Source organism: Ctenocephalides felis, unplaced genomic scaffold (genome assembly GCF_003426905.1).
Source record: "Ctenocephalides felis isolate EL2017-DRISC unplaced genomic scaffold, ASM342690v1 CF-g0.4_SCAFFOLD_01886, whole genome shotgun sequence".
Classification (NCBI taxonomy): Eukaryota; Metazoa; Arthropoda; class Insecta; order Siphonaptera; family Pulicidae; genus Ctenocephalides; species Ctenocephalides felis.
The window spans coordinates 99,620,846-99,765,024 of record NW_020538040.1 but is presented as its reverse complement, the minus strand read 5'-3'; the positions used below and the strand labels follow the sequence as shown (position 1 = coordinate 99,765,024).

The 144,179-nt window shown below is 30.1% G+C and overlaps 3 protein-coding genes across 6 annotated transcripts in view; 2 read left to right on the top strand and 1 right to left on the bottom strand.

Moving 5' to 3' along the window:
• Positions 1-8,947, top strand: part of LOC113377704 (gamma-1-syntrophin-like) — an 11,556-nt gene extending 2,609 nt beyond the window's left edge. The window contains exons 1-10 of one of the 4 annotated variants that reach the window (XM_026618108.1): positions 4,930-4,945; positions 5,653-5,756; positions 5,819-5,959; positions 6,055-6,340; positions 6,491-6,631; positions 6,766-6,950; positions 7,021-7,179; positions 7,388-7,612; positions 7,695-7,895; positions 8,758-8,947. In XM_026618108.1, coding sequence (XP_026473893.1) covers positions 5,688-5,756; positions 5,819-5,959; positions 6,055-6,340; positions 6,491-6,631; positions 6,766-6,950; positions 7,021-7,179; positions 7,388-7,612; positions 7,695-7,895; positions 8,758-8,868 — 1,518 coding nt within the window. In that variant the 5' untranslated portion in view covers positions 4,930-4,945; positions 5,653-5,687 and the 3' untranslated portion in view covers positions 8,869-8,947. Of the gene's footprint in view, positions 1-4,929; positions 4,946-5,392; positions 5,584-5,652; positions 5,757-5,818; positions 5,960-6,054; positions 6,341-6,490; positions 6,632-6,765; positions 6,951-7,020; positions 7,180-7,387; positions 7,613-7,694; positions 7,896-8,757 lie in introns of those variants that run through there. The other 3 variants (XM_026618106.1, XM_026618107.1, XM_026618109.1) reach the window with 3 other exon arrangements.
• On the top strand, positions 3,071-4,123 carry LOC113377705 (dimethyladenosine transferase 1, mitochondrial-like). The gene has a single exon (XM_026618110.1). It carries the CDS (start codon positions 3,102-3,104, stop codon positions 4,110-4,112), a length of 1,011 nt encoding a protein of 336 aa, XP_026473895.1. The 5' UTR covers positions 3,071-3,101; the 3' UTR covers positions 4,113-4,123.
• An 18,591-nt stretch (positions 8,948-27,538) lies between the features above and the next one.
• On the bottom strand, positions 27,539-112,075 carry LOC113375582. Its single transcript, XM_026615515.1, is given in 17 exon segments — positions 27,539-27,920; positions 28,207-28,355; positions 28,407-28,542; positions 28,614-28,767; positions 28,978-29,167; positions 29,269-29,450; positions 29,517-29,658; positions 29,831-30,046; positions 33,787-33,930; positions 39,452-39,587; positions 53,751-53,893; positions 54,027-54,216; positions 54,625-55,012; positions 58,190-58,665; positions 69,427-69,700; positions 78,109-78,238; positions 111,940-112,075. Coding segments are annotated over 17 exon segments (3,372 nt in total). The 3' UTR covers positions 27,539-27,734.
• Positions 112,076-144,179: the final 32,104 nt, after the last annotated feature.

The following is a 144,179-nucleotide window of genomic DNA, read 5'->3' as shown; positions in this document are numbered from 1 at the left end:
GCCATTTTTTTTAGCTAAAATTTGTGAACAAAAGCGGTTACACGGATTTAAAAAATTCAAAAGTAATTTGATGAAATTCTATTAATCGCGACGATTGGCCGAACCGCTTCTTGTCAATTAGCTGATAAAAGCAAAGATCTCATTCATGTTTTAGCCAAAAATTCTGAACAGATTTTAAAAGTTCAATAACTGTTCAAAAGATATTCTTTGAGAATCGCTGTGATTAGTTTTTGGAAATCGTCCAGGCCGTTTCTTTGCAAGTAGTTGTTGAAAAAATTCTGACGAGTTTGATAAAACTTTTCATGATTAAAGAGAGCCTACGACTAATTTAAAAAAAATCATTAAAATTCATTCATTCAAGCGCGCGTTTGCTTTCTATAATTAATTCAATTACAATTAATATATTTGCTAGTTAAGTTTATTTGCAAATAAACAGTTGAAAATTTATTCTAAATAGCTATATATCTATTCATATTGATTAAGATGGTCAAAATCGACATGTGTAAATAATTATTTACATATATCGGGATGGTTATACAAGACATTGCATTAAGACGGAATGTTCGTGTCTTCCACCTAGTAATGAAGGTGTAAAAAATAGTAATAGTGGTGTAGTAATACTAATAGTAAATAAGTAGTAGTAGTAGCAATACCATTTCATTATATACTAAATACCATACAAAATACTGTAATGCAAAAGTATTAAAAGCTTTAATTTTTTTCTTTTTGAACGTTTTGAAAATATATGTATTTTTTATTTTTATTTTTTTCAAAGCGATTGCGCTACGTAGCTGCTAGAGACAAAATATTGAAGCGCGTAAGCGCCGCGTCGTGCCTGATGGTCAAATATTATAAATCTTGGTACGAAACTCGTACGTAAACAAAATTTGTACTTATTTCTAAAATTTCTATAAAAGATCTGATAATTTGATGTACATATATGTCTAATGATCATTTTTGACCGCCAAATGGCATTTATTTTTAACTTTTTTTAATAGATCTTCGAAGCCCTGGACCTGCATTCTTAAAAATTCATTCAATTTTTTAGCGCATCAATACAAGATGTATTTTGAATTATTTAAACCTGACGCTCCGTTCTCTCAATAATTGGACCTGCCTTTGCCAAAAACTAATCAACACCTCTTCTCGTCCATACGAATCGGATGTTTTTTTGAATAATACAAATCGGTTGATCTGTGCTCTTGAAATTGTCGACAAAAATTTGTATCCGCGCACACAAATACAATGTTTAGAAGGCCTTGAAACGCAAAGATATATAAAAATTCGTAGGGCGCATGGCATCGTGCCTTAAGGCAAATTGCTTGAACTTCCCGTTCCGTAATTAAACGTTCCACATCAATACGAATCGAACGTTTTTTGAATTATTCAATTCGGCTGGTAGTTGTTTTCTAAGAACCTGCCATTTTTTGCTCTTTTTGCTCCGTATCTTCGAAACGGCTAGACCTGCCTTCGCCAAAAACTTTTCAGCACACACACACATATATATCCATTTTTTAAGGTATGTCAAAATATTCAGAAACCTTTAAAACGTAAAGATATATAAAAATTTTCATCTTCGATTTTTTTTGCGATTACTATAACTTACCCCACGGGAAGTTAAAAATATTTTCGATTTTTTGCGATTACTATAACCATAGGTAAACAAGTATAAATGACTATAACTTACCTTACGGGAAGTTAATTAGATAATTACATTAAGTTGAAAAGTTTGTTCTATTCGAATGAAAATCTGTCGTTAATATACAAATATATTGTTACTACACACTTATATAGAACGTATACAAAGGATCCTAAAACAAAGAAATTCTAGTTCAAGAAGTCTAATAATGCTTGCAAGTTGAGCTTTATAGCAGTTATGGTTCTATTAATTTTCACAAATATTAAAAATAATATTGATACAACATTTCTATATATGTAAGTACTTTTCAGTTAAAGATTTGTAGCATGGAAATACTTTATAGCAACTTTATAGCAAAAAACAAAAAAAAAGCGCCTAATTTGCAACTTTTATTTTAAATGTCTATCAAAAATCCATTTTTTTTTTTGTATTCATTTGATTATAGGTCATTCCGTGCTTTTAAGCCTACAAATTAAAACGCCGTTTATTTTTTTTTGGTCAGATAAGCCGATCAGCCGGAATTGTGGAGGAAGTGGGAGCTCTTTTTTTCGAGGCGGGGGTGTTAAGAGCGCTGTAACTCTAGTTTGACTGAATATTTTTAGCTGAAATTTTATATTTATACTGTCCAAATATGTGTTAATAAATGATAAAAAACTTGAAGCTCTAAATATTTACTGGTCGTAGAAAAAAAATCCTAAAATATCCTTAAAAAACAGGCCGTCACATAGGAAGACCCCCTTAAAGATTTGTAGCATGGAAATACTTAGAGACATCTGGCACAATGATTGAAAAGTCCATGATTTGATTTTGTACTGATCATCATTGAAAAAATTTTAATGAGTTAGAAAAGCAATACTAATCCATATTATTTTAATATATACATTATAATACCTGAATGAATCATCATAATTTGTTAAAACAACACAGTAATGAAATGATTTATCTAAGCTCCACACTAATATATTGAATTCCGAATAAGTTCCTATTTTCATTGTATGACGGCGTAGCATCAAAGATAGGAATAATAAAATCAGTAGGTTGGTCTCCAATCTCAATTGATTGTATAAACTTGTAAAACAAAAGTATGGTTATAATATATTATCTTGAAATTGAATGAAAAATAGGGTAATCAACCCCTTTGATTATTTAATATATATAAAATGGCAGAGAAAGGAAACCAGAAATTGACAATAACAGGAGAAAATCGTAAGCTGACACAAATTGAGCAAGATTTCATGAAATTTATTGAAAAGGAAAATATAGCTAGAGTCGAAAAATTGAAAAAATTACGTAGATCTAATTTAATTACAGGAGGATTATTAGCGGGAAGTGTTTTTGGTATTTATTTTTATACAATCCTCTCAGTGAAACAAGAAAAGTTTTTAGACGATTTCAATGAGCCAGCGAAAATTTCAGATTGATTGTTTTAGTATTTCTTATTCCAGTTAATTATTAATCCACAATGATAGCACAACAATTAGCTTGCAAGTTACGTTTACCTCCTTTACCCACGATAAGAGACCTTGTGAAACTTTATAAACTCAGAGCTCTGAAACAGATGTCTCAAAATTTTCTTATGGATGAAAGATTAACAGATAAAATCGTGAGGGCTGCTGGAAATATTGAAGGGCATTATGTTTGTGAAGTTGGACCTGGTCCCGGAGGTATTACAAGATCCATAATACGCAAAGGTCCTCAGCACCTTGTAGTTGTTGAGAAAGATAAGCGTTTTATGCCTACCTTACAACTTTTAGCCGAGGCATGTCACAATTCAAGCCGAATGGATATTGTAATAGATGATATCTTAAAATATCAATTAGCAGAAGCTTTTCCAGGTGTACCATCTTGTGATTGGATGTCTCATTCACCACCGATTAACATAATAGGTAATTTGCCTTTCAGCATATCCACAATTCTTTTAATCCAATGGCTGGAAGCTATATCTAGACGTGAAAGTATTTGGCAAAATGGTAGGGCTACAATGACTCTGACTTTTCAAAAAGAAGTAGCAGAGAGAATTGTCGCTCCTATCATGTCCAATCAACGTTGCAGATTATCTGTAATTTGCCAAATATACTGTGATGTCAAACACAAATTTACTATACCAGGATCCGCTTTTGTGCCTAAACCTCAAGTAGATGTTGGTGTTGTTCATATCACACCTTGGAAAACACCGAAAACTGATGTACCCTTTAAAGTTGTAGAAAAAGTATTGCGTAACATATTTAATATGAGACAAAAATACTTTGTCAGAGGCTTAGAGACATTGTTTCCAGAAGAAAAGCGAGAGACACTAACACAACAAGTTTTACTACTGGCTGATATGGATCCTACGATAAGACCATTTCAAATTAGTAATGAGGAATTTGTTCGCATAATCAATGCTTATAATGCCCTTGCTCTTGATCATCCAGATATTTTGAGTTTCGACCATAGGGCATGTAAAAAGCTTAATTCAGATGTTCAAGTGTAGTATATAGCCATTCTCCAAATATATTCAATTTCATTATGTTAGTTTGTATAGAAATACTTATTGTTATATATTAAATAAAACATTAAAATATTTTTTGTTATATTTCTATACTTAATAATATAAGCAATTCCATTGATTGTATTTGCATTGCATAAATAATTATATGTCATCAACAATTTTTTAAATCGCCCAGTATATAATATTCATGAATATGATGCATCAAGATGCATCTTGGTTTACTAATTTCATATTTAATATATTAATGTCCTGTGGTATGTCTTTAATGAATGGGATATTATGTTTAACATATTTGTTTATTATAATTTAGTTTAATATATGATGAATAAATTTCCAAACTCATACATGAATTCATGGTATTTCGAAATATTATTTATTATTTTTGATAATGTTTTGTAATTGAAATAATTTTATTTAATTACCGCCGTTATAAATATATATAATAATAAGTCCTATAGCATATTCAGAAGCAGTTTTATCACCGTAAAAATGTTCTATTTTAAAAATAATCATTCATTATACATTAATTATAATAATAATTAACTTCCCATATGGTAGGTTATAGTAATCGAAAATATTTTTTTCATATCTTTACGTTTTAGAGGTTTCTGAACATTTTGGCATACCTTAAAAAAAATAGATGTATATGTGTGTGTGTGTGTGCGTATACAAATTTTCGTCGACGATTTCGGAAATACCGATTTGAATAATTCAAAAAACATTTGATTCGTATTGATATGAAGACCTGCTGATTAGTTTTTGGCGAAGGCCGGTCTGGCCGTTCCGAAGATACGGGGCAAAAAGTGCCAAAAACGGTAATTCAGTTTTTAAGAGAACGGAGCGTCCGATTTTAATAATTCAAAAAACATTTCAATTGTATTGATAAGATGAAAAATTTATTAAATTTTTGGGTAGGCAGGTCCAGCGGTTATGGACTCTCAATAAAAATAAGTTAAAAAAATGTCATTTGGCGGTCAAAAATGTTTATTGGACATATGTACATCAAATAAATTATCAGATATTTTATAGAGATTTTAATAATGTGTACACCAAGATTTTTAATTACGGTACGGGAAGTTCCAGCAATTTGCGTTAAGGCACGATGCCATGCACCCCACTAGTTTATCTAATCGCGCAAAAGTTAATAAATAAAAATGATATTTATATTCGTTAAAGTATAACGAAAGCTCAATAATCATCACAGTTGATTTATTTTCTGTCGGCATTTTCTTATACATTTGTTATTGTCGAGCTGCGTGCGTCTTTTCGCTTGCATTGGTTATGTATAAAAGATGGTGAACTTACGAGAGCAATCTGACATGCCCAAAACACCTATTGTTTCGAATTTTTTAGATTAATTAATTAATCAGTGATATGCAGATAAAGTACGTGCTGTGATATTTTATTATTTATTGTTTAATAAGTTTTTTTAAGGGTGGAGTATTTCTCTATCGTAATTTGCGCAATGCTCTCATCAATATTTAATCGCTTGATTATATATGCATTTCAATATTATTTTTAGATGGTGAAATGTTTTAGTAATTAGTCGAGTTAATAATGAAGATCAACGCTACGAAAATGACTACTCCTATAGAGGAAAAGATCGATTTGGAACAGAAACTTAAGGCAGTATTAATCAAGTTTATAATGTTCTAGAGCATTTTTGTTTATTTTTAATTTGAATTTAGGTTCGTTCTGGGATGGTCACTGTGAGTGATGGTAAAAGTGAACCACAGCCTGCTAGAATTCAGTTGTCCATGGAGGTACTCACATTGCAAAAAGAAGAGCTATTATTTATCAATCAGTCTGCTGGCCCTACACATACTCGAGTAAGTTCTTGTATATAACTAATTTTAATTAATAATTATTTAATAAAATTTGATTTACATTGTTGCTTATTGCATTATCATAATACCATAATTAGGAGCGAATGGTGCAAATTACAAGGCAGAAAGTTGGCGGATTAGGTCTGAGTATTAAAGGAGGTGCGGAACATAAGCTTCCAATACTAATATCTAGAATATATAAAGATCAAGCTGCGGATATAACAGGACAATTATTTGTGGGTGATGCAATTATTAAAGTAAATGGAGAGTATATTACTGCCTGTATCCACGATGATGCAGTAAATATTTTGAGGAATGCTGGAGATTTAGTTGTGCTGACAGTTAAACATTATAGGGCAGCAACGCCTTTTCTACAAAAGCAGTGTGAGTTTGCCATTATTTTAATTTGGTTGTGAACATATTGACTATATATTTTGTAATGTGATTTAAATGAAATAGCATGTTTTTATTATTAATAATTAGTTTTATATTAAAATTTACTTGACTATAAGTACTAATGTATCTGTTATTCAGTGTCCAAAGAAGGCCCTGAGCTTGATAATGCAGAAACTTGTGCAGAGCTACAGGCTGATGAAGGGTGGAAATCAGCTTCTGAAAGCCGACCTACTTCTATGACTTCAGAGCCAGAAAAAAGATGGATTGATGTCATTACTGGTAAATTAAATATTGAAGTATTACTTTCCTTGTATTGAAGCATAACAGATATATGATGTTATTGCCACAAAATTTTATTTATTGCAATGTGACTTACGAATTGTATTAATGCATATCCTATTTATTTATTTTAGTTCCTTTAATGATGGCATATGTGACTAGATATATGTTTGGTACTGATAAATTGAGACCAAATGCTTTCGAAGTTCGTGGATTAAATGGAGCTACTACTGGTGTCATATACTGTGATGATCTAGCAATCCTCTCACAATGGTTAAAATATATTACTGATAATATAGTGGGGTTAACACATTTACAAGTAAGTTGGAATTTAATAAAAATTTAACCATTATAATTAGGTTGTATACCTTTTACTTATTTTTTTGTAGATGAAATTGTACAATCGCAACTTTGTAGTAGGAGAGAGAATTGAATATATGGGTTGGGTTAATGAAGGAATTATGAACAACAATCAGCCATGGCAGAGTTATAAGCCAAGATTTCTTACATTAAAAGGAACTGATGTTATGTTATTTGATTCACCTCCAGTTAGTAAATTTGTTTGTTTTCTTATCAAAATATTTTATGCTGTTTGCATAGTTATTACACTAATATTATTTTATGTATTTAACTTAATTTCAAAATTGCTTTAATATCAACCCTATTTATTAATAGACACATTAGCTAAAATGATTTGTTACTTGTTCATTATTATTCTTAGTTTTATATTTTAATAATTTATTTCTTAAACTTTAGCTGAATGTTGCTGGATTGTCAAAGTGCCCCTTGGTATTTAAAGTCTACCAAACAATGTTTCGTATTGTCAAAGATTCTGAAAATGTTGACTCCCGTCAGCATTGTTTTCTCTTACGCAGTTCTGGCTTAGAACCTAGGTATTTGAGTGTGGAAACCAGGCAAGAACTTCTTAGGATAGAAAGTGCTTGGCATGCAGCGATTGTCACAAGCGTAATTAAATTAGGGGTAATGTATCTCCACACGTACATAGTATTTTATTAAATAGAAACTATGTATATTTGTGTAATATATAAATTGTTTATGATAGAAAAAAACGTTTGGTGTATCACATTGTGGTCGGCCATGTGGCTTGACTTTGGACTGGAATCATGGATTTTCATTGGGTGATTCTGATGGTGTCACATTATGGCAGTATAAATTTTCACAATTAAGGGGTTCTAGTGATGATGGAAAAACAAGGCTAAAACTTCACTTCCAAGACAGTGATACTCGTACCATTGAGACAAAGGTTTAATTTTTATTATTCTTTTTACATGTTGCAAGCTCTTACTATTTAAACATTAGCATGATAAATTTATTTATTTATTTCAAAGTTAAATTTGATAATGGGTATATTATATATATATATATATATATATATATATATATATATATATATATATATATATATATTTAAGTATTTTATATATATATTATTATATTATAATAAGTATGTTGATTCGGAAAGTAACACCAAGTAAAAACAACTAAAGCAATTAGGAAATCAGCTCTGGAAAGTTTATTTATAATTGATTTAAAAAAAAAAATGTGAAGACATTGGACTTATAGATAGGTATTTATAGACAAAAACAAATTAACACTACACTACACTAATTTGCAGAAAATGTAACATCAAGCTATCAATAGTTCAAACATTTAAAAATGAATGTGATTTTCAGTTTTGTGTTCATAGATTTGTGTACATAGTTGTTTGTATTCACAAAGATTTTTTTAAAATGAGTAAAATCGTAAAACATAGGGTTTTGGAAAGTAGTGAAAAAGGGTCTTCATTCAGTATTTAATGCTGTTTGAAAATTTGTCGAGGAATATCTTATATTCATTATTACAAAGCAAATTACTGTCAGTAGATTGTTAATCACTTTATTGCATAATGAAAATGGACTACCTACACTAAATCTCCTTTTAAATAAATTAGTTTCAAAATGTAAGATACTCTGGTTAAGAAAATCAATGCTATGATGAAGATTATTTATGTGTTATGTGAACATTGTTTTGTTCTGATTCTTACTTTTTTAATTATTAACTCACCAAATTACAAATAATCAATATACGTTTAGAACTATTTACTTAATTTACTTAATTTTTTGCAGGAATTGGATTGCTCAATTTTGCAAAGTCTGCTTTATTGCATGCATGCATTCCTTACAGCAAAAGTGGTTTTTGTAGATCCAGAATTTTTAAGTTCAACTCAACAAGCTTAAACAGGATACTGGTAGCTTTCAATTCTTGAAATATTAAATTTAATGTTTCAAATTCAAAAGGTTATTGGGTTAATATGTTCCTCGCTATCTAAAAGGTAATTACTATTAGGTGCTATCAGTTATCTTCTAATTATGTAAGCATTGAACATAAATTATTTCATGGTAGCTACAATTTTTTAAATTAAAATATTTAACAATGTGTTAAGTATATCTTTTTCTTTTTATATAATTATAATGGATTTGATCTTTGCCAAATATATCATGAATATATTATGAGCGAACGACAAATAATTATTCCAAATTTGTTTTACTTTTTTCTAATTATAGTTATATAGTTTATTCAATTTACCACTTTTTATTAGGAATTCTTGTAAAATTATAAAGAAATTTTGGATGATTAGAGGATATTAATTTACATTGTACATATTTTTGAATATATTACCAAAATTAAATTTGATATTTAATATTATCTGTTAATAATAAAAAGTTGAAATATTATGGAATAATTTATTAATATGTTCACTAAAAAACCTTTTATTATAATAAGCATATAATATATATTATACAGTATAATATATATTATACAGTAAGATATCTTACTGTTTTAGTTTTAGCAAAATGGTTAGCTATATGGTTTTATTTAACCATATCTTATGTTATTTTCAACAAGTGGATATATTACCTCGCTTATTATAATATAAATCAGTTTATTAGTGAAGGAAATTATTATAATATTATAATATTTTATTAGTGCTTTTGATGCACATTTCAAGTTGTTCACAATTGCTATAATGCTAATACCAAAGATGAACTAAATGATTATGTAAAGATCTCAAATATATTATTTAATTTCCTACCAAAGATTTATGTGTACGACTAAAGAGTTTGTGAGTTATGAGATCTCAAATATATTATTTAATTTTGTACCAAAGATTTGTGTATTGATCGTACTGATTCTTACTATTCTAAAGGGTGCTATATATACTTTGAATTAGTAATTTGTTTCTAGAAATAGGTAAATTGTTCCAATACAATATTTTGTATGATACATTAGCTTCGTTGTTATTTGTTCAAAATACTCGTTATTAATTAAACACGATAAAATAATTTATATTGAAAAAATGCGAAATATAGGAAAGTTCACAGGTTTTTAGGTGCATAAGATCATAGAGTTTTTTTTTTAATAGGTTTTGAATTTAAACTTTAGGTGTTAGTGTGCAATTAGTTTTTATAATTAGTTTAGCAATACTTAGAAATAAACAATTTTTTATTTTAATAAGTAATGAAAAATTAGTATTAGACAATAGCAAAATAATAGTCACTTGTATGCCGATTTTCATGTAACTCAAATTATTATTTAAAATTTCAATTGTCGGTATTATTTTTTGTAGGAATCTTTATATAACTGAAATAAGGAAATTTTATGCATCTACTGGAGTTCTTAAATTAAATCTTTAAATTCTGTTAATACAATCGAAGCATTAACTATATTTTGTGTTAGTAAATTTTATTTGTTTTTATATAATATTCATAATGTTTGAGCGTGTTATATGAATTTATCTTAAGTGTTTGAAATTTGATTGCTAGCCGATGATGTAATGCATTCCTGTTTTATATCAGTATTCATTTATAGTTAAAAATGTTAATGATTTAATATTGTGCATATATTATATTTAAGTATATATAAATTAATATAGTGTTTAGATAAAATAATATGTATAAAGCATAATTTATATGTAATTGTGCATTGGCATAGAGCATGTTGATTTATTAGAGCAAATTAATATTTGGTAGTAAATCCAATGATTTTGTGGTGCCCATGCCATTGTTAAGTACTAAATATTCAGACGAAAATATTATTTATTGAATTGAATTGAATTTGATTAATTGAGCCATACAAAATAGGGTCAAATATAAGGATAGTGCAGATCATGAAATAATCAGAATTATTATTTATAATAGACAGGTTAACATTAAGGCAATTGCATTAAGTTTTCAAGTTATATATATATATTAGGGTGGTCCTTAAAATGGTCATTTTCGAATTTCCTTGCTCCCAGGGGCTCAAATGGTTCCAAATAGATAAAAAACAATTCTCTGAAAATTTTAGCTCTTAATATTAACGTTTAGATAGAGCGCAATTCAATCAAAATTTTGTATGGAAATAGCATGAAAAAATTTCCAAAAATTTTAAAAATGTTTTTTAAATGTAATTTAGCGAACAAATGAATGAATAAAACTCATTCATTTGTCGCTAAGTTATACTTAAAACATTTTTTTTTAATTTTTAAAAAATTTTCCATGCTCTTTCCATACAAACTTTGATTGAATTGCGCTCTATCTAAACGTTAATATTAAGAGCTAAAACTTTCAGAGAATTATTTTTTATCAATTTGGAACCATTTGAGCCCCTGGGAGCAAGGAAATTCGAAAATGACTATTTAAAGGACCACCCTAATATATATATATATATATATATATATATATATATATATATATATATATTAATTTATTAATATATGAAATAAGCATTATGAGTTCTCATTTGAAGTCAATCACTGATAGGCTTTCTTAGGCAAATCAGTTCCTTTCCTTGCATTATGAATGCGAAGTTGACGTTAATGTTGGTATTGGAACTGTATATAGCATAAATATTGATTAAAAAGTGATTATTTTATACAAAATGTTGCATTTGACTTGTAACCACTTTTTTCAAAAACTCATCATGATTATAAAGCATGGCCTAAGATATCTATTTTCAGATTATTTAAAATAATTTTTTCTTCAAATTTATTTAATTCTCTGATATAATAATCTTTTATATTGCACTTATTTTTTTCTGCTCCATTATATCATATAGAGAGATTAATTTAAATTTGAAGTAAAAATTTAGGAAAATATTACAAGCGTAATTGTATGTAATGTAATCATATTTTATATTAAGTGTTGTAATTTTAATTGCAACATGCGGTTAGTTGCAAATGTTTATTATTGTTGACATTGACAATAGTTTTATACAAACAAATGTCTATCAATGGGCGCTCAGTAAGAAAAACACCAATATTTAATTTTCCATATTTAAAATGGGGTTTTATTTTATAAATTACATTGGATTTTATAACTGGCGCGCGACTTTTATTGAATTCAACCTTTTTTTTCGAAAGTTTTTGGTATTTGTTAGTTACACTATCCTTATTATTTTTTTTCAATATGCCGCAATTAAGTATTAATTTTTACAAACTGTTGTGAACGAATAATTACATATATTATCTTATGCAACTGCAAGGTTTGTGAAAATTGTTTTATTATTTAGATATATGTACATATTTGTTTGCATATATATTATTAGATATATGAAATGCCACTTAATTTATTATGATTTAATACCATATTATTTCATATATTTTGCATTATTTGCATTATATTTTATTGAAAAAAATATTTCAAAAAAATATATATATATTGTTCTCTTGTCAATGTAAATGTGCTGATGCTCAAAATTGTGATTATTGATGGTGAGATCAATTAATGAGAATTTAATCAATTATTTATTGAATATATGTGATGACTTTATATACATAATTACATTAAAAATTATGAAAATATATCATATGATGGATTTCAAAAACTATCTTATAAAATAATGTTCTACATAGTCTGCTGTTAACGATTTTATGACATTGATGTCTAAATAGCAAATTTACTAAATTCGTGTCAGTATTATTTTTGGTATCATTTTTTTTTTAATCTTACATGTGTGTATCCAACCAATAGAGATAAATTGTGTTGGCCTAGTATGATTGATAGCGCTTTCTTTATTCAATCATGATTTATTCTGTGTAATAAATATGATTGTAATAATCTCACTTCATCAACTCAAATCAAATCAAATCATTGAAATAGAATTTGAACTGTAATCTTGTTAAGATGTTTAATTGCACATAAATCTTTCCTTATTATAGACACATATAGTATCATTATCGTAATCATATCATTGCATCAATTCGCAAAAACATATAGTCAATATTATTATATAAAAATTATTTATTATATAGGTGTAGGTATATTAATGAGAATTAATAAGTAGCTGTTATGTATATATTCAAAGAATTTGAGTCGCATTTGACATACTATACCTAAGTGCTCTACAAAGGTTTCATGTTTTCCTACAAAGAGCAAGCATGTTTTAAAAAAATATAACTTCAAAATTTACAAAGTTTTATTTCATGTTGATACACATGGATTAGTAAAGAAAATGCAAACAGTTATTGTAAAAATCGAAAGTAATTGGACAAAAAACAAACATGCTTGCTGTTTTAAAATCATTGCTTATCTAAACATGTATGAAAAATATGTAGTCTATATTACTGCACATCAAAATTTGATATTTAATACTAATTTTGATCTTACGAATTTTACAATAAAATAGTCTGTCAATAACCATATTTTGAAGTTTTGATTAAAATTCATCGAATGGTAAATTAAAAGCAACAAATAAAAGTACTACATATTTGACACTTTTTGTTAACATCTTATATATATCTTGCATTTCATGTATGAACTTGATCACATTGAATCTATATTAGTGAAATTTATTCACACTTTTTCTACAACTGTTTATCATGATTTAGATTATATTTTTAGACGATTCTTTTGTATACATGCTTTCATTGCATAGCGAAAGATTTCGTAATAAGAAGATTTATTCCTAATTTTTTTAAAAAATATTTTTTCATCTCAATTCTTTTGGAGTAATTAGTTTTAGGTAAAAAATTTTAAACAGAGAATACGTTCTCAGGTTTATATAAGATTAATTATTACTTATTTGAATTTGAATGTTAAGTTAATTTTATTATTACTTTATTATTATTCAAAACATTAAAAGTTTGCTTATTTTAAATTTATATATTGTCAAATTATAGAAAATTACCATGTAAAGGATAACTAGCATTACTAAAGTCTAGTAAAGTTTTGTGAAATTTTTATTTTAAGATAATGTGTAATAAGACCAACAAAGTTTTGTATTAGATTATTTTTTCGTATTAAAAATTCATGCAAAAATAAAATATATACACTTGAAAATTGAACTCGTTGAATGTTTAATGAATCAACAAATTCAATTATTTTCGATTGGATATGCTAATGGAATGTTACAGAATTTGTACTTTTTTATTGAAATTTTTGATTAATGAATGAAACATATTAATTTTAATAATCGTTTTTGAGCGAATAAATGGTCTTTATTAAAAATTTCTATTATAAGGTGTATGCTTGAAAATACATTTCACCAAACATTTGAATAATGCTTTAAAAAATGGCATTTAACACAATTTTTCATCAATAATAAAATTTGAATAATCATCTAAAAAATTTATATATAATTTAAGTAATTTATCTGTATAAAATGACATTTAATAAGAGTATTCTTACGTATTCATTTTATATTATGCTGTATGCTAAATGTGTGCTAAATAGTAGACTCAAATACACAATTGAATTCTGCATTTCTTACGAAAGACTAAAATTACATACAAAACTATAAAAACTTATTTAACACAATTTTATTGAAATCTTTATTGTTTTCTCAGGCGTTATACAGATTAAACAAATATATAACCCTATAATTATAGGGTTAAAATAAATTTAATATATAATGTTGCTTTTGTATTGAAAAATAATAGAATATTAAACCGTGCGATGCTATAAAGTTGTTCATAAAAATAATTATAGCCAATAGCGTTTTAAAAATGATTTTAATCGAAATATGTTATATTTATATTTTGTTTAGTAATATAATTAAATTGCTTTATTGCAATAACAATATAATAATAAAATAAAAAAAATTTGAAAACAGTGGTTTTCTGTATAATATAATTCGTCTTAATTGTTACCGTTTGCTATAATTTGTGCATTCTTCATTAATTTTTTTGGGTGAGTTAAGGTCAAAATCGAATCAAATTAAGGCCAAGTTTATATTCGGGCCATGACTAGATTTCATTTTAGCGATCTGTTGGAATAGATCGACCACAAACATAATTTTAAAAGATATTCGAAATCAAGAATATGAATTTGTAAATACATATATACACATTGAATTGAATTGAACATACATATTATACAATACATTCAATTCTAATATTGTCTAGGCATATACATATACTCCTATTCATTATTAACTTAATAAACAAATATAAACTTAACTAATAATTCTCAATAAGATCTCTATTGAACACCAAAAATGGTAATAAGTGTAAGCAGCATACAATTACAAATATTGGTATCAAAAATGTTTGGATTAGATATTTTAGTCTCGTTTTGTAATCGTATATTATTTACGATGATTTTATATTATTCATTGTCATGTTTTACATATTCATTACATCAGAAAACAATTTATTATTATATTGTCTAGGTTTATCACTACATTATACTCATGTTTATATTTACTTATTTAGGATTATATTCTTCTTTTCATTACATTATACTCTTCTTTTATTTATGTTTATCTCTGCATAGACCTAAAGTTTAAGGTTTTTTGTTGGCCGCCTTGGTTTAACATTTCACCCTAGACAATATTAGCATATGCATTTCACTCCAGTTTTTCTTAGTAAATTTCGAACAAGTTTACGGAAACTGTTTTGCTGAAGCCGAAAAACATTATAGTTTATTAAGTGAATTACTGATAGTAGTACTGATGTCTTGTGCTACAATGGGTCGAAATAGTAAAACCACACGAAAGTTTGGACCAGTTCACCTGTCATTAAACCGAACTGTTGGCCATTCGAGATACATTGTACCGCCGAAAATCCGATGCATACAGACCAGTGTAAGTTTTGCAGAGTAATATTATAAATCAAATTTTACATTTTATAATGTTATTTGGTATATGATTACAACTTATTAATGTACAAGATGCATAATTATTGATTGCAATGTAAATGAAAAATGATTGATTGATACAATTTTAGAGCATTTGCATCATTTTATTTTAATGGCGGCAAAGACACTTTAGGAAATTTTTGTCAAATAAATTTTTTTTGTTAAATTTGACATATTTTTATAACTTTCCGAAGTAAAAGTTTATTCATGAAAAAATCCGATTCGCTAATTTTATGTTTTCTTGACGTTTCAAGCCGAGACGTTTGGTCTCATTCTGAATCGAATGAGACCAAATTTGGAAAAAGTATGTGTGTGTGTGTGAACAGATTTTTTGCCGGCGTTTTCTCAAAAACGGCTGGACCGATTTCAAAAATTTAAAAGCCAATCGATGTACCTCGATGAGGACTAATGTTTGCCAATTGAGCGACGATCGGCCGAGTCGTTTCTTTATAATTAGCAGAAAAGTGAAAAAAATTTCGTTCACATTTTAGCCTGCAATACTGAAATCGATTTTGAAAATTCAAAAACCGTTCGAAATATATTGGTTGGGAATCGTGCTGATTAGTTTTTGGTAGAAATCGGCCGGTCCGTTTTCTTGTGATAAAGTGTTAAAAAACTTTTTTTGGACGATTTTTACAATTATTTTTTTGACGGTAGTTACCATAGTCTTATAGATCATATTAAAATATTACGGCCCTACGACAACTCGTTTAACTTTAAAAATTCGTCAAAGTTTACAAATTGCTGTCATTTGTTTGGCATTTGTCAAAATTAGACTTTTCATAGACGTTTGCTCAAAAACGCCTGAACCGATTTCAGAAATTTAAAAGCCATTTGATGTATCTCGATGAGGATTACCGTTACCCTGTTTTGTGCGACGATCGGCCGAGCCATTTATACTTGTTTATCTATGGGCTGAGCGAAAAAAGGTGTTAAATTTTTCGTCCACATTTAAGCTCTTACTACCGAATCGATTCTAAAAAATCAAAAACTGTTCGAAAGATATTAGTGACTGATTAGTTTTAGGTGAAAATATATCGAACCGTATTCTTGTAATTAACTGTTGAAAAAAAAAATTAAGCAGATGTTTTTTAGAACTTTTTTGGCGATATATATCATGGTCTCATAGAACTCACTGAAATATTACGGCATTACGACAAGTAGTTTAATTTTAAAAATTCATCAAAGTTTGTGAAAATAGGTAGTTTTTTGAACGTTTGTTAAAATTAAAATTAGACGATTTACTTGGTATAACGATATGGTAATTGGTCCTAATGAACATACTAAACCATTAAAGTGAAACTGGTTCAAATATAAAAATAATTGATTTTTGAAAATTTGCTTTTAGAAAATACTCTGAGTTAACGTGTTCGTTCGTTTTCAATGATATGTAATAAATCCACTCGGAATACTTTTTATCACTTATAAATTAATTTATTTTTTATTAAGTCGATTATTTACACATATCGGGAAGTTCATGTAACTTGACTCAAGGCTAAATACCAATACCAACTAGTTTTATTTTGCATTTTGACAAAAATATTTTTGGTTTTGAACTAAATCTTGAATTTAAGATAAGTTTTTTAAATTTACAAATTTCTTAAGTAAGCTTTGCAATCGTACTTGATATTGTTTTTAATTTATGCGAAAAACATAAACACCGAAACGTTTATAATTTTCAGAGTACCCTGAGAACGTTCGGCTCACAATACCGGGCTTTCGTGGATATGAGGGTATGTCATATCTTTTATTTACTATTAGAAAAACTAGTTATCAAATTATAAGTATTTAATACGTACATTACGTACCAAACTTTGGATCAACATGAAAATTATATATGCATGTAACTATGTATATATCATAGATAGACATAGACAAGTATAATTATATACTTGTATATATTATTCATAATCGTTTAGTTTTATAGCAATATTTTTGCTTTTCAATAACTATATTAAATTTTTCAATTTTTAATCATATTGTTAAAATTGAACAATTTTGTTTCTAAATTCATCACACTTAGTTTCATCAATATTTAATGGATTATGTGTGCTTATATGAATACAAAAGCTGCTCTGATCAGTATCATTCTAAAGATATCACCATATGGAAAATGTAACAAAACAATTTTGAATTTAATATTTGTGCTGTTTTTTATTATTACATTGGCACAGCTAGCGATCCTTTATTTCAAATCCCAATTCCATGCCAATTCCTTTTTATCCAAAAGACCTTCCAACCTTATCCCTAGACCTTAGAACCTATACCAGAAGAAGAATCCAGTGTGTCGGATACCGATACTGCGGAAGAGGTCTCTACCTTAATGGACTCTGAGTCTATCCCTATATTTACTCCTAACGATGCAGAAATGAATGCTCCCTCCGCTAGCAGAGTCACCATTCCTGATGAGAGCATGGATAACGAAACCGAAAATAAACCGGGAAAATCGCGCCGCCGCCGTGACCGAAGACGCAAGCGCGCAAACTGGGAACCTATTGAGTTTGAGAGCTTATAGACGTATTACGCACATGTTTGAGATACGCTAGCATTTTTTAGAATGCTAAATGTAAGAAAATTATATTTTTTGAAGCTTTCAAATATGGTTTACTTTGAAATTGTTGTCTGTGATATTTCTGTTCTCAGTTTTGTATGTTGTTTATAAAAAAAATAAAGAATTATAACATATGATGTATTTTAGACATAAAAACATGTTACGAATTACACTTATTTGAAAAATCCAATTTAATGCAAATATTTTTTCTGAAAGTGTCGTAGAGTTTGAAGATGTCTTGAAACGGTTATTGAGACTTATATAATGTAGGCACAGAATGAAATCTTACAAATTTTGAAGTTATATAGTTTCTTTAGGGGCCGATACTGCCGTAAAATAGAACAATGTTATGACAAGGCTACGTTATGGAGCAGTTTTCATATGAAGTAGTTTCTGTGCAGTCAGGCGCTGTAGATAGACAACCTAATCTAGAAAACGCACAATTGTCAAAAAAACTATGTTATAATAACTGCATCTTGGGATATGACTTGATAACATATGAGTAAAGTTGCATTTTATGTGTAAAACGCTTGATCGCACAGCAAATGCGAAAAATGCACTAATTATAGCAAACTGTAACAATTAAGACGAATGATATTATACAGAAAAACGCTGTTTTCAAATTTTATTTGTGTATTATTCTATTGTTTTGCAATAAAGCAATTTAATTATATTAAAAAACAAAACCCGCAAAAAATATTAACATAAAAAAATAGATATAACATATTTCGATTGAAATCAATAATGAAGCGCTATCTTGGCTATAATTATTTTTATGAACTATTTTATAGCATCGCATGGATGAATATTCTATTATTTTTCAATGCAAAAGAAACATAATATATTAAATTTCTTTTAAATTTAGGGTTATATATTTGTTTAATCTAGAATTTTGACCGTATTTAGTGGCGTATTTTGACCCTATTTTTATATGACAACTGGAATATAACATGGCCTTCCCATAAAATTGGTTTATTTCACGGTAGAATCGGCCCATTAATTTTTATTTCTACAAAGAATACACCTGAAATAAATTTCAGACTTAAAATAAACCGATTACACTAATGTAACAAAGAATACATTTATTTATTATTTCACTTACAGTTTCAACACATAATTTTGTTTTAACATTAAATATTCATAAATATTTAAATGAATAAATAATAATATTCTGTTATTTGCAGGTTTATTTTTGTAGTATTTTTTTGCAAAAATATTTTTATACTATATTAATATGAATTCAGATTTGATATGGTAACAATTACTACATAAATAAAACACAGAATATTATGTAACAAATTGCGTGATTTTATATTGCGTTTGACGGCCAAAGAAGCAGATGGTTTGCGTTTATATGCATTGTACCAATTATAAGTTTACTAGATAAAAAAAAAACATCGCAATATTAAAAAATAAATGATCATATATATATATATATATATATATATATATATATATATATGAGTATTACATATTTTAAAATGATCATGTCGTTTTTCATCAGATACAAAGGAAATACAAATATAAAACATTGACGGATGTACACTAAATGACATATGTATCGAGACAAATAACATGAAGTAATATTTCTCTTATAATTTATTTCCATGTATGAGTTAATTGTTTATTAAACAGTTCTGTCCTGTGTTGTAAGTTATTCAAAAATTAGTTTTTCACAGTAAAGTGAATGTGTATTTGGCTTTTGCTACTTAAGGATTAATAATGTATTTTACATTCCACCAATACATCATTATTTTCGCCGTATTCAATGCAACATGTTTTTACTAGTTTTGTAGTTTTTGTATATTTTATTATATTTATGCTTATTTAATCTTATTTATGCTTTGTTTTGGCATACATACATTATAATGTATTTAATAAAAACATGATTTAATTGGAAAGAATAAATTTTAATGAAAATTTGGAAAAATATAATAAAAGCTATACTTTGGGAAAAACGAATTTACAATTACAGAAAATAAAATTTCTAAAATTCATTATGATATGTCAATAGAAAAAACAAGTGTACTGTTGAATTTTATTTACACATTTATTCGGGAAGTGCATTCCTAGATATTTAGGGCATAGAAAATTTTTAACATTAAAAAAATATAAATTTGATTTGTGATATCACGGTATATAATTCTTTTCGATATTTATGCATTTTGATCAAAATCTAATTCTAATTATAGTTATAATGTTGTTGTAAAATCATATGTTATAAATTTATTAATACGGAGTTTAAAAACTTGTTTTAGTTTAACTATGTTTTTAAAAAGTTTACTTTTAAAATTGTTTTCTTGTTATTATAATTATTGTCATTAGTATATATTGTCTAAGATCTAAATAGCCAAAGCAAATGTATATGGCACTACTGACACAGACCACTCTGCTCTTTACGAAAAATATTACATATTATTAATCAAACTACTGAACTACCTTCAAAATGCCAAACGAATAATAACGTCTTTTATTAATAAATGAGATGAATTGGATTGTTATACTGGTTAGAATATTATACTGAAGTTTAGCTTTTTTAAAGAAATAAACAAATTAGTTTTTTCGCATTTAACACGTTTTAAATTTTATACAGTCCAGTGGTCTAGGCCTATTCTAAATGGATACTGTTTTTCATTAGTCTCACACATTGTTTGCTTTATTACATAAACATAAATTCATAAACTTTAAACGTTTTGAAGGATTAAAATGCAACTATTTGCATCGTTTCAAAAAAACTTTTACTTGCGTTCTATTTTACATCACATTTATGTTTTTTATGTTTCCCGTTACAATAAAATGTTCAACGTAGTTAAAACGTAAGTTGTTTGATATTTATTATTACATTTGCATAATATCAATGACTAAAAACTTAGGGCAAAATAAATCTTTTATCGAATGTGGTCTGTCGCTAACCGGCACATCTGTGACGCACATGTATTACAGCCTTTTTCTTTTATAATTAGTGGTATGCATGTAGCTCATTTCAGTTATAAGTTACATGCATAGTTTAAAATTATGTGCATATTTAAGATAATAATTATTATGTTTGAAATTCAAAATAATGGGTGATGCTTTGCAATAAACAAATATTAATTTCATTTAAACATTCAAGACTTGCAATACCAATTGTATGTTTAGAACAACACGTTGAAATTAACTTTAAATTTATTCGAAATTTTAAACAATGTGAAATGCTTATCTCTGTCTATCTGTTCATATGCCGAGGGGATATTATATTTTTTATAGTTTTATGGAACATTATATTTTTTATAGCTTTAGTCTGTTGTTGTTGTTTTAAATACGAATTTTGCAGTTCTTTGGTTTACCTTATATTCTCAAGGTGAATTTTTGGGATTTCATAATTTTATTTTTGCATGTTTGTAACAGACAGTCAGATAGACAGATATGTGATCACAGGTGTACGTATATGGAACGTGTATAGACTGACAACGAAAACACAACAGTAAATCCTCTTAGGGTAATAGAACTGTGATAGTTTGTATGTATCATATTATTTCCAAAAAAATTTATATCTATTACGATTATTTCGAGTAAATTAGATAATAAAAGTTTCATAGAATTTAATTTGTTTCTGCTTGTGATATGAACACATGATATGATACCGTGCCATAAAATATGTCTTAAATACCTTGATGGATGCAAGCAAAAATATTTCTAATATCGATATTTACCAATATAAATTGAGAAATTAATTGAATTTATTACTTTGCATAAAATAGCAAATTCTGCAGTGCTAATCCATCTAGGTATGTTATTTTAAATTAAATTAAACGTGCAAATTACACACTAACAAATACCTATATTAACATCTACTTTTCTCTAAATTTCATTTATTTTTGACTAAGTTAAATTTAAACCATTTAAATATATATTGATTATATATATGTTTATATGATTTGTACATAATATATTAATTTCTCTATACATAAATTTGTATCTAAATATATTTTTTATATAATTTACTTCTAATATACTTATTGTCTTAAATTACAAATTTATTGTCCTCAGCAGTATTTCTTACAATATTTAAGCTCTTGTTCATATATACACGAATATTTAAAAGTTTCTCTTCTGATATGCCTATCTCTCGGATATACAATCGGATTATTAGAATTTACATATAGATACATGGATTTATAAATGTAACACGTACAATTAAGACCGAATTGCATGATGAGAGCTGCAATACAATTAAATCATCTAATGTAATTCAGTCTTTATATGCTAATACGACAATCCAGCCTTCATGCTTATTGAATATTGTTGAGAAATTACATTTATATATGAACAATGCTTCCGTATGAAAATACCCAATTTACTTATACATTTTAAATGCTTATAAATAACATTTGGATTTAATTTTACATATTGTCTCGCACGTCTCTTGATTTGCATATGACATTTACATATGCAATATTATATAATTATATGTTTGTTTATATGAGCTAAACATTTATTTATTGTCAACACGGTCGGTACAACATTCTTATAATTAAATGTTACATAGGCTGTCAGCGTAGAAAATCGTAGAGGCGTATGCCAAGCAGGAAAAACGTGCACAGTTACATCGAACAATTATTTCATCTATGCTCTTATATTCTAATGTTTGGTTTCAAGCTACACATTCATAAGCTTTTTAGTTTTTATTTTCAAAACCTCTTAAGAACATTTGTTTTTATGTGCGCATTTTTAATACTAAATATTTTTGGACAGTTTTGTGCAAGACGATTGATTTATAAGCCATAATTATTAGCATTTTATTTTAAGTGCTTGTTATTTAAAAAAAAAATAATTATAAAATAAAGATCAGTTATATGGAAAGAGCGGCAATATTATTTTTAAATTATTTATCATGATTTATCGAAATAATGTTTAAAAAAAATAATCGAAAATATTTTGAAACGGTTACTAATATGTTTTTTTTAAATAATTGTGAAAATTATTTTTCAGGTAAAAATTTAAATTATTTATTATACTTATATTGACAAATATTTTTATCATACGTGTGTAAACAAATTTTAATAATTGAAGTAGAAATATTATAAAAAATAGAATAGGTAAGCTCGTCTTGTACTAAACTATGCCAAGTAATCAGATATCTGTTTTCTTTGATTTAGTACAATAAATCGTCAACAAAACGCTTTGGTTCACTTGCATCAAAAACCGTTTTGCTACAATTTTAAAATATGTGTTGTGATGATATATGTATATATATTTGTTTTATTAAAAAACTTATTATATAATTTTATCTATGACTCTAGTTAAAGCTTCAGACCACGTGCATTACAAACAAGTTAGTCACTTGTTATACGACGTTATACAGTTGAAATGGCTGTCGAAGAAGTTTTTGTCCAATGTTGAATTTGTGGAATTTAAATTTGAGAGTGACGGCACATATATGGGCCAATTCTCGTAAAAAATAGCTGTGTTATGTTACCGGTCTCTTAGGTTGAGTAGTCGCATGAGTTGGAGTTGGTGTGAATATTTCTTTGCTGTTCAATCGAGCGTTTTTCAGAATCTCGATGCTAAGATCTAACCTCCTAGTGGCACAAATGTTGAAATTAAACATTACTTCAACTTCCCGCATGTGTTATTTCAAATGCAACAATTTGTTTTCACGAAGTGATATTGTGCAACGGTAGCCACGTTCGCTACGATTTTTTGTGCAAATTCAAGAAAATAATAAATATGTGGGCGATATTTGCGCAAATTCACGATCTATCAAAGTAAATAATAAAGCTATAAGATTATCTATTATTAATATAGTTATCGAAACGTAACCTAGAAAATAAATACATTTTAGGTTATGTTTTCATTTAAGTGAGTTTACTGGTCTGATCGTTTAAGGTTTTTTTACCTTCTCGTAAGGTAAGTTATAGTAATCGTCCAAAAATCGAAAATAAAAATTTTCAGAGGTTTCTGAATATTCTGGCATGCCTTAGAAAAAATGGATGTGTGTATGTATGGATACAATTTTTCGTTGACTTTTTTGAAAGTCCCGCTCAACCAATTTGAATTATTGAAAAAACATTCAATTCCTATTGATAAGGAGACGGGCTGATTAGTTTTTGGCAAAAGTTGGTCCAGCCGTTTCGGAGATACGGAGCAAAGAGTCCAGAAAATAGAATTCGAGCTTTTAAGAGAACGGAGCATCTGATTTGAGTGATTCAAAAAACATTCCACTTGTATTGACGTCACAGTCGAAAATCAGATATTTTGCAATTTTAATCAACTGAAATGAATGGGTATCAAAAACTGGCAAGAAGTTTTAAAGTTTTTAAAATTTTTAAAAAGAAAAAAACTTAAAAAAAAAATTTTAGTTTTCAAAAAATATCATTATTTTTAAAACAAGACAATTTTTTAAAAAATTAGAATTTTTCAAATGTTTTCAAAACTTTTAAAAATCTTAATTTTTCTTTTCTGAGCTTTTATAAATTTTGTATTACAGTACGGGAAGTTCCAGCTATTTGCTTTAAGACACGATGCCATACACAACTAGTTAAGTTCATATATTTGAACCGCCTATGGTCACGATGTAAATTCGTATGATTGTTTTTTTTTAAATTCAGGTTTGCACAGAAAATCATATTGTGTGTGGCTACTATAAAAGAAGCGTTTTATGTTGAATAAAATAAACATAGGCTTTTGGACAGTTTCGTGACTACCAGCTTATGTGATTACTCAAAATAAGAAACCGGTAACAAAGCATTGCTATTTATCCTAGAATTGACCCCATTGTGTATATCGGAAGTTGAGTAAATTTATCACTAAGGTATTCAAATTTTATTATTGGTATATTAAAATATTATATATTAGCAGAAATATTACAATATTTTCTATAATTAATTTCAATTTTAAAACCACTTTATGGTAAATGATATTCATAAATCACACTCTGAGTTCGTGATATAAATTTAAAAAAAATTGAAATGTTTACATAAACCATTAATTATTATTAATTATTTTCACAAATAAATATATTTGGATACCTCAGTTGAAACATAAATTTAATGATTTTATATTTAGGACAATTTCCTAACGAGGAGACTCTTTTAAAATATAAATAATTTTTTATTCGTTTCGTGAAAGTTTTTTAGTGTTTTAAAAAGATACAAATTACAAATAACATATAAAATGGTATGAAAAATATCGTTTGGTTTGTATAATGATATTATTAACGTCATGCATATGGATGTAAGGCCGGCACACATAAAAGTGATGAGATACTTCAGACAGTGTAAAATTTCAAAAATTGGGTCGTATACCAAAGAATAGAATAACAGTGTGTTATTTGATAGCATATTTAATTATCAGAGATCGTTCAAATTTTAATAGTTTTTTAATATATTTATCAAAGCAGCATAATGCTGGCTTGTTTTAGTATGAAACGCGTTTATGCGTGCCAGTTTTTGAACGAAAATATGAATTTACTTAATATATATATATATATATATATATATATATATGCATATAACTTGGAGAAGTTTTCACTAAAACTAAATAATTTGCGTGAAACTGGAATTCTTCAAACAATATTTTTGCATTATAGATAAACGATCGTTTTCTGTTTTAGAATTAACTGATAAACTATCACATCACAGTGTTATGAATTAAGCTCTTGTGCATTGATATAATTTCTGTAAGTACAATTATAATTGACTCTAAGGTGTTTGCAATGCGAACACTGAGGGCATTGCGTTACTCTTCTAGACGCCTATTTCCATTTTTGACATTGCTGTTTCTGAACATTGATATAGCCAGATTTAGGTGCAGTATGTCACAGTTAAAGCTTTAAATACTAATATATTTACGCCGATTGAAAAAGTAAAAAAAATCAAAATTGATATCGTTTTATAAAAAATAGATTATAAGGTAGACATATATTTCATTGTTTTTGTTTAATATTCCGTATCTGCAATTTCATATTCATTTCTTCAATAAAGGATTTTTTGCTTATGAAATTATAAAGCTTAAAAGTATAATTTAAAATATTATTTTCGTCGGTAAGTCATGTAGCACTCATGTGCGTCTTTGCGGCTACTTTAAAAAATGAGATGTGTAAGAATTAATTTTTTGTATTCTTTATATATTTGATTGACGTTATCACCATTAATAAATATGAAAGAAAAATGTTACTGCAGGTCCTGCTGGCTATATTAATGATTTATTATATATTGGGCTATTTCACGCATAATATTTAGCTACTTGTCTTTATATATAATTGAATAATATATTGTACTCTATTTTTCTAATATACGATATTTTTCTTATCAACTAATTCATAAAATCTAATTAAAATCCATTTATAATACAGATAACATTTAACTATTTTATATATTTTCTTTATATTTACTTATATATGATATATTTTACGATTACGTACCTTATTACGTTCAGTATTCTATTTTATAATTATGTATCCATAAATATTTTTATTGTTTAACCTTAATTTAAATTAATATAATCATTATTGTCGTATTGTGTGGGTACTAGAGATATGATGCCCATGCCTACGATTCTAAAAATCACAGCTAGATTGATTGTTCAACACTAAAATTGATATATTATTAGCATTATTAATTGAATAATTTAATAATAACAGAATATATGACTAAATAAAATTGACAATGAAATTATCATATAATTATTTTTGTTATTCTTTAATTCCATATTTAATGAATATTATATTTTGGCTGTTTTGTAATTAAAATGTTTTCCAAAATACTTACATACCAATTTTAGTGCTATAATTTTTTCTTTAAAAATCATTGACAGGAATACCTACTCTAACTCACCATTGTTCAAGTGTGAAAAGCATCTTTGGCTTCATTTAGTTACTATATATTTTATTTTTATATTTTTCTTTTATATTAAAAACTTTCTGTATCTCCATATATTTGTGCAATCCGTAGCGTTATGTTACAAATAATGACAAATCTCATGTAATGAGATATGGTTGACTACAGTATAAGTATCTAATAGGACTACATCGTCATAAATACAAATGGTACACTTTTTTATTGTCAAACAGTTTCCTTTTATAATTCTATCAAATAAAATTCTATACATATTCATGCATGGGTCGCAAAGGCTACATTGAACATGCTTTGTGCAATTTTTAATATATAGATTTTGAACAAATAAATAAAAATAAAGTAACGTAAATAAAGTAAATCTAATATTTTAATAGTAATAGGTAACTAGTAAACAGCTATCACGTATAAAAGGTATAGTTACGATCAGTTAATTAGTCGTTAGTTATAGAAATTATTTCCGCCTTACTTAGCAGCGTTTCAGAAACCACCCATTGCATTGTAGTTATTATAATTTCCTATCAGATAAATTGTGTTGAAGAAGTTTTGTTTCATTTTAATCCATGTTTTAGTTCAGTAATTCTTAGGCAAATCGCTCGAATTTATACTGCGGTACTCCCATATATTTGCATCTGCTGCCGAATCCAAGGAACAAATCTTGGCACGTACGCATAAACACCAGGAAGTCGCGGGTGTGCGCACTTTATTCCCCAGGAGACGATTCCTCCGACGAACCAGCGCTCCCAGTCGAGAGGATCGCGGCAAAGAAGTGGACCGCCTGAATCGCCCTGCATGTAATAACGTCAGCCTAATATTAGTTTAATAATTTTAAAATACAAAAAATATATTATGACTATCGTCGCAAGAAAAGGTGACGAGAAACACTCGTTCTTCTTAATTTCCAAATAACGAATATCAAAAATGCTTCAGGAAAGAGCCTTCATACATATCTGAATATTTAAACATAAAATCTTCAAATTTAGGAAAAAGGCGAGCATGACAGAGAAATTTTCAATCCTTTAAAATACGCGTTTCATCAAGCAAACTGTTGAATACATTTTGCATATTTGTTACCTGACAAGCATCTTTTCCACCCTCAGGATAGCCAGCGCATATCATTCCTTCGGTAACGTTTAGACCTTGATGTTCCATCCAGGCGTTGCATATGTCGCGATGAAGGACTGGTACTTGAACCTCATTGATTGCCGGTTCGTACTCCGACACTAAATTAAAACCAGTTGATTTATATTTCTATTTTTTTTTTCAATTTTCACGTTTTTACTTACTGTGTTTATCTTCTGTCTTTCCCCAGCCGATGACTGTGCACATAGTATTGGGTTTTAATTCAAAATTAGGTGGAGGTAAGCAAACAGGAAGCAAGTGATCATGGAATGATACGCGCGAGGACAGCTGTATGAATAAAATGTATACACATTATTTAATATATTCATAATGATATAGATAAAAATTATTTATAATACCTGAAATAGCGCTACGTCATTATCATGAGCCGATTCCAAGTTATATAGAGGATGAGGAACCACTTTTCGAACTTTGACTTTCTGGCCGTAGTACGAGTGAGCATGGCGGCGGGTCAAGCCCAGTTGAATTGTCCATCCTCCGACGTCCGAGTGACTTCAGTTAAATGAATAACAAAAGGTAAATCACTTTGGTTCTAACCATATTTAAAACAAGTAATAGGAAGCATGATAATCGTCTATATTTTAATCAATTTTAATACACTCATTATAGATTTATAATGAATTAGGCAAAAATTTAACAACAATGGTTTAAACTAAGACTGTTGATATAAAAATTAATACTCAGGATAGAGTCGATACTAACTTTCCAACACAATGTGCTGCAGTGAGTACCCATTGATCGGCTATAAGTACACCAGCACAATAAAAAATCTGTTCTGGTCCTCCAAGAATCGCAGCAAGAAACGGCCAGTCGCCTGGTGCTGACTCAACACCGCCAACTATGCGCGCACTTGCTCGTTGCATGTTGACAAGCGTACGTATTTTGCCACATTCTATAAAAATAAAACAGAGGTAAATGTTTGTCATAAACTTTAACAAATAGATGAATAGATTTATTGATTTTATCAAACAATCAATCAACTATATGATTTACCATAATCGGAACAAGTAAGATCAGCTGTAGCATATGAATTAGCCATGTTGCAGGAGACAAACTCTTTGAAAAAATTTGTTTTCTTTTTTTGATACATACGCCAAACCGTTGGTGTATCTTTCGTAGGGGGAGCTATAGCCATTTCTTTATCGTTCATTGAAATCTTACTTGAATTTACGGCTCTGAAAACACATTTAATGCATTTTAAATTTTAGTTTTTACTAAAAGAGAACAAAATCAGTAATTACCCATATCCTAGCATTTTGCAAACAAGTTTTGGCGTTTCGTCGTCCCAATGTGTTATACATGCAGGCATCCACTGCTGGGCATCTGGTTTATAGATTTGCAGTTTTCCACTCCCCATATCGCCGTTGCGCTCGCTCAATCGTACTAATAATTCAAATCGATATGAAAAAGATGCAAACACCAACATAGAAAAATATAAGGATTGATTTGTAATATTTGACAAATTTACTTTTAACATTAAAAAACGTGACATTGCATAACTACTAATGATGTATAAAAAATATTCATCTTTTATATTTTCCGAACTTTTACTTACAGCAATTTCGTTCGTCTTGTCCCCATGGGCAGTCGACAACCCCGTCGCACATGTGTCTTCGGGCCATACATTTTCTTTCGCCGCAATGGATGGTGCCGCGGCCGCACATGCGGCAGTTCAGCTCGTCCGACTGATCAGCGCAATCGACGTGACCGTCACAGCGCCAGTCAGAAGGGATACAACGAGTCACATCGCATTGGAAACCGTACGGGCAAACTGATAAAATATAACAAACGACTATTACCTCTATTACTTGAATTTGAGATATAAGATCTCTTTTTATTAAAAAGTTATATAGCACATAGTGACTTGTTATTAGTCAAATTAGTGGTGCGCATGACATCGTGCCTTAAGGCAACTTGCTGGAACTACCGGTACCAAAAATTAAAATTTCTAAAGCTTTAAATTTTTTTGAAAACTTTGGAAAAATGAGATTTTGAGAATGCTAAAATGAAATGAATGTTTTTGATTTTTTTTTATCTTGAACTTTTGTTCAAAGCAATCGTGCTGCGTGGCAGTCTTAGAGAAAAAATTTCGAATCGCGTAAGAGCCGGTGTCGCAGTTTACCGGATAAACATTGGGACGGAACCCATAGAAATGTAAACAAAATTTATACTTATGAATAAAATCTCTATAAAATATCTGATAATTTTATGTGCATATATCTAATGATCATTTTTGAACGTCAAATGGCTTTTTTTACTGTTTTCACTCGATCTCTGAAACCGCTAGATCTGTCTTCCCAACAATTTAATCAGCGCTTCACTTTGTCAATACAAGTAAAATGTTTTTTCAATTATTGAAATTAAACACTTCCGTTTTCTCAAAAACTGAATCACAATTTTTGGCACTTTTTGCCCCGTATCTTCGAAATGGCTGGATCTGCCTTGGGCAAAAACTAATCACCGATCAATAGGAATCGAAAATTTTCTGATTCATTCAAATCGGTTAAAGCGTGTTCCCGGAATCGTCTACGAAAATTTGTATCCGCACACAAATACGAGCGCACATGTAAGGTATGCTAACATGTTCAGAAACCTTTGAAACGTAAAGATATATAAAAGAGAAATACGAATTTTTCGTATTTATATAAATATTCATAACCTCAACCTTAGATTTGTTTTGATAATATATGTACTAAGAACTTATTAAAATTAGAAGATTTATTTGATATTAGTCTATGAAAAATATGTGGTTAAATGTTCTAAAAATGTACTGACATCTTTCGATAAACTATCTTGATAAAGTATAGGTCTATACTTTATGAATGTATTGTCTCTTTTTAATTTTTTATTTTTTTCACATAAAGTGCATTGCGACCACCTTTGTTGTCAGTTCAATCTTTTGATGTTGTTGCGTAATTGTGTGCAAATTTTACTTTATATCATGAGTCGAATAGTTTTTTTCATTGAAACACGTTTTTTCAATAATGATGATTTTTACAGCTTAATATGATGATTATTTCATTTTAATTTTTGTTTAGTCATAAAAATCATAAAATAGTGAGTGTTAAATTCAATTAAAATGTTCAAATAGAATGCACTCTGGGAAAGAATTCAGCATAATGCATTATGTTGTAATTTGTAAAATGTTGTAAGGTGAGTCTGACCATATTACTTAAAATTTGGTAGAACGCATTTATCTATTATTTTAAAAATAAATTTACGTATTATATTTTTAATCACCATTTTCAAACAAATTTGATTGAAGTATTATATTCATTTGTAAAGTTTACTTTCATATGCCAAATTTTTCAAAATTATTATCGATATTAGAGAGAAAACAATATCATGCTATTTATATTTATGTTGAAAACAAAAATTGAGTTTAATTCAATTATTCTGCCATAATTATGGCTCCGGTTATTTTAATAGAATGCGCAAGTAAATAAAATTTAGTAAAAAAATGTTTTTAAATAATGTATATGTTAACTTGATCATAATATTTTTTTACTTTAACATTTATATTATTACTTAATTTATAAAACATATTATTTGGATAAATTCATGCGCCATTGTATTATAATTCTCCTTTAACTTTTACATATTCAATAACAATGATGTCCAATAAATTGAGTTATTTTTAACGTAAATGGAATTGTTCTTAGATATTTTTTATGGGAGATTTTTAACACAATTTTATTTATTCAAAAAACAGATATTTCTGAATAGAATAATCCGCTCCGTAATAAATATCATATAACAATGCTACTCTAAAATCAAGCAAATTGATGATACAAGTATGGATTTATATTTACGTATTTTTTCTTGGACATGCAAGCACTAGATGCGCACGTAAACAATAACAAATAGTACCTGAAAATTATATTTCATGACGTTGGAATCTGTAGTGTTTGTTTTGACAAACAATCAGTCTATAGTGAAGATATTCAGAAATTTTATTATTTTAACAGGTTTTTTTTATTTTCTTATAAATTACAATCTGTCTAAATAGAAAAACATTGAGTAATTAGTTTGACAAATAACATAGAATTTTAAAAGGAAAACCCAGTGGTTCACCTTTTATTAATGTACTAAATTAGATCTTAATTAAATTTTGGTATAATTATTTTAACAGATGGTTGTTAGAAGGCAACTTAGTAGCTATCTTTTCTATTCATCACTGACCATTAGTCTTGATGATTCAGATCTACAATCTGAAGTAAAAATTTGATAGCATTATTGATTGATATCAAGTTGGCGTAAGTGGGCATTGAACCTGGAACAAGTGGTTGCTAATCCTTAATCCGGATTTTATGATAACATAATAATATAACTTATTTAGACGTATCATTTTTATCGTAGTTTTTGGTTTAGCGATATTAACGGTTCTTGTGTATATTAACTTTTTCCGTAGGGTTATAGTAATCAAAAATGAAAGTGTTTGCATATCTTGACGTTTCAAGACCTCCTGAACATTTTGGCATACCTCAGAATGAAAAAATGGATGTGTGTGTGTAATGTGGGGAAATGTTTTGATTGAGTTTTCGGCATACGGAGCAAAAAGTGCCGAAAATAGTAATTCATTTTTTAAAATAACGGAGCGTTCAATTTCAATATTTCAAATTGTATTGGCAAAATAAACAACTGATAAGTTTTAGGAGGGCAGGTTCAGCGGTTTTGGAGAACCGGTAAAAAAAAATCCCATTTGGCAGTCAAAAATGATTATTAGACATATCCGCATTAAATTATCGGATATTTATAGAAATTTTAATGAGTATACTTTTTGCAATGCGGCGCTTACGCGCTTCGATATTTCGTCTCTAAAACAGCTACGGAACGCGATTGCTTTGAAAAAACTTTAAAATTTTCAAAAACTTTGAAGATTTAAAGAAGTAATCAGATTTTTCATAAACGTCATTTTTATTAAAATCTTCACAATTCTCAAAAATCTATTTTTTCAAAGTTTTCAAATAATTTGAAAACAAAATTTTTTGGTATGGAAGTTCCAGCAATTGGCCATAAGGCTACGATGGCATTCATTATCAGTTTAATAATAAAATTATCCGTAAACTGCATTTAAAAAAAATGCAGGCATAATAAATGGATATATTATGCCGCGCAGCATATTTGCGTAGAAGAAAGTTCTTATTATGCCGTATGATTCAACTTGCTTGTTTCAGTAATTGCGATAATAGTTTCTCGTCTTACTTGAGATAAGTTTGCACTGCATTTCTATTCATATTCTTGTATTTAATGACAGTTATTTTCAATCACATTCGATCTGTTCATACCTAATTATGTGAGCACAGTCAAATGTTAATATGTTGCAGCTGTTTTGAAAATATCAATATTTTTTATACTAAAACTTCTTGATATAAAAAATTACGTTTTTGGTAATAACGAATAAAACTAAATTAATTTCAAGATAACCAATGTAAATTCACAATATCACATTCGCATTAAATTAATTAGATAACAAGTTTTCAACAAAATAATTTTCACAACTCAACTTACTTGGTTTATGAGCTTTTCGCCGTTCTTCTTCGACTTCTTGCCATCCAACACAATCTTTGGTATCGGGAAATGTTTCGCATTGGAAAAATGTCGGCATTGCCAAACCGAAAACATTCAAAAAGAATCCACAACGGCGTAATGTTTCTGTAAATAAATACGATTATTTATTCAAATTTGAATAAAAATTTCACTCCATTTCATTCCATTCTGTTAATTGGCAAATTAGATTTTATTAATTTTTAGCCAGGTTAACACCAGTTTGAAATAATGTTAACAAGCTTGCTACTAGTGTTAATATTTAAATAAAACTTATTTAATACGTTGAGCCCGGCGTCGGTCTCTAGGGGGACGGACAACTGACAATCAATTTTCCGTTAGGCCGGCGTCGGACCCTGGGGACTGACAGTCATCTTACCATATGACCAGCGTCGGCATCGTAGACCGGCACTTGAATTTTTTGTTTGTATGGTTTGTATGATGGACAGTAAAAACAAAACTAGTCGTAATGAAATGCTATCAAAAATAATTTTCATTGAAACATGTTTTACATGGTTAACGTTGCCAACTGTTTCTCCCTCCCGGCCGGAAAGGACAGAAAATTTGGCGCCGGGCTCAACGTGTCAATTAACATCAATATTTGTTGTTTAATGTTTTTTTTGCTAATTTGTCTCTTTTTTTTAAAACGCTTTATTTTATAGAATACTTCGTAAAATTATTGATTATAATTAATCATAATATTCAATAGAAACAATATTAACCATAAATTATGATTTCAATTATATTTAATTCCTTACCAATAAAATTCTTATATAATGAACTTAGTTATTTGAATTAAAGTGAAATGAATAGATCTATGTGAAGTATACAAGAATTCTCTCACTCTTACTTGATTAAAAGCTAAGCTTTATTTTAGACATTCTCATAAAGTTCAGACAATGGGCGCATTAAAATGACACAATTGTCTTCACGAACAAAAGAATGATCTTTTGATTTAATTAATAAGTAATTGGACTTAATGAATATAATAAATTAAAGGCTAATCTTCAAAACAATAAGTCTGGAAAATTACTGAATAATATGTACTTTAATCTAACAGAGCTATGTGATCGTCGTTCTTATGATTTGGAACTAATAGTTGCAGAGTGCAAATTAGCAATTATACTATAATATTCATGATTAGTAATCATATTACGGTTTATGAATTGTGTTTAATTTATAAATAATTCAATCGTTTATTGTATATGTTTGTAAATTTTATAGTGGAACACAAATGGTTAATCATGTACATCAATTTTTAATATTTAATTTATTGTAATAATGAAAATTTATGGTATCAAAAGTGTTTATTCATATATATATATATATATATATAATTTTTCTTGATTTAGTCTGTAATTTTTTAAAAAAAACTATTTAATTTTTTATTCTTATATATTTTCTACGTTTGAGGATATTATTGAAAGCACGAGTGAAATATTATATATTTACTTTTTTATTATATATGTGAATTTCTGTAAAGTGAATTTGAATTGCGCAAAAATGGCTACATATAAATATATTTGAAAACTTGGGGCTTTCATGACGGAGTGGTTAGCGCGTAGGTTCGCAATCAGGCGAATCGCGGGCTCAATCCCCGTCACGAACAACCTGATATCGAGCAATAGCGATATCAATTTTCACTTGGGATTATAAATGTTTTTAAGCGAAAATAACGTTTCCTGGGCATTGCTGCACCAAATTGAATAATAAGCCAGTTCTATTAATATATTTTAATATTACAGTAATCAAATTTAGATGAATCAATTCATGAATTGTTGGGTTACCATCTAAAAATACGACGTAAGAAGTATCAGCCCAACAGCTTATACGACGGAAGGTTCTGATTATTGTTAAAATATGATAAAAAAAATATATCTAAAAACTCTAAAGTTTATATAATAATTTATTTTTCATTAATTTTAGTGCTTTTTATTTATTTATTATTAAGTTTTTGTCTATTTTATACTCTAGATTTTTATGTATTACAATATTTTATCACTTTATAAAAAAAACTACATCAATGTGCAATCTGAATATAAATTGTTAAAACATTTTTATAGTACACCATAGATTAGTACACCAAGAAATTGGAAATTTTATTTTATGACTTTCTACATTGCTATGATTTTATAAAATGATAAACTTGAAAGTTCATTTATTGCACGATAAGGTGCAAGGCAACAGAATTTGAGTTGAAACTAGCTGTAAGTGAAATTCTGTCTTAAGGCAATTAAGGCATCGTGCCTTAAGGCAAATTGCTGGAACTTCCCGTACCAAAAATTATTATTTTTTTAAAAACGATTAACATTTTTGAAAAAAATTTACTTCGAAATAATTAGATTTTTGAGAAACTAGGAATATGACAAAAAATTACTTTTTTGTGAAAAAAAAATTTTTATTTGAAAAAAAAATTTTTTTTTGAAAGAAATTTTTTTTTTTTGAAAACAAACTATTTTTTTGAAAAGAAAAATGTTTTCTTCATTTTGACATATTTTGGAAATTCTGAACTTTTTTTCAAAGCAATCGTACTGCTTGAACTGCATAGAGACGAATTGTCACAGCGCAAGTGCCGCGCCGCCGTCTAACGCATAAACATTGGTACGGAACCCATAGAAATGTAAAAAAAAATTATACTTATTGTTAAAATTTCTATACAATATCTGATAATTTGATGTGCATGTGTCTAATCATCATTTTTAACCGCCGAATGGCATTTTTTTTTACTTTTTTCATTAGATCTCCGAAACCGCTAGACCTGCCTTCATGAAAATTTGATCAACTCTTCATCTTGCCAATACAAGTAAAATGTTTTTTGAATTATTCAAATCGGACGCTCCGTTCTCTTAAAAACTGAGTTACCGTTTTCGGCACTTTTTGCCCCGTATCTTCGGAACGGCTGGACCTAACTTCGCCAAAAACTAATCAGCACGTCTCCTTATCAGTACAAATCGAATGTTTTTCGAATTATTCAAATCGGTTGATCCGTGTTCCCGAAATCGTCGACGAAAATTTGTATCCGCACATACATACACACACATACATACACACACACACACACATACATCCATTTTTTCTAAGGTATGCCAAAATGTTCAGAAACCTCTGAAACGTAAAGATATATAAAAATTTTCATTTTCGATTTTTTTGCGATTACTATAACTTACCCTACGGGAAGTTAAATATTTCAAAAAGATTTATTATACTTATCAATTTTAAGTACAAGTGTTGAAAAAGAGTTAGGAAATGATCCCTAATATTTTATGCAACCATAAATTATAATTTTGAATTTGTCTCAAGCTAATATAATTGGATTATTTAATAAGTCAGATTTGGATTCATATCCCAGGCGTATATGGGCTCTATATATTGTAATATTAAAATCTCAATACAATTGTGAATAACTTATTTGTGTATTTTTATAATAAATCATTTGAATAGGTTCGCAATACGACAAATATAACGCTTTGGTTGTAGCGCGCATAAATAAATTTCTTCTTTATAGGTCTGACCCAATTTCAACTCATAAAAAATGTATTTCAAAGGAGGTTGTAAGATTTCCCAGAAAGCTCTTTTTGTGCACCGATATTGAAACAAACTGCGTATCAAAAGAGAGATTATATTATTTGGTATCGAATATAGCAATTGAGTGCATTTATTTTCAGTTACTAAGAAAATATCACAGAGATTGGTATAAATAAGCATGTTGCATAAATTTATATATTCTATACTTTCTAATAATTTTTCTTTAGAGATTTTTTTTCTAGAATATAGAAAACGCTGTTTGTTTTTTCTCCATATATTTAGATATTACCTTCAAGTGAATAAAACTCATTCATTTGTCGCTAAGTTATACCTAAAACATTTTTTTTAAATTTTCAAAATTTTTTCCATGCTCTTTCCATACGAAGTTTTATTGAATTGCGCTCTATCTAAACATTAATATTAAGAGCTTAAACTTTCAGAGAATTGTTTTTTATCAATTTGAAACCATTTGAGCCCCTGGGAGCAAGGAAATTCAAAAAATTTTAAGGATCACCCTAATATATATATATATATATATATATATATATATATATATATATATATATATATATATATACATATATATTGCTATATAACTATATTATTTAGTGTTTTCATTTTTATGTTTCTGTTTAGATTATTTGTATGGTGAGTTATTGAACTAAAAAATTGTTTTTCTTCGGTTATGTTTTCTATATTTATTTATTCCATATTATATTATTTTGAATTTTTTTATATATTTTATAACTTGTAATTTAGTAATTTTGTAAGGTAGCTCGGAATATTAGTCAAATCAAAACTCGAAACGTATGCTGCTACTACAATAGACATTTTTCTTTACTAAATCTTTTTATTCGATGGATTCCTAAAGATTTTTCATCGTATATATATACGAGGCAAAGATTTAAAAGTTATTCTTTAATTTTTTACAAACGTTTCGACATATGATTTCATGTCATCAACAGTGGATATATATATATATATATATATATATATATATATATATATATATATATATATAGTCTTTGTAGATTTGTGCGGGGCACATAATTTTGTACTATTATTTTCACACCAGCTGCTTCAAGAAGAGCATATTTATGTTAAGAGTAAAATGATGGCATATAGATGATTTATATGAATTGCAAAATATTTTTACACGACTAAGTTGCTATTGCTAGCCCCAACGTGCATCAACTAGTAGCATAGTTCTTCCCGTACCGAATATTAAATTTTTCAAAGTTTTTTTTAGAAAAATAGATTAATGAGAATATTTAAATTTTTGGATTCAAATTTGCGCGTCTCCTCGTTAATACGAATCAAACGTTCTTCGAATTATTCAATTCGGTTGATCCGTGTTCATGAAATCGTTGACAAAAATTTGTATCACACACACAAAGTATGCCAAAATATTCAGAAACCTTTGAAACGTAAAAATATATAAAAAAATTTCATTTTTGATCTTTTTGCGATTACTATAATTTAGCCCGCAAAAAGTTGAAAAATAACAACTAATTGCAATTGTAAATACATATATGTTAAAATTCATATAATAAACTGTACCTAAATCTACTGCATTAAAATGTTTCGGAATATAACGAGAGGCCCTATTATTTGATATTAATGCGACGTCGATGATACGACTTCAATTTAGTACTGGTTATTTATGAGCTGCATGTTACAATATTTACTATGTTACGATTTATTGTAAAACCATTGTTTGCATTATTCGAATTACTTTATTTACTATGTCCTAAACCAAGATGATAGTCGTAAATGGTAGACATTAATATTGTATTCTCGTTAGAACAAATATGCATATATGCATAAAATTTAACAAACAAATGTGATTTAGGAATCTATTATAACTTAGAAAAACATTTGAAAAATGAATCACTACACCACGACGGGCTCATCGGCTAATACATGACGCTCATTTCGCTCTTCATATTTATATTTATTGTGTTTGTAATGCTTTTATTAACAACTAAACCATATTACAATTTGAAAACTAACCTATCTTCAGAAGTAGTAGATAAAATTTACCTTAATATTTTTAAATCTATTCTGCCAAAAAAATGATGATATGGTCGTTGCAATAACTCACCTACACATAGCGCTCTGCAAGGTAACCGAGCTACACCTGTGCTGGGATCACATTCCGGGACAAAAACCGAGCACAGAAACAGGGCAGCTAAATCGTAGCATCTAACATCTACAACAGCATCGTATATGTCTAGATCCTAAAAAAATGAAAACAAATATTTATCTCACTTACAATGTGATATTTATATTAGGCATTTTGCAAAAAATGGATACAAACAACAGTAATGAATAAAATGAAATTGTAAATATGTTTCGAATGCAAATAAGATGTGTTTTTATTGTGAATGACTTGTTTAAACATTTTACGGTAAAAGTACGTGTTTTTCATGTAAAAAAGAGGCCATATGAAATAATTAAATTTTTCATATAAAGTTTGCACGGTGAGAAGTTTTTTATGTATGTAAATATAATAATATTACTGTTTTTATTACACAGTGTTACAGTTAGTTTTATATTTGATACGGTGCAATTTGATAACAAATTGCACGTATTTTCTATTTATTTTTGAGTCATTCATAAAACTTAATTATTATATATAAGATATAATTTTTTTTAATCCGACTGTAAAACATTTAAAAGAAAATATATACAAAAGGCGAATCTGCGAAGGATAATTTTCAACCTTGTATAAAGATAGAGCCATAAATTAAAGGAATGAACTCGACACGCTGTACAAACATCCTTTATCTAGATAGTATTTCTAAATTTCTTACGAAACAATACAAACTGTAGAAACAACTCAGAATGAGTTTCGCACATTTTAAAATCTGGATATTTTTTTTTTAAAAAAACATCTTTTCTTTATTATGTTTGTCATCTTTAGCTTCTCGCAGGGTAAGTTATAGTAATCGCAAAAAATCGAAAATAATTTTTTTTGCATATCTTTACGTTTCAAAGATTTCTGAACATTTTGGCATACCTCACAAAAGAAGTATGTATGTGTGTGTGTGCATGTGTGTGTGGTATGTATGTATATATGTTGGGATACAATTTTTCGTCCACGATTTCGGGCACACAAATTAACCGATTTGAATCGTTCTAAAAACATTAGATTCCTATTGATATGAAAACGTGCTGATTAGATTTTAGTGAAGACAGGTTTAGCCGTTTAGGAGGTATGAGGTAAAAAATGCCAAAACGGTAATTCTGTTTTTGAGAGAACGGAGTACTCGATTTGAATGGTTCGAAAAACATTTATTTGTAATGACGAAATGAATAATTGATGAAATTTTTGGAAAGGCAGTTCCAGCGGTTTCAGAGATGCAAAGGAAAAAATAGTAAAAAATGACATTTGGTGGTCAAAAATGAACATGAATAATAATTTTTAAAAATAGTTTTTTGTTACATTTTTGTTGGGTTTCTTACAAAAATTTTAAATTTTTATAGTTTTCCAAAAAAAATCCAAATTTTCAAAAATATACAAAGTTTTTTACTTCAAATATAAATTTTAAATTTACAATTCAGTTTCAAAATGTATATATTTCAAATGCGTTAATTTAATCGTAGGAAATATATCTTCAGATGGATTCATTCATTCACTTCACCTCCTGTTAATGAAAACTTTATGAACGATAAAATATAGTGATTATAATTATCTATTTGAAAACATATAAAACAATTGTTTTAAATCATTGATCAATTTTTATTGATTACTGATTGTTTTCCTCGAATATATAATTCTGGTACGAAAAGTTCCAGCAATTTACCATAAGGCACGATGCCATACACCACTAGTTTAGTACACAGAGAACAGGCAGTAATTGAATGCTAGTATAATTGCAAAATTTTGTTATAATTACTAGTTTAATGTTTATACTACCTAGTCATATCCTAATGCCATGGATTTTTGATTTTTCTGTTTGTAACACTAAAATTAGCAAATTTTTTTAAACTATATTTTTGGTTTCCACTAGTTGAAGGGGTAGGATTATAGCCGAAATGTATGGATTCTAAAATAGATTTTTTAAAACAATTGTTATTTTATTGATGTTATGCCCGATTATTAGACTTTGTTTATATATAATTATATATATAATTTTACCATTTTACAATCCTGATTAAATACACCAATTTTTGATAAAACTTGCCAACATACTTTAGTACGTTTTTTTAGAGAAGGGTCTTTCAAAGTCGACCGATTTTATAAAAATATTTAATTTATAGTTCAACAAAAAGTTGCATTTCTTGAAAACTTTGGGCAATTATGTAATTATTTTTGACTGTGGCCCTGTAAATGTTATTCAAAAGTAATAAAAAGTAACTTTAACAGTAAACCTACCAATGCTGGTCAAAATGACCGTTTCTAATACCAAACTATATGACAATTCTTAGAACATACCAATAATATTTTTTTCACTCTTTGAATTCAATTATTTTTTTATATTTTCCGAAAAAAATGTTATGTGACCTAACTAATAAAGTTATTTGGGGACTTGTTTTCATCGAAATCTAGGTACAGATTTATACAAAATATACCAACTAAACCAGAATAAAGCTCTGGGCGGAGTGTGAACTCAATAGTAAATATCTAATAAGTGGGTTTCCCTATTAGGGAAATTACAAGAAGAAAGATTTTTCAATTCTTCAATTGGATAGGTTTTTCTAATACTAATAAATTAATTACCAAATTTAGAAAAAAAAATGTATAAATCGAATTTTATTACAACATTTTAACATTATCCAATAGAAATAGGAGAAAGCCTCAAAAGTGGTCTGAAAACTATTAGAATTTATATTAGTGTATTGTTTGGTGAAAATGTGGACTAGATTGCTATAAAATGCAACATTAAGTCGAAAAGTTGTAGTTGTCAACTTTAGGTATATTTCAACATTTTGATCCTACCTGAATAAATGCGTAAATTTTGTATAGAGAGACGACGCTTAAAAGCATTTTTAGGCACGAATTTTTGTTTTAGTTATTTTATATAATTTTTTTAACTCGAGATGCATAGTGAAAATCTCAAGAAATTCAAGTTTTTATCAACACTCTATAAGTTCGGCTTTGTGTTGTGAAAAACTTCCCAAAAAAATTGTGAAAGTTAACAAATATTTTTGACTAAAATATTTGGTAAACAATGTGAGAAAGCCGAATAAATAAAAACAAGTATTATTTATGCTTATGGTATTCTGAGCAAAAATTTTGGTTTTGTTCATTTTTTTTCTTACTTCTTTTAAAAGTTTTATATAAATAAATTTAGATGAAAGTTCATGAACATTTCTTTATTTTATATACATTAAACAATACATCAATCATTCTCTAAGATATATAAACAATTAGATAACTTTTTAATTGTAGTTTAATTTGACCTAGGTATAGGTATACGCGAATTGTCGGTAAGTTTAGTGTTAACAACTTGTTACAGTTAGTCCGAATAATACTTTTAGAACAAATTAAACACATAATTATATCCTACTGACATTTATTTATTTCCTGTATCATGACACCTAACCTAACATATATCAAAATCCAAAGGACAGAATTTCTCTTGAATTTAATGGAGTCATCTAGCCGCTAGCCCACATATATTCGTTTTCATAGAGTCATACGTCGTGCATCAGAGAACACGGACTGTCTGATTTATTTTAGTGTATATATTTAAAACTTCTTATGTCTGGCTATGGAATTGCTAGTTCCAACAAAACACCCTAAATAGCGAGCTTGAATATTGATGATATTCATGATCCTCCGGATGATACCTCCTTAAGTTGCATTAAAATCGAATCGCATCAACAATTTCAGTCTTGTTATGAAATGCTTCATTACAATTAACGATACTTCTTGTCTTGTCATTATTATTAATTATGTCTTGACGCATCACGGAATGTCTGAACTGAACGCGATGTGAATTAAACATTAATTTGTATAGATCGATGTGCTATTGGCACATCGTACGCAATGTCATAAATCCAAACATGATGCTCATTGTATAGCAGCGATTCATGGGGGTTTCTATTCGGACAAAACCATATTCAAATCAATATTTTGATTTGCTGATGATTTGCAAAACTTAGGTGCCAAATGCTAAGTTACATTACATAAACACAATATATCGAGAGAAAAATGGTAGCGTGGAGCATTTTGATCACCATGATACTACATCTATCTAAAAGTAGTTAATTAGTAGTAAAAAATTATGAATGTGGCTTTGTGGTTAGAGCTTTGGGCTAATCAGAAGAGTCAAGTTCGATACCCGTCTCGGACAGTCCGAAGTCGAGCATCGGTTTTTCTTGGCAATATAAATAGCTATGTTTCCAAATAAAAATAGCCCTTACCCGACAAGTAATCAGAATTAGTTATTCTAATAATATTTTGTTCTAAGAAATCTTTAATTCCCACGTCAAGTCGTCATAACAAGCTTATAGAACTATTCAGTTCTGATTGCTGTAATAATAATTTTATATATTCAGTCTTCGGATGAATTGCAGAAGATAAGATGGCTATGAATAATTTTCGATTGCCATATAATTTTAATTTTCCAAACTTTGCGATTATGACTATTATATTAAATCAGTCTAACATCACTGTTAGGATGTTTAAAAACGATAATAATGCTAAATGAATGTAAAATACATGTTTATTTAATACCTTAATTATGCCAAAGCATTTATTTTATTGTCCAAAATGAAATCAAACTAAATTCACTATGTGGAATTTTGCTTCAAGGCTACTTGCATGTGCTTCCCGATAAATAATTGACCTAATCCATAAGAATTAAGTCTTCGCAAGTTTTAGAATAGCGACTAAAATTTTTTGAAATTTTGACTTGTTCCAATTCCAAACTTAAATGCGTTTTTCTGTTAAAACCACTCTTGTGGGCCCTATACTATTTTAGCAAATTATATCTTTTGGAGAATACGCAAGTGGAAAAGTTTGACTTATCTGCCAATTGTAAAGAAATAGCTCGGTTGATCATTCGGCTTTTAATTTGTATTTAATTTTTAATTAATTTGTGAGAAAATTTGACCAAAAAAAAACAATTGTTACATAAACATACACACATATTTTTTACTATTAGGGGCGAGACAATTTAGAATGTCAACAAAACATAAAATTAGCAAACCGGATTTTCTGATGAAAACAAATAATTGATCTGCGCATTTAAAATCAATTTTATTTCGACTTTTTACTTTTGAAAATAATGGTTCTTACGATAATAAATAATGAAATATATAAATAATAATAAATATTGAAAACCATAGGACAACAACTGTGTTAAAAAAACCGGCTGGCGTGAACCAGTATCATCACAGCGGCTCAAACAAAATAAAACTAGTGGTGTATGGCATCGTGCCTTAAGGCAAATTGCCTAAAGTAAATAAATAAAACTTGATCAAGCGGTGTTAGAATGAAGGATCTTATCTCATATTCCTAAGAATTATATAAACTGAATTGCAAAGTTAAAATTATTTATTTGGAGTATATAAGTGTTGTGTAGAACTTTAGCTACAACTAAAATAAAAATCCGAATTAATTTTTGATATTCAAAAAAAAAAAATTGTTTTGAAAATTGAAAAAATCGAGATAAAAGAATTTCTTTCCCCAAAAACAATCGTTTCGCTTTGCGAAAGTTTTTTAGATTATTCAATTCGGATGCTTAGTTCTCTCAAAAACTGCTATTTTTTGCACATTTAGTTCTATATCTACAAAACGGCTGGACCTACCTTTTCCAAAATCTAATTTTCCCATCATTACAAATCGAATGTTTTTTAGACCATTCAAATCGGTTGATCCGTTTTATTAAAAACTGACCTTTTTAGCACTTTTTGCTCCATATTTTCAAAGCCGATCATTAGACATATGCACATCAAATTATCAGATATTTTATGGAGATTTTAATAATATGTAAAAATTTTGTTTACATTTCTATGGGTTCCGTAACATTGTTTATCCGTTAGACTGCGACGCAGCGCTTATGCGCTTCGATATTTTGTCTCTACGCAGCTAAAGCAACGCGATTGCTGTGAAAAATGTTCTAAATTTCAAATTTTTTTTCAAAAATTTGCTATGTTCCAAAAATCCAATTTTTCAGTTTTAAAAAATTAATTTCTGGTATGGGAAGTTCGAGCAATTTGCCTTTTAAGCCACGATGCCATAAATCACTCGTTTAAAATAAAATGATTAACATGAAATACGAATTGTAATAAAACTGATTAAGCTAAAATATTTCTCTATCATATAAGCAAAGATAGAATAATGTATTAAATTATAAAGTGTAATAAAAACGTTCAGAGTTCTGAACGTGCGCATACGTAATGTTATGACCGAGCAATGCACACGAATAATATATGCGATTTGTAAGCGTCGTGCACGTACGTTATTTCAACCCATGGAACATGCGAGATTGCGGAAAAAGACTTCCAGAGAAATTGCATCGATTACAGGAAAAACAGAAGAGAACGATTTTTGAAAATCGCCTGTTAGTCGCAGATACAGCGGATTACCACGGTTTTAATGGGCAATTATTGATTGAGACTTTGCGTTTTTATTTCGAGTCTGAGCTGGACACGTTCTCTAGAAAACTTCTTATTTACTCGTTGTTTTCACTAAAATTGAATTCAATTTAATTTAAAAAAAAAGTTTAAATTTAATTAAGATTAAGTTTTTTTGTTGAACTATATTATGTTTGTGAAGGCGGGCCACAAAGGTCCAATGTGGCTTTGAGAAATTATATTGTGAAAACCAAGCCAATTATATCACAACAAATAGAACATATTAAACAAACAACTATCTGACTATGTAAGTAAAACTCACAGCTAATTCGTCATTGTAGAAATATTGTTTTGCTGTTTTTCAAAAATTTGTCGCCCGGTCTTTTTTACGTCGTAGGCGGGAAAAAATGGGAGGGCAGGGAAGCAAACGGATTTGATGCCTTATTTTTAATTTTAAAGAGATTTAACAAAATAGTAGCTACATTATTCAAACAATACAAAATATAAATTTCATGGGTACATTTTTTACAGAGGTAAAAATAGCACTGTATACAACCTTGATCTGGTATTTATTCAGAAATATTTCTCAGCCGAGTTGGAATAACTATTTAATTTATCTCTTGTAAAATTTCTCTTTAAACTTAATTTACTTTTTTATTATTTGCACATTTGCTTGTGTAAAGGTTCAGTTTGTCTTTTATACCCCACTCGCGTGCAAGCTTTTATAGAGGTTACATAGAAAAACCGTTAAATCTATCTTAAAATTAACAATAATTCTCATAAAACATTTAAATAATGTATACATAAAAATTATACTAATTGTAAGAGTCTCGTATGCAAAAGTTTCAAATAAAATAAAATTTTGAATTTAGTTTGGCTAACTTTACATTTATTTTATTTTTATGCTTTGAAACTAATCGGCAAAATTCGACGTAAAACTAGTGGGGCGCATGGCATTGTGCCTTAAGGCAAATTACCAAATTTTTTTTTAAAAGATTAACATTTTTGAAAAAAGCTTACTCTGAACAAATTAGATTTTTGAAAAACTATACATTTTTGACAAAAATTTACTATTTTTTTATAAAAAAAAAGACTTTTTGAAGAAAAATTTATTTTGAAATATTTTGGAAATTCTGAACTTTTTTTGAAAGCAATCATACTGTTTTAACTGCATAGAGACGAAATATTGAAGCGCGTGAGCGCCGCGTTGCGGTCTAACGAATAAACATTGGTACGGAACCCATAGGAATGTAAACAAAATTTATACTTATTGTTAAAATCTATCTACGGAATCATATGTCTAATGATGCTATTTGACCGCCAAATAAAATTTTTTAATTTTTTTTTGCCAGATCTCCGAAACCGCTAGACCTGCCTTACCAAAAATTTAAACAGTTTTTCATTTAGTCAATACAAATAAAATGTTATTCAAATCGGACGTTCCGTTCTCTTAAAAACTGTGTTATCATTTCTGGCACTTTTTGCCCCGTATCTTTGGAACGGCTAGACCTGCCTTCGCCAAAAACTAATCAGCACATCTCCTTATTAATACGAATCGAACGTTTTTTGAAATATTCAAATCGCTTCATCCGTGTTCCCGAAATCGTCGACGAAAATTTGTATCGGCGCACATAAACATACACGCACACACACACATACATCCATTTTTTCTAAGGTATGCCAAATTGTTCAGAAGGTTTTGAAACGTAAAGATATATAAAAATTTTCATTTTCGATTTTTTTGCGATTACTATAATTTGCCCTACGGGAAGTTAATAAACCAATGTGATGACAAGGCTATGTTATGCTACGTTTCTCATATAAAATGGAAATAAAAACTGTTAAAATGATATGCATTATTTACTGTGAAATCGGTCATATCGAAAATGATTTGGATTTTAATTTTAATACTAGCTAAAGTTCTAAAGCCCACCTATACACGTCAACTAAATAATTTTAACTTTACAATTCAGTTTATATAATTCTCACAAATACTAGACAATGTTCTTCAATATTTAAATAAGATGGATTAAGTTTTATTCATTCACTTTTATGTAAATGTATATAAAAGTCGTCGTACAATTTATAAGCTTTTGCGCGTTTATTTTAACAATTTATTATGACACAAAACTAATTACTGTTAATATAAATTAAATACGTATCTATAACTATAATAATAATCAAGATATATATGATGAATTATAAATATCAAGTAATTTTGCATTTATTAACTATGTCTTCTTAAACAAAAACACCTAAAGTGCAAATATTAGTAGTATTCTTCTACTTTATATTTCTATCAAAGTTATACAAGATTAAATATATGTAAAAAGCTGCTTATTCATTGTTGTATATTTTAAATATTATGATGGGATCTCCCCTTATGTGCAAATAGCGGTTTCGTCCTGCTAATAATTTTATCAAATCCAAGTAGCAAAAATCCGAATAATTGTAAACTTCATGCAATTTTTTCAAATAAAAATTAAAATATTATGACATGGCCTCCCCCAAGGAGCAAATATTGGTTTTGTTCATTCACTTCGAACGTTCCTTCAAATGTGTGACAAAAGTCTGATTAATTGTTAAATTCATACAATTTTTCTAGGTAAATTGTTTGTCCTCCCCTTATCATAATTAATAGAATCATCTACCTAGTTTTAATTCGTCCAATATGAGACGTCCTAATATATCTGCAAGTGCCGATGCTTCCCGAAGACATGCACGATATGTTGCGCAAACAATCGACTCGTATAGAAAAAATAGTACCTATATTAAATACAATTAAGAAAAAAAATACATAAAAATAAATAAAACTATTGGAAAAAAAGAATATGGTGCTAAATTCAATTTTGTAATAAAATTATTGCAAATCATGAACCTAATGTGGACATTTTTGAAAATGAAGGTATTTTGAATGGGAATAGGTTTATATGAATGGTTTTCACTAGTCACATACCACTGGACATTTAGTATTTTCTTTGCTTTTATATATACAAATAATATATTTGATAATTTTTTTTATATACTAATTTATTTGCAGCAGAAATTCATGCCTGACTTACTAATATTACTGGATGTTTGGAAATACAAATTAGAAGAATGGATTTAAAAATTGCGTTGATAAGGTGGAAATTTTCGTTGAAAAAGACTTTTTTGTCGACATAAAATTGTTTTTAATCCATTTTCATCCATTTAACCAGCTAAAAGATACGACTTTAAAGGACCAACCATAAAGCTGGAGATGCTAAAGAAAAAACAAATTGCTATGTATTTTATCTTCTTTGGCGATGTTTTTGTTGATCAGAAGAACATTATACAAATCCATCCAAGTTTTATTAGTAATGAATCGTACTAATATTCGCTTGTAGTCAAATAATTTACTTGGTGTCGACTCGTAGTGATTGTTTTTCTCGATTTTTGAGCTATTTTGCAACCCGAGTTTGTTTAGTGTTCATAAAGACATTTATAGTGTTCCAGTGCAGTGATAGTGTCTTGTTTCCGGTATCTAGTCCTGCTTCTTGGTTAGCCCTCTTCTGGAAATCACGAGGTAATACACAGAATTTTTAAGTACAAATCGATATATCATAATATATCGATAAGTTTTTTTTCTATTCTTCAGACAACAAATTGGTAATCGGGATGTTCCAGAAGAATTGGTGATTTTCAACAAAGGTCAGTGCATTTTCATTCCTAGGCATGATTTCTAAGGGTACGGTCACACGTCTTGTTGTGTGTTCACAAAGAACCGTGAACTAGGTTATAGTTAGGAAGTTGTCAAATAATTATATATTTAGCTAATTATATAATTAATATTTTTAGTATAGGCAAAATTATGACCGTACCCCTTACTAATCCACAAGTTTCTTTCAGCCTAATAAGACTTTTTAAAATAAAAGTGAGTGTAATAGATAATAAAATTCGCGTAAATTACTTAATTATTGAAACAGAAGTGCTAATTAAATAAATTTTCCATAATTTCACGTAAAACAAAGTGTATGTGGGTGAACAATTTGACTCTGTGCAATTTTGCGAAGAAATGCTGACATCCATGCAGCCTGAGGTAAGTTCAAGTATATGAACAAGATTTTAAATAAATGAATTTTTCCACTGGAAACTTGTACGCAATATAATGATCGGCAAACATATTGAATTATAAATCGTAAGAAATTTGAAGGAAAAAAGTGCTAAAAATGACAAATTCAGTTTATAGGACAACGGAGCGTCCGATTTGAATGATTCAAAAAACATTTTATTTGTGTTCATAAAATGAAGAACAATGAAGATTGCCACTATGAAATATTACATGATATTTGTTTATATTACCGAATTATTATTGAATTTGAATCAAGATAAATTAACTATAGTACTTTGGTAAACCACAAATTTATACTAATTGTAAGTAAATCTCATCTTAAAATATTAATAGAATGTTTTGTTATTTTATTGTATTTGCACGCATTTCTTTGATTTTTATTTTAAGGTTTTAATAAACAATTTGTATTTTTAGAATAATGCTGAACACAGAAATTCTGCTTACTGAAATACACTTCGATTATTTTCAAATAATTGGCTAATCCCAAAATAAACTTTGAATTTCTACATATATTTTACATTGAATTATTTTATATAGTATATATTTACAGTATTTTATGTGCATTTAATTAGAACTACTAATCACTCTTATGCCAGTTTGTAGAATAAAAAAATAATAGCTTACAACAGTTACATAAAATCGTGTTAAATGATATTCATAATAAATTCAAAAGATTCAATACAAATTTACGCAATACAGTGTTAAGTTTAAATAAAAATTTCTTTGTTTCAAATCATTTTATCGTTTTCGCACACCTTAAGACAACAAATAAATAACTGCTGAAATTGTATTGATTATCTTTAATAATTAGAAAAATAAATTAAAATTTAATTAAGTCAAATAACTTAAATATTCAATGATAAAAAATATTAATGTAATTTTTTTCACGATACGATAGATAGGACAATTCGACTGACGAACAAATTCACAAAGAAAATGAATTTCTACTGAAAATCAAATTCATTTTAGATCTAAGAGGAACTTTACTAACAGTAAAATATCATTTTAGAAAAGTAGACCTTGTTTTATTTTAATACTTATAAATTATGTGTGACTTTTAAATTGATTGATTTTGATTAGGTCGACTATTTACACAAATCGAAAACTTCATGCAACTTGCTTTAATTCCACCTACACATAGGTAAATTTAAATCTAGCTTGTTTCAGTAGTCTTTTATTGGGTATCATAAATTAGCTCGTCAGTAGAGTCCTTCAATTTGAATTTCAAATATGATTTTACTTTTCTTATCAGTTAAGCTCATTCAGCAAGGAACAAATATTGATTTGAAAGATTCTTCATATACAGAATGCCTATTTTGTTCTTCAGTAGGGTCCCTTTTTGTTTTGAATCTACAGTTAGTTTGATTTTTTGTAGACATCTTTTTATTTTTATAAAACAAACATTTAATTATAAGTTTTTTGCTAATGAGTGCAGCCTTTCTTTTACTTTTGTTTAACGTTAGTAGAGTTCAATTATTAAGAAACGATTGTTTTTACTAGATTTTGCTCCTTAAAGTTATTTTGTGCTTTTGGTTTGAATTTATTTATTTAGACAACACCAATCTGAGCTGAATCTATTGATTGTCTAATGAAGTAAAAATATTTTAGGTGTGGATAACATGGCACAGGAACACATAGAATTTAAACTATTTGTCAAAACTAACTAGAGTTCATTGATTGTAACAATTTTAAAAGTATAAATTTGAATTCATATTGATTAAGTCGATTATTTATTTATATTAGGAAGTTAATGCAAATAACATTTTGTTTACATTTTTATTGTTTCCATACCAATGTTTATCCTTTAGACTTATTCTTTGAAAAAAGTTCAAAATTTTGAAAATTTAAAAAAAATATTTCAAGTTTTTAATGGAAGTCAAGTTTCAACACTTTTTATTTCTTTACAAGTTTTCAAAAAATTTTAAAACTTAAAAGAAAAATATTTTCGGTACCGGAAGTTCCAGAAATCCATGCACCACTAGTTTATAGTTTATATCAGTATTTATCTAAGCATATTATCTAATTAATATTCTTTTTATTTCAGATAATTCATTAGTTTATTTATAAACAATCAGTGATCGCGTGTGTTATGTAGTGTTTATTCGACATTTTAGTTAATTCTCACCTATTGCTTATATAGTAATTTGATAAAGTAAAGATAAGTGTAGTGTAATTAATTTAATGAAGTGCCAAAATTGAGCTTAACTGTAATCAAGGTTTTCCCGAAGTCGCCTTCTTTTGGAATTCGAGAGGTAATTTATAATTCACTATTTAGCTATACTTCATGATATTTTAACATATCTGTTTTTTCTAGATAACAAATGGCCACCTTCGATGTTTCAGGAGAATCGGCGACTTGAATAAAGGTCAGTCATTTATTAACTTGAAATTTAATATAATTTGTCGCAAATAATTGATTAGTTAATACAATTTTTATGGGACTATTTGTAATATTAATCGATTGTAATATATTTCGATTACTGGTTTTGAAACCTTTCGAAGGAATAAATTCAAATGTGCATATGTGTATATGAATACTATGATATTTCGTTACGTACAATATAGTACGATATAATCACATTTATTTACTTTATCATTATAACAATGTACTAGTATTGTCATTGATCGGGCATTTTAGAAATTCTGCTGTTTCATTTACATTCAATTTCGACCAGTTGTTTGCAAACAAGGTTTCCTCACTAAATGACTTTTCTATCCATAAATGAAACAGTTTATTCTGTCAGCATCCGTAGCTGTTATTGCAGCTAATACATCCCTATGAAATGTTTTTAATATGAAATTAACTTAACAAAGACTATATCAAAGCTACCCAACAGCTATCTTTACTGTACGTCACATTTATATATAAAAAACTTAAATATGTTATGATGAAAAAAAATTACTGTTACATTTTTATTACTTAAAAAAAAACAATATAAAACTAGTGGTGCATGGGCATCGTGCTCTAAGGCAAATAACCGTAATTTAAAATGTTTTTTTTTATAAATTCGACTTTTTTGAAAATTTTGGTGATCTTTGAAAACTTTGGAACCCAACCCAAAATAGAAACAAAATTTATAGTTATTATTAAAATAATATATCTGATAATTTAATGTTCATAAGTCTAATGATCATTTTTGACCCCAAAATGTCAATTATTAGAATGTTATTTGAATTATTCAAATCGGACGCAAATCAAAATTTTCGAAATTATCCTCCTTCGCCAAAATCTAACTAACAAGTACGTATTCCAGTCAATAGAAATAAAATGAATCATTCGAATTCACGCTCTCGAAATCGTCGACATAAATTTTAGAATCCGCATATATGCACGCACACATACATCCTTTTTTTTCTAATTATAAGGTATGCCAAAATTTTGAGAAGGCTTTGAAAAGTAAAATCTGCAAAAAATTTTTTTTTAAATTTTTTGCGATTACGGAACTTAAGTAACAATAACAATTATAAGGGTATAAAATATTTGAATCTCTATGGATGTGCTATGGTATGGTATAATGACATTTTGAAATCTGAAAGATTTCGATTCGACGTATAAAAACGTATAATACATAGTTCGTACAACATGCAGTCGTAAACGATGCACTTCAGCACAGTGTAGTTCTATGAATAGAATTTCTTACAACATATAGTTTTGTAAAATAGAAAAGCTTTCTATCGAGAACCATTTTGAATAAGTATGAATAAATAAATGTATGGTGACTTGTATTACATGAATAGATGTAGGATGGATGTTTTTCTTTATATAACTATAACTTACCAATTGCGCGTCTCGCTGACTGTAGTGTCCGATGTAATTGGGATACACTGTGAAGTTATAGGGCATCCGATGCACGTGGCAGAAGTTAACAATAACCGGCAAACAAATGCCCGGCAAGGGATTGGAGTCGGCCGTTGCTGGATAGGGCGCTACCACCGGTGGTATTACCTAGAAACAACGACAAAATTATGTATCATCTTAAAATATGAAGAATGTACATTATTCAAAGAGATAATTTTATTACTTGTAGCTCATTGGTCTCATGTCGATTTGGCACAGCGTAAGTCGTAGTCGTTGTTATCGTTCGGTTGACAATTTGAACCACGGGATAGGCACGAAAGTAGGCAGCCAAACCTCCTGCTATCGCAAGGAGAGCAACCGCATTTAATAGCACCTGAGCGAACCTAAAGCGAAGGCGACCACGCGTTACATAGGGGTTTGATGTGCGTCGCATATCTCGTATTATCTGTAAATAAATATTAATGAAAAGTGATGAAAAAATTATTTAGGAGTTTATTTTATTTCTATTGCAACAAAATTGTGTTGAATTTAAATTGATACAATTACAGTTAACATATTATTTATTACTGCAACACGCTTAATAAAACTTTCTGAGCTCGAATAAAAGTTCTATATTAAAACAAATGAAGACAAAATGTAAATGAAAATCTAACTGTGAATGCCAATTTATCTTGTTACGAAAACTATTACTTTTTAAAAGTTGTATGATACAAAAAATAAACTTCAGATGAAAACAACTTAAATATAAAAGTTGTCACAACTACAATTGTCTTAGAGTTCATGTTGCATTTCAAGTAAAATTTGAACGATTCAATGTTTTTTTGCGAATCGCTTTAAAAATATTTTGTCTTACCCTATGATGAAGTGACATGTTGGATCCATCATGAAAACGCACGACAGTTTGAAGTCCTGCCGGCGTAGACAAACTCTTTGTCAGCGCTGCTGTTTGGGGATCCACCAAGCCATCAGGTACGGGCCCAGAACCTGGACCGCCGGCTGTCCTGACCGCTCCGCCAGGAACACAGCAACCAGGTGAAACACAGGCTCTTGCATTTCGACCGGCCGATGTACCTCGGTTGCCCAGTAGTGGTGCTTCCATGGTTTTGGTAGTATACGATGGTGACGAATTCTGGCTAAAACTGTCGCTGGAAACGTTCGAATCTTGTCTGCCGTTGACCAACGCGATACCCGAAGACGCGGCCGGATTACCGTGAATGTGCGATAGTGGCGGCGGCTTGTTACTGAAGATGAAAATAGACAATTCCGCTTAGTATACATAATGAAAATTCATTTATTAAACGCGTTTGTATTTTTAGTTGCCACAGAGTGGGAAGAGAAAGTATGGTTTAAATGTGGATGATTATTTGTTTTACATTTCCAAATAATTTTAATATCCTGTTCTCAATATAGTTTTTTTGTATTATATCACTTGATATAATATAGTAGGTATTGTTCATGGCAAAATCAAAGCATGCCATATATTGATATAAAAAATGAAGAATATTTTTCTATAAATATACAAAAAGTATATTAAATGTTTAAATCCATATTCAAATACTCGTTTTGCTCGAAAAATGCGCATACGTACAATACTATAGTAAAACTATTAAGTCAAAAAGGTACTCAATGCATTTGTATCAAAACAAGAATAAACGCAGCTTCAAAATCATTCTCAAACTTGAACAAGATATAGAAACCCATGGACATAAAATGTTAAGAGTTTTGAACATCGCGAGTAGATCAACAAAGTATCCACTAAACCTATTTTTGGTAAAATTAGAACAACATACAAACGACGAAGATATATATAATTTGTGTAAGGTTGTCATCAAACCTTGAAATCCAACTGAAGAAATAGTTTGCATTAAACATTAATGCTTACGTTGTCAACAACTTGGGCATACAAAAAATTATTGCCACAGAATTCCGCAATGTGTTAAATCCGTTGGTGAACATATTACGGCTAACAACATTGGTGAACATATTACGGCTTGTAAGTGTTTTTGGACTGACAAATTTAGCCTTCGCAAATTGAAAAGAAAATCGCCACTTGATTTAATAAACATTGATTCCTGGCGTACATCACATAACTTAGTTGTTTAATATTGATAATAAAATTTTTGATTTTATATTTTTATAATTGATTTACTGTTAATATTAAATAAGGCAATTATAAGTCAATTACTTGGTTGTTCTTTCCAACATGTATTTATTTTACACAATGTCTTTTTTTATAACTGACAATTGTAAATGATCAATTTGTTAAATGTCTATAAACTAGACAGTTGTAAATATATATGCAAATTAAAAAAAAAACTTACGAAACTATGCAGTTTCACACTGACTGTACTATTTTTCTCGAATTATAATATATTATTGTTGTTTTTCAATATATGAATTAAAAATACATGTGTATTATTACCGAATATTATTATGAATGCTTTAACATATCGAGTTGAATTTAGCTTTAAAAGTGCAGATCTTACCGGTACGTAGGAGTGCTGTGATATATGGTCTTGATGTTTGAGAAATAAATACTACATACGTTGTTTGTTTACGTTTTAAATCGAAACACGAACGCGCGGGAAGAAATATAAACGTCAAAGGTATATTATACGCGGTACAAGATTGCCTGGTTCTTACGTTCTCTGAGACGTAATCATCCTTGACGAAGATTTGATAAGAATTCGAGAGTGTTGTTTTATATTTTTTCTATGTGTGGTATGTACCATAAAGTGAATAAAACGACAAGGATTTCTTTAATAATAGGCTATATTGAGCACGTGAATTGCTATTATTTGATAACATGAATGAAGAAATGGGCCAGCGGTGACGATATCGGTTAGGACGTGGGTTAGAACCAACTAGTCCCGGGCTCGCTGGTTCGATTCCCGGTACCGCCATAGATCGACATCGGGCAACTTTGATGTCAAATTTCGACTTGAAGTTATAGATCTCAAAATTAGCCTCAAGTGAAAATCGCCTCTTGTGGGTATAGTTGCACATATAATAAAAATGTCAGCAAATACTTCGAGTATAGATAATTAGTCATAACATCATAACTGAACTGGACAACTACTGGGTTGGCATCCATTCAAGATTCATATATAATAATGAAAAAAGTCAAAACAATTACTGAATGTCCTAAGTGTTACAGATTGTAATTAAAAAAAATGAATGAAGAGATACTACATTTTTTTATCAAACAAAAACATGCAAAGTTTTCATTTTACATTTTGAAGGAAAGAAAAATTGAAATAATTATGAAAAACGTAGTCTACATTTTATTACTATATATATTTACTTTACTACTTTTATTAGTTAGTTAATATTGAAAATTGACATCTTCTAATGTAAAATCTTGACCTGTAGAAGAGCTCGTGTATATATTTAAAAGTATTGCAATCAACTACAGTGTGAAGTGGAGTTTAAAACTCCGCGAATAAAAAGGTCTACCACCTGTTTTTTTAAAAACAAGTGAAGTTAAATTTTTTAAACAATATTTGATAGTAGAGCGAAAAAGATGCATAACCAGCCATCACCTTGATTCTTACGACATTCCTATCAGTAGGTAAACTGCAGCGTTCGAAAATCCATAACGAAAGTAATTTCTATCGTTGATAGGTTTTTTGTTGTGAGCACTGTTGTTTAGTTTACGAGACCTTAAGTATACGTTATTTAATTGTTTTATGAGATGTATAGCTAATTTCAAGTTAAATTCAACAGTTACATACCTCTACAAAAGGTTACACATGGGTAGGGTAAAAGGACCAATTGAACCTTTACAATGGCAAAAAATAGCAAATAAAATTTAAAAAAAATAAAAGAGCAATTTTACAATAGATAGTTATTCCAACTCAGCTGATATTTCTGACAAAACAAGGCTGTATCAAGGTTAAACACAGTATTATCTATGTAAAAATGTATCAAGTAAAGCTGCATTATTCAACCAATGCATGTAAAATGTATATTTTGCATTGGTTGAATAATGCAGCTATCATATTGTAAAATCCTTTTAAAAATTTAATTAAGCTGTAATAATAATTGCATCTGTTTGCCGATGGCCACCTCTTTTCACCCATATTATATAAAAATATAATGGGGTAAAAAGAGAAAGATGACAAATTTTAGAGAAATACTAAAAAATCACATTTCTATATTAAGGAATTAACTAGGAAATTCACTTAATTTCGTTCGATAGTTTTCCGTTTGATACGTGTTATATGTTGTGAAGTAGTTCACTTACAGTTGCAGTATAATAAGTCAATTTGGACTTATGTGCCCCGCCCTACCCTACGTTTCGCTTTCAATATTGCTTTTTTCGATAATTCACAATTTCGCGATCAGTTTAAGTAATCTATTATTTAATATAAATTGCAAAATATTACATTTTAGAAATGAATTTACAAATCAGTTACCTGTGCATAGTTTTTCCATTTGCACCATTTGTACCTACATTCGAGATGTTCATGCCATTTCCGCTGTTCATGTTTGCAAGATTGTTAATATGATTCACATTATTAAGATTATTTATAGTGTTCATGTTTCCAACCATGTTACTTGTGACGTTGTTAAGGTTGTTCATGGCTCCAAAATTGTTGTTGTTGGTGCTGTTGCTGTTGCCGTTATTGTTTGGGTTGTTTCTTTGAGGGGGCGGCGGAGGCGGCGGCGGTGGAATGCGCGGCGGCACACCGCCCATCTGACTGTCGGTCCTGCGATTGCGGTTCGGATGCGGCGGAATGGCCGGCAATGCCGTCGCGTCCGCCGATTGCGCGTTAACAGCGCGGCTGACACAGTACGACGCGTTCGATGTTTGCGGCGAAGCGTTTGCGGTGGACGGTAGCGTTCGCTTTGGCACTGCGGGCGGTCGTTGTGGTATCGGAGGGGGTACTACCTGTAATGGAGAAAATTCTACATTATTTTTTTACTACATTTTATTTAGCTCTTGAAGAGCGTAGTAACTTCACATATCAACAAATATCAAAAACATGTTTCATTTGGCTCATTTAATCGCTTTTAGAAATAGCCGAGAAAAATTATGATCGCGAATATGACATAAAAATTCAAAATCACCAGCGTTAATGTGTACGTACATTGATTTGAAAATTAAATTAATAAATGGCCCAATAAAGCATCTTCAAACGCATAAAATTCTTTTCGTTGCAAAGGTCTTTATGCGATCTCAACAAAAGATTAGAGCACCATTCGTTACGAGATAACGCAAAATGATATTTACGATGTTTTTATTACTTGAATCATCGTCGAGGGATTTTCAATTACTTTTTAACTTCCCGTAGGGTAAGTTATTGTAATGGGCCGAAAATCGGAATTGAAAATTTTAACATTTCTCGACGTTTTGAAGGTTTTTGAACGTTTTGGCATACCTCAGAAAAAATGGATGTGTGTGTGTGTGTGTGTGTGTGTGTGTGTGTGTGTGTGTGTATGTATGTATGGATACAAATTTCCAGTCACGTTTTAGGGCGCACGGATCAACCGATTTGAATGGTTCAAAAAACATTCGATTCCTATTGATAGGGAAAAGAGCTGATTAGTTTTTGGCAAAGGCAGGTCCAGCCGTTTCGGAGATACGGAGCAAAGAGTGCAGAAAATAGAAATCGAATTTTTGAGAGAACGGAGTATCTGATTTGAATGATCTAAAAAGCATTCAATTAGTAATGATTGGGAGAAGTGCTTATTAGTTTTTGGCAAAGGCAGGCCCAGCCATTTCGAAGATATGGAGCTAAATATGTAAAAAATGGCAGTTTTTGAGAGAACTAAGCGTCCGATTTAAATGATTCAAAGAACTTTCTGCTTGTCTTAACAAAATAATTGATTTTGGAAAAAAAAATTTTGTTCAATTTTTTTTTTTTTTTTTTTTTTTTTTTTTTAGTTTTATCAAAAATATTTCAGATTTTATTTTTAATTCTGGCTATAGTTCTAATATACTTTACAAATATTTTCAACTCTGCAATTCAGTTTATATAATTCTCATAAATATTAGACAATGTTACAATATTTATAATAATCTATTTGAAAACATTCAGTATTCCTCGAACATTTCGGTACGGGAAGTTCCAGCAATTTGCCTTAAGGCACGATGCCATAAATGCCTCAAGACAGAATTCCACTTACAGCTAGTTACTACTTATTTCAATAATATTGGTTTTGCCACGCGCTGATATAATTTCATCATTGCCAGGAACTGAAACTTGACTCTGATGTAATAAAACTTACATAAATCTCTGACAGGACTTTTTTAGTGTTATTTTTTTGTATTTTTAATTTCAAATATGTCCTTACTTTCATTATTAATAATTTTTAAATTATCGACAGAACCATTTTAACTAAATAATCATTTATTATCAAGATTCATAATTTTATGTTGAGAGTCTACATACAACATATAATTACAGATTCATAAAACTTTTTTATAACTTGCCTTAGGGTAAGTTATAGCAATTGCAAAGAAATCAAAAATGATTTTTTTTATATATTTTTATATTTTAAATTTTATTGAACATTTTGGCATACCTTAAAAAATGGATGTGTGTATATGTATATATGGGTACAATTTTTCGTCCACGTTTTCGGGCGCACGGATCAACCGATTTGAATAATTCCAAAAACATTCGATTCCTACTGACACATGAATTTTTCTAAGGTATGACAAAATGTTGAGAAACCTTAAACTGTGAGGATATGCAAAAACTTTTAATTTCGATTTTTGGACGATTACAATAACTTACTATATAGGAATTTAAAAAAGAAAAATTGGCGGTCAAAAATGATCATTAGACATATGCAGACATATGCACATGATATGCACATCGAATTATCATATATATTATAAAAATCTTGATAATAGTTACAAATTTTGTTGACATTTCTTTGGGGTCCGTACCAAGATTAATAATGTTTAATCGTTAGATCGTAACTCGGCGGTTACGCGCTTTGATATTTCGTGTCTACAACAGCTACACAGTGCTATTGCTTTGACCAAAATTACGAAATTATCAAATTTCTTTCAAACATTTCAAATTTCTCAAATATCTATTTTTTCAAAGCTATCAAAAGATTTTGAAGTTTTTGAAAATTTTTCTTAAGGCACGATGCCATGTACAACTAGTTAATTTCATGAAAAGAGCGTGCGGTCGATAAGTACAGCTGATAATAAGTACGGTATGATTCTATTATATTATTAAATTTCTTTTAGAAACCTCAAAATCAAATAGTTCATTCGTTATCGTAATTCATTTCGAACAACTTATATAATTATTTTCAATAAAAGGCATATCACAATTGAGGGTTCAATATCAACATTTCGCAACTTCAAAAAGTGTATTACTCACATTACATATATAGATAAGTTATAATTATGATTACATGTTATTGATAGGTTAATAAAATAATAAATCTATATTAAAATATTCTTGCGAGCACATAAAACTACCTAATAACCACGTGTTTCTCTAATCATTGAATAATTCATATGTCATAAAATAAGCTCGAAATTACAGTTTTAGTACTGATCTTAACATACGTGTCAGAACGTTCACTAAATGTATTGTTCATGAATAAATCCAATGAAGGAAAAACCATTCGGATTTTTCTAAAAGGTCTGTTTGGATTAGAGAAGAGTAAGATACTATGTAAGATTTCCTCTGGGATCGCACTGTTTATTTGCTCTGAAGAACTAACAAGACGTACATAATATACGTCAGGTCTGCCCTCTTACTCTCGACGCTCGTCGACCGTTAAATCTTTCGGAGATAAAGGTTTGCAATCCCACTTGAAAAGCATCTAGCACATTATAATACTTTTTTTCGGAAAGCAAAGTCAAAGAGAATCAGGGAACACATGACTTGACACTGGAAAATACTATATTTAAGAAAAAGTTCTACTTAAAAATAAGTAAATATTTGAATACCATTTAAATCAGAATAACTCTCAATATTCAACGAAAATTAATTAGAAAATAATTACTAATGAATGAAAAATAAAATATTTTTTTCATTATTTAATTTAAATGCATTCGATATTACCTAATATCAATGGTAAACTATTTTAAATTAAATCAATTTTAGTTGATGAAATAAATATAAGTGCACTTGATAAAATCAATAATGTTCAAACCAAATCAATATTGATAAACATAATGTAATTATTCTTCAGCTGATTAATTTACAGTTTCGTAGAATGTCTTTGTGACATTTGATGATTTGACGACTATTATAGTCGAACTGATTGCTGGTCGTATACGGTCTAATGAAACGGCCATTACGCATTGATCAAAATCTATTTATTCAAATATAAAAAAGCTTTTACTATTCATCGATTTTGCCCACCGACAACATATAATATGCGGGTTCTACGGAAAGCTAATTACTTGATATTATTCAACTTACACGATAAATAAAGCCTTCGAACAACATTTGGTTACATAATACTTAAACATAATATTTATTTATATTATTTAATTGTTTGTATAATTTTTATAATCTAATTTCATTAAGTAATTTATATAAGTATATCATAACGATATCACATACACGCATATTATTTCAGATTATTAACTTCCCGTAGGGTAAGGTAATTACGTATTGTAATCGTCCGAAAATTTTTGCATTTTTCGACGTTTTGAAGGTTTCTGAACATTTTGGCATACTTCAGAAAAAATGGATGAGTGTGTGTTTTGTGTGTTCGCATTTTTTCGTTCACGTTTTCGGGCGCACAAATCAACCGATTTGAATGGTTCAAAAAGAAACATTCGATTCCTATTGATAGGGAGATGTGCTGATTAGCTTTTGGCAAAGGCAGATCCAGCCGTTTCGAAGATATACAGCTAAATGTGCTACAAATGGCAGTTTTTGAGAGAACTAAGCGTCTGATTTGAATGATTCAAAGATCTTTTTGCTTGTTTTAACAAAATAATTGCTTTTGGAAAAAAAATAGTTTCAATTTTTTTTTTCAAGAATTTTTTTTTTGTATATCGAAAATAATTCAGATTTTAATTCTGACTAAAGTTCTAATATACTTTAAACAAATAATTTCTACTTTGTAATTCAGTTTATATAATTCTTATAAATATTAGATAATGTTACAGTATTTATTTATAATAATCTATTTGAAAACATTTAATATTCTTCGAATATTTCGTTACGGTACGGGAAGTTCCAGCAATTTGTCTTAAGGCACGATGCCATACACACCACTAGTTTCTATTTTAAATTAATCAACTTCAGTGATTTTGAATTATGAACAATAATATGTTTATAAAACATGGTCTTCTTTGCCATGTTTTCTTCAACGATTTCCAGAAACCTTTTCATTGTCATTTATTTATTATCGATTTAAAGTAATGTTAAAATTATAATCTATTACTTTTATATATTATATAAACTACAAATGAAATAAGTGGAATAACCCTGTGATTTGAATTGCATTATTATACATAAATAATCAATATTGAGTAATCAATAAAAGAGATAGAAATACAAAAATAAGAAAAATCACTAATGTTTATACCATCAAAAATAGTTTTAATAATTTAAGCAACATGCTGAATTATTATAAAGAATATTTCAAAAAAGGAATTTAGTCGTATTATTTATTTTATTACTACTAAGCTAGAAATTACTATGAATTGCAGACTTTTTGATTTGATGCTTTAATTCTTGAAAAATGCATGTTTAATAATTCAAAATATTTTTATTATAACATAAAAAAATTAAACTTACTTCCATTTTCCAAAAATAAAATTACACTCATTGATTTTGTTCTTGTATTTTATTAATATTGTATTGTTTCTGCTATATAAAAAATCTTTAGAAGTTTGGTGTACGGCATTGAAGTTACATGCTTTTAAACATTATATAGTTTACATGCTTAACCCTTCGTCGGTCGGCGTAGTCTGGCCAGACTCTTTTCGACTTCAATTTAAAAAAAAATACTTCTAGTAATCCTATCGACTTGAAATTTCTTGACTTTTCCTAAAATTTCATTAGCTGTCGATCAATAAAAAAATCAGAACAAAAAAATGTACAGATGGATAACTATAAGGATATTATCTTTTTTATACTTAGAACGGTCGGAGTGGTCTGCCCAGACCACCGATACATTTTGTATGAAATATGATGAATTTTGATATATGTAAACCAGTCTTCTATCTTTTTTCTGGTATATTCTATTCAACCTGCCTTTTATATATACTTTGCTATATGTTATAACATGAATTTTAGTATTTACACGACGAGAGTTCCTTGAAAACCTATCACACTTATTGGTTATCACAAACATTGAAAATCGGATGAGTAATGCGCACATTATCAACAATTTTTCTACCCGTACTGCGTTCTAAACTTTTTTTTGGCAAACTTGTAGCCGTAAATATGCAGTTAAATTGAAATTATATTTTCACTTTGAGTTTTACAGCTGATTTCTAAGGCGACGCACCTCATTTCGTTTTCATTTGAATTTCACAGTCATTTCGAAGGCGCCGAAGAAAAATAAATATTGTTTTTCATTGGTATAAAACAGAAAAATTAACGAAAAGCAACGATTTTTTTATATTGCATTTTTTTTAAATATGTTTATTAGAGGCAAGCTCAATGCAGGCAAAACACGGTAAGGAGAAGAAAAAACCAAAACTATAAATATTTACTACTTATAATCGTTAATATATAAGACACCAAAAACTAATTTATCCCATATAAATGCATGTAAAATGAATGGTGGTCCAGACAGACCACTCCGACCGTTTGAAGGTAAATAAATATCCGACCGACGGAGGGTTAAATATTACAGTATTTTGCGTGGTTTTTGCAATAATAAGAATTTCGAGATTCATTATTAAGTAAATGCATAATATTTTTTATTCCAAGGATTGCTTTATTCAATGATTTTAACCTGAACTCTCTATTTAACCCTAAAAGAATGACACTATTAGCCTAGAATGATAGCGTGACGCAGGTTAGCGCGTTCCTAGTAAACCGATAATGCGAGATTATCGAGCTTTGAGTTCAGGTAAATATCGATTGCCTCGTTCCAGTTTAGCATAGTATTAAGGTATTTGAGTTCCATAACTTAAATTGGTGTAATAGATTATCGGCGTAAATATGCAGTTTCGCTGTGGTTCAATTCACTACGGGATAGCACACCTGAGCCCGAATATTCATCGGTCGAATATAAAACCGGTGCAGGTGCCTCGTGTCACAGCGCCGCCAAATGCATTGCGAATGAGAAAAACAAATTTCAAATGTTTTCATTTAATTTTATTAATTTTGTTATCGCGATTGGTTTTATTTGTCATGTTCTCATATGTATCGGTTATAGTATCAGTCACATATTTGGTGTGTAAATAATCCTCGTATGTTTAATAAAGAGTAAAAATATTATTAATATATTATTCTTGTAGTTTGAAATTAATTTTGTTGTTGGTAATTCTAGTATCTAGTTTTCTTTTTACTTTACATAAGTTTGCATAAAATATTTTATTATCTATCTCATCAATATCTGTCAGTAATTTAAAACAAAAATACCCTGATATTAATAAAATAAAATAACTAGGTGTAAATTTTGCCTTAAGGCAAGTTGCATGAACTTTTCTATATTCATACATAATCGACTTAATTAATAATTAGTGGAGTATGGCATCGTGTATTAAGGCTGGAACTTCCCGTACCGTAACGACATGATCGACAAATATTAAATGTTTTCAAATAGATTATTATAAATACTCTAACATTTTCTAATATTTATAAGAATTATATAAACTGAATTACAAAGTTAAAATTATTTATTTAAAGCATATAAGTGAGCTTCAGAAATTTAGCCAGGATTGAAATTAAAATCCTAATTATTTTCGAAATACAAAAAAATTTTTTCTTCAAGAACAATTGTGTTTCCAACACAAGCAGAATGTTTTTTTGGATCATTCAAATCGGACACTCCGTTCTCTCAAAAACTCGGTTTCTATTTTCTGCACTTCTTGCTCCGTGTCACCGTAACGGCTGGACCTGTCATTGCCAAAAACTAATCAGCACATCTCTCTATCAATATGAATCGATTGCTTTTTGAATTTTTCAAATTGGTTCATACATACGCCGAAAATCGTCGATGAAAAATTGTCTCCACACATACACACACACATGTAAAAATTTTCATTTTCGATTTTCGGCCCAATACTATAACTTACCCTACGGGAAATTAAAAATTGATATTTAGCAACTTCTAAAATTGTTACAATGAAATTAATAATTTTCTTGAAATAAAATGTATGCTTTTTATTAAGAACTAATTAATGCGATTTTCAATAGATACCATGCACTTTGAGTCTTGATAGCCCAAGTAGACATTCAACTTCGGAATAATTCGCATAGAGGTGCTAAAATTGGTATAGGTAGAGTGTCAAACATATGAACTAATCCGACCTCTCCGATTTTTTTAATTGATGTTAAAAGTACAAAATTTTGTTTTGCTCATTTCCCGTAGAAATCATCAGAACTATCAAATATGTTAGTTTTATTTATTTCAAAATTTTTTCATAATGTTTTTGCGTTAAAATCACCGTTTGTGATATTTGAAAAATAGAAAAATTCGTATTTTTTATAATATGCAGCTTTTATACGTCATCGCACGTATAATATAAATGAAAAATAAGAATCCATTGGATTACCTGCTCAAGGAGGACTTTAAACAATCTCTGCCAGCGCTAGTTTCTAGTATCATAATATGATTCACGCCAAAGACTATTAAATCTGTGTAAGACATTTTGTTCCAAAATTTATTTTCATATTACATATTATTTTCAAATTATCTATTTTCAATTGTCGATTTTTTTAAAATTTACTTGCCGTCAATGATTCTGAAATATTGGTGGTAATAATCCCAAACATTCGATTCAGCAGGGGATAATTATTTATATAAACTTAATTATTTAGTTTACACCTTTTATTAACAATGAAGTATGTGATCCTCCACACTAAGGAAGTGACATAATTGAGAAGTGTTGCTCAAGGAGGAAATTAATTAGGGGCTGACATTATAATTGGATACTTCAAAAGACTCATTGAGATTGTACTATCTAAACTCAAACCAATGGATTATTATTTTTTATTTATATTACATGTTTGATGACGTATAAAGAATGCAGATTATAAAGAATATGCATTTTGCCACGGCAATATTTTAGCAACGGTGATTATAGAGAAATATGATGAATAGAGAATATAATTTTGTAGAGAATTTTATAATAAACAAATCTAACACATTTTTTTGATAGTACCTATAATTTCCGTGGAAAAAGGCTAAAACTAGCATTTTGTACTTTTTGAGATTGATTACAAAATTCATTTGTAATAGCTCATTCAACATCTATACCAATTTAAGCTCTTTGAAAATTATTCCCATGTTACGAATTTTTTGCATTTTTTTCAAAACGCTATGACTGCCGCATTCATTATTTAAAACAATGTTGCATTTTTATAATAAAACCAATTTTCAGAGCCCTTCACTACTTTACGATAGTTTGTTAAAATTACAAACTATATCATCATACAAAAATTTGTCAAAATCGTAACAAAATGTTTTTTTTTTAAATTAATTATGATGAAACGGACTCTCAACATTTCCGCGATTTTCAATGTTCAAAATCAGTTTAAAATTTTTTGCATAAACGTAGTAAAATACTTTCGTCGCAAAATATTTTGCACTTTTCTGCTATTCTAAAGAAACGTTTTGGCCGATCATCAACGCAAGTCCTTAAAGACTTTATCGAAAGCTTTCAAATTTTTGAAATCAGTGCAACCCTGTTTGAGAAAACTTCGACGAAAAATCAAACGCACATACCTATTTATATATAAAAAGTTTACTTTTTTCAATTTAAGTGTCAAACACTTCAGTGATGTTTTAATACGCGTCATGAAATTAGGTAATCGGATTTTCTGGCGAAAACAAACTTCTTTCATAAATCCTAGGAATGTTAAAAATATGTACTGTATTAGCACTACCGTTTACCGTTAATGTTTGTAATTAATTTCTAATACGTAAATGACATTATACATACAAAACAGGAGAATTGCAACAAACGTACATTTAAGAAAAGTAACCGACGAGATGTTTTCGAAAGCACAATGCAATTCATCATAACCTTTAACTCTGCGCTATGTTAGTGATACACTGAAGTTTTTTTTTGTTTGTTTTTTTTTTTTACAGTATTTTTAGCCACCTACATTATTAATATTATTTTCGGCATATTCTATACAATTCTTACATATATAATTCTTATACATATATCATATATAGTATTATATATACTATCTAATACTTCTTATATCCTAATCTTCCATTCAATTATTCTTTCAACTGATTTTCATTCTTCTTCTTGTTTCTCAATATGTTCTTCTCATCTTCTAAACGAAACTTCATTTTTTCCTTCTTACTTCTAATACAATTTTTTCTTGTATTCTACAAATTAACAATTCTTAATCTAATTTAATATTTTATATTTTGATTCTGGTATTGCTGAAGATTCGAACTGAATTCCTCCAGCATGTGGGTCGAGAACACTACTGAGTGAGCTATTCCCGCCACTACACTGAAGTTAGTTTGCATAAAAAATGCAAAATACCAACAGCTATAAGGGCACATTGATAGGAACACTATTACCCGTATACGTATAGCGCGCGGTCTATTTTTTGAAACTTTAATTATTTTTGGTTTGCCTAAAGATCTTTTCACCATGCAAAGTTTCATAAAAATCACAGGAGAGATTCTTTCTGCTTGAATTGTATTTTCTAACACACACATATATATACATATATATATATATATATATAAAATATATATATATATATATATATATATATATATATATATATATATATGCATTAAGGGGCACAACTAGTGTAACCGCCTAAAAAAAGGTGATTTTTGGGAATTTATATTAAAAAAACTACTATATCAATCATTTCAAAATTTTAGAAGTATATTTATACATGTTTTAAGAATACATAGTAAAATTTTTGAAGGTAAAATTAAATATTTTTTAAGTTATCTTCAATCTCCAACGGCGCGACAAAAAAAAGGCCCTTAACTGCTGCCGTGATTCCGGCCTTCTACGTGGATGAAATAAAAAAAAAAATTCTCGTTACACTAGATAATATTGTCTGTAAAATAAACTACGATAAAAAAAATAAATCCAAAATTGACAAAATGGCGGCGTTTTAAAAAAAGGCGAATTTTATTCAAATTTTTGGTCGTTTTTTGACTGCCAAAATTTGATTTTTGATCCGATCAAAAAATCGATAGTTTATTTTACGGAGATTTTTTTTTTCTATATAAAGAACATGTAAAAAAAATTTGATAATGATCAGAACATTCGTTTTTGAGTAATCACTGCAGCAAATTCGGAAAATGCTGTTTCGAGAAAAACGCGTTTAAAGATAAAATGATCGTTGTACTATATACTATATATATATATACTTTTTAAATGGCTGTAACTCAAAAACTGTTTGAGATATCGTATTGAAATTTTAATATGTTATTTTTAAAGATGTAATCTACTGAAATATGAAAAAAAACAAAAATCGATTTTCTCGAAATTTCACACTAGTTGCGCCCTTTAAATACATGAAAAAAACTATAAGGTTGCACTTACTAGTGCCTGTAACATGGGCTGCGGCTCTGGTGACCGCTCCCTGCTTCTCGATTGCTGGGTCGTGGCTTCAGCAGAGCCCGCGCTCGCCGCGGTCTGTGCGGCGTTGTTGCTGCTGCGGGTCGGGCAATGGTGTGAAGAATGTCTCCTCGTGACTCCGAGGGATCCGAGGTCGACAGGACTGAGAAGCGATTGCTCGGCGTCGAGCAGGTCGAGTAAAGCGCGCTCCTGGTCGCCGGCTCCAGCCGGCCGCGCGAGGCTGCCTGTTCGCCCGGGCCTAGGGAGACGTAAATCTTTATCAAACTTTCACAAAGTTACTTCTTGTGTTTGCGAATTGGTTTGTTCTACAGCGAGCTTAAGAAGTATTAAATTGATAAAGTCGACAATTTTAGGATATACTTTTATTTTTATACTGTCTTTATTTTATATTACGTTAAAATACCATTATCTCAGTATATGACATTTCTTAGAATGTACTAATGATATTCTCTTCAGTTATTTTTTCGATTATTCCAAAGAAAAAAATGTTATGTGGTCTAACTACCGCGGTCGGCAAATGTTATATTGGTTGTTGTCTCCGTCGAAATGTATATGCAATTTATACAAAAAATTGTATCCAAACATACATACATACACACACACATACATACATCCATTTTTTCTAAGGTATGGCAAAATGTTCAGAATCCTTCAAAACATGAAGATACGCAACCATTTTTATTTTCGATTTTTTGCGATTACTATAACTTACCCTACGAGAAGTTAATATGCCAAATAAACCAAACAAAAAAATACAGTTTTGGATGGTGCCTGAAATCAATAGTAAAATATATAGTATAATAAATGAGTTCCGCTAATTGAGAAATGACTCCAATTGAGTAGTTCGTTGTTCTAAAACTGATACAATCATTCACAGCGTTTAAGCAATTAGTATAAATCAAATTTCATTACTCTACGGTTTATAAAAGCAAACCGAAAAATTGCTTGTCCTAACTTTCAAACTTTAACCAATAGAAATATGTGTGCGAATACAAATTTTGTCAACGATTTCAGAAACACGGATCAACGGATTTGAATAATTCAAAAACATTCGATTCGCATTGATGAGAAGACGTGCTGATTAGTTCTTGGAAAAGGAAAGTCCAGGCCGTTTCAAAGATACGGAGCCAAAAGTGCCAAAAATGGCAATTCAGTTTTTGAAAGAAAGAAGCGTCCGATTTGAATGATTCAAAAATCGTTTTATTTGTATTGACGAAATGAAGAACTGATTAAATTTGGAAGGCCAGGTACAGCGGTTTCGGAGGTTCAATAAAAAATTAAAAAAAAATCATTTGACGGTCAAAAAAGATCATTAGACATATGGACATCAAATTATCAGGTATTTTGTAGAGATTTAAAAATACGGCTACGGAGCGTGATTTGAAAAAAAGGTCAAGTTTTCAAAAAACCTTAATTTGCGGTACGGGAGGTTCCAGTTTCAGTCAATCTGCTTTAAGCCATAATGCATTGCCTTAACAGCATATATTAATATATTAAACTTTCATAGGCTCTATTTTTTATACATTTATATAAATATAAATATAACTATTATATAACTATAATATGTATATATATATATATATATATATATATATATATATATACCAAAGCAGTTACGTGCATTATGCATTATCATATATTAGTACAAGCTATTCTCTCCCGACGCAAATCCATTATAAAATCATCAAACAGATTTAAATCCACGATGCATAAATCGAGAGAGTTCTGCGTCTAGTTAATCTGTATGGACGCACGTGGTCGGAATACGATCTTTTCACTTTAAAAGTGCGTCCATACTAATCGAAAAAGCCAACACGGCGAACGCTATATAGGTACGACGTGCTCGCTGAGGCATTACTAGCACCTTTTTCGGGATAAAATCACTTAGAAAAGCCGATACATTAAACTGGATGGACAAGTGAAAACTCGGATTCGGTTTTTATAATAAACAAATGATATTGTTAGACCGTATATTTAATGACATAGCAAAGAAATTTATTATATGTACACGCCTTTTGTGATTTATCACATTTTATAAACAATGTCATTGATTGCAAATAGGGTTAATATAAAAATACGCTATCTTGAATTATTATACTCCCGAAGGAAAAGTTTGTTTTCGCCAAAAAATTTGATTTGCTAATATCATGTTTTCTCGACGCTTCTGAATCGAATGAGACCAAATTTTGAAAAATTACGTGTGCGTGTGAGAGCCGATTTTACACCTTCGTCGGCGTTGTCTCAAAAACGGTTAGACCAATTTCAAATATCTGAAAGCCATTCGATGTATATCGAAAACGCCTAGCGTTTGTCTGTTTTGCGCGACGATCAGCCAAGCCGTTCTTCGTTAATAGCAAAAAGTAAAATTTTACGTTTTAGCCCGTAATCTTGAATCGATTTTAAAAATTCAGCAACTGTTTGAAAGATTGTGGTTGGGAAAGATACTGATTAGTTTTTGGTAAAAATCGGCCGGGCCATTTTCTTGTAATTAGCTATTGATAAAACATTTTTCGAATATTTTTAGCGATAGATATTATGGTCTTCAAGAACACACCAAAATATTATAGTTCTATGGCAAGTCGTTTAATTTTAAAAACATATCAACGCTTTAGAAAATGACCAGACGTTATTGACGTTCATTAAAAATATTCCATTCATAATTATTTTTTTTTCAAGATCTGCTGAATCGATTTGCAAACTGGCCGAGCCGTTTCTTTGTAATTTGCAGAAATGTGAATATATTTTGTCCACATTTTAGCCAAAAATTCTGAATCGATTTTAAAAGTTCAAAAACTGTTCGAAAGATGATATTTGGGAATCGTGCTGATTAGTTTTGGACAAAGATCGGTCAAGCCGTTTCTTAGTAATTAACTGTTAAACAATTTTTTTACGATGAAACATTTTATGTTGATAGATATCACGGTCCTAAAGAACATACTAAAATATTACGGCCCTACAAGTCGTTTATTTTTAAACGTTTGAAAAATATTATAGTCAAAATTTGCTTTCGTGGTGTAATAAATCAAAATTTGAATTTTACCAATTTAATGCCATTATAATAAATTCCAGCCATTAGCCATTAGAATTAGAAATTATTATAGTTTTGGAATTGGCAAACAAGTAACTGAGCAGTCTACAAAACTTCTCTGGTTGTGTAAAAAATGTTACCAATAATTTAAATCATTAAATAATATTAATTTTTACGTACATGGTATATGTAATCGAGCTGTTGAAAATTTTATGCGAATATCAATTTCGGTTGATTAAGTTCATCCTACTTGCCCTAAGGCAAAATGCCACATTCAACTAGTTAAGATAAGTTCATATAACATACTTAATTGCAAAATCTACAAACCGCACAACATTATATGTAGGGGAGAATGGGTGGTACGGTTGTGCCAGGGTACGTTCGTTCAAATAAGTTTTCATTATTGCAATGAATCAGCTTTTAAAGACTAAAAATTAAGTCTTTATGTTTTATTTCTTTTAATAATAACTGTTTCATGTTCAATAAAATTTTGCATTTAGCGGTCAAAAATGATCTTTAGACATATGCATATCATATCAGATATTTTAGAGATTTTAATAATAAGTATGAATTTTGTTTACATTTCTATGGGTTCAGTACCAATTTTCATAAACTAGTTTGCGATGCGACGCTTACGCGCTTCGATTTAAGAAAAGAAAAGTTCAAAATTTTCAGAAAAATGTAATGCGTAAAAAATGTCTAAATTTAAAAATAATTAAATTTTTTTAAAAAAGTCAGATCTCATTTTTTTCAGTTTTCAAAAAATTTTAATTTTCGGTACTAGAAGTACCACCGATATACCGGCACGATGTCATGCACTACTGGTTATATTATTCATTATATCATATTTATCGTTGCATATTTTATTCCAGAAAGCGCTGGAATAAAATCAAGTAGATCTATCAACTTCATATTAAATGACAATGTAACCAAATCTAGTTCTCCAATTCGCAATATTCGTTCATTGTTTTCAAATTGTCAAACTCACCAACATTTTTAGGCTTAATACATATATGGTATCTTAAACTTCACAAACAGTTATAAAATTTCCGAGTGCATTCGACAAATCACAGTTCAAAGTTTATCATGCATTTTTTTACAAATTTATGAGCAAATTTCTAGAAAATAATTACATCTGTCACAATTAAAATTCATGGCAGGACATGAGCCGACTCCAGTCCAAAATGGATTCGAGGTACAAAAGCATAAATAACATACTCATCAGAATGGCAAAAGAAATTAACAATACAGAACCGCAATGCGTCTGCGATGCAAATTCAGATACTTGCAATTGTGAATGTAATAATAAAAACTACAGGATGAAAAGAATACTCAAAATAAGAAAACTAGCAGAAGGCATCAGAAATATAGTCAATGATCGTAAAATGATTTTAATAAACATCGATAAAGCATCAAAAGAATGCATTCATAAGATTTCGACGTTGCAGGATATTTTCGATGCTCTCAGTAAATCAAATGCATTGCAAATGCGGAAATGCAGCTACTGCAAGTCCTGCGAAGGTTGCAAAGTGTTTACTGAAATCGAAAAGCATTTATATGCAATGATTGGTGATTGGAAAGGTCGATTGCAAGAAATGCAACTCAGAATTCTAGAAGAACAAGATAAAGTTACATATCTTTTAAATGAATTGGCTTCTGTAGAGAAAGAGGAGAAACGGTTAACTAGGAAACTGAATTCACGAAACATTTGATTCATATTGTAGTTTTATTAAGAGTAAAAGCTTGAAATGTCGACAACTCCTGTTCATCTTTTTGCTTTTGTTAAATTCTATGTAATACTATCTAACGAGAAGATCAAAACGTCAAGTAACACGCTACATTAATTTGATTTTGACGAATTATAAGATCCTGGAAAGCAGATATTATTGCAATTAAACATTCATAGAATTGTATGATTTATGATTTAATATGATGATGTAATTTTTTTTAATTTTGAAACGGGTGTTTTTTAAATAAATGGATGAATTTCAATATTTGTATTTTTGAATAAAAATATTTAATAAATTATATTATAGAATCAATATTTTGCGCAACTCAGATTGTAACTTCAAGAATTATATATCAAGATTAAAATAAAATTCTGCAAATAATTTTTTTATTTTTGTGGTCTTCTCAAACGAGATACTTCAGTTGCAAAAAATATAGAACAGAATTTGCATGTAATCATAAAAAAGCATTTAGAGATTACTGGTACAAATGTTTTTTTATATTCTAAATTTGTAACCTACCTCTAGCCGAAATGAAGGCAAGAAAAGCATTTCAATCATAAATAACTGTGATAAATGTTTTTATTTTGTACCCTATTACAAAATTGATATATCTGGTCGGAGTATAAAATATGAATAAGAAATTACAACCATATTTTATAGGAAGATGACTTTATTAATTTCTCGTAGGGTAAGTTATTATAATCGTCCAAAAATCGAAATTGAAAATTTTTGATACCTTTACGTTTTGAAGGTTTCTAAACATTTTGACATACCTTAGACAAAATGGATGTGTTTATTTTGTGTGTTTTGTATGTCCGTAATTTTTGTCCACCTTTCCGGGCGCATGGATCAACCGATTTGAGTGGTTCAAAAAACATTCGATTCCTATTGATAGGGAGATGTGCTGATTAATTTTCGGCAGGTCCAGCCGTTTTAGAGATACGGAGCAAAGAGTACAGAACATAGAAATCGAGTTTTTGAGAATGATACAAAAAACTTGCTACTTATGTTGACGAAAGGATTGCTTTTCGGGAAAGAATTTTTTATTTTAATTTTTTTAAATTCTAAACAATATTTCTTTTAATTGAAATGAAAATAATTTGGATTTTAATTCTAGCTCTGGCTAAAGTTCTAAAGCTCACTTATATACTTCAAATACATATTTTTATCTTTGCAATTCAGTTTATATATTTCTTATAAATACTAAACAAATTGTTCATTTTTAATCCGATTGATTAAATTTTGTTTATTCACTTTTCTGTAAACATATATAAACGTCGTCGTCTAATATATAAGATTTCCTTTTATATATTCCTATCCGTGTTCCCGAAATCGTGGACAAAAAATTGTATCCAAATACACATACCTACTACATACACATACACTTATACTCACATACATCTATTTTTTGTAAGGTATGCAAAAATGTTCAGAAAGTCCTAAAACAAAAATATATATAAAAAATTACTATAACTTACACTACGGAAAGTCAAATAATCATTATCTCCAGCATTATTTTGAAAGTAATATATCAACGTCGGCCGTTCGCGATAATCAATAAACAGATGAAAAAATCGTTACAGGCTGCAGTATTTCTTTTTGGTCTAGAATGCATTTCTCTTTGTGATTTGTGTACGTACCGAAATGAGCAGATAACCGCCCTGAATTGGAGGATAAAATATTTAATGATAAACATTTCGACAGTTTATCTATTGGTTATGTTTTGTACATTTTGTTGCAATTGTTTCGCAGCAATGTTGAATTTGTTCAGTCGTGTTACGCTCGGCTTCATACTGATTTGCATGTTATTGGTGTGTTGTCCGACCCGACTCCCCCATCCCACTCCTTATTTATTTCCCATTTCGACTAGATCGTTCGAATGAGAGAAACTACCAAAAGCTTTACGAGTACAGTTCGCACATGTGTACTTAGCAATACGATAGTTCTTCTTCTCAATTAGAGATTTACGGAGCAGACCGCTTTCAGAGCGCACATTATTTCAAATCTCATTTAAAATTAAATTCACTGCTTGAAATAAATTAAAATGTTTGTAAATCTCGACGGATAATATTTGTATAGAGTAATGAAATTCTGAACCAAAATAAATGGGAATATATATAAGCCTAAAATAAATTGAGATTTCTGATACGAGCGGAAAATTCACAAGCTGTTGCCGGTTAGAAAATGCTTTGATACAACTTCATTAAAAAATATCAATGAAGATTTTTATTTTACATCAAAACACAATACAATTTCGTCTGACTTTTTGTGGTACATTATACTTAGAATATGATTGTTTTGTCATATTTGAACAAGCAAATATTCCATGTCGGTATTTTTATTTAATACTGCAATACAGCAGGTTGGTTGGTAGTATCTGAATACATTATTTTTGACAAGAAAACAAAACGAATTCGAATGCTAATAACGAGAAGTGATCTTAATATTTACAAATAATATGTATCAGCTTGCTCGCAAGCAGGTCCCTGAATTTCTATTTAATTTCAACTCAGCTTTTAATTTATTTTTATATATAGATAATAATTTGTATTTATTAGGGAAATAAAGTTTCTGATATTTTTTCAGTTTTAAACAAATTTCTTATACACAATTTTAAAGTAAATTGTATCTCTGCACTAAGTTGTATGGAGTTGAATATCATATATTTGTATGTGTAGGTATATATTAGGTGAAGTAAAAAGAAATCCACTAGTTTTGCAATAGTTGATTGAGTTTTACTAGGCGGCTTTTGACAGTTTTCTAATCGATTGACTCAGTTTTGTTTGAACGCGTTTCAAATATGGACACTAACAAAGAAAAAATGTACTATTTTACAATTTTTGTTCTATAATGGCAAAAACACCAGCTGAAAATCTGAATAGTGTTTATGGTTCTAATACTGTAACGGCTAATTACACCCAATTTTGGTTTGACATTTTGATTTCACAATTTTAATAGACGATTTGATTTTGATGGCACCGAGCACTGGATGGCTAAATACCTAAAATGCCGACAAAATCAAAGAGTTCAACCGCCATGTAAGTCGATTTCGATTGCCAAAGAGATAAAAACTATACAAAAAAAATGTTTGGCACCATTTGAATAAGACTAGATTCAATAAAGCTCGAATTGTGGGTGCCACATGAAAACGTACAGGACCGAATTTTCATCTGCGAATCACTGCTGAATAGCAAGAAAATCTCCTCATTTTTGAAGCGATTGGTGACTGGTGATGAAAAGTGGATCTTACGCGACAACTCAAAGTTGTTGTGATAAAATTGCGATGAGTAGGCAGAAATTGTAGCCAAGCCAGCATTGGGATGTGGTGGTTTTAGCAGGGAATTATATACTGTGAGTTGATCTCCTATTGCAAAACTCTTAACTTGGACTTGTACAGTCAATTGATTTGTCTTATAGAAGCAATCGCCCAGAAGCTGCTAGTTTTGGCCAATAGGAAAGAAATTATGTTACATCAGGTCCATACCTGGCAACACACATCAATAGTGATTTCTTGGAAGCTCCAAGAGCTTGATTGAGAGGTTTATTCTTGCATCTATTCTTTAGTTCGGTCTTGGCACCAGGTAACCAGTATTACTGATGAAAAATTCACTTTAGGAGAGACTTGTAAAAATCGACTTTTTTAAGTTTTTGCCAATATGGACAAAGGTTCTATGAGAAAAACATAATGCTATTGCCTTCAAAATGACAAGTTATCGATCAAAACGGCGCATAATTGACTTACATTGGATCATCCTATTTCTTGTAATTAAAACTTGCATTTCATGCAAAAATATTGGATTTTTTTTACTTCATCTAATATGTATGTGAGGCAAGCTAATCGATACAGAAAGAATAGTTGCAGATTTACAATAGTTTGATTTGATTTACCTCGGCCTGTAATCGTCCTGAACTGTGAGTCCGGTGACGGCGAGGTCGTTCTTCTGTGCCGCCCGGCTGATGGACAGCGATCGTCTGCGGTGCGCCTCAGCCATGGCACTCCGCTCGCTGGAAACAACCCCTGAAATTAAAAATATTAATATAGATATGATTAAAGGATAACGTTTTAATAAATATAAAAAAACGTTTAGACAGGGCCGGTCCTGTGATACTCGGCGCCCGCATGCCAATTTTTTTCTAGCGGCCTCCGCCCCCCTATTAATAAACATTTACGTTAATTTTTTGAAATTATTTTTAATAAATCTGGATTTATAACACAAAAAATTAGGTATAATCTAAATGCGCGTAAAATAGATTGATTTTAAATTTATTTAGAAGATTTTACGGGTACTCAAAATCAAATTGTAGTACCTTTTATCGTTGTCGCACTACCGAACTATTTTTAAATTCTTAAATTCTGAAGTTAAATTTAAAAAATATTATCCATGATTAGTTTTTTTTTATTTTATTTTCATTCTGCAATCTATAAAAATAATTATATTTAGCAGAGAATGCTGACAAGTGTTTACAATTGGTTGTTTACAAATTAGTAGATACGCTCAGTGGTGTATCTACTATAGTTAATATATAAAAAAGAAAAAACTAAAAACAAATATAGAGAATATATATATATATATATATATATATATATATATATATAAATAAACTATAATAAATCTCGAGGTATTTTCCTTTTGAGCCTGGTCGGCTGGCCTTCTTGGTATAAGTTGCATGCTAGTTGGTTTGGATGTGCGTCAATTCTATTCTTATAATTACAGGCAAATATTGATATATGTTCTTGACAAAACAAATTCCTGCGGCAAATATTGAACGCTCCTCACTACACGCCAACATGGATTCTCCACAAAGACACGGGTATACCTACAATTCCATGATTAGTAACAGATGAAAAGAAATTATATATTTCTTAAATGATACTGAAAAAACTTTATTATAAATCACATATCCCAATCCTGTTTTGGCGCCCCCTAAGGCGTGCGCCCGCAATTTTTGCATGCATCGCTTTCAAGGTAGGACCGGTCCTGCGAAAGAACATTATTATTGAGTCATACTTTTTACGTGTATCTAAGGGTGTTAAATTTACAGTTCCTATGAAAATATTGGCAAATATTAAATAATATGCGTTTTCGTATCAAGAATCGAGTTAGGTCACTTTCAAAATTAACAATTAGCATTAATATTAAATTTGAAGGTGCCAAGTCCATTCAACATAATTTAGGATGCTTCAAATTGCAAAAAAAAAACTCGTGATACATTGCATCGTGCCTTAAGGCAAATTGCTAGAAATTTTAAATATGTTTAAATAGATTATTACAAATACCGTAACTATCAATAATATTATAACGACGAAATGTATATATATTTACATGAAAAGTAAATCAACAAAACTTAATCGAGGGGAACTATAACGAAGGACCTTATTTCATATCTTTAAGAATTATACAAACTGAATTGCAAAGTGAAAATTATTTATTTCAATTATATAAGTGAGCTTTATAATTTTAGCTATAATTAAAATTGAAATTCGAATCATTTTCCACATTTTAAAACAATATTTTTTAGAAATTAAAAAAAATGAAAAAGTACAAATGCTTTGTTCTTTTAAAAACTTTATTGCCATTTTCTTCTGCACTTTTTGTTCCGTATCTCCAAAATTGTTGGAACTGTCTTTGCCAATTTGTTTTTCATATTTTTAAAACACTTCAAGAACATAATTTATGAGATTCAATTAATTTGCAATAACGTGCAAAATTACAAACATAAATTTCTTACGAAACAATTTACCTTCATCTACATTTTGTGCGTGTAAAAGGGATTTGAAGTAATCAATTGGTATATATATAGTTATTTATATTTTTTACAGATGGGAACTTCTCCATTTGTAAATAGCAAGAAATATATAAAACACCAATTTCTTGGTGACCCTTTTCCGTTTGTTGGCCTTTTTCGTTCCACAATTTTGCGTTCGACAGCTTTGTAAAGCAATACATCTTGTTTGGTAAAATTTTCGCAACCCCAAAACTTCTCGAAAATATTTTTTCTATCTTTTTTATCAGATTTGTTTGGGTATGCATTTCGGCAACGGCAATCTCCGTTTTCAAAATTTATTTCTGGTACAATATTTCTGAGGTTAAATTAATAAAATACTTTATTAATTAAATTTGCTTTTATCACTTTCTCGAATTATGAGCAACCTGAAATGCTTTTCTAATAAATAACAAAAAGTTGTACACCTATACATGATAACCGAAAAAAATTGAAAAACGGAGTTAAGCCACTTTTTAAAATAAAGGGTTTATTTAGTAATTTTAGCCATGATATAATTATATTTTTATATGATACTTCACTATTCGACGTTCATAATTATCATTATCACAATATGAAGTTAACTATAAAATTACATGCAAAATTCATTTTTTTATTTCTTTATTTTTGTAACATTGAACATTATAATATGCAGCAAAGCGTTCTTAGGTAATAATAAAGTACATTTAATAAACTTTTAATAAGCGAAGTAGTTTTGAAGCAAAAAAAGTTTGTGTTTTAGTACCGTAGTACGTAACTTTCAAGCAGTATAATTTTTGTACTTTAACATTGTAATAATTGAAAAATAAATTGTATTTATAATATTTATAAAAATATATTGTAAATACAATAATTACAATGATACAATGATAAACAAACTATTAAAAAATTAATAATGGACATGGTTCGTTCGAGAACTGGGTTTTATATAAAATTATTTTATTTTTTTATTTTGGTAATTTAATTAATCATTCTTTTGAGAAAATATTGCCTTTGGCTAAATTATTTGATTCTATCAACCTCAATCTTTTCAACACAATATTTTTATTGTACTGTATTGTATTATTTTCTTATCTAGAAAAAATAACTAAAAAAAATCTTTTCAGAAAAGTATTTAAATATAACATTATATTTTAACAGTTTTAATTTTGATCACATCTTTTTTAACTTAATCATGCAATTTTAATGGATATGTCGTGTCTTGTTTTTATAATACGTTAAGAACTTTATTATGCGCTGACTGGCATGAGATGTAACTTTAACAGCTTTTGACTTTTAATTAAAAACGATGAACGCTATTTGGAGCAAGTGATAGATTACATTTGCAAAAAAATCATTCATTAAGAACTGAGATTTCGCTAATGCAACATTTTAATGAAATGACTATAGAATATAATTAAAATCTGTTTTTCAAATAGAATACAGTGATGCAAATGAATTAAAAATATTTAACTAACTGTAATTTAAATAATTTAATACATCAAATATGTATTTATTTAGATGTAATTTATGATATCTATCTGCTATGATACATCAATGTCTTTTTGTAAATATAGCGAATGCCAAAAATTATATATATATATATATATATATATATATATATATCATTTCATATATATATCATATATATATATATATATATATATATATATATATATCAATATTTGCACTGCTTCAAACGAATTACATAAACCTGACTACAAAAGAAAGCTCCATGTGTGGGACCTTCATGAATAGGGCTCGAAAAATCTAATAGACTTAATGCAATGAAGTCCGTTTCTTAAATATTTTAGAACTGGTGATTAATAATAGATTACGACAATCGGAGACAAAAAAAAAATCATGCTCAAGTGATGATGAGCAACGACACACGTTTACAAATCAGGAATGACACTGAAAAAGGTGAATACTGTATTTGTGGTGGGAATGGGAGGTAATCGTCAATCGTAATCTACTTCCAGACGATTATCAATCTTGCTGTAAATAATACTGCTACGACAGAAAATTGTGAGAAAACGCCCTGAATTGAAGGTATTTCATTCATCATGACAATGGTTGACCATACACTTTTTGATGATCTGCCAAAAGTTGCGAAAGCTTAGTTGAGAAATTTTTATGCATCCACCGTATATTTCAGACATAGAATCCTCCAACTAACACTTATTCCAATTTCTGCAGTAATGTCTTAATAGAATTAAACTGAGTTTAAGAAGAGCTTGATTCAGGTTTTCAACCAAATACCACAGAAGATGTTCACCGATAACCTCATGGCTCTATTCGAAAAGATGTCGAAATATTGCCGATAATAATGAAGCATATTTAGTTTGAATAAATTTATTTTCACGCTATAAGAAAACTTCAATTTCACTAAATAAACGAAACAAACTTTTTACTTGACTCAATTTATTGTGTTGAGCTTCAAACAAGGAACCGAATTCTAATGAAAAACCCAATAGTTTTTTAAAAAAAATATTGTCAACGTTACGGAACTATATACGTTTCAAGGGATATCTGCATCCATGATTGATTATGCACTAACACTTCGTACGTCATTAAAACATTTTTTTAATAAAAAATGTTTCAGTTTATTTTCATTACCTTTCTCTAAAAAATGTAACTTTGACGCTTTTAGGTATATTTGTTTTTAACTTCCCGTAGGGTAACTCATAGTAATCGCAAAAAATCGAAAATGAATATTTTTGCTTATTTTTACGCTTTAAAATATGCTCTGGACATTCTGGCATACCTTACAATTAAACTAGTGAGGCGCATGGCATCGTGCTTTAAGGCAAATTCCTGGAACTGGAATTTTTGAAAAAAATTTACACTGAAAAATTAGATTTTTGGGAAACTATAAATTTTTGACAAAAATTTACTTTTTTTGAAAAAAGACTTTTTGAAGAAAAGTGTATTTTAAAATATTTTGAAAATTCTGAACTTTTATTTCAAAGCAATCGTACTGCTTTAACTGCATAGAGACAAAATATCGAACTAGCATTGGTATGGAACTCATAGGAATGTAAACAAAATTTATATTTAATGCTAAAATTTCTATAAAATATCTGATAATTTGATGTGCATATGTCTAATGATCATTTTTGACCGCCAGATGGCATTTTTTTTAGTTTTTTACTGGATCTCCGAAACCGCTAGACCTGTCTTTATGAAAATTTGATCAGTTCTTCATCTTGTTAATACAAGTAAAAAGTTTTTTTTGAATTATTCAAATCGGACGCTCCGTTCTCTTAAAAATTGAGTTACCGTTTTTGGCACTTTTTGCCCCATATCTTCAGAACGGCTGGACCCGCCTTCGCCAAAAACTAATCAGCATGTCTCCGTATCAATACAAATCGATTGTTTTTTGAATTATTGAAATCGCTTCATCCGTGTTCCCGAAATCGTCGACGAAAATTTGTATCCGAACACACATACACATACGCACACACACACACACACACACACATACATCCATTTTTTCTAAGGTATGCCAAAATATTCAGAAACCTCTGAAACGTAAAGATATATAAAAATTTTCATTTTCGATTTTTTTTGCGATTACTATTATATAACTTACCCTACGGGAAATTAAAAAATTGATGTGTGTGTATTTAAAGCTTTTAAATGGCTAGCTACAGATATAAATTAACGAATAGCATAATTTAATAACGATCAAGATAATATATGTATCATATTTTGAAAACGCGACGAAAGTCGAGAAGAAAACATATTTTAGTCTGGCATTATTATATTCCGTTTAATTTTCTAAAGCAAAGCTATTTAACGTATCGAACATTCCCTGTTCGCTCAATGGCAATTAATTAAACAAAAGCGACCTTAATGCTGTGTGGACTTCCATTTTCATAATGTCATTGTGTCACATTTAAATCTCGCGTTGTGTTACCTAGAAAATTAGTGTGGCTTAGGTGAAGAGATATAGGTCTAAATGTGTGCGGTTCACAATTATGCCCCTGGTACTCTGAACCTTTATTACAGCCACGATGTGTTAAGTACATTAATCACCGCAGCGCCTGCCGCGGTTCGCTCGTCGAGGGAGCGACAGCGGTAACGTCGGAAAACGACGATATTATATTTATTCATTTCAAATATTTACAAACTACATTAATATGCAAGTTTTTTAATTATTATACCAATAGTTAAATATTGATTCAAATTAAATGTATTCGTACAAGAAAACGAAGAATACACGAGAGTTTTCAAAATGAAGAGTTTGTAAAACTTTACATAAGACTGGTATATGTTTTTAAGCGCTTTTTCGGGCTAGCAGCAACTAGTTTCGGGTTCGCTGGATCGATTCCCGCTACCGCCGTAGCCTGACATCAGGCAAATTTGATGTCAAATTTCCACTTGTGGTTGTAGATCATAATATAACTACAACTACAAGTGGAAATCGTCCTTCGTGGACATAGTTGCATCACTGAATCATATGTTAACTATTAGACATAAGAGCTAATATATAATAAATCCACACATAGGAAAATGGTTAACCGTTGGGTTGCCTCTCATAATAATACCTTAGATCGTAAGCGTTGAACCAAACAGCTTATAGAACATATAAATAGTAAGAGTTCTGATTGCTGTTGTAACAATAATTTATAACTAGCTGTAAGTGGAATTCTGTCTTAAGGCAATTAAGGCATCGTGCCTTAAGGCAAATTGCTGGAACTTCCCGTACCAAAAATTATTATTTTTTTAAAAACGATTGACATTTTTAAAAAAAATTTACTTCGAAAAAATACGATTTTTAAGAAACTATAAATTGGACAAAAAATTACTTTTTTTTGAAAAAAAATTTTTTTAAAAAAATTTTTTTTTTAATTTTATTTTTGTTTTTTTTTTTGAAAAAAATTTTTTTTTTATTTTGACATATTGTGGAAGATCTGAACTTTCTTTTCAAAGCAATCGTACTGCTTTAACTGCATAGGGGCAAAATATAAAGCGCGTAAGCGCCGCGTCGCTGTCTAACGCATAAGCATTGGTACGGAACCCATAGGAATGTTAACAAAATGTATACTTATTGTTAAAATCTCTATAAAATATCTGATAATTTGATGAGCATATGTCTAATGATCATTTTTGACCGCCAAATGGCTTATTTTTTTACTTTTTCCTCCATATCTCCGAAACCGCTGGAGCTACCTTCATGAAAATTTTATCGATTCTTAACCTTGTTAATACAAGTGAAATGCTTTTTGAATTATTCAAATCGGACGCTGCGTTCTCTCAAAAACTGAGTTACCGTTTTCGGCACTTTTTGCCCCGTATCTTCGGAACGGCTAGACCTGCCTTCGCCAAAAACTAATCAGCACGTCTCCTTATCAATACGAATCGAATGTTTTTTGAATTATTCAAATCGGTTGACCCGTGTTCCCGAAATCGTCGACGAAAATTTGTATCCGCACATACATACACACACATACATACATACATACACACACACACACAAACACACACATACACACACACACACCCACACACACATACATCCATTTTTTCTAAGGTATGCCAAAATGTTCAGAAACCTCTGAAACGTAAAGATATATAAAAATTTTCATTTTCGATTTTTTTGCGATTACTATAACTTACCCTACGGGAAGTTAAAAAAGCGCTTTTTATATAAAATATAAACTTTTCCCAATCTTCTTTACACTTCTATGATAATGTAAATAAATTTATGTTTTTAAGCGCTTTTTATATAAAATATAAACCTGAAAAAAAAAATTATACTTTTTTACTGATATGGCCTTCAATATAAGAATACAACACATATTTCAATGAATAAAATAATATAAATATTTTATTAACTTTCCGTAGGGCAAGTTATTGTAATCGTCTAAAAATCGAAATTGAAAGTTTTTGCATATCTTCACGTTGTGAAGAATTCTGACCATTTTGGCATACTTTTTAAAAAATGGATTTGTGTGTATATGTAGATATGTATGGATAGGGAGATGTGTTGATTAGTTTTTGCCAAAGACAGGTCCTGTCATTTCGGAGATACGAAGCAAAAATGGCAGTTTTTTTCAAATATCAAAAATAAATCGGATTTTAATTTTAATTCTGGCTAAAGTTCTAAAACTCACTTATATACTTCAAATACATAATTTTAACTTTGCAATTCAGTTTATGTAATTCTCTTAAATATTAGACAATGTCCCTCATTTTAAGATTCATTAAGTTTCGTTTAACATATATATGTACACGTCGTCATCCAATTTATATACTTCATATATTTTGTCTATAAAATAGGAATATTGAAAGTTACAGAATTTATAATAACTTATTTCAAAACATTTATTATTCCTCGATTATTTTATTACTGTACGGGCAGTTCCAGAAATTTGCCTTTGCATACTAGTTTATTGATATAGCATAACAAACGTTGTAAACCAACTATTTAACTTTATCAATAAGAACTAATTTCCGCATTTTATATGATTGATTTATATTTCTCAAAAAACAATAAAAATATTATCAAAAATATTTAAAATAAATATTGATATAATAATTGATATAATTTTAAACATCATACGAATTGATAGTATTTTTGGCGTTGAAACTAATTTGAAAAAAAACTTCTAACAGCCCATTCGTCGCAATAAAAAATAGGTTGAATTTTTTTTTATTGTTATACGTTTCGACACTTGGTGTGTGTCATCATTCAGTAAGCACCAGGATAAAATTATAAAACTTACACATCTTAATAAAAATATATTTTTTTAATTAATGAAAATTTAACACAACAACAAAATTTAATCATTTTAAAGGGCCATTTTTACTTTAAATGACTATTGAGTTTTGATTAAATGATTTATTGAATTTATTTTGTATAATTCCGCAGTAATTTGCAAATATATTTTCTCCCCCTTGCCCCTGCGTAATCTGCCATCATGTTTGCAATTTAAATACTCGAAAATGTGTTGGAAAAATATTGCTGTTTTTTATAAAAAAACAAACTCAATAGATCATTTAAGTGAATACTCAAGTCGTTTAAGGTAAAAAGAGCCAGGAAACAACAAAAAATGTCAGATTATAAGTATTATGCAGAAGAATTACTAGATAGGAGATTTTGTCGTTTTTTAATTTCTTTCCATTTTTTGTCATTTAACCTCTAGTTTTGACTTTAGATTTGTATCCAGCGGTAAAAACTACATTGGAAAATATATGACGCATACCCAATACAGACAACTTTTATTTTGTGGACCTGTGTACTTATTTGTAAATTTCTTCTTTCGCACAATTTTCCAGTAGCATTGTATTCACTTCATGTATCAGAATTAAAAACTTTGACAGTATAATATATCGTAAATTAATGTTTGGCCGACCGACCACAAACCCTCCGCCTATAGTCGCTCACCTTTCGCAGCGCGCACATATGGTGGCGGCGGTGGTATCAGGACGAGAACTTCTCGTACGATGCCAAATGCGAAATCCATGAATTATGTAAGGCAGGAATTCTAATGCAAACTGATTCGGGGGCTATAGTTGTTTGTGTGGAAACTTATGCCTGTACATTGATGATGTCTTATGATTTCGTTGTTCGCTATGAACCCTACACCCCATGTCTAATTACCATACGACAAGCTGACATGTCGAATAGATTATGTTCAAGGTCAATGTTTCTTTAACAATAATTCTAGATTATTTTTGGTGGAATAGTAGTATATTGACTATACTACTCGCATGCCAACGTTCAGAAAGAACAACTATAATGAAGAAATCATTAAGATGGAATAGTATACAAATAAAAAAGATAGGATAGAATACATATGCAAGATAGTATAGATTATATAAAAAGATGATATAGAATAGAAAAAAATTATATGTTGTAGGTGGCTAAATGCTCTAAGCCAATAAAAATATAAAAAAATAAAATATTAGCTATTGCAATACCGTGAGGATTCTATATGAACAAGAGGCATAATAGAGTGATGGCATAATCTATAATACACATTTCTAAATGTTGTTGCTATATCTTTTTACATATTACGTTTCATAGACATAACATGATTAATTCAGCAATTTATCTATATGTAGAGCGGAAAGCGTATATAATTTAAGTTGCATATTATGCAAAATTAGTATCTATATTAGGCGTGAATATTGTTTTTGGATGACTCCACAACATTTATTTTACAAAAAAATTAAAATACTAATTTTAATACTATAAATCACAAATTATATTTTTCACTGCATTCTAAAAACACAAAGTGCGGATCAATCAACTGATATATAAAACAATATGCAATTGTCTACTGAAATAGTAACCGATTTGCTGACCAGAATATAGTCAAAATTATTAAATACAAATAGAAAATAACGATTAAATATAATACAATGAGTAAAATATGCTAATTTAAGAGAATGTGAAAAACATGATTATATAATCCTTGTAGCTCTTTCAATTAGGTTTGTGCCTTTGATTTTATACATGAGGAACATCTTATATTTAGGCAAATCTTCAGTACTAAGTTTCTTGATCAATTTTGCTTCAGTCTATAAATAATAAAGCCCGAGAAGTTTAAAAGTCCTAAAAGAGTAGAAATTACTTGAAACATTATAACTTGACGTTATTCGCAAAGTAATGCGATGATTTGTTTCCAAGTTTATAGAATGCCATAGGCCTGTTGTCATGACTTATATTATTAAAATTTTAATAGATCGTAGAGATTTTTAGTGTCTTTATTTAATTAAATAATTCAACAAATATAAATGACTAATATTTGAAATTCACAAATCATATAATATAAAAATATGTTGATAGGTTACTATTATGATAATTGGCTTGCAACAAATTAAGAAATGCATCGAAGTGATCGATGTTACTTACAACGACCCCTAAGTGTATTTAGAAACCTGAAATATGCTTTTTCATAATGAATGTATGTCAACAAATAATTTTTTGTGCTACCTTCATATTAATCTTAATAATAAAATTTTACAATTTCTATTTATTAGATAAAAAATATACCAGTAAACTAGACAGATAGAATATAATAAAACTTAGTCAATAAGAATTTAAATAATATTTCTACGTCAAAATTAATAACATTGATTCTGCAAGCACAGTGTAAAATAAAATAATTAAAATGAAAATCTTTGAATATGTTGTTCATTTACACAAATTAGATTATATTTTTTAACATATATATGCGTTATGGGTATTTCATAGTATAATGATTAAGCACACATACTCGTATTGAGTTCGAACCTGACTTTGGATAACCTGACATCGTGCAGTAGCGATGTCTATTTTGATGTTTCCAGTATATATATATATATATATATATATATATATATATATATATATATAGCAATGGGATATATTTCACCACTATTCTTACCTGAATTGAGTTGGAGTATAACTCAGCTCACGGACCTGTCCTAGTGCAGTACTATCCATCATTTTATGTGCGTTATATGCCGTAATACGCAATTTTTAAACTAGAAATATATTGTAATTTTAAATTTTGAATACGTGAGTATATTTTTAACTTATCCCACCGGTCAAAAAACTAATTTTATTTCGCATTTTTCAATTACAAGAATTTTGTAGAACCATCACATTCTTGATTCGATGCTTATAATATAATCATTTACTATATTTGTTAATATAAATAAGTTCACACATGAATGAACGTTGATGAATAAATTAAAGTTCAGAACAATATCCAGATACTAATGAATTCGCAATATTGAAATACAAATGAGCAAATATAAATAGCTCACCGTACCTGTATAACAAACATATAGAGTTTACAATGTCATGTTAAGTGAGAGATTCGCTCCGGAATGTTTGACCTAGACCTACCCGATACATGTATACACCGCCTGATGGTTTATCAAAATCTCATCACATGCCCATTTTGCTTAGTGAGCGATAGTAGAAAGGAACGCAAGAAAAATAGAGAAAACATTCAAGAGAAAATACACCTGAACGAAAAGGATAGAAAAATCGTTGGAATTCAGAGTAAAAATTTGGTATGCGATGACAAAAGGAATGATGAAGAAAAAAATAAATAAGGCAACACACCTTCAGGAACTACTACACTGATACGCTACTTTGTCGGAATTTTGGTTTTGTATTTGTGATGTAGTCTGGTATCCAGTAGTAATATCAAAGTACATATTTGAAATAGATAAATACCCTAAAATGCTCTATCCAAATATAATATTCTGCTTGTAGAGTTTTACATTATATGGGCAGATTCATGAAATTAAGTATTAATTTTATTTAACGAACTTTAAATCTGTATAGCAACAGAAAATAAACTTATCTCTATACAGCAAAAAAAAAAAAACTAGTGGGGCCTATGGAGGTGTGGTCCATATTAAATACCAAAATGATAGACAATAATAAATTTCATAAAATATTATTTATATTTCGTTTATTTTATATATGATTAATATCCACGACACCATGTGTTGTCATACTGATCATTAATAAAACGTTATTGGTATTTTCTTATTTATAATAGAAAAGAAAGGTTTCAAGAATTATACATTTTTTTGGCAAAAACTACTCAGGGAGAAACAAAAACCGTGTCCGATCTGACACTTGAATTTCCTTTTGTTTTTCTCAGTGCTGTCACTATATGGGCCAATCTGTCCAGAGACATGTGATGCGTGTTGACAAGCCGCGATGCGTGTTGGCAACCCGCTACATCACTCCGCCCTAATGAAAAAGATTGTTTCGCATCTCTGACTGCCATTCTTGAACTTCCTTGTAAATTTCTTTTGGTTGAGATTGTGTGATAAATTGCCGTGTTGGCTTGTTGAGTTTGTTGATTGCTTACGTGGCCCTTCGCTGGTGAGTTAGCGGTTGAGTAGATGTGGCCCTTCGCTGGTGAGTTAGCGGCTGAGTATATTTGACACTTCGCTGGTGAGTTAGCGGTTGATTGTATGTGGCCCTTCGCTGGTGAGTTAGCGGTTGATTGTATGTGGCCCTTCGCTGGTGAGTTAGCGGTTGAGTGTATGTGGCCCTTCGCTGGTGAGTTAGCGGTTGAGTGTATGTGGCGGTTGCCAAATTGTTTGCTCCCTGTCTGTTGCCATGGTGCTTATTACACAGGCCAACAAAAAAAAGTTTTTTTTTTGGTGCCTCAAATGTTAGAGCTGATTCTTATAGTATTTTTTGCGCTGATTTCAAATCTGCAAACCATTTTTTTGTATCAGCTCTAGTTTTTGAGATACAAAAAAGTTGCCGAAACCAGGTCCATTCGAGGTCGTCACGGAAAAGAACTTTTCACAGTGTCAACTAATGTCCCAACTAAGGCCGAATGGGTCTTGTAAGTTTGTATATACGAGTAGGTATATCTCATTAAAATAACATTCTGAATTGTATTACTATTTTGTATTTCGTTCCTTATATTAGGTGCGCAACTAAGTTCTCGCTGTTTGTCAGTATATGGCTCTAGCAGTAAGGGTTGGTCGATTTTGACAAATCCAAAACGTCTTGAAGCAAGCTAAGAGTAAGTAAACAGACTGCGGTAACACATAATTGATTTCGTTTTTGCATTATATACTTCTGGTTGAGTGAATACGTCCAATTTTATATCAAACAATCGTCATTTGCGGGGAGTGTTGATTTTTGTCTTTCATTACAAAAAAACGGCAGCAAAGTGCATCGAGAGCTACGGAAATGTTGCTCTGAGCGAAACAACATGCCATGAGGGGTTTTGTCGCTTCAAAAATGGTGATTTTGATGTTGACGACCACCCTCGTGAAGGAAGGCCAAAACCTTCAAAAACGTTAAATTGAAGGCCTTGTTCGAAGAGGATTCGTGCCAAACTCAAGAAGATCTTGCTTTAGAATTAGGAGTTACCCATCAAGCCATTTCCAAGCTATAGTATGCGTCGGGGATGATTTAGAAGCAAGAAACTTCGGTTCCTTGTGAGTTGAAGCCAAGAGACGTCGAGCGTCGTTTTTTCGCCTGTAAACAACTGCTCCAGCGGCGAGAAAAGAAGAGGTTCTTCATCACCTCATCACAGGTGATAAAAAATGAATACATTACAGCAATCCAAAGACGAGAAAATCTCGGTTCGGCCGAATATTCACTTCGAAGGTTATGCTCTACATATGGTGGGACCAGGTCGGTGTTATTTGTTATGAGCTGTTGAAACCGAGTGAAACCATCACTGGAGAACTGTATCGAACTCAATTGATGCCTTTTTTTATAATAAAGTTACATTTTCATCGAAAAAACAGCGAGAACTTAGTTGCGCACCTAATATCGTAAAATATATCATATATATTGTATCTTCAAAACTAAAGCTCATAGAAAAAAACCAATGTCATTTTTGAAATCAGCGCCCCAAATATACCTAAAAACAGTATTATAATCGTTTGCACCATTTTCTTTGTTGACCTGTGTTATCGACTTATTTACCATGATAATAAGTGATTTATTGAGCACGTGTTATTGTTGATCTTGAAGTGCGTGGTCGGGCTCTCAGTTGTAGGATTAGAATGTTCTTCTAGTTATGGCGGTTGTGAGCCATTTATAATAATTATTTATATTTTTAAAAATTCTTTTCTTAGTAATTCTTGAGACTTCAATTTATTTTTTTTGTGCTACTTCAAAATATGTCTTGATCTTCTTACCTTCTTGTATGTGTGTTACTAGTTCACTCTCGGGGTCACCAAAATATAGAAGTGTAGTGGTGCTCCGTAATTAATACCAATATTGTGCAAATTGTAGTAATAATAAATTCCATAAAATATTATTTATATTTGGTTTATTTTATGTATGATTAATATCCACGACACTATGTGTTGTCATATTTATCGTTAATAAAATGTGATTGGTATTTTCTTATTTATAATCGAAAAGAAAGGTTTCAAGAATTATACATTTTTGGAAAATTCGACTAGGGAGAAACAAAAGCCGTGTCCGATCTGACACTTGAATTTATTTTTGTTTTTTTCTGTGCTGTCAATATATGGGCCAATCTGTCCAGTAACATGTGATGCGTGTTGACAAGCCGCGATGCGTGTTGGCAACCCGCTAACTAAAGAAACTCGAGTTCTTTATACTACGAATATTGTTTATTATGACAATAGTAATAACACTATGTGTGATTATATTGATCATTTACAAAAACGTAGATGTTATTTCAGTATTTATAATAAAAAAGGAAAAAAGTAAAGAATTACAATTTGGGCATTTTGAACCTTGAGCAAACAAAAACGAGATCTGATCTGACACTTGAACTTTTTGTTTTTGAGCTGACACTATGATGAGCTTCAAATAATGAACATCTGTCAAGTTAAAATGCGACGTGTGTTGACAGGTCGCTACAGATCACTCCGCCCTAATGAAAAAGATTGTTTCGCATCTCTGAGTGCCATCTTGAACTTCCTTGTAAATTTCTTTTGGTTGAGATTGTGTGATAAATTTTATTTGTTCGTGGCCGTGGCCGTTTTGAATGCCGTGTTGGCTTGTTGAGTTTGTTGATTGCTTACGTGGCCCTTCGCTGGTGAGTTAGCGGTTGAGTAGATGTGGCCCTTCGCTGGTGAGTTAGCGGCTGAGTATATTTGACACTTCGCTGGTGAGTTAGCGGTTGATTGTATGTGGCCCTTCGCTGGTGAGTTAGCGGTTGATTGTATGTGGCCCTTCGCTGGTGAGTTAGCGGTTGATTGTATGTGGCCCTTCGCTGGTGAGTTAGCGGTTGAGTGTATGTGGCGGTTGCCAAATTGTTTGCTGACGCTCCCTGTCCTCTGCCGTGGTGCTTATAATCGACTCATTTTCCAGGATAATGAGGGATTTATTGAGCACGTGTTGTTGTTTTCGATGTGCGTGGCCGGAGTCTCAGTTGTAGGATTAGAATGTTCTTAGAGTTATGGCGGTTGTGAGCCATTTATATTCATTATTTATTTTTAAAAATTCTTTTCTTAATAATTCATGAGACTTCAATTTATTTTTTTACTTCTAAATTTGTTACTTCTAAATGTGTCTTGATCTTCTTACCTTCTTTCCTTCTATATGCGTGCTATTAATTCACGTTCGCGGTCACCACTAAAGAAACTCGAGTTCTTTATACTACGAATATTGTTTATTATGACAATAGTAATAACACTATGTGTGATTATATTGATCATTTATAAAACGTTATTGGTATTTTCTTATTTATAATAGAAAAGAAAGGTTTCAAGAATTATACATTTTTTTGGCAAAAACTACTCAGGGAGAAACAAAAACCGTGTCCGATCTGACACTTGAATTTCCTTTTGTTTTTCTCAGTGCTGTCACTATATGGGCCAATCTGTCCAGAGACATGTGATGCGTGTTGACAAGCCGCGATGCGTGTTGGCAACCCGCTACAGGCCCATGGCATCGTGCCTTAAGGCAAATTGCTGGAACTTCCCGTAGTAATAATTAATTTCTTTTAAAAAGATTAACATTTTTGAAAAACATTTACTTTGAAAAAAATAGATTTTCGAGAATCTATACAATTTTGACAAAAATTTACCTTTTTTGAAAAAAGACTTTTTGAAAAAAAATGTTTTCTCTATTTTGATATATTTTGAACATTCTGAATTTTTTTCAAAGCAATCGTACTGCTTTAACTGCATAGAGACAAAATATCGAAGCGCGTAAGCGCCGCGTCGCCGACTAACGGATAAACATTGGTACGGAACCGATAGGAATGTAAACAAAATTTATACTTACTATTAGAATCTCTATAAAATATCAGATAATTCGATGTGCATATGTCTAATGATCATTTTTGACCGCCAAATGGCATTTTTTTTACTTTTTTTACTAGATCTCCGAAACCGCTAGACCTGCCCTTACGAAAATTTGATCAATTATTCATCTTATGAATACAAGCAAAATGTTTTTCGAATTATTAAAATCGGATGCTCCGTTCTCTTAAAAACTGAGTTACCGTTTGCGGCACTTTTTGTCCCGTATTTTCGGAACGGCTAGACCTGCCTATGCCAAAAACTAATTAGCACGTCTCCTTATCAACAGCAATCGAATGTTTTTGGAATAATCGAAATCGGTTGAACCGTGTTCCCGAAATAGTCGACAAAAATTTGTATCCGCACACACACACACACACATACACATACACATACATCCATTTTTTCTAAGGTATGCCAAAATGTTCAGAAACCTCTGAAACGTAAAGATATATAAAAACTTTGATTCTCGATTTTTTTGCGATTACTATAACTTACCCTACGGAAAGTTAATTATTTATTTAAAATTGTAAATTACAGTTAATATTTTTTTTAAAGTAAGTTGAATAATTTCTTTTATTTTTTATGTAGAAAAAACTTTGTAATTTATAAACAAAAATCACTACAATTTATTAATTATTATTGCGGTAGAAATCGGTGCTTCAAAATTCCCAGACCAAACATTAAATACTTTATAGCTTTCTGTAGGATAAGTTATAGTAATACAAAAAAATCGAAAATGGAAATTTTTATATATCTTTGCGTTTCAAAGGTTTTTGAACATTAATCGTACTTTACAAAAAATGAATGTATTTGTATGTGTGTAAACAAATTTTTGTCGACCTCTTTTATGAAAAAATAGTTAGTTAATGATCATTAGACACATGTACATCAAATTATTAGATATTTTATAGAGATTTTACTAATACTTTCAAAATTTGTTTACATTTCTGTGCGTTCAGTACCAATGTTTATCCGTTGCAACGCGGCGCTTACGCGCTTTGATATTTTGTCTATAAAACAGATACACAGCGATTGCATTAAAAAAGTTCAAAATTTTCAGAAAAAATCAACTTTTGGTACGGGAATTTCCAAGAATTTGCTTTAAGCATAATGCCATGTCTTTAATTTACACAAAAATTTACGAAATTTTATATTATGTGATACGTTTCTACACGAGTTAGACACCACAGAATTAACCGTCTCATAAAAGCTTTCAATGTTTTGATGACATGCATAAACTAATAATTCAATTTTTGATACATAAACTGTCTAAATATAAAATATCTATAACAATTTTTGAAAAATACGTGCAAAGTAATGACTGCATAAGTTAATTATAATAATGGACCTAGATATATCTATACATGTATACAAATGCCTATAGATATTTAGGTCAAATTATTAGGTGCATTATTCAAATCAATTAGGTACACAAATCAACCGACTTAGCTAGTAGAAGGATTATCATATCAAAATTGTCAATTTTACGGCTTACTAAAATTTTTGTCACCTCTCAGCTTTTCGATTAATTTGTTTCGATTGTAAATAAATGCGATATTGGAGGAATGGCGAAATAACTTCAGCTTCCATGACACGGTACGCTGAATAGGCCGTTGTTATGGCTTTCTCAGAAACGGTCCAAGAGAAGAATACTCACAATCAAAATATATAAATGCATTGCCTTCTCCGAATCTGGAAATGTACGTATACGGGCGAAAGCCAGAGATCAATTTGTTTGATAAAAATATTTTCGTGAAGCGTATTTTACAATAAAACTAAAAATCAATAAGAATAAGTCACAATTTTCTACATTTGAAGTGCAGATACAAATATATTAATATTTTAATAATACGTTTTATGATGATTCAAACATTTCACTTAACCAGTATAACCAGTATAAATCGTTTGTTAATACAAAAAGTTTAGTTTTTAAAAATGTTCGAAGATTTTGTTTATTATTTATATATATTTGAAACCATCATATACAAATTATTTATTTCGCACCATTATCCGAGTTGCTTAAAAGCTGAACAAAATGAAAATGCTATACCAAATTCTTAGACCTTTCGCTACGAGCGTCGCTTATAGATTTCCGCTTGAGTACCTGTGTGTACGAGTGCCGACTATAGACGACATCTATTTGTCGATTTTTGCTTCAATATTTATTACTGAATTATAGTGAATTTTATTATGTTATTGTAATTGTTAGTTTCTCAGAAATGTAATTTTTAATTTATCAGAAGTGTAAATTTTAATTTTCAAATACATTTTACTTGATATCGATTGGATAATTATATGAGATGTTGATGTGCCTGGTTCGTTCTGTAGCGTTACTAGACGGCTTGCTGTTCCGTACTGCAGTATCACTTGCGGAAAACACTGCCGTTTCTCCAAATTGAAACATAATTTAACTATTCTGTATTTTAAGTGAAAATGGAAATTGTTTCCGCACGATATCAGGTCTTCCAGAGCACGGGCTCGAACTCGCGATCTTGTCAACACAAAGTCAGCGTTTTAACTAGCTATATATATAGGGGAGCTAGGGGATATCTGTGATGGGTATAACTAGTAAGCAGGCGTTTTTCAATAGGATCTTAAACGATATTAACCTCTTAACTTACGATTTAGATTCGAACATGTTGGGTCAGAGTTGTACAAGCTAGCGCAGCGTTCGTGACTATTTTCGCACGCAGTGTGCAGTTTATTACAGAAATAAAAATAATGTTGTGTTTTATAATTTTGTATAAATAAATATTTTGTAATACCTGCGAATACCGTACCGCGCCATGCCCGTAATGTGTAATATTTGTTTCTGGCCCGAATATCGTACGCGGGCTATGCCCGTAATATTTACACATGGGCTAGCCATCGTCTGCGGGCTCTGTTCGTCACTGTAAGTGAAGGGGTTAAAATATTTTTTTGTCAACATTTAACATGTAAACCGTCTTCCATAATGTTATCATAGCTACTATCCCAGAAGTAAACAGAATTTTGCAGATACAGTAATTTTAACAGGAAATACAAAATCTATTATAAATTTCGGTTTGCGTTATTATTATTGACTAATATTAAATTTTATAAATCGTAATTCGTATCAAGTTAGTTAGTTATCTTGATTAATAAAAAAATCACACCTTGGATAGATGCAATAAAATCTTGGTGCTAGTCGTAACATACAAGAATTATATACAGATTCAAGTGAGAAATATTGGATGGAATGTATAGTTTGTAAGATGTGACGAAACACAACTTGTGTTACAGGAGACACTGTATATTTTATTTGTATTATGATATTAATTTTAGTTTACGGTATATGATAAAAATTTATATTACAGGAGACATTCTATATTTTATTTAGTTTCAAAGTCAATTTTCTTAAAAATAAGTGAAGAATTAATTATCAGAGGTTTTATTGTCGTTTTTGCTAGACTCAAACACATGGTAAGCTGTAACACCGCACTTTTTTTAGAAAATGATTAATTGTAAAATAATGATTGATTGTGATTAAATATGAAATTATTATTTGTGAATGAAACAGTTATGGAATTCTTTTTATTTAGTTCAGTAGAGGAGAAACAGTTACAGCAACTATTCCAGCAGCTTATCTATTTTTATTTATTTAGTATAAATATAATCAGTAGCTCTCAAGATATATTAATTTCAATTAAAAAAATTGTTACAAGCAGCTTCTAGCTCCCCTATAATATATATATATATATATATATATATATATATATATATATATATATATATATATATATTATAACACGCGCATAAAACAAATGGACGATGATACTTCATTTTGAAGTATTTCGAAATTATGTAAAAATTGGGCAGTTATTTGGCGTTAGGCTTACACGCATAATTTATTCATTCGTTTCGGGCCGCCCCTCTTTATGGGGTGCTACCTCGACATCTCCTTACTACTATACATCCTATTAAAAGTAATCATTGTCCGTAATGCGAGTGGCGAGAAAAATATAATTTCAAACTTTTCTTTATCAAGATTGTGTAGTCTGAAATGAGAGATTGTGATCCATAATTGGATTAAATATAAATGATTGTCGTGCAAAAGGAATGATATTAAATTGCGCTGTCAGATTGTCTTCGAAATAATATTACTCGCCGTAAGTCTGGACAGTTTTATTTTAAAAGTTTTCCGTGCGGATCACTCTGTTTTCATAACTCACGAACAGAATCTAATTAAAATCAGCGAATTGTCTTGATTTTTCTTCTCTGATTTGTTGAGGTGAGATGGCTGACTCGCTACTTCATTTGTGGAAAACTTAAAACTTTTGAAGTTGGTCAGACATTAATAATGTAAAGTTTATAATATAAAATAAAGATAGGTCTAGTTCAATTTTAACAAAAACTATATAATTTAATAAAATAAATAGTTAATCTAGAATCATTTAGTTCATCTTATCACAATGAAAAGTATGTTTTGTTTGAATCCTGCTTTCATAGAAAATCATTACTAAAATGCTTTATATTTCAAAAAGCAACCATCATCTTTTCATCGTCCTAACTATTGTCTCCAGGTATATACAATATTGCATTCTAAAAATATTTCAAAAGGATCCAAAAAGTCAGAGATATATTTTAGAACAAAATTCAAAAGGTTCACATATAAGGATAATGTTGAATATTGTACTAAATACTTAATTTCAATGTATGCATGTTTTCTCTTGGAGATAGATATCTTTAAGCTTTCATAATTTACCATCTGTTTCAAGTATGCGGCACGTAAATGTTATTCTTATATTTAATAAGCAAATAGCATGAACGACGTGGAATGAAGAGAACCCCAAAGAATCTTGTGTTCAAAGAAATTTTCGCGAGACCGTTTTAATTCCTATCTGATGGTATAACATATTTCATTCTAACTCATGTTGACGCACATTAGTAGAGGTATATATAGTATATATATATATATATATATATATATATATATATTAGGGTGGTCCTTAAAATGGTCATTTTCGAATTTCCTTGCTCCCAGGGGCTCAAATGGTTCCAAATTGATAAAAAACAATTCTCTGAAAGTTTTAGCCCTTAAGATTAACGTTTAGGTAGAGCGCAATTCAATCAAACTTCGTATGGAAAGAGCATGGAAAATTTTTTGAAAATTAAACAAAAATGTTTTAGGTATAACTTAGCGGCAAATGAATGAGTTTTATTTATTCATTTGTTTGCTAAATTACATCTAAAAAACATTTTTTAAATTTTTGAAAATTTTTTCATGCTATTTTCATACAAAACTTTGATTGAATTGCGCTCTATCTAAACGTTAATATTAAGAGCTAAAACCTTCAGAGAATTGTTTTTTATCTATTTGGAACCATTTGAGCCCCTGGGAGCAAGGAAATTCGAAAATGACCATTTTAAGGACCGCCCTAATATATATATATATATATATATATATATATATATATATACACTAGCTAACCCGGCAAATGCTGTTATGGCATAAAAAATATTTCTAGTACAAAATGTTTAGTATAAAAATAACTGACTGCAAATGTGGTATATACGTGAAAGGGGCAGATAACTAAAAATATGTGAATAATTTACCCACTGCAAAACACGCCACATGTAAATGTTCCTGGGTTCATATTTAATAAAACCAACGTTAATAAATAACATTCAAAGTCTTAAAAATTTATTAAACAGTTAAATTATTTTAATCAAGGGTTGTTCCCGACACACACAAACGGAAATTTTCCACTCTCCCATTTTTTTTCAATCTCAGTCAATTCGCTGGACATGCCGCATAACAAAATAATTTAAAAATGAATATTCGGATTTTACTTCGTAATTAAAAAATTAATGCATTAAGATAAAATGAGACTGTAGCGTCACTTGCTGAACGAGCGTTGCCGACAATCGTGAAACTCACCCGATTGATTTAATGTCATATGTCCCTTCATACAGTTCCATGTATCTTTATACACTTCATACAATGAAAAACGTATGAGGACTAGCAGTCCATGCAGTGTAAGGTCTATGTCTATAGCAAAACATTGTTTGCTGGGCCAGCTAGTATATATATGTATGCGATTATACTTACACGTGTAAGATTAATTAATTATTAATGCTTTGATCCGCTAAAACTACTATTGTATTAAATTATTTTAATCGAATGCCTCAGATATTCCAATTATTTTGTTTTAACTCTACGTCGACTTTATAGCATTATCTCATAATTTGTTTAAAGTATTATATAATTTTATAAATTACGCAGTATATTGCAATTTAAACTAGCTGGCATTGGTATTTTGCCTTGAGGCAAGTTACATGAACTTCCCGATATGTGTAAATAATCGACTTAATCAATAAGAAATAAATTAATTTATGAGTGATTAAAAGTATTCCGAGTGGATTTATTACACATAATTGACAACTAACGAACGCGTTAACTCGGTATATTTTCTAAAAGCAAATTTTCAAAAATAAATAATTTTCATAATTGAACTAGTTTCCGTAGGATTTTAATGGTTTAGTATGTGCATTGAGACCAAGTACTCGATCGTTATACCAAGTAAATCGTCTAATTTTAATTATAACAAACGTCAATAAAACTACTCTTTTTCTCAAACTTTGATGAATTTTTAAAATTAAACTATTTATTGTAAGGCCGTAATATTTCAGTAAGTTCCATAAGACCATGATATATATCGCCAAAAAAAGTTCTATAAAAATCGGCTTAAATTTTTTTTTCAACAGTTATTTACAAGAAAACTAATATCAATCCCAAATAATATCTTTCGAACAGTTTTTGATTTTTTAAAATCGATTCGTTAGTATGTGCTTAAATGTGGGCAAAAAGTTTAACACTTTTTTTGAATTACAAAGAAACGGCTTGGCAGATCGTCTCACAAAACTGACAAACGCTAGTCCTCATCGAGATACATCGAATGGCTTTTAAATTTTTGAAATCGGTCCAGCCGTTTTGGAGAAAACGTCGATTTACGGCAAAAAATCTGTTCATATACACACACATATACTTTTTCCAAATTTGGTCTCATTCGATTCAGAATGGCTTGGAATGTGGAGAAAACATAAAATTAGCGAGTAGGATTTTTTTAGGAAAACATTAACTTCTCGTTCGGGAAGTTAATAAGATATGCATGATTTGAATACACAAACAAAAGTATAAAACAAAAAATACTTGTTTTGCGATACAACGAACGTTTGCATAATTTATGGGTCGATTATGCCACTAAGTAACGTTCCAATTTTTATACAAAATGCTACTAAATACTGTCAAAATTCCATGCATATTATCAAGCCATATCTCAGAGATCCAGTTATGATAATGTTTTTTTTGAATTTTGTGCGTTTTCTAGGTTAAGTTTTCTATCTAAAAAGCCTAACTGCACAGAAACGACAAATATTGACAGTTTTTAGTATCACTTCATATGAAAAATGCTACTTAACATTGGTTTATTTTACGGCAGCATCAGACCCTCAATCTCTTTTCTCTTAAAGATTTACTTTGCCACGCATGCAGGATTCACTTTATCCATTATTAGGCAAAACATCATTCGTGAAGCAGGATATATTGTAATTTCTGCTCTTCTTCTTTCGATGTATTAACATCAATTTCAATAATACGTGTTCGTAGCTCATTTTGAAATTCTACGTCTATAATCATGTTTCAGCCCTGTCAAGTGCGCGTGTAGAAAATACTTGAAAGGGTTTAAGCATGTATCTACGTTATTATTTGCGCTTAATTTCCGGTAGCGCCCATTAAACTCGTATGAAATCGCGCTTATGTTTAGTGCATATATTTCCGTCAATTCGACGTTTAATGGCTTGGTAATGCTTTCGTATTATAGAGAATTTAACTATTATTCTAGTCATAAAGTCACCCGTTATGTTACTGCAATCAAATTCTTAAATGTCGACACAAAACCACAAAGTATATTGCTTGTGCTCTTGTGATTATTATTTTTTGATATTTTTTTATTGGCTTCCTCTAAGTACACAATTATCCATTTACAATTATTTACTATAATACATCTAATCTCAAATATTTTCGATAAAATTTTTCCTTTTCTTAGCGATGTTTGTCTGCATATTCCTTTCCACCTCTCTTCTGATTTAATTTTAATTTTCTTAATTATGTCACCATATAAGCATTTATTATATTCTTGTCCGCTTACATTCGCTGCTTTATCAGCCTTTTCGTTTCTTTCAACATCTATATGACCTTGTGCCCATCCAATATTTATGTTGTTTCCATTCCCTGTAATTATCTCTATATCATTCAATATATCAAAATATATTATGTTAAAATCATAGTTCTTTTATTATTTTTCATCTTGGCTATTCTAACAGCTTCACGATTAACTATTAATTCTGCCGAATATATAGAAATAAAATCAGGGCGTTGTAATATGCCATATCATATTATTATCATATGTTATAATATGGATATTTTGAAGTAAAACTTCTTCAGGCGCGACTAGGATGTAAATCCGTACAAATGCAACGGAAATGCGTTACGCCCGAACTGTAAGTCATTCGCTCTCGATGAAATCATTTCAATACGGGTCGATTGTGATTAGTCGTCGAGTATGTAAATAGAGATCTGTCGTTGTATGCGTACCGGCATCAACGTTGTATGCGTACCGTATCAACCAGCAAATCGGCATAGATAAATAAACATTTTAAAGTTACATCGTAGTACAAATCTTGATTTAATGAAAAATGCCTAAATCAGAAGAATATTTTACCCTGTTCCTTGAAAATAATAAAACTAATTAAACATTTTGGCCGTGTACTAAAAGTATGTTTATTGATTAGAAATTATTTCTATATTATTCGTAGTTTCTATAAATATTTGAAGTTATTAAAATAGAAAATATTTTTATGGCAAGACAGATATTACAGCTGATCAAAGCATGAGATTATATCGCCAGCAAAAAAGTAAAAAAATACAAGCAATCAATAAATGTATGTTAATTTTAATTACATGAAGTTCTTCAAACATAATTACATGATGAGTGAATTTGCGAAAACAATATTTGTTTAGGCGCTGTTTAACATAATCTACTGTGTGAACGAATATTTTAGAATTTATTATTCAGCAATTATTCATTTCTCTAATGGAGGTTTATTTCTAAATGCTAATTACAATGACAAACTGATCATGTCATATTTGAAGGATGACTTTAATCACATTATTGTTCTAAATATTATACATATTTTTAATGCTATTATAGATATATAATTTATAGTTTATCATTATATAAATGTTTATAATGGTTGGCACTAATAAATGTGTGCATCATGAGTGTTGCCATATTACTAATAAACATTATTAAAAATTGTTACATGATGTATTTATTTCCACTCAAATTCCATCTTGTACAGTAGCAAATAAGTTTTACTTATTATATCGCGTGTGAACCATACGCGCGCTCTATTTTTTTCTTCTTCATTCTATATTGCACTACTCTGAGAAATATTATTTCTGGACTCATCCCTATATAAAGTTATACTATCTTGTCCTTCGTGTTCTATCCACATTTTATACTCTTTATTTTTATTATAATACAATTCTCTTTCTTTTATTATAATACAATTTATCATAATATGGATGAACTCCATGGACTACATCAAATTCCCTAAATTCATATAAAATTTAAAACTGCTTAAAATGTCTGGTATTTTTTTGTTTATCCAATATGTCCTGTCCATACCTCTCCATAATTAAGTCAATTTGTAATTACACACAGTTTCATTATTCATTATGTTTTTCAAAATATATTTATCACATAGAGCTTAAGCTCTTCGCCTTATTCCTAATGGCATTTCTCCACATTCCAATAGTAATACATTAGTTGACACATCGATATTGAATCGTGTCCAAATCTTGAATTTTTTTACTGTTAAATATCCAAGAGCCATTATCTAATTTTGGTCAAATTAATAATCTATATAGATTTAATGCTGAACTTGGATGTATTACATTTCAAATTTTATTCAACATTCTTAATATATTTATACTTTTTTCTGTGTTTTTTTACTACTTTCAATGTATCTTGAATGCTAACTTTTGATCTAGAGAAATTCCTAAAAAAAATTTTATATCTTAAGCTTTTATATTATATTTTTTTAGTGAATATACCAATCGTACTTTTTTCTTCTGATAATGTTAGTCCATTTTTATTGAGCAATGTTTTTAGCTAGAATAATAGATTCAAGGGCAAATAACTTGGAAATATTTAGAAAATAGCTTGTTATCGAATGTCAAGTTAACTGTTTTGTTTATTGTATAAACATTTTACACGTGATAAAAGGTAAATAGTTAAATGATTCAAAAACTTGGTTTGTTTCAAACGGAATGTTTTTTCATCAAAATCATTTAATATAATCAATATAAACATTTAAATATTAGCTTTGGGTTAAGCTTATAACGATCGTTATATTGAATTTCAGAAATTCACGTTTGGTCTAATTGCGTTTTCTTATTTTCCTGAATGTAACATTCTTCTGATTAAAAATCTAAAACATTTATAAAACTTCTGTAAATTTTTAGCATTAGCCATCGTGGCATGTTTGCTTTTATTTACATTAATGTCATAATTTAAATATGTTAGTCCGAGTTTACTGCTGTATGAATAATAAATGAACGTTGATTAATATGTTCGTATATCAATCACTAATTAATAATGGATATTATAAATATCATATCACTACATATTAGTGAAGCACGAATATTCATATTGATACCATATTTTATATAAATAAAGTTTGTACAAATTAAAAGCGATATTTCTATATTTTAGATTGAATCGCCGAACGTATGCATGGGGCTTAAAATGAAATTTTCCATAAAATTTCAAGCCATGGTGATATATAGCAAAGTTGAATAAAATCACAAAAAATCGAGTTTTGCAATTGAATCCATAAGCTGGTTTTGTAATTACATCAGGAAGTTTGTTCATTACGAAAAGTCACTTCAAATTATATACACTTGAAATGCTGTGCGGCGTATGGCATATACTGCACGACTCTCGACTCGAATAACGTTAAAATTGTTTCGACGAATTTTGATTTTGTTGTGCAGGCAGCTTACCGAGCTATTCCGAAACAATGCAAACATACACACCGGCAAACGTTGTTTTGCTATAAAAATATGTCTAGTATGAAAATAACTAATTTATTGAAAATTGTTATATAAGTGAAAGGGGCATATAACAAAAGACATATGAATAGTTTATTCACTGCAGAGCACGTCACATATAAATGTTTCTGGATCATATTTATAGTCTTTGCAAGACCCAACCTAATCTGAAACTGATTCTATTTAAATTAAATTAGCACATTTAGTATTACGTACCCCACACCAGAGGGTCTGCTGTTCCCAAAGTCATCGCTCGAATCGTTCTTTGGTCGTTGGTCTAGATACAGATTAAACTGATTCTACGATTACTTGTCAAAGATTATTGAAATTATCAAAAATATAATATTTTGGCTATAAATTAAGATTTTTTAATGTAACCTACCGCCTAAGTTGGATCTATACGCACACGATGGCAAAACAAATTTAAAATCGGTTCAGTATTTTAGGCGTCTATCGCGATCAAACAATGTGACACTAACTTTATATATATATATATATGCAATAATAACTAGTTTCGTTGTTATTTATATTAATATTTTATATACCAATACCGCTCTTTTCAATTCTACTATTTTAATATAAAAATCCTCATCTTGAAATAAAAAATGACAAATTTTTGTTGTATTATTTTTATTTATTATCAAAATAAACAAATAAATTGTTACTATCAAAATTTTGCTCAGAAAGCTGTTTGCGGATCCAGAGGTAAAACAAATTTTCAGTGAGAGTTTCACAAACTGACAGAGTCACTAAACACCAACTGACTCACAAGTACAAATACATCACTATACTTAACTTTTTAATAACATTCCCATAAACTACACGCGCAACATAGACATAATGCACTTTAAATCGAACGGACTCAAAAACCACGTCGACGAACTGAAACAGACGATAACAAATTATGATCTGGACATTGTACAGGTTAACCAGACACATTTGAAATCGACGGACAAACTACATTAACGACTACGATGTTTACAAAACATCGATTGATACTGCGATTTGGATAAAGTCTTGCATCAGAATTCAGAATTCTGAATTGTATTACTATTTTGTACTTTCGTTCCTTATATTATGTGCGCAACTAAGTTCTCGCTGTTTGTCAGTATATGGCTCTAGCAGTAAGGGTTGGTCGATGACAAATCCAAAACGTCTTGAAGCAAACTTAGAGTAAGTAAACAAACTCCTGCGACACATAATTAAATCGTTTTTGCATTATATACTTCTGATTAAGCGAATATGTCCAATTTTATGCCACACAATCGTCCTTTGCGGGGAGTGTTAATTTTCGTCTTCCATTCAAAAAAAAAAAAAACGGCAGCTCAAGTGCATCGAGAGCTACGGTAATGATGCTCTGAGCGAAACAACATGCCGTGAGGGGTTTTGTCGCTTCAAAAATGGTGATTTTGATATTGACGACCACCCTCGTGAAGGAAGGCCAAAACCTTCAAAAACGCTAAATTGAAGGCCTTGTTCGAAGAGGATTCGTGCTCTCATTCGAAACTCAAGAAGATCTTGCTTCGGAATCAGAAGTTACCTATCAAGCCATTTCCAAGCTATTGCATGCGTTGGGGATGATTTAGAAGCAAAAAACTTCGGTTCCTTGTGAGTTGAAGCCAAGAGACGTCGAGCGTCGTTTTTTGCCTATGAACCACTGCTCCAGCGGCGCAAAAGAAGAGGTTCTTTATCACATCGTGACAGGTGATAAAACATGGATACATTACAGCAATCCAAAGAGGAGAGAATCTCGGTTCGGTCGAATATTCACTGCGAAGATTATGCTCTACATATGGTGGGACCAGGTCAGTGTTGCTTGTTATGAGCTGTTGAACCAAGCGAAACCATCACTGGAGAACTGTATCAAACTCAATTGATGCAATTTTTTATAATAAAGTTACATTTTCATCGAAAAAACAGCGAGAACTTAGTTGCGCACCTAATATATCATATATATCATATCTTGAAAACTAAAGCTCATAGAAAAAAATCAATGTCATTTTTGAAATCAGCTCAAATATACTTAAAAACAGCATTAAAATCGTTTGCACCATTTTCTTTGTTGACTTGTGTTATCTGACCGAACACAAAACTACCGACGCACAACTGTACTATCTTGAAACGCAAACCATGTACGTCACAGTACCGATACACCATCGTAGCACAATAGATTTGGTATTGACCAAAAATCTGCATTTGACTTTCGAATCCACAACAAAAACACATTTTAACTTCGATCATAACCTTGTTTTTATGACTATTTCTGACAGATTCGACGACGAACAGACCCCTGAATATAAAACTCTAGACTACTTCAGAGCCAACTGGCCATTTTTCAGAGACATCATGACTGACAACATACGAAACACGATATCTATTGAGACCAACATAAACAATGAAAACTTTGTAATACATCTGACACAGACGATCACTGACAGCCATCCAACGCCAATACCGATACGAGGCACAAAATCAACATTATTTATAAAACTAGCCAAATAGATAAAACTGAAAATTAAATTAAAAAATCAAACAAAAAAACTGTCGCAACGTACTGGTGACAGACTACTAAAAAACACGTTAACAGGCCGACAACTTGAACTAAAAGAGTAGAAAACATTTATACTGACACGTAGTTTGGCAAACCGCTAAAAGACTAACACGAAAAACAACATCCATAACGCCACTCAATATAGCCGACAACAACCATGCCACGACACAAGCCTACAAGGTAACAAACTTTGAAAACATTCACAAACAAAATAATATGTCAAATGCATACCTGGATCGTGATGTACACGTATTCATTCAAAATTTTACTGATAATTTAACAACAAAGACTTTCGTATAAACCCTGCCACAGTTTCTGCAATAAAATAAAATAATCAGAAAACTATGAACGGACTACAAATTATCATACTGAAACAGCCAACAAACGCTTTTATACTACTCACACGCATAACGGCCAAAGGCTACTTTCCTACATCGTAGAGAACTTTCACCATATTTCGAATATTGAAGTCAAGGAAACAGCCAGACGCACTGTAAAATTACAAACCTATCAGCCTCCTCAATAAAATGAGTAAAGTGATTGCAGTAAAATCATACTAGGTAGCCAATATAGATTCAGAAAGAACAGTACTCTACACTACACTACAATATACTGGCATCTCTTGAACCACAACAGCCCGCTGAGCGTGAAGAACAAGCGGACACTCTATATGAAACACGACAACAAAGACTAACCTACGGAGACTACAGACTGCCCAAAGCTTTACGACTAGTACTCAACAAATCAAGGAACTCACTGACGAAACACTATTACTCTACAAAATAATACATAGACAGACTGATGTACCGAAGTACTCGACCAAATTAAAAAGCTCACTGGAAACTTTTACCTCAAATGCAGAGATTACCCCAATAATGACTTTCAAGCGCTTGCCCAATATATCCCAGAAATATTTGGTATAGCGTGTTTGCCATACCAAACTATATCCTTATCAATTCTTATCAATCCTTAGCGGCAACTGATACTGGCTCGTCACTCTGATTTTCCTTCACAGCGAATGAATCTTTCACCTATTTTTTGTGTTTTGTCTACTTATTATTTTTTTCTTTTAAGTTTCCTTTTTTTGTCATATTTATATCATATAATCTATATTTTAAATACTTATTGTTTTTAACAACTGATATGATAGACACAATACCTACGGGTAAAATGTCCAAACTTTGAAAACTGAAACTTTCCGTACCGTAACAAAATGATCAAAAAATATTAAATGTTTTCAAATTGATTATAATAAATACTGTAACATTGTCCAACATGTATTTATAAGAATTATATTACCTGAATTACAAAGTTAAAATTATTTATTTAAAGTATATAAGAGAGCTTTAGAACTTTAGCCAGAAATAATATTAAAATCAGAATTATTTTCGATATACAAAAGAATTTTTTTTCTTGACAATTGTTTTGTCAACACAAGCAGAAAGTTTTTTTAATCATTCAAATGGGATGCTTAATTCTCTCAAAACCAGCCATTTTTTGTTTAATTAGCTATTTACCTTTGAAATAGCTAGACCTGCCTTTGCCAAAAACTAATCTAATTAATAAACTAATGTGAATTGCCTAACAAAGTGTAGGTGATGTACAAGATGTATATATAGTCTATATGTATATACAATGTAATGTCACTAATAAAAATATTTAAAAAAATTCTATATATATATATATATATGTTACAATGTATTTGATATATTCGAATTAAAATCATTATAATTTTAAACTCGACCGTTCATGTTTTAAGATAATAGAATACGTGAATCTGGTAACGGATAGTCAAACATCAATTTGCCAAACCACCTTCAGCGTTGCTACATTTGCTATGAAAGTGTCTTTAGAGGATATTCCTTCAAAGTCCTTTCTCCAAGCGATAGAAATCACACGTTTACTCACTAAATGCTGAACACACGTATTACACACGTCGAGGAGTGAAACAATTTGTTAGAGTAATTCTGGTGATGGAATGCTGCTAGTACATTATACCTCGATTGCTTGCTGAAAGTAATAAGTTCTGCGCGGAGAAGCCGATTTTGAAAGAGAACAGACTTCTGTTACAATAGAACCGTCCGCGAGCATTAACCGATTATGATTTTGAAGGAGGTTTTGGGAGCTTCCAAATTAGAAGCGGCTGACAACTTATTGAATGAGGTCACTTTTGTCTGTCAAAGAAATAGAAAAAGATTATGCTCATATAGCAACGTATCGATTTCATGTTCTAGACAATCACCATGTGATCTATGGATTACTATTTTTTTTAATATCGAAAACTGGTATCAGGGAAAATACTTTGAATAAGTTGGCTTTTGAGATAGATAGATAGTTAATAGTAGATAAAACTTTAGCTAGAATTAGAATTAAAATCAAAATTATTTTCGAAATCAAACATTTTATTTGTGGAAATTAAAAAAAAAAAACAAAATCAACATAAGTTGAGAGTTTTTTCAATCATTTAAATTGGATGCCTTGTTCTCTCAACAACTGCCAATTTTTGCACAAATAACTCCGAAACGTCTGTACCTGCTTTTGCCAAAAACTGACCACCACTTTTCTCCACCATTACGAATTGAATGTTTTTTGGATCATTCAAATTGTACGCTCCGTACTCTCAAAAACCTGACTTCTATTTTCTGCACTCTTTGATCGTATCTTCGAAACGACAGGCTCTGTCTTTACCAAAACCTAATCAGCACGTCTCTCTATCGATAAGAATCGAATATCATTTGATTCCTATTAATATAATAAATTTTTATTCATTAATTATATAATAAATTACATATAAATTTTCGAAATAATCTACAAGCTGGCATTTGACCTCACGGCAAATTGTATGATCATGTGTAAATAATAGACTTACTCAATGAGATATAAGATTTAGCAATTTCTGAAATGATGAATTGTTTATTCCAAAAATAACATTTTCTTCTTTCACAAAAAATTAATGAATTAGATTTTCATTGATATCTCACAAACACACTTATAATATCTGCAATTGTATTTTTATAGTGCAAAAACATGATATTTACACAAACATGATTTTTCCAGTTTTGGTGACAATTCAGAACGATTCCAAATTTCTGAGAAAAATAATTAAAATAATTTGGGTAAAATACAAAATGGAAATCTAGTTCATACCACAGAACCTAATAGTACATGTTTATAATGTACAAATATATAGAAAAATATTCCTAGTGTGTAAAAACAGTTTTTTTATATCCTTCCTTTATCATAACATAAAATATAATCATATTATAATCGTAAGAGATTTAAGACGTTTAATTATATTCAAGTTTATATTACGTTACACCAAACTCTTACAATGTCAGTAAATACCTTTCGCTTTAGTTAAACATTTACAATGATTTAAAGCCCTTAGGTATTCTAAACCCTAAGGAAAAATATTTAATTTGTTTGTAAGCCCTTGCTTTAAACCACTCAGTAGCGACTTGTTACACTAAAAAGTTGTATTTAATTTGAGCTCGAAATGTGTTTTAATTACTTCCATTGTACGATAAATCTTCCAGTGTGCTCTATATGAAATTTCTATTACTTGATATAACACAGGGGGCATTGAACAGGGACTCTATTACATTTACGCCACGCACAGCTCTTCGTTTGCGAGAGAACGGCATCGGCAAATACTCTTCTTCGAGAACATTTGCAATAGTATAGGGGGTCGGGACCATTTTTAGCGTTTGTATAGTAGCGGAGGCTGCGACAATCGCGTACACTTAGGAGCAATTCGGGCGCTTCGGTTTCAACACTTCTTGCGACACTTTATACTACTAACTACTCTAGAACCTAATGAAAATTAATTCCACTAATGAAAATATGTCATCATTAACTTCCCGTAGTGTAAGCTATAGTAATCGTCCAAGAATCGAAAATGAACATTTTTATATATCTTTACGTTTCAAAGGTTTCTGAATATTTTGGCATACCTTAAAAAATATGGATGTATGTGTGTGTGCATGTACGTGTGTGTGTGCGTGTGTGTGTGCGGATACAAATTTTCGTCGACGATTTTGGGAACACCGATTAACCGATTTGAATAATTCAAAAAACATTCGATTGCAGTTGATAAGAAAACGTGCTGATTAGTTTTTGGCATGAACAGGTCTAGCCGTTTTGATGATACGGGGCAAAAAATGACACAAACGGTAATTCATAAGCAGAAAGCTCGGTATCTCCGAAACGGCTGGACCTGCCTTTGCCAAAATCTAATCATCACTTCTCCCCGTCATTACGAATTGAATGTTCTTAGTTCATTCAAATCGGTTGATCTGTGCACCTGAAAATTCAAATCGCTTCTCGGCCAAATGGCTAAGATCAAAGTGTAAAACGTGGACAAAAAATTGTAGCCATACATACATACACACACACAAACACACATATCAATTTTTTCTGAGGTATTCCAAAATGTTAAAAACCCTTCAAGACGGTAAAAAATGTAAAAATTACATTTTCGATTTTTGGACTATTACAATAACTTACCCTACGGAAAGTTAAAAAACCATTTTGTATGGTGTACAAAACATGCTTTTACAGAAAATTTAGTAATTTTATTAATAACCCAATTTAATAAGCACCTATAAGTTGACAGTATGTATTTATAATAAATAAATATATAAAATACATGATTATTATAATGTTCTGGGTTAAAAATTTGATGAACGAAATTAACATTCTAATTTCGTAGGACATAAAGTATGAATATTTAGAGTATTTGCAGTACATAGTTGGGGGGGGAGGGGGTACAACAATACCGTCGTCATAAAAGCTCAAATATTATATACTGATTTTGACATAGGGTCCAAACGGTAAAAGAGTATGTTTATTTGAACTCATTATTGCATTCAGTCGGCACCCACATTATCATGATCTAGCCGTTTCAAAGATGGGTCTAGCCGTTTCGAAGATACGGGGCAAAAAAAAAAACAAAAATGGTAATGCAGCTTTTGAGAGAACGAACCGTCTGATTTGAATAATTCAAAAAACAGAAATTAGATTTTTCGTAGATAATTTAGCTTGATAATAATGAGTTGTGACAAATTTTGAGGGTATGATTGTGACATGCATTTTATGTTCTTCTCGTGAGAAGATTAAACAAATAAAAAAAATTAACTTAAATAAAATACAAAAGTTTCTTTTAGAAATAGGAAAAAAAGTTTAATATAAAAATAAACAGAAGATTTCACTTTAAAATCTTTGTTTATGAAATATATTTTTTTATACATTGTTTTATTATATGCGTGAATTTTGTTTGAATGATTATGTTGTGCTGTCACATATCTCTTGGACTGTGAACGGTTGTGACACTCGCCGCCCTTTTCTTGTATGATTTGATTCTATGTCTAATCTTTTTATGTATCTGAGGACAGCATTTCAGTATTTCCATGTAGACAAATGTTCAAATCACCAATTTATTTAATTTTCTCCTAGCTAACTGGTAAATGAAAAAAATTATGGATAATCAAAAAAAACAGTACAACCGTACCCAGCCGATTGCGATAAATTAATGTACTCGTATAAAAACCCATTATTAACTTCCCGTAGGGTAAGTTATTGTAATAGGCCGAAATTAGAAATCGAAAATTTTTACATTTCTCGACGTTTTGAAGGTTTCTGAACATTTTGGCATACCTCAAAAAAAATGAATGTGTGTGTATGTATGGATACAAATTTCCAGTCACGTTTTTGGGCGCACGGATCAATCGATTTGAATGGTTAAAAAAACATTCGATTCCTGTTGATAGGAAAAACAGCTGATTAGTTTTTGGCAAAGGCAGGTCCAGCAATTACGGAGATAAAGAGCAAAAAGTGTAGAAAATAGAAATCGAGTTTTTGAGAAAACGGAGCATCCGATTTGAATGTTCTAAAAAAACGTTCAATTAGTAATGATTGGGAGCAGTGTTTATCAGATTTCGGCAAAGGCAGGCCCAGCCATTTTGAAGATACGGAGCTAAATGTGCATAAAATGGCAGTTTTTGAGAGAAATAAGCGTCCGATTTGAATGATTCAAAGAACTTTCTGCCTGTTTTAACAAAATTATTGATTTTGGAAAAAAAAAATGTCTCAACTTTTTTTTTTAATTTTTTCTGTATATAAAAAATAATTCAGATTTTATTTTTAATTCTGACTAAAGTTCTAATATACTTTGAACAATGAGGCACGATGCCATACACCCAACTGTTTTTCCAATAAATTAGACTTAAAAATATTTACATAAAGATTATGAAATACAGGACTAAGTTAGTGTATGCAGATCATGCATATGTTAGTATACGAGTGCACATTTGTTCAAATGAAAAACGAAGAAAATTAAAATTATAGAGCGTAGCGATCTCATATTCTTATATTTTGTGTAAATGTTTATTATCTACCACTTAACAACATGGGATTATATGAGAAATTCTATAATACGAAATGTCTAATTGCCTAATAATAAGCATCACTTAACAGCAGGGAGCATATTCGTATTTCTGTGCTCTTTCATTATAAATTACTGTGAGCAAAGAGCTCAAAAAATAACGCACGTTCCTGAACATAAATTATGTTAACAAAATCCTCCGAGTCCACCGTATATTAAATGCTATACAATATCTTTGCATGTAGTGTCAAAGCTATTTTGCATTTAATTAAAATCAAATAAAAAACTGTCATTGATATTATATTCTAAAATGCGCTTTTCAATCTGTAGCATGAACACTTTTTAAAAGCGTTACTCAAAACCAAACAACTCTCTATTTTAATTGAAAAACAACTCGAAGGCTATAATTAATTGCTCCTACTTCTTCTTGTCCTTTCTGAATGGCGCGTCATTTCGGTTGCCGGTGCTCCAGAACGACATGACGACAAAGTGATTCGAGACGAGGCTTGTGGCCCCCAGGGCACGTCTAATCGCAAGGATTTCAGACGCAAAAGTCGACAACGACGGCATTTAATCTGTGCACTGAAATCGCACATACGTAAGCACAATTGTACAGCTCGGTCGAATCACCACCCCGTTCTTCGTTTGAGCCATGGATTATATATCTTACAGGCTCATGGCAATGATACAAAACAAAACAGACGCGTCAAGTGCGACACGACTGACAAACCAAATATAGACTAGTGATATATGGCACCGTGCCTTAAGGCAAACTGCTAAAACTTCTCGTAACAATTTTTTTTTAAATATCACATTTTTTTAAACTTTGAAAAAATTAGATTTTTGAGAAATTTTAAATTTTTGACAAAAAAATGACTTCATTGAAAAAATATTTTTTGAAAAAACTGTTCTTTATTTTGTTATATTTTTGAAATTTGGATCTTTTTCTCAAAGCATTTGCACTGCTTTAGCTGCATATAGAGATGACATATCGAAGCGCGTAAGCGCCGCGTCGTTGTATAACGGACAAACGAAGTAACGGAACCCATAGAAAATGTGAACAAATTTTATAGGTACGTATTATTAAAATCTCCATGAAATATCTGATAATTTGATGTGCGTATGTCTAATGATCATTTTTGGCCACTAAATGGCATTTTTTAACCTTTTTATTCGCTAGACCTGCCTTCCAAAAAATTTAATAAGTTTTTCAGCTTGTCAATACAAGTTAAATGTTTTTTGAATTATTAAAATCGGACGCTCCATTCTCCTAAAAACTGAGTTACCGTTTTTGGCACTTTTGCCCCGTATCTTCGAAACGACTTGACTCGCCTTATATAAATATATAATATGTAATAGATACATACAATTTTTTATTTTCGATTTTTAGCGATTACTATAACTTACCCTACGGGAAGTTAAAAATATGAACTTATTTTTATACACATATTTAGAAATAATTTCCACATTTTACAGAGTAATTAATCTATGTAATAAATTTATAAACCTGCTCGTGTTTAACCTGCTCTTTTTATTAAAAGTGAATAGATGAGACAAAGTTGTTTAGATAGTTTAACCCAATTATACTACAAAGGATTAATATAGGTGCATTAAAACCTTCCTTAGAGCTAAGAAATATAAATATTTATAAACTAGTTAATCCATATAAATAGATATAACCCTTTATTTTTATTGTGAATAAAGATTAGAGTATTCATAATTATGGAAATAAGGTTTAACCAAAATTTCTAAGCCATGAGAATACCAAACGTTTTTATTTTCTCAATTAGAATATAAATATTACATTATTTGAAATCACTTATATGAAAATGTATTATTATAAAATATAATACATCAAATACTATTGTTTAACAAACAAGCATTATTAGTCTAAATATTAATGTCATAATTTACATAAACTCAGCATATAAGCTCAAATTTTATTGATTTAATTTTTTTGTTCACAATGCTTCGTGATTTATCTATTAAAATATTATAGAGCATTATTTGCAACATATTCAGAAGTGGATTGATACACCAGAGTTTAATCAAAATTAATATACAAATAAATCTCCCATACGGTATTTATTTGTTAATGCAGAGTACAAAAGTAAAAAACACTATATAGTTTATTCTAATAAACGTCGATATGTCAATAAATATTTTTCTGTTTTTTAAATAAATTTAATTTAAAAGTCTGTAAAGCGTAAAATTTTCAATAAAATACGTATGTACAAAATATAAAATTTTATAATGTATAAAAACTCAAAATGTGTTTGTTTTATCTAGATATTTTAATTGCATTGAAATGGACTTCGGCAATTATTGCATTTATAGAGTAAGGTTTCTGTTTTATTATGAAAAAAATGAAACTACATTTGCATAGCAACGTTTTCTTTTTTTTAAAAAATGACTTTCGATGCCATTTATTCGTATCTATTGACAAACAACTCGATCAAAAATAACAATAATTCGAACAGCGTTTCACGATTGAGTATTTCGCAAATGTTTAATAAATAGTGAAATAGAGGAGTTGAAAATTGTGTGTTCTGTTTAATTGCAATCGCGTCTATCGCATTTTGCATTGAAGTACCCATGGGCTACAGGCACGAATAATTTATCTGGCCCATACATTTTATTATAATCGTTTGATCAAGTAATTATTTTGCATATGAATAACAAACAAAAATCATATATGTATAGCTGTGAAAGAGATATTTCTCAATATACAGACACTTTTTTGAGTTAAAGATGCATTTGCGCAAAATGTATTTGAAAAGCTATACAAAACTATATAGCTATACGAAAAAAATATCTGAACATCTCTCTTTAAATATATTAATATTTAAATGTGCTTGTAAACCCTCTTTTAAATTTGGAATTTCATGGCTGTACTAGTATTTTCCCGCCATGTTTATATATGTAATATGCATGCGGTTGTTGGTAATAAACAATATGCAAGCAATGCACGTAAATTATAAATAGAGTTAATGTTATTTTTGGCTTCTGCTTTTCATCAACATTGGCATTAGATTATAAACTTAAACGCACATTTTTGCTTTGATGAATTATAATTAACGCTTTATAGAAATATTTCATTTTACATACACCCACAACTTATTTATGATATTCATGATTAAATAATCAATCAGTAAATAGTTTTAGATTACTGTGATGAATAAATAAATTTTGTTCAATTCATTATATTTAAACAGAAACACCAAAATTATACAGTGGTGAATTAAATTTAATATTTGTTTGAATAGTAATTAGTTGTACCCGGTCATGATATGTGAATTTTAAATTCTATTACAATTTTATTAGGATTTCTTTGATAAGGTTGTTAATATTTGTAAAATTTATGAATCGCGTTAATTTTTATTTTTATAAATATTTTCTTCATTAATGATAAAAAATAATTGTGTTTATTTTTAAATGTTTATTATTATGTTTTAAAACCTGCTTGTGAATATTGTGTGAGTGAGGTATTTTAATATATAATTTACTATAGTCCGGTTGTAAAAGTCAATGTTTTGAACTAGTTATTAGAACACTTGTTTTATAAACAATATTTGTATTTAATCATATAAAATAAATTTTGTTAAGAATGAATGTAGAATTCTCGTCCATGTATAAATATATATATATATATATATATATGTATATATATATATATATATATATATATATATAATTCTTACCAGATTTTTTACAAATTGGACTGCATACCTCCCCGGATACCAACTAAACCAATCTAGTACAATCACTGAGGCGCAACCTAAACAACAATAACAACACGCGTGTTTTTGACTGTCACTTTTTCGCGCGTTTTATTTTTCTTCCGTTTTTCTCACGTTTTATTATGTTTGCTCCCGTCCCGAAAACCGATTTGCCGAAAGCTGAACTTTTTTGGTAAGTCTAATTTATCCGATAGGAAAACAAGCAAGAATAAAAGCAAATTGACGGTTGCGCTTTTCAACGGCGCGGTTCGGTTTACCGCGAATGGTTCGTCGTGTCGGTGCTGTACCGCGTTCGCGACTGACGGCGACCGACGGCAACTGACGGCAACTGACGGCTTCGATGTGCGTGGCGCGCAATGCGTTGTTAACGACCCTACCGTGGCATTGCGTGTGTTGTGTGTACGCGCACCGCACGGCACAGCTGCTGGCTGGCTACGAGTTTACTACTACGCGCTCGTAGCTCGTAGCGTCGCGTCCAAAGCAGGGAGCGAGCGCCCGACGAATTGCCCGACGAGCCGAGTGCTGCACGCCTTCGGATCGAAACGACGCCGCTTGAATTCGATTAATACTACACTGAGTTCGATATCGTGCCGCTTTCTTTTTATCGTATCTGAACTTGAAATATTTTTCAATCTAGATCAAATACTATTTTTATGAAAAATACATGTGCATGCACGTTTTATATTTCATTTTCTACAAAAAGATAATGCAACTGCATATAGAAATTGTATTGTATGTAATATAAGTCAAATAATATCAATTTCATATTCATATAATTTTGTAACCCTCGCATTATTGTCGAACATGCGGTTTTTTTCAATATCTGCATCGATTCCATATGGTACATCTGCAAATGTTTTGTAGTACTTAAAATGTCTAAATCGCATGCCAATTCAGTGATCGGACGCTTGGGTATGGTGGTGAAAACATACATGGGTAACTTTGTTAATGGATACAGTTTTTGGTCTTTCTTTCGCATTACTATAAAATTATGTTTGTAAATGTCACAAATAGCAAAAATTATGTCAATTTTATTTTATTAAGTGAAAAATTATTTTAATTTTTCATTCAATATTTCTCAATAATGAAATTATCAAATATTTTATCATTTTACAATACTGATTAAATGCGCTATCCATTTCGCAATCTTGATTAAATGCGCCAAATTTTAATGAAACTTGCCAACACGCTTCAGTACATTATTTTAAAGGAGTGCATCTGAGTCGAAGGAAAAAAATATACAAAAACAAGTTCAACAAAAAGTCTTAATTTTTAAAAATTTGAAGCAATTGCGTTATCTTTTTTACTGTGATCCTAGAAACGTTATTCATGGTTACGGTTCCAAAATTCAAACGAACAAAATTAATAAAAGTTAACCATAATAACGGAAAAATAGTCACGATTTCACCAAGGCTCTAGGCTGCACTGAAAAGCTCATAATTTCTAAATAATATTGGATATTTTTTTTCTCGATTTTCTCAGGACAGTTAAAGACAGTCAATATTATGACCTGGTATCGGCTTGACGGTATTGTCTGAAACACCCCGTATACATATAAATCGCCTAAAGTTTATTGGTATCCTTGCAAACTAACTTTTGAACTAACTTTGTTTATTTATATCAAGAACAAAATTTATCATTCTCTCATTTTTTTGTTAACTAATATAATCTTCGTCGTACATAAATTTGTAAATATCATTAAATGGTATGATAAGATTATAATTTAAAAAATTTAAGGTTAAAAATATACGAATGTTGATTCAATTAGTCCTCATTACATAATATATTGTAACGTTCAAATATATTTTATTAGCAAGAAAGTTTATTAAAAATTTTGCAGATTTTTGGATTATATTAGGCTTTTTTACGCTGCATTGATTATTATATTTATATATTAGACATGTTACATGATTGGTATAAAATGGTATAAAAACAAACACAATTCAGATAACTGCCATTTTCGTCTCCACGATTGTATGTAACTTGCGAGGAACTTGATTGTTACAAAATCGTGTATAGTATCGCTTTATATTTCCGTGTCTTTTTCTATTTTTTTCACACGGAAGGGACTCCCAGGAAGAGTCGTCCTCGCGAAGAGCGGGATTCATTAGGTAAATCGATTATCCTTGTAGTAAAAGCAGGACAGATGATGCCTTTACGACAGCGCTTCTGAAACAGGCTTATTGAATACTACTAACATTCCAGTTGTTGATCATTTATACTTGTTGATAACTGTTACACTTTTCTTTGTTAATAAAAAATCTTTTTTTTAAATAAAATGCATATTTGTCTTATGTTATTTTTATATTATTTATAAAAATAATGCAAAATTGTTGCGTTCTAATTTACTTTTCTACAAAACTTTACACGTAATTGATAACTACCCGTAGGGTAATCGCAAAAAAAATCGAATATGAAAGTTTTTATATACCTTTACGTTTCAAAGCTTTCCGTACATTTTGCCATACCTTAGAAAAAAATGGATATATGTGTGCGTAGTATGTATGTATGTATGTGCGGATACAATTTTTTGTCGAAAAAAAGTAAAAAAATGACATGTGGCCAAAAATGATAATTTGACATATGCACATTATATTATCAGATATTTTGTAGATATTTTAATATTAAATACAAATTTTGTTCATATTTCTATGGGTTCCGTACCAATATTTATACGTTAAGACTGCGACGAGGCGCTTACGCGCTTCGATATTTTGTCTCCAAAACAGCTACGCAGCGTGATTGGTTAGAAAAAATTTCAAAGTTTAAAAAAAACAATTTTTTTAAAAATTACGGAAAAGTACGGAAAGTTTAAGCAATTTGATATATATTCATAGATATACAACCTGCATAGCAAACATTTAATCGGTGTCTTCGTGATGGAATGAAAGCAAATCAAAAACATTAATTACTTCAGATGCGCTTGCGATACTGAAAGTTTATCGGTTAATGAATAAAACATACGCGAGATCAATTATAGGCATTCATATGGCAAAACACTATTTTTATGAAAATAATATTTCAAATCGGTCGATTAATTTCTGTTGAGTAGAGTTGCGAAGCTCTGTGTTCAAGCGAAGCAGGAAGGTCGCGCGCGCTGGATCGAGATACGGCAAAGATACTCTGTTACTAAGCTCTCTCGCGGAACTTCTGGCTGCGAGCCGCCGTGTATGTGGTCGCTCTACTATCAAGGGACGTGTCTACTTGTTCGAATTCGGTTGTAAACATATTTAGCACCTGCAAACATTGAAACGTAACAAACGCGCATGTGTGAGTGTGTGTATATCTAAATACAATTCTATATAAGATATTTTAAAAATTTAATAAAATTTATTAACTACCATTTGAATAAAAGAAATATTTTTACATTATTTGTTCAATCACTTTTTTATATTATTTATTACATAAAATTCATCTATGCATATTTTGTTCGAGAAAGCGCTGAAATAAAATATATCTGTCAGCTTCATATTAAATGACAATGCAACCAATCTAGTCTGATTCGTGATATTCATTTAATTTTTTTTTTAATTTTCAAACTCTTTAGGATTAATACACATCACATGGTTAAATTAAACTTTACAAACAGTTTATAAATTTATAAAATATTTTTATTAAAAAGAAACAAATATTTCAGTTCATCTATTTATTCAGAAAGACCTTTATCCAAATAAAAGAAAATATATACAATATCAAAATAAATCATAAATCGTTTAATTGCAATAACAAGTGCTTTTCCGCTTCTTATAATTAGTCAAAATCAAATTAATGCAGCGTATTACTTGACGTTTCGATATTCTCGTTACATATACATAGATATAACCGAAAACAAAAATATGAACAGAAGATTTCGATATTTAAAGCATTTACTTGTAATGAAACTACAATATAAGCTAAATTCTTTATGAATTCAATTTCCTATTTAACCGCTGTTCTTCTTTCTCTACGATAGCCAATTCATTTAAAAGATATGTAACTTTATCTTGTTCTTTTAGAATTCTGAGTTTCATTTCTTGCAATCGACCTTTCCAATCACCAATTGCATTTAAATGCTTTTCGATTTCAGTAAACACTTTGCAACCTTCGCAGGACTTGCAGTAGCTGCATTTCCGCATTTGCAAGACATTTGATTTACTGAGAGCATCGAAAATATCTTGCAACGTCGAAATCTTATGCATGCACTCTTTTGATGCTTTATCGATGTTTATTAAGATCATTTTGCGATCATTGACTATATTTCTGATGCCTTCTGCTAGTTTTCTTATTTTGAGTATTCTTTTCATCCTGTAGTTTTTATTATTACATTCACAATTGCAAGTATCTGAATTTGCATCGCAGACGCATTGCGGTTCTGTATTGTTAATGTCTTTTGCCATTCTGATGAGTATGTTATTTATGCTTTTGTACCTCGAATCCGTTTTAGACTGGAGTAGGCTAATGTCCTGCCATGAATTTTAAATGTGACAGATGTAATTATCCTATAGAAATTTGCTCATAAGTTTGTAAAAAAAATTCATGATCAACATTGGACTGTGATTTGTCGAATGTGCTCCGAAATTATATAACTGGTCTAAAGTTTAATTTAGGTACCATGTGATGTGTATTAAACCTGAAAATTAGTGAGTTTGAAAATTTGAAAAAAAAAAATGAATATCGCGAATTAGCGAACTGGATTGGCTACATTGTCTTTGACAGATATATTTTATTCCAGCGCTTTCTCGAACAAAATATGTATCGATAATTATTATATAATGAAAAATATAAACATGCGATTGAACAAATAATATAATAATATGTCTTTAATAAGTGGTATTTAATATATTTTATTACAATTTTAAAAGAGCTTACATAGAATTGGTTTTCTGCTACATAAATACGCACGTATGTATGTGTGAATATATGTATAAATATTTATATATTTCCTAGATAGTGGAATATATATTTATCATTATGCATGAACCAACATTTATTCAAAATATCAGAATTTTTAGATCCAAAATGATTATCAGATTATTTTTTATTCTTTATAAAAATGATACGAATGTTTACTTATTATCATGTCAAATAACACCTACAAAATATAAAATTTTTATTTGATTTTTAGACTATAAAATTATGTCAGAAAACTTTCGATTAGATGTATAATAGTAATATATAATGAAAACAATTCTTAAATTTGTAAATTTATTAATTAGTCGTAGAAACAAATATGAAGAATTCTCATCACTATTAAAATTTAGGGTTGCTCTTATGTTGTATTGAATACTTGAATACCAGATGGTAACGAGTTTTAAATTCTACTTTTAAAAGTCCTTGTCAGGTCGTTTAAACAATAATTGCAAAAATGTATACAAAATGATACAAAAATTACAAAAATATTATTTATAACAAAATTATATTTAACATAAAAAAATTTCACAGTGCAACATTTTTGCACTTGAATATAGTTATTTGGTTGCACACCGTATTTTCAATCATTTTTATTAATGAATCAAAGACTTGCTGGTCCAGAAAAAAGTATAGTTTTCAAATGTGAAAATAGATACAGGTATAATATAATATGTAACACGACCTAAAATTATGTTATTCTTTCATAATACATAGTTAAATTAACGGTCAAAGCTCATGTTTTATTTGTTTATGATTGGTTAGTTAGTCGTCTTATTATATGTTTATATTATTGATTTTTATATATCAAATGAAATATTATGATAGAATAATATAGATTTTTAATCCTAAATCACTTTCTTGTAGAAAGTGGATAAAAAGTCGTCGCCTGAGTCGGATCGTGCGCACTCTCCACCGCTCCTCAGTTGATATTTGCACAATAAGAATATATAATATGTCCTCAGCGCGAAAAGATATGCGAGCGATGCAGGAGACTGAATATAATAGATCTGCCGTAACGATATGTACACGCGTAGGGACTTAGCACCGTGGCTCTCCTCATTTTTTTTGCTTCTACGCTTCCCTGTTACCGTATGCTGCAAAACGAGATCTTAGATTGAAATAAATCAATTTCTTATTCGATGTTGTTCTGTCATTGTGAAAGACTTCGATTATTGTGAATATATATTGCCAATATGCTCAGTGTCGTATTTAAATTCTGATCGCCATAAAATGAAGCAACTTCTTTATTTCTTGCTTTTGACAATGTTATTTGGTTGAATACATATATATATATATATATATATATATATATATATATATATATATATATATATATATAGTTATTTTGTAAAAATAAAACACCAATTTATATAGTGAAAAATAAAGTATTTTATTCAAAGTATTGGTCATTGCTAGCCGCACATATTGTCTATCTTTCAGGCAATTTGTGGATACCGCGCCAATAGAATTTTTTGTCTTTCAATTTGACATACAATTTTCGACTTCTTCATCAGAAACAAACTGCTGTTCCCTAATGCGTGGTCCATCGATGCAAAATAATGGTGATCAGAAGGAGCCAAGTCTGATGAATAAGGCGAGTGGAATAGCATCCCACAGCTGAGGTCTTTGATTACATCCAGTAACGGTTTTGCTTTGTGTTCGTGTGTGTGGACAAAATTATCTGGTCGTGTCTTCTGGCCCATTCTAGTCGTTTTCAGATCGGTTCAGATTAATCATATGCTCGGTCTGGTAGCGGTCAGTATTGACGTTTTTTTCAGGTTTCAACAACTTAATAAACTATGTCACTCTGGTCCCACCTAACACACAATAATGTCTTCTTGCCGGATTGATTCGACTTCGCGGTCTATGATGAAGGTTGTCCCGGATTAACTCATGATTTTTTCCGTTTAGGATTCTTAAAATAGATCATTTTTAAGCGTCACGGACGATTCGATGCAAAAAGATTTTTTTTCGTGTTTTTGGAGCGAAAGTTTACACGTATTTTTCCTGTTGTCTGTCTGCCATCTTCTATTCAATTCATGTGACACTCATTTTCCGGACTTTTAGATTTTTTTTCATAGTTTTCCACAGTAAGAAATTGTAGTTTACTCTCGTCAAAATTATTATTTCTGAACCATTGAAACCATCTTTTGCATGTTGCTCCTGATAGAGCATGGTCACTATATGCTTTGACAGGCTTTCGGTATGACTGCAGCAATTTGCTTCAAATATCCTATCTAGACGTTCACTTCATACTGCTACATCTAGTATATGAGATGTTTGTTGCCGATGGCTTTTATTAGTTTTTTGCTAGCCTTTTGTTTAGCCTTTAAACGGGCTATTATATTTTTAAAATCCACACAGTCTTTCCGAAAATGTCCGTGAAACGAAATTATTAAAATATTAAATTAATAAGTATTAACTAACCACATGTATACAAACTTCTTCTATTTTTTGTCTCAAACTATTCTAGATTTATGCCAAAACATAAAATTTTCTTTTATGAAGTCAAATTTACTTTATTTGCAATTTTTCGGTGTTTAACAAGTCAAAGACCGCACCGGAAATAGTCGTTTGCTCTTGAAAACCGCGTCAAATATGTTTTTTTTAGTTTCAAACAATTCTTTTATAATTCATTATTGATAATATACTCAAATTAAATAAAGGTATTATGGTATTTCAAAAACACATTTGAGAGAATCGATGTGTACCCTTTTACATGAATAGTGACTTTTTTGCAATATCTAAGAATATTCGTCAAAGCACATATGCAGACATTCCAGTGCGTAGAGATGGCTACATATGTGATCAATGCATGTTAATTTGAAATGTCCGGTACTAGGTGCCACTGTTTAAAATCATATTTTTTGATAGCAATGTTTGATTGATAGTATTAATTATTTTTTAGCAAAGATTGCAGTTTTGTTAAATTAGTCTGATTTTTAACTTTGTAACATAAATCATAATTTAATAAACATTTCGTAAAATATTTTTTGATTTATTTATAAATAACCTTAGGTGTTCGCCACTTGGGGACTTCCCTCTAGATGTTGATGACATATTGCATCATTGCATTACTTAAATCAATTATATTGAACTTAACTGATGCACAATGATATAAAGATTTTTACAGATCTTTAAATACAAGATCTTAAAGATCTTTTATAAAATTAGTATGACTAATAACGGATTCCACTCTAAATTATACCCATTATTTATTGATATCGTAGAAATATCATTGTCATATACTATATTTTTACAGATTTTCAAATATAAGATCTTAAAGATCTTTTATAAAATTAATATGACTAATAACGGATTCCACTTTAAATTATACCCATTATTTATTGATATCGTAGAAATATCATTGTCATATACTATATTTTTAAATACGCTTCTAATTGCAACTATACCATATATTAAATACAATACATTTATCATTATAAATTACAAATTTGATTATATTTATTATATGTATTATATTAACTACAAATATTATTTGAGCTATCTCTTACTATCCCGGTTCTGACATTTGAACTTATTTCCAAAAGCGAGTCAGTAGAATACTGGTATAAAAAGAGCGTATGATGAGAAACGAGTTTTCGATATTGCAACGCTGCATCGACGTGCAGAAGACATGTTTGTAACTTCTAAAAATGTGAAAAACTAAAAAGTACTGACGTAGAAATGACTGTATATGAACAGACAGGTGTTGCAATGAAATATTGATCAGATTTGATCTGCAAAATTATATTTATGTTTTAATGTGTTTAGAAATGCATTTGAAACTCCATGATTTTCGAGTAGAATTTAACTAGTGGTGCCTTAAGGTAAATTGCTGGAACTACCCGTAATTAAAGATTCGAGGAATGAAAATAATCAATAATTGTTTTAAATAATTTCATATAGATTATTTATCATGAATACATACTGTAATTTTATAAGTGCTTATTAAATTAGGCGACGAGCGTATTCTGCAAACAATTTATGCGTTTTTTAGAAATTTTGATTTTTTTTGGGGTTATTAAAAAAAGTCTATATTTTTAAAACGTTTGAGAAAATTTTGAAAATATACGATTTTTTTGAAAAGTTCGAAATGTTCTCAAATTTTTGTAAGAAAAAGATATTTTTCAATTCTGATATTGTTTGAGACTTTTTAAAATTTAGATTTGTTTTGATAATGATGAAAAATTTAAAAAAATTGAATTTTTTGAAACTTTTTTTTTGAAAATTTTCAAAAGTACAAAATTTTTTGTAAGAGCATTTTTTGCACACCGTCTACAAAAGCAAAAGGTTTTTTGAATCAATTTTCAAATTTTATAAATTTTATTATATAATTATAATAATTACTCTTGACCGCAGTGAATATGTTACAAAACGAATACGAATATCGTTCCTCGACCAGCGCGTTTTTAAAACAAAGAAAGGCAAAACAGATCGCTACAGATTCCCGACAAAGTTATAAGAGAAACATGGGTTTTTGTGTAAAGGCAATATGAAATGCCTACCTGGAAATATGGAATTTAACAGCAAGCCTAAGCATTTCACAAAACCACATGAAATATTTGTATTATGTCTGCTTGAGTGCCAGAAATGGATGCGTTTTAGCGATATACGCAAATAATAATAATATCGTTATGATAGTTTCAAGCAATAACAATGCTTGCAGATAATAAAAATAAATATAAATATTTTTAACATAACAAGAGAAAAATGTATTAGTATATTTGTCTGTAAAACAATTCTTGACATACAAATTAAGTATTCGGTATATATTTTATATATATATGCTATTATATTCATATCGAATATTAAGGTATTGTATTAATCTATATTCACAGAATTTGTTAAATATATAATTTTTATATTCTTAATTTGATTCACTTAATTTATTCCAGCCAATTTGATGATCATGAGACAACATTTCTCATACATATTTATATATTTAATTTTCAATCATTAATGTTAAGCAATTTTTGTTGATTGATCTTATTACAAAATATGGCTTTCGATTTGACATCATTTAAATTTTATAACTTTACTGTTTCATTGTACTTAAAAATTTATGTTGTTATTATTAACTTCCCGTAGGGTAAGCAATAGTAATGGGCCGAAAAGCAAAATTGAAAATTTTTGCATATCTTCACGTTTTGAAGGTTTTTGAACATTTTGGCATACTTCAGAAAAAATGGATGGTGTGTGTGTGTGTTTTGTGTGTCCGTATTTTTTCGTTCACGTTTTCGGGCGCACGAATCAATCGATTGGAATAAAAAATGACAGTTTTTGAGAGAACTAAGCATCCGATTTGAATGATTCAAAAAACTTCATGCTTGTGTTGACAAAACAATTGCTCTTGGAAAAAAGTCTTTTTTCAAATTTTTTTGATATATCAAAATAAATTCAGATTTTAATTTTAATTCTGGCTGAAGTTCTAACACTCACTTGTATACTTTGAATATAACATTTTAACTTTGTAATTCAGTTTATCGAATTTTTATAAATATTGGCAAGTATTATAGTATTTATAATAAGGCACGATTCCATACACCACTAGTTTATAGATATTTATTGATCAGTTATGTTATTAATCATTAAAGATATTTCTCTGCTCGGTTTACGATTTTTCTCTAATCGTGGAGATAGAAATTGTGGCAACGTTAATTTTGATTTAATATATTGATACAAACTGTTTTATTCCACATGCAATTTTTATGTGCAAAGTAATAGTTTTAGTATAATGAATTTATATTCTAAAATTAAAACATTATTGATTTATCTGTGATGTCTTAAATTTACTTCAACGGAGGCGCAAATACAATCATCAATATTATTTTAAGTAACGTACAAAAGTTGGTTGTTACCTTCAAACTTCACTTTAATTTAAATATTTTTGAGCATTGTACATTGTAAAAGTTTTTTATTTTATATCACACACATTTTAGCTCTCGTGGGTTTGGTACCTTATGGCGTATTTAAGAAATTTTCTCGATTTATAAATCATTTTAGAGATTGTAATCAGATTTGTTTATACTGATATTACCAATCTTGAATTCATCTTACAGTGAAAATTACCAAAGTACATAATTCAATTTCAGCATAAAAATAAAAAAGTAATATAGGTCGCATGACTGCACTATATTAAATCAGGGAAATATTTGTTTAATCATTCTTCACAATTATGTCAACATTTGCCCTTATTCTATAAACTATAAACTATAGTTTTTATAAAATGAATGTATGTCTCATGTCTTATAAACTTTGGACTTATGTTGTTTTCTACGAATTTGATAGTTAATGAGCTTACTAAATATTGCAAAACTTTTATAAAACTGTGGCCACAGTTATCGATACACCGTAACTTGCTATTCAAGCAATACGATTTCCTAGAATTTTTCTAAAGCTTAAATCTTGGAAACGAATTTTGTAATTTTCTGATCACGAACACCGACTGAAATCTACAACCGCGTCGAGATCATAAAAAGCAAACTTACAAAAGTGCTGCGCTAACCGAAAAACCAATATAAAACAACAATCCTATAAATCGAAAAATAATGCATTGCAGATGTGTTTAAACGATTTTAAATGTTATGCTCAAGCGATTCAGAAGGCAAATCTATTCGACGAAAATTTGTTCCTTTTCTTGTTGGTGGTGACTTCTTTGATATTTTCATTGTGAGCAAGCGCGGAATTTTAATGATATACATAATTTCATAGAAAATATAATCAAAATTTATTTTATATTAACATCAGCTTATTTTGTAAACGTTATTTTTACGCACAAAGATGGACATTTAGTCATTAATTAGTTAATTTGATATCAAGTTATTTTTGTTTATAGTGTTTTAATTTATTCATTTATTATTTCAACAGCAATCAGAACTCTAAACTTACATGTCCTATACGCCGTTGATTGAAGAATTATAACCAAATGTTTCATGAGAGGCAACCCATCGGTTTATCATTCTCCTATGCGTTGGTTTATAACTTCTCGAAGGAGAAGTTTATGTTTTCATCAAAAAATCCGATTTACTAATTTTATGTTTTCTATTCCAAGATATTCTGAATCGAATGAGATCAAATTTGGAAAAAGTATATGTGTGTTAATGTGTATGTGAACAGATTTTTTGCCGTAAAAAAAATCTGTTCACATACACATTAACACACATATACTTTTTCCAGATCTCATTCGATTCAGAATATCTTGGAATAGAAAACATTTATATCATGGTTCAGAACTTACTGAAATATTACGGCCTTAAGACAAGTAGTTTAATTTTAAAACTTCATCAAAGTTCGAGAAAATGAGTAGTTTTTTGAAGTTTGTTAAAATTAAAATTAGACGATTTACTTGGATAATGATAGAGTACTTGGTCTTAATGAACATACTAAACCATTAAAGTCATACGGAAACTGGTTCAATTATAAAAATTGTTGATTTCACATATCGGGAAGTTCATGTAACTTGCCTCAAGGCAAAATACTAATACCAACTAGTTATAGTAGCTCTTACGTCTAATGATTCTCATACCATTGAATGTTGCAACTATATATTTACAATGGGCGATTTCCACTTGAATTTATATTGAGATCTCTAACCTCAAGCAAAAATTTGATATTAAAGCTGCCTGATCTCAGGATATGGCGGTAGCGGGAATCGACCCAGCGAACCCTGAACTAGTTGGTGCTAAACTACGTTCGAATCGATTTTGGCACCGCTGGGCCCATAGGCTAAAAGCAACTAAAATTTTTCACGGCCATGCATTGACTAATGCTCATTCAGTTTAACGTAATAAGAGAATATTTATGTTTATTAACGTTTCAACAGAGGTCTGAATATTCGGGGCTCAATATATACCATAATTATTTACGGAAAATCGATTGCACCGGCAGTCGAGAACATAAGTGAACAAATTACTGACTGGCTCAGAGAAGCCAGTAGCATATCCTACTTACAGCTCGCTCCTTCTAGATTTTACGTGAAATTAAGGAGGTATATGAAATGGTTAATGAAAGATCATAATTTACAACTGCATCGCATTTCATAAGACGACTTAATAACTAGACACACCACATCTTGTTGAAAACATTTGTTAATTATAACTTTTATTGCTGAATCGTAAAAATATTATATAATTTTTTCAGTGTTCACACATATACACGTATTGACTTTTACATCTGTCTTTCAGTAATTATACAAAAATAACGTGTATTATTATTTATAGCTGGTTTATCTAAATAAAAAAATTATGAACATAAAAAAATATTCACCGAGTTTTTAAACCATATAAGTATTTTTTAAACTAGTCATAGTAATAATAACTAACTAGTTGAAAGTGGTATTTAGCGTTGAGGCAAGTTGCGCGAATTTCCCGAAATGTGTAATAATTGACTCAATCAACCAAAATTGTGACATAGATATTTAGATAAAACTTTCAACTATTTAGTTTGAAAATGAAGTTATTGTTAAATCTTAAAACATAGCAATTTCCAATAGAATTTTCTCAAACACATTAAAATTATCTGTTACTACTGTGGGGATCAAAGAGACCATGGTTTTTGGATAAAAATAATTATTCATGTCATGATATTTTTTTAGATAAATATTTTCAGAGCATATTTGTTCATTTCCATTTATTTAAGTTTTTAGTATTTTTATACAACAGTTTCTTTCGAATAATTAAAATCAACAAAATTTGCAAAATGGCTAAAATTGCATTAGTACTTTTATTAATCTGCTTCTTCGTGCTAACTTTGATCCAACGAGTTTTTGAGGTCGAGGATGAGCAACCAAGTCGAAGGTTACAAACTTTCATCAACCATGTTAAACAGGAAAGTGGAGTTTTCAAGTGGGTTCGAGATGCTGCAAAACCCATGGATCCCAAATTGGTCGCCACTCTCATCAAAATCCCTTTTCAATTCCAAACAAAGAAAGAATAGACGGAGATTCTTCGAAAGAAACGTGAAGCGTTTGAAGAAATGCGTGTGAAACGAAGACTCCAGCTTATAAAATCGATGCCAGAATCAGAAGGCTATCCTTCGAGGGAAAACTTGTCAGGCGAAGGTATAGTGCAGGTAATACTCTCTCGGACTGGCAGAATCCCAAGACCGTACCCGAAAAAGCATGGTAGCATATTCCCAAAAAAGGATCCTATTGGGTACGATCAAATTAAGTATGAAAGAGATCCTTACAATTTAATTAATTCATCACCATCATGCGCATGTTGAAGACCAGGATTTAACACCGGAACAGATTGCCAGGATTGATTGCGCCCATTCCTTTGGCTTCGATGCCAACACCAGAAAGAAGAGAGATTACAGTGAAGATGATCCCAAAAATGTGCCCAAAAGTAGTCTGGATCTTGAAAGTGTGATAAAACTCAAAATCAGCGCTAAAGTGTTCTCCAAAGAATACCAATCACTTTTGCCATCGGACATGTATAAAGAATTCGATTCCAGCAAAAAAGATTCTGGATGGCTCAAATCATCCAACACTGACGATAGTGATGCTCAAGTAAAAGATAATGTCAATAGTGAATTGTCTAATGTTGAGAATGACTTGGCCAAAGTTATTGATGATGGTAAACTTGATAATGACAATCCAATTGACAACAAAAATAGTGAATTGTTTAACAACGATAAAATCAAAACAATTGATTTTAATGACAATGATTTGGCTCTTCAGTCAACAGACAGCAGCAAAATGGATGAACTTTTATTAAAGCCTTCCATTGTCACATAGGAGACAATGATAACAATAAATTTTTCAGCAACAAGATTACCGATGATCACAAACTTGATGTATACCATAATTGAGCTCGCCTAAAATCTGATGTGAATAAAGTGGTCAGCAACAGTAAACCGGATGATATCTTGAAGTCTTTTAACTCTGGCGTTGGAGAAAATAAAAATAATGAAGTTTCCAAGATCCAAAAATCCAGAATTGCTGATGATTATAAACTTGTTGTCAAAAAGGATAATCTTTTGCGCAAGCCCGTTGTTGTTAATATCAAAAAAACACCGAAGTTTAAAGATATTGTAAAAAATTATTGAAAATGTTTAAAAATTGTAATAAAGATTATGTTTTCAAAACTTTAAAAATGTCATGACATGAATGATTGAATGAAACCATGGCCTCTTTGATCCCCACATTTTATTGATTATACTGCACAAGCAAGTGCTTGTAAGTTCTAAAATTGCAGCTCATTATTTTAAATTTTAATGAATTTATAATGTTTTACTCATCACATCACGAAAGCAACTTTTGACACAAATTTTGACTATAATATTTTCTCAAACTTTGATAAATTTTTAACAATAATTTATTTGTCGTAGGGCCGTAACATTTTAGCATGTTTTATAAGACCATGATATCTATTGCCAAAAAAGCTTCATAAAAATCGCCAATTTTTTTTCTTCGGTTAATTTTAAGAAAACGGCTCGGTAGATTTTTATCTAAAACTAAGTATCATTTTATATCAATATCTTTCAAAAAGATTTTGATTTTTTAAAATAGATTTAAATTGAGAAAACGTTAAAACGTTAACGAAAATTTTTTCACTTTTCTGCTATTTACAAAAAAACAAATCAAAATATATCGAAGTTTTAAAATTTTAAATTTTTAAAATCGGTTCAGGCCTTTTTTAAGCAAACGTCGATGAAAGTACCAACTTCGATAAACAAAAAAACGATACTAATTTTTGCAAACATTGATGAATTTTTAAAATTAAACGACTTGTCATAGGGCTGTTATATATTAGTATGATTCATAAAGCTATGGTATCTACCGTAAAAAAAAATCATAAAAATCGTCGAAATTTTTTTTTAACAATTTATTACAAGAAAACGGCCCGGCCGATTTCTACCTAAACCGATTTTTAAGACAATGTCGATTTACGGCAAAAAATCTGGTCACACATACTTTTGCCAAATTTGGTCTAATTCAATTTAGAATGGCTTGAAACGTCGAGAAAACATAAAATTAGCAAATCGGATTATTTGATGAAAACAAACTTTTTCTTCGTGAAGTTAATATTAATAAATTATGGATCAGGTTTAACGCTGAATGAATTTGACGTGATGTCAAATCAACAAATTCATTAAATTTTTAACGATAACACTCATAAATAAAATAATATTTTTTATATAGATTAGAGACAACTTAAAAATTACTCTTGGAATTTTTACAATTATTTATTTTAATACTACTCAAAATATGTTGTAATATAGTCTTTAAAGTCTACTATGAAGAATGTAGGCTAATATGGGAAATTGTTGATATTATTGATGTAATACATAAAACAACATGAGAACATAAAATTATTACGATATATTATAATATTATACATCCACATGTTCGAGTATTGTGTATATTGTCATTTTAAGAGTAACTAATATCATTTAGTGTTTTTTGTGTTAAATATTGCATTCAAAAATTCTTTTAATATGAATCTGATTTATTGCTTGAATAACTTCGAACACGTTCAAACGTAATATACCAAAAATATATCTTGAGTTCTCATCTAATATTGTAACGACAATCGGTATTGTCGTCAAAAGGGTTGCATAACCACCAGTGCAATGACGCTCCCCCACCACGCCCAATAGGGATGCCAATATAAGGTCCAGTCTGGGGTTGAAAGAGATCATTAAGAATTGTAACATCCTCTGTGGATGGTCGGTCGTGTCCAGGGCGTCAGCCCTTGGACCCGCTTTGTGTATAGTGGTGTGTGTGTTGTGCCAGGAGAGGAGAACCCGTTCCAGTAAAGGTCAGATGTATTATTGTTTCAAAAGCTATTCCCTCCGTCATCGTTATTAGTTATCCGTGTATTCCGTTTAGTATACTCTTTTATATCTGTAATACTATACCCCGCTAGTATAGTACTTAATAATAATAACTCAGTACACTAGGGTTTAAGTATAGAACCATGGCTGTGCGTAGGCACAGCCATTCCCTCGGATCTGTAACAATAATCAGTAATAATTAAATAAGCTGAAAGTACATTCTGTTTCATTCGCGTAGTTAGTTGGCTTTTCCACAGGTAATTACAGGGTGGTTAAAGAAGTCGGGTTTAGGAGTTGGTGTAACCCTTTCGTTGGGGATGCAACGCTAGATGTAATATTAGGCAGTCGTTGCATTTACCCTAAGAAAGGGGAGTATCAACCCCCCTTTAATCCGTCACAATGGTGAAAACGCATTCGATCCCCCCATAAACCCCCCTCACAAATTTTTAATATTTTTAATTATTAATTAATTTTAAGTTATTATTAATTAATTTTTATTAAAAGCTAGGCGAGTCGCTCCCACTAGTTGCGTTTCCGTTGTATGTAAAGATTTAAGAAAGTTGTTTGATGCGGGACTAAGTTTTTCGGTAAATTTAGTAAATCTAAAATTTGAATATTAAATAATGTGGTAATTATAATTGTATTTTCCACGTGTATTACTTTGTGTTTACCTGTGCATTTTCATTTTTATCGTGTACTTTTCTCGGTGACGTGGTAGTTTTAATTTTAGTAGAATTTTATTACATTGAAAATATAAGTGATTTTTTTTTTTCTTTAATATGTCCTGAGTATGGAATTTTATTGAGTGTTTAATTTAATTTAATTGATCAAATCTATTGTTTTGGAGACGGTCTGTTTCGATATGTCTTTTATAATTCTTACCTAATACTTGTTAAGATTAGTTCTATATAGTATATAAAATCATTGAATTTAAAGTTATTTAACTTATTTAAAATTATTAAACTCATATTTATTTAACCTATTATGTTTATAACATTACAAAAAAATGTTCAAAGTATTATTTTTATTTTTACTATCAGATTTCATTTAATTGTTGTGTGTGTTCATTCTATTTTTTTTCTCTTTGAATATAATATTACAAAAAATGTAGTTAATTTTAATTGTTACGTCGTTCCGTTTTGATCCCCCTGGATATATATAAAAAAAAAAACTCGGTCAAATATCCATATCGATTTCAATTTTTGTAAAGTCATATATAAATCGTCACGCAAGGTTTGCGTTGTTTCAAGTATTTTGTTTTGATAGTCCAGTTCGAAAGATTTGAAACACATTGCCCTGCGAAATATATTGCATTTTCTTCGTAAAATTCAAGTTTCGTAAAACACTTGACCTAATGCCACACACAAATCGTGTTTTTTTTCCTGTAATTCAATTTCTGTAAAGCCATTTATAAATCGTCAAACAGTTTTCGAGTCGTTTCAAGTATTTTGTTTTGATAGTCTAGTTCGAAAGATCTTAAAAACATTGTCCAGCGAGCATTTTCTTCGTAAAACTCAAGTTTCGTAAAACACTTGACCTAATGCCACACACAAATCGTTTTTTTTTTCCTGTCTTCGAAAACAGACATTAATAGCTAAATATTTTGTTTCACGAATTTCTCTAATATTTTGGTCGATGACATATTTACACAAAGAGCCTAAATATATTGCCATGGGTCCTTTTTTTTTCTTTGGTGACACTCGAACACCGCGCCACAGGGCGCCGGTCGCCGGCGAAGTCCGTCGGGCACCGGTCGCCGGCGAAGCCCGTCGGGCGCCATCCGGTACTTGTAAAATTCCATATTCGTCTTAAATTTCGCATAATTTGAAACATTTTTTTTTCCATTTCAATAATTGTTTTACTCTATGATTGTAGTTAATAAGAATACAGATAACCGCAAATGGTATTAATTCGTTTTATTTTTTTTTTTTTTAATTTTTTTTTTTATTGCTTTGTATGTGTGTTGTTAATCTTGTTCGTGAAGTTGGATGAGCCCTGTAATTACATAATTTTTTTTTCGAAAGGATTTGCGAATGAGACAGAATTACTTAGATTAAAACACGATAGAGATAGGATAGTTAGGATAATATATAACATTTAATATGTTAGTAAATATATAGTGTAAGACTGATACACTTCTTTCTTTTTATTATATACTTTGTATTAGGTTATTAGTATGTACGTTAGCTAGGATTCTGATAGGACTATGTTAATGTTTATAAATTCTGATTTGTCGGTAAATTTGTCAGTAAATTTCGCTTTTATAATCGAAATAATATATTTACGTCAGTTTTGTTTCTTTTAAATGAAAAAAAAAACAAAATCTGCGAAAGATATTTTTTACCACGGAGAATCCATCAAATATGAGTTAGCAAATACTTTTTAGATTAAAGTATTTTGTCTGAACACTATGGTTTTATTTATGTTTTTATTAAGGCGTTCACGGAGGGAATAGTAGTTAGCATGTCTATGATCTGAAAATGAAGTGAATTTTCGAGGAAACACGCGGTAACAAGGGGCGCAAAGGCCGCGTATGTGAAAAAAAATTGCGTAGAGAACGCAAAGAGTTTAAAAAAAAAAAATGTATTAGCAGGCAGAAAGTGCCGAACCAAGATGTTAATGTTATTTTCGAGTTTATTGTAACTTTTCTTTTCTCTTAATCGTTACATCATAGACATGCTATTTGTATCTGACCAGCTGGAGGGTTCTGTAATAAATTTGTATAATGTAATTGGTTTGTAGTATTAGTATAGTTTTTTTTTTATATTTTATGTTTTAACGTCGTGTAACGTTTTCGTGTTTTTTTTGTAAGATGATGCAATAATGAATTAGTTTTAATAATTTGGATAAAGTTTTTCTTTTCTTTTTTTAAATATTTCCTTTTTTGTTATGATTACGCGTACTAATGTTGGCCTCAGTTCTGCCGGGTCACCATTGTCTGGTGCTCTATTCGCGGCTTTATCCAACCGATTCTACTAATAGTAGGATTGGGATATGATTTCTTTGCATAACGATTACAACGGCTATCGCGACCAGTCTAGTTATACATCGTATGCGGCACGGTAACGAAAGGACTAGCCAACCTTCGTTAATTAGAGCAGATTGCAGGCACAAAGTGTCTTTTAGAAGTCATATCTCTGCGGGCGCAGGGACACTGGTAAGGGTTTCACTCGGTCTTGCCAAGTACGGACCTGTACCCGACGGTTGGATAAACGCTCTAGTTGTGTGCGTCATACAGCTAGAACGGCCAGTGACATTTTGTTTTTCGCTGTTTTTATTTTCGAACTAGTAGTTTTTTTTCTCTTCTTCATATTTGTCCATTTCTTATTAAACTTAATGTTTTATTACTTCATAACACTTAGTTTTTCTATCATACGCGTAACTTCGTCACTCTTACTGTTTTTATCCTATTTATCATTATTGCATTATCCGTTTTGTTCGCCACTTTAATATATTCGAATAAGGTTTTGTTTCATATTTGTATATATCGTTGAGTTGTGTTTTTTTTTGCCGCGCGTCGCGAAGGTTTGGTTTGGTTTACGGATAGAGTTTATGGCCTATGTTACAAGGCGTTGAAGGTAATGAGAGTATTGAGGGCAATTGTTAGTTGAAATGTTGAATATGTTAAGCTGCCCAAATCGTTTATGTATTATTTTCGTCGTATGTTTTTTGTTCACTGATAATGTTACCGTAAATCAAACCAAACGAACGTTTGTATGGTATTACCGCGTTTATTCCGTCGACGTTTTGTTAAATTTTCGTGACACCCTTTTATATGGACAAAATACGATTTGAATTGTATTGAAAATACTTTAATTCTGTCTCGTCAATAGTTATTGGCTCGTGTTTTTGACCGCTCAATCCTGATTAAGGGATCCGATATGGCAAATAAATTAATGAGAGATATTAATAAAGGAAGCAAACAAGAATGTGTAATTTCAGATAGGGTAAAGTTGATATTCGGATTCAGGGTTAATTATACCCATATAAATAGATATATAAACTAAGGGATCGTGTCGTAAAAAAAAAAAAAAAAAAAAAAAGTAATGACCAAATTAAAATAAGGGAGTGGGAACTACGCATGGGCGGGGCAAACGATGCTAGTTTTAAAGACATGAATAGTGCATAGGCGACGAAACACCCCCGCCAAGTCACTCTTCTGCCCTTCCTTCTAATATTCCCACCCCATCGTAAAGTCAAAGATACTACCTCGCACACCCGAAAGATCATTTACTGGTCAGTTGCTAGCGGGACAATTTCGGAACTATTATAAATCAGCCTATACTTTGTTCTATACTAACATAAGAGTGAGATTAAAACTGGTACTTATCGCCGCACAAACAATAAGTCGCAGAACAGTTCGAGCTTTACGTTATTCTTCATAATTTAACATATTAACTCAACGAAGTTATAAGCGCAGCGATAATATTTATTAGTGTGTTAAACAAATTCAGTTACCTAACTTTCAACATTAAAGTCACAGTGCAGAATAATTGACAAAACAGTGAAATCAAAATACAGACTATCATAGAGACATATTAAGGTGGTTCTGTAATAGTGTAATTTTTTTTTTTGGTTTCTTGTTTCTTCTAGTTTTTAATTTTATTACTTTTAACACCAATATCTTGGTTTATTATAACAAATTAATTTTATTAAGTTACTAGATTCTAGTTTAGTGGTTAAATTAATAAATAACGTGTTAATGATAAGAGAGGCATAAGTGCTGTTCGTAAGTAACCTAGTAAATAAGTACACTAAATTAATAGCATTTTATTCAAATTTGTAACTGGTTAAGCTTTTTTGTTCATAAATAGTCTACACTGGGCTACACCTTTGTGCTTCCAGATAAATTCATTTTTTTTGTTGTACTACTGTAGCACGAACTGCATTCTAAGGTATAAGATATATGTTATAATACTTTATTTTCGTTATTAAGTCCTTTCTTTTATTATTCTTTTTTGATTGAATATTAGTTAATATAGCGCGTCTCTTAGTGTCATAGCACCTAAGTTTTCGTTTTTTTTTTCTTTCTCTTCCTTTCTTTCCACATTTACTGTGCAGTAATAAGAATATCCATTTTGTATAATTAGCTGCTCTATTGTAATACATTAAATATATCTAGCATTATATCGCGACGGCTGTCACTAATTACTTGGGTTTAAAGATACAATCACTTGCAAATTGAAAAGGAGATATAGATCTAGCTTTTACATTTTGTACAACTATGCCGGTTACCCCCGCGCCACCCAAAGATAAAGTAGTAACAAGATTAGCTAAACGTAACCTTAGTCACGCCGTCAACCCGATCGAAGAAAGCGATAATATGGACAACGAAAGCGACTTCGCGGATATACCTAATCCAGCTTCTATTTTCGAAGCGGCTGGCTGCACCGAACCACCAATTTCAGTCGAAAGCGCAACGGGACAAAATAGACTTACCCTAACACCCGCCCGCGCGGGAAAACAACTAACATATCTGTGTAATAGCTTCGATGGCAATAAAGACGTTAGCGAATTTTTATTAGAATACGAGCACGCCGCGCGCATAAACGGATGGTCCAACAACGACAAACTAGACTTCTTACTACAATACTTACAAGGACCAGCTCGCATGTGGTACCTAAAACAATTACGGCGCGATACTCTAGGCTCGTGGGATAAATGCCGTCGCGATCTATACACCGCTTTTCCGGAACACGGTAGTCAAGATAGGGCTCAAGCGATCTTAGACAACAGAATTAGGGGTTCAAATGAAGAACTAAAACATTACATACAAGCGGTGACAGAACTCTGCGACAAAATCGATCTAAACATGAATGACGGGACTGTCATAAGATATATATTAAAAGGCCTTCGACCAAAATCTTTGGTTGCCCAGGCTTCTCAGTTCTCACTAAACGACGTAACACAATTCATAACACAATTACTTAAAGCGGACTCATACAGACAAATTTACGGTGTTGACACAGGAGACGATGAAGTAACTAAACTGCGGGACGATATTAAAGAGTTAACAAATCATTTTAGACAACTCACGTACAACAACACGCAGACAAGACACAGACGGGACGTTACGCCAATTAGACAACGGCACTACGATAACAGAGGTGGACAAGACTTTCATAACAGAGGCGGTCGAACCTCTACAGGTAGACCAACGTGCTATATATGCGGGCGATCGGGCCATTTTGCGATGTCATGTAACACAAATAACAGAGTAAACTCATCCGGGCATGCGCAACCAAGTCAAAATTTTCAAACGCGTTTCGTGGGCAATCGCAGAAGGTAGTCCATCATTTAAAATCAAACCCAATACGCACAGGGACAAACATTACTCCGGCAACTTACATAGAATTAACTGTTAATCAAACACCTACAATAGTTTTAATAGATTCAGGAGCCATGACCTCAGTCATAGGTAAACAATGTCAATTTCATCATAACATTTTGCCCTTCTCAGGACAAACAACCATTACGTTTGGCTTCGGAAAAAGTACAAATATTTTAGGAGTCTCACAAATAGAAATTCAGCTCGATAGTGAGAGTATAATGAAACTCGAAGTTTACGTTCTCGATATCGAAAACGACTACGTCATTTTAGGTAACGATTTTAATATTCAAGCTAACACCATCATAGATTTTAATTTAGAGACAGTCACGTTTTCATACAACAATTCAAACTTCATATACAATTTCTTATACAGTTTAAAAAATATTAAATCTCATACAAGTTTAAGTACCGACGAGAATCCAATGGTAGTCCGGGCGATTAACACTAACGGCGCCATTTTCTTGCAAAGTAACTTCACTTTCAAAGCCGGCCTCATATATAATATTCAAATAAATTCCTCAAAGTACGATGGTAACGGAGAATACATTTTTGAACCGGACATAGAACTTACTCGACGAGGATTAATAATTGACTGCTCTTTACTAAGGAATGACAATGACATACAATACTTACCTTTATTGAACGCAAACACCGGAGCCGTAGCACTCGGTAAAAACAAGCAGATAGGCACGCTCAGTGAGAGAGCCGCGATTTACAACCTCGAATGCAACGAGAACAACACGACAACGCCCAACATCATTGACATAAGCGAGGTAACGGTGAACAACGACTTACAGGCCGACCAATACAATCGCTTACTCGACCTAATCGAAACGTACGCCGACGTATTTTGCTGGAAAAATCGGACACTCAAACCGACGGACGTAGTTGAACATACAATAGACACAAACAACGCAAAACCAATTAACTCCGCGCCATATAGAAACAGCCTAAAAGAGAGACAAGAAATTCAAAACCAAGTGAACGAAATGTTACAAGAAGGAGTTATAAGAAACTCAAAGAGTCCCTGGGCCAGCCCCGTAGTTTTGGTTAAGAAAAAGTCCGGTGAATGGCGTTTTTGCGTAGACTATAGGAAATTAAACAAAGTAACTATCGCCGACAAATACCCCTTACCACTAATGGACGACATTTTAACAAATTTGAACGGTTCCCATTTCTTTTCGACACTCGACTTGAAAAGCGGTTACTGGCAAATCCCAGTGCAAGAGAAAGACAGACCGAAAACAGCATTTATTACAGCAGACGGACTATACGAATTCAACGTTTTACCTTTCGGACTCTGCTCTAGCCCCGCGACTTTTCAGAGATGTATGGACAACGTTCTAGGGGGCCTTAAATGGAGTACCTGCCTAGTTTACTTAGACGATATAATTATAAAATCCAACGACTTTGAAACACACTTAAGCAGACTATCGACAGTACTAGACAGACTGAGACTTGCGGGCCTGAAACTTAAGCCTAGTAAATGTTCCTTGGGTTTTACCAGCGTCAAGATTTTGGGCCATATAGTTTCCGACAAAGGGATCTCCCCAGATCCGGACAAAATTACAGCTGTACAAAATTTTCCAAGACCTAAAAAGATTAAAGACATTCGCTCATTCATAGGACTCGCAAATTTTTACAGAAAATTTATAGAAAACTTCGCGAAAATTGCACACCCACTTACAGTACTGACTAGCAAAAACATAAAGTTTCATTGGGGATCGGAACAAGAAAGCGCGTTTCAATCTTTAAAAGGAAAACTAATATCAAAACCCGTTCTCGCACACTTCGACGCAACCTTACCGACAGAACTACACGTCGACGCATGCGATATTGGCCTAGGAGCAGTACTCGTACAAGAACAAAATGACGGTAAACACCCGGTAGCATACGCATCGCGTAAACTCCAACAACGAGAAACTAAGTACAACACGACCGAAAAAGAGTGCCTAGCCATTATATGGGCCATCAGACATTTTAGACCGTTCCTATGGAGAAAAAAATTTACTATAATAACAGACCACCACGCTCTATGCTGGCTACAGAAATCAAAAGACTTATCTACGAGACTAACCCGTTGGGTAATTAAACTACAGGAATACGAATACGAGATACGACATAAAAACGGTAACTTACATACAGACGCAGACGCTTTATCACGCTACCCGACAGACGATGATTTGAAAATCTGTATGCTAACCGGAAATAATACACATTCTAGGGACATAGCACAAATGCAACGCATCGACAGTGACCTCAGAGACTTGATACTAGCTCTACACAACCCGGAACACGTCACAAATAAAACTGCTCGTAAATCGCGTAGCTACCTATTACACAACGACATACTATTTAAAAGAGATGCCGGACCAAATAACACAGGCAAACTACTTGTAATACCGAAGGCACTAAGGAGAGAGATTCTCGAGACATGCCACGACGACCCAGCGACAGGTGCTCACTACGGACTGACGAAAACGACTAATAAAATCAGACGACGGTACTTCTGGGACAATATGCTTAAAGAAATACAAGAGTACATACGGTCGTGCGCACACTGTCAATCGCGAAAATCACCAAAAAGACTACAACAAGGCCTCATGCAACCAATACCGGTCACTCACGTTTTCGGCCTAGTAGGAATGGATTTCCTGGGACCATTCCCGCAAAGCGAT

What these genes read in the sequence shown, in the direction of transcription:
- LOC113377705 (XM_026618110.1), top strand. Translation starts at nt 3,102, where the DNA reads ATGATAGCACAACAATTAGCTTGCAAGTTACGTTTACCTCCTTTACCC.